This window comes from Geotrypetes seraphini, chromosome 4 (genome assembly GCF_902459505.1).
Source record: "Geotrypetes seraphini chromosome 4, aGeoSer1.1, whole genome shotgun sequence".
Taxonomy (NCBI): domain Eukaryota; kingdom Metazoa; phylum Chordata; class Amphibia; order Gymnophiona; family Dermophiidae; genus Geotrypetes; species Geotrypetes seraphini.
In genome coordinates, this window is record NC_047087.1 from 63,472,118 (window position 1) to 63,616,296 (window position 144,179).

Consider the following 144,179-nt stretch of genomic DNA (forward strand, 5'->3'; position numbering starts at 1 on the left):
GAACCAAAATTGTTCACAAAGGAAATACTTGATAGAAACAATCAAGTTACCTCAGGTGCAGGCAGCCGGGAGGACAAGGCAGCTCGGAGGACCATGCGGACTTAGGAGCACAGCGTCGCAAAGCATGGCGGCTGCGAGACTTGAGGCATGTGAATCAGCTGATGCAGCGGCAGTAGACAGCGTAGTCGTGGCGGCCGCGAGACTGGAGGCGCTTGTATCTGATAGTTTTTTTTAAAGTCTTCTGGCGGGCCAGCTTAATTGTAAATTGTTAATTATCTGGCGGGCCAAATTTTATAACACCGCAGGCCAGAGTTGGCCCGCAGGCCAGAGTTTGACATGTCTGCTTTAGAGGGAATGTTGAACCAACTCCCTGCCACATCACCCAAGATTTTGATAAATAAATGCAACAGCCTTGATCAGCCCAATTCCAGAATGATCCTGTAAAAATGCAAAACTGGCATCATATTTTCAATATGTGGTGTACTCATATTGAGGGCAATTGCCATAATATAAATAGACTATTTGAAAACTGTGCACCCTCCCTGCAGATGAAAGAATGTGTTGATGGTTCTTTGAGTTTGTGTGGTTGTCAGGGCCTATTGCTTTGTTTTGACTGCAGCTGTTGTTTGGCTTTGAGGATCACCCATGCGTGCAGAAGGAATAACTGAGGAGGGTGCTCCACTACAGAAGGGGAGGAGTTCTCAAGTTCTTAGAGGGATATCCTTCTGCACTGCAGTTCACAGGAAATGGGAATCAACAGCTCAAGTATGGGCTCTTGTGTATCCGCAAACTCGGAGATTATTAGGGAACTCTGATTGTATGATCAGGACTATGGATTAGTTTAATTGCTTTTATATTCTGACAGATTATAAAGCTGTTGTGTATTTTCCCTCGTCCTTTTGTAGCCTTGTGCTGAGCTGTAGGTGTTAAGATATTATGTGCATATAAAGAATTAATGCCCTATAGACATGGAAGATTATTTACAACCTGCAAGATCTGAGCTTTAATTGAAATGCAGAAAATCCACATTTTAAATCCCAAAGTACCAGTGCCACAATGTACCTCTTTAAAGTCTGACTATTCTGCTGAATATATTGTTATTTATTGGCTATTTGGAATTCTGGGCATGAATCTTGCTCCAAATTATATTTGTTTCAGCAGGTAAGCACATGTTCAGAATACTGTTTACCATATTTAATTTGTCATGTGTATTCATGGACTATGTTCCAAAGGGCTATTTAACTACAACAGTCTCCTGACATGAAACATGTTCAAACAGTAGTTTGCTATTCCGTTTGCTGCTTGTGTTAAATAATTCTGAGCAGGTAAGTTAGAAGTTGTGTATGAGCAAATTGTAATTGTTTTCATTGTGCTTCCTATAGCCCATAACAAAATAAAATGACCATCCACATGCAGACCACGGTTGACCTTCAGCATGTTTCGCTTCCATCGTGAAACTGCAGCCAGCTTCTCAGTGGGGGTGAATGTAGAGCCAGAAGTCCTACACAAAAAATTGTTTGATGTGACTGATGCTTTGAATATGGGAAAAGAGCAAACAGCAGGGAATCGGTGCATCAAGAGCAAAACAAAGGGTCCTGGTTGATAGAGAAGACAGAGCTCAAGGCCAGGCAAAAAAAAAACCCCCCAGGAGCAAAAACAGGTATTTCAAATGAAACATCTTTATTAGGTGATCTCCCAAAATAAGTAATTATGGTCCTTTAAAATCAAACAAAAATGAATGTGTTTGATCTACAAGATTTTTGAAAGATTATTACATTATATATATCATATTACATTAGTGCAAGGGTGTCCAACCTGTGGTCCGAGGGCCGCATGCGGCCCCGTGAAGTATTTTATGCGGCCCCGGTCGAGGGCGATGCAGTGTTTTCCTCTGCTGCCCCCGGGTGTTTACCATCTTGCCAGCTCCCTCCTGTGTCTTGCTGCAGCGTTTGAAAGTTTGTGCGGCCCCAGAAACATTTTTTTCGGCCAATGTGGCCCAGTGAAGCCAAAAGGTTGGACACCCCTGCATTAGTGGCTTCTATTCCGCCAATACCTTGCAGTTCTAGTTGGATTACAAAAGAGGAGAACTGGACATTTCAAGGAGAATTACAGGATAGGGTACTAATTACCCAATTGAGCCTTAGCTGGGAAATTTACAAGATTGGGAATAGTTAAGATGAGGTATTAGTTTGTCTTGATAAATTTTCTGAATAGCAAGGTTCTGAATATGTTATTGAACTATTTTCTTTTCCTACTAAATCTTGGTCATCAAGAGCCACTGATACACAACTGATTTATATATTTTCCTTCATTATCAGGTGTCCGTTCTAAAAAAATTCAGAATAGTTTGGTTTGTTATCAGGCTGTCTATGCATAGGGTTACCAAATGTGGTTTAATAAAAACGTTGCCCCGCCCCATTCCACCCCCCCCCCCCAGCTCCACCCCCACTCAAACCTTGTCTCCTCTCCTTCCCTGAGTTCATCCAGGTTTTGGAAGGCCCTGGTTCTGCCTGAGTTTGGGGCCACGTCTGAAGGGCCTCCAGTCATGCACAGATGCAACATGATGGCACATGCATGCATGCATGTGACATCATTGTGTCATATCAGCGCATGCTCAGAGGCCCTCCAGACGCAACCCCAAGCTCTGGCAGAACCAGGGCCTTCTAAAACCCGGATGAACTCCTAGGTTTTCAAAAGGAGAGTCCTTTAAAAAGAGGATATGCCCAGGTAAATCCAGACATATGGTAACCCTATGTATGCTTAGTGCTCTTTACCAAAGGAGCTAAGGAATTATCTATTCTTATTCTTCTTTCTATTTATTTTAGTAGTTATACCCCACTTATAGCCTAAGCAGTTTACATTCAGATAGTCAAGTATTTCTCCCTATCTGTCCCAGTGGGCTCACTATCTGACTAATGTGCCTCTATAAAGAGGACATGTCTGGGTTTTCCCAGATGTCTGGTAACCCTAAGTTTATGGGTAGAGCTGGAGAACAGCCAAGTGATTTGTGTGTAAAAGTGTTACTCGCCCTGGAGAAGGGCAGGAGATAAATAAACAAACATAAGGGAAACAGTCATTTCTGGATTTCTGCAATCCTATCCTGGTACATTATGGGACGTGAAGCGCTGATTTCAATTGGTGGTATCAGGTACTACAAATAGAACACTGAATTGGGATATAAGTTCAAAAACAGGACTATCAAAAAAGTCTCTCTCCTGGAGCTGGATAACTTGGCAGCTCTACAGAAGTGGGCTGAGAATCAGGGAAGCTGGTCAAAGTCATTTTCATTCTCCACTGCCTCTGGTACAAACTAGAGATTCCAAGGGTGGACTGCTCAAAAGAGTGAGACTTAAGGGCAATGTGTACATAATAAAAATTTACAACATTTTACAGGTAAAAAAATTCTTCACAAATGGAAAAAGCAAAATAAAATATTTAGTTGTTCTGGGGTTTGTTTTTTTAAATGCTTCTGAAAGGATATAGGCAGAGTGATGGCAGTATTAGAACAGTGTTCAAGGAATCTGCCCAAGTAATTTAATGGTTAACAGGGTACATTCCTTGGGCTGAAAACTTCCCTCAACTTAGTATGTGCATTGGTACCAATGAACTTCTCCATTCTGGCCCAAATTTTCAAAGGGAAGCTTTATTTATATGAATCTTTCCACTCCAGAGACACAGAAACATAAATAAGTGTATGTACTCACTAGATTTCTTTTCTAGTGCTGTCCTGTTGCTCATATGTTCCTTCAGGAAGTGCCCCCACTCCCCACCAGGACTGCTGACCATCATGTAAATTCTGGCATTTGCTGCCCGTTCTTTTTTTCTTAACTGACAGCAAACCCTTCACATCCCCCCCCCCTTTCAGTCCTGCTTACTTCCGCTGAATCTCGCCAAAGATCTGCTTCCCCCACAGCCCTTGCAGCTCAGCCCTTCCTTCCTGTGACTAGCACAATCTTCCCATTGGCGCCTACTACATGCCTCTGTAGTGGAAGGGGTAAGTATGGAAAGTTGTAGTACACTAAACTCTGAAAAATATCCACACACTAAGCCATCGTTCTGACTTTGAGACAGGTAATTTTCAATTTTTTAGAATTCTGAAAAGTTCTAGATAGTTGGCAATCCTAGCCTTGAATCCTGAGCACATCTGATAGTGTCCCCCACTAACCCTTTGGGCTGGTTTTAAGAAAGGTTTGGACAAATTCCTGGAGGAAAAGTTCATAGTCTGTTATTAAGACATGGGGGAAGCCTCTGCTTCCCCTGGATCGGTAACATGGAATGTTGCTACTCTTTGGGATTTGGCCAGGTGCTAGTGACCTGGATTGGCCACCATGAAAACGGGCAACTGGACTTGATGGACCATTGATCTGACCCAGTAAGGCTATTCTTATGTTCTTATGCCTAGTTTACTTATGTTTTGACCAAGAGATAGGAGAATGTGTCCGGTTGTGAAATGGCTAAAAGATAGAAAAGAGACAGTAGGGTTAAATGACCAGTTCTCTAAATGGAGGACTATCAGAGTGCTGCAATGATTTCAACATTTATAAATGATCTGGAAATGGAAACGATGAGTGAGGTGATCAAATTTGCAGATGAAACAAGACTATTCTAAGTAGCTAAATTGTGTGCAGATTGTGAAAAATTGCAGGAAGACCTTGGGAGGTTGGAAGACTGGATATCAAAATGGCAGATAAAATTTAATGTAAGCAAATGCATATTGGAAAGAATATCTCAATTTATACTGTAAGATATTCATTTTCAAAAAAGATAACCATTCAAAAGACAGCATACACTAGAACTTGGATGTCTTACTAGATAAAACATCCAAGTAAGCATTCTCAAAGATGACTTTCTGGCCATCTAGCAGGACTTCTCACCCACTGTGTATCCAGAGTAGAAATGGGTGTGTTGGGATTCGGGGAATGGGTGGGATTTGAGCGGGCTTAGACTTCAACATCCCGCAGCTATAATCAAACCTTTCCCTGGCTGTCTTGGATGGAACTTTAGACATTTTCACCTAGACTTATTTGAGAAGCGTCTAAGTGCCAAAAGGGTATCCAAACTGATCAGATGACCACTGGAGGGATTAAGTAATGACCCACACACACTCCCCCGGATATCTCAATCCGTCCTCCTTTTTCTGGAGTCATATGAAAACCCTATGTGTACCTACTAAAAACCTATTGCCCACCACTTATGAGGTATTCAGGAAACGCCTCAAAACTCACCTATTCCTGAAATACCTAGACAGCTGGCCCACTTCCCTCCTTCCCCTCTCTTGCCCTTTCTCCCCATTGTTCCCACATCCCTTAAGTTAACTCAACTTGTACGTCAACTCAACTTGTACTCCACTAATCTTCTGTAAACCGCATAGAAATTAACGGTATTGCGGTATATAAACTGTTATTATTATTATTATTATTATTATTTTCAAATAGGCTATCTAGTGATGCTAAGTAATGGATTAATACTACTGAAAATTCTCCTCCACAGTTCTTGCTTGGGTTTTAACTCATACCAAAAGGATGTATAAGGTAGAGGGTTTTTTTTAACAAGAAGTATATCTTGTTTTTGAACAGCTGATAAATGAACTTGATTAACAGGATTAAATGACATGCTAGAAATGGCAGCTGCTGCTGAAGAAATAATTGTTGTGTTTGGTTATAACAGCTGTAGACATCATGGGGCAATTAATGGTAATAACAGCAGCAAAACAATCAGCTTCAGATTTACACAGTACAAGGGGGTTTTCGCAGCTACAGGCCTTGATAAGGAGTAGATTTAATTATTTTGAAATAAAAAGTAAACGGCTCAGTGGGAAAAATAAAAGCCTGCAAAAGAAAAATAATTCTAACAGTGTTGACAACACTTCAGTGTGTAAAGCTTCAATGCTATCACAGTGGAAACTTTGAAAAAGCTATTGCCCATTTTAACAAAATAGCACAAAACAAACGTAACACAAAACAAGCCTGTTATTCTGGTTTACAGATTTTTCCACCCTGTAGTGCAAAGTAGGCTGTATATTAAAGAAACATCAGCATTGCTATTGGCACGCCAGGGTGAGTGGGTTGCCAGCCTGTGAATTTTGAAAATATAGGCCATGGGCAGCATACAGATTTTTCAGCCGTCATAGGTAGGGAACACTGGTAGAATGTTGGCAAACATGTCTTTACATGCCAGATCTCTTTATGAGATGTGATGGCTTTGTTTAAAGCCTATAAATGGTATGAGGCTGGTTTGGAAAGCTCTAGATGTGGAGCTGTTTACCCAATCAGGGATCTATGCGTGATCACTCACTTGTTGCTCCCAATACAGTCATAGGCAAAAAAAATCCCCTCATGAACTTTTTTTTCTTATTTGCTTAACTATCAATAACACACACACAGGGAAGGCTTCCGTGTCAGTCGCGAGCCACGTTCAGGAACCAGCAGCCGCGGCTTCACAAAGAGAAGTGCCACTGGGAGGAGAGAGCCTGCCAGAGGAGTTAAACACCCATGGGAGGCATGAAGGGCTACCGGGTCAGCTGTGAGCTGTGGCTTTGCAAAGGGAACTGTGATGGGAGAAAGGAGCCAGCCAGAAGTAAATACCCACGGGAGGCACAAATTTAGGACGCAGAATGGAAGGAAATATGATGAGGGGTGCATTGAGACATGGGAGAAGGGTTGCACAGGGAGAAGCAGGGTTGTGTTGGGACACAGAAGCCGCAGCTGCGGGTCCCGCCTTCCTGCCCGCCCCCTGTTCCTCCAGGGTATCCCTCCCTCCCTCCCTGTCCGTCCCCTAACCCTGAAGCCAACCCAATTCTTTTTCGAGCCACACTCACTCCTTCAGTCTTCAGTGGCACTCCTTCCAGGGATGGGGCAGGCGATTCACACGCTGCACTTGGCTGACTAATAAGCCTTCCCTCTGACATCAACTCTGGGCATCCCTCCTAGTGGGGGATGTATGGGGGGGTGGGGGTGGCAGCAGGAGGAATTCAGCACTCCTCCTGCCAGACATTCAAGGGTGGGGGCACTAAGGGGTTCCAGCAGGAGGGAGAGGGCATCCTTCCTGCCAGTTGACTTTGTGGGAGGAAAGAATGAGTTCCCTGCTGCAGCCGCTAAACTGATCGCGGCAGAGAGATTCCCTTGCTGCAATCAGCTCAGCAAGGTGATTCTCTATCTGGGGCCTATGTCATGGACGCCAGTTAGAGAATCGGGGTGATTAGGCATCTGACCATCAGGACAGATGCGATTCTATATAGGACACTCCTGTGCGATTCTCAAAAGCCGCTTAGGCAGCTGCTGAAACTTGGCATTCTATACAGAATCTGGCCCAGAATGTTAGACTCAACTGATTCTGGTCTGACTCGGCATGGCTCCTCTTCTGTCAGTTGAAATCCTCTATAAAAGAGAGGATAGTTGGAGTTGCTCCTTTATGGTACAGTCTTTCATTTTGAAATGGTTTGGGGTATTTTACCTTTCTCTAAACCTGGGTGTTGGTGCATGCATTCTTAGAGAAAACCAATCAGATTCTACAGATGCACTCTGGAGCTAGTGAATCAATTACGAAGCATGCCAATCATAGTGCATCGGCATGTCCTTTATGCTGCAGCTTGCAGATATGGGACTACACATGCTTCAGTAGGTTTTATATTTGCTATAACACTGTGAAGTTGCCCTTCCTGTTTCTCTCACAAGAACCTTTTAGATATCATTAGTGCTTGGGTGGATGCTAAGAAGAAAATTACCCATCACAAAAATAATCAGCCCACAATTCTTAAAGATCATTGAAAAGCCAAGCTTTTTTGACTCTTAGAAAAGTACCATACTGTAATTAAGCTCCATGAAGATGTGAATTGCAAAATACAAGTGGTGCTTATTTAAAGCTCTCATTCTAGAATAGATGATGAACGGCTAGATCTGGCTAGATCTCAATGTGTGTTTTTACCAAAAAGTCTAAAATAAAACAAAAGAATGATCTAACAAATCTACAGTGAAGAGTCAAAAACAAGGGAAAAACTGCAGATGCGATGTACAAGGTAATAAAATCTTTATTGGAGAAAATACAATGTAGCAATCCATATAATGGTTCTCATATATGAAGACACAGAACCCGACACAGTCCGTGTTTCGGAAAACACTCCTTCCTCAGGGGTCCTCACACTTTTCAAGTTTATTAAAAGTTTGTTGTACACGCAATATCAAATACTTCAATACGTATGCCAATTTAAAATTGGGAGACAAAATAAAACAATTTGTACAATTAAACATACTATGTATGCACACAAGTAATTAGCGATACAAAAGGGAAGAGGGGTGAACTACAATCTTTAAGGAAAGTAAAAATACATTTAAGGAAAAAACAGCATCAGGAGGTAATGAAGAATGTTTTAAAAATATGGCTAAGCCTAAAAAGAGGATAGGAGAGGTCGTGACCTATAAATAAGGTCTGGTTAAAATTAGATATTTAAGCCTGAGATTAATGATAGATGAATTATCCTATCTATGACTCAAATGTGTCTTTGTACAGGTAGCATTTTAATGTGCTTTTAAATTTTTCTAATGAGGTTTCTCCACATCAATAGATTGGTAAATTGTTCCAAAGCTGGGGTGCTATGACTGAAAGTTTCCCGTGGCATCCTTTCACTTTCGCTATCTGCAAGTCCACAGAGTTGCGGCAGGACAGGAGCACTACATTGTCTGTCGTTCAGATTACTCGTGTTATTTGTTTTTCAATAAGGCTCTCTACATCCTGGACCCCCGAGGAGTGTTTTCTGAAACACAGACCGTGTCGAGTCCTGTGTCTTCATATATGAGAACCATTATTTGGATTGCTATATTGTATTTTCTCCAATAACGATTTTGTACCTTGTTCATCGCATCTGTAGTTCTTTTTCCTTGTTTTCGTTGTGCCAAAAAGTCTGCCAGAGGCCTAAAGTCTCTTGGAATCTAAAAATACCAACACTATCAAGACCAGTATCCAGTGGAGTGCCCTTAACAAGTATTCCAGATATGCAGTGCGAAGAGGTAGAATCAACCACTTCAATACTTAAGATCTCAAAGATTGGATGTATCACTCTATATACTTTAACAACTCTAGTGCTACCTCAGGTATAAATGACAGAAGATTAAAATGTACTGTCTCAGTTACCTATAGTTCTTTCATTTGGGGGCCATTTCTCATATGCTAAGGTCATTTTTGCTATGGATGAATTTCTCATTTTTTAAAATTAATGGCCACACGCTAAATCTGCCATTAGCTCACGGCCATTAAAGAAGAAATTAGGTTACCTGCTAATTTTATGTTAGCCTGTACACTGGTATACAGTGCTCCCCAGCGAATTCACGGTCCGCAATTCGTGGGCCCAGCCATTCGCGGTATTTTCCGACCATGACCAGGCAGGAAAGGACAGCCGGAGCGCTGGCGAGTGAAGGAAATCACTTGCGATATGCTCCGACCATCTCTTCCTGTACTAAAGTCGAGCCTCACCAATCAGGAGCTGCTTTGACACGCAGCTCCCGATTGGTGAGGCCCGACTTTAGTACAGGAAGAAGCGATCGGAGCATACCGCGAGTGATTTCCTTCACTCTCCGGCGACCCTCTCCTTTCTCCCCTGCTAAAAACCATATTCATACTTTTTCAACATTCGTGGGGGTTCCTGGAACAGAACCCCTTTGAATATCGGGGGAGTATTGTAGTTCCTTTATGGATGGGTATTATACCTCACTGCTACCAGCAGGTGGCGACTGAGATCAAACTTGTATATCAGTATAGCTTCCCCTCTACTAATCCAGTCTGCCAAATAGCCAAGCAGAACCTAGGAAAATTTTTAACTGAAAACAGTGACACTCCAAACAGGAGTGTAAAAACAACAAACATCTTTAAACAACTGTTGGAACATGTGTAGAACTGTATCCTGGAAAATAAAACATCCCCACAGCCATCGCTGCTGTTCTTAATTCTCCCCGGCCCTAGAAAAATACTAGAACCCGCAAAAAAAGGCAAAATCTGCACGCGAGCAAAATACCGCAATCACCGCACAAAGATAGACAGGGTGATGAACTATACCGGTCTTCAGGCTAACAGAAAGAAAATTAGCAGGTAAGAACCTAATTTCTCTTTCAGTATCGCCTGGTAGACTGGTATAGTTCCTTTATGGATAGGACATACCAAAGCAGTACCCATCAAGCGTGGGACCCCCGAAGGGCCGACACCAGAACATGTTCACCAAATACCGCGTCCCGACATGCTTGAACATCCACACGGTAGTGTCTGACAAAGGAATGCAGAGAAGACCAAACTGCAGCCTTGCAAATATCCACTGGAGGCACTAGAGAAGACTCAGCCAAGAAGCTGCCTGACCCCTAGTGGAATGAGCCTTGAGAAATTCTGGAACAGGCTTCTTTTTCAGAAGATAAGCAGAAGCAATAGTCTCCTTGATCTAGCGTGCAAAAGTAGCCTTAGAAGCGCCAACCCCCTTACGAGGACCCACTAGAAGGATAAAGAGATTATCTAAGTTCCTGTTCTCCTGGGTCCTCTGCACATAAGAGCGAAGGACCTGACTGACATCCAACTTGCGCAGCTATCTTTGCTCAGAAGAGTCCTCCCAACTACCCAACACCGGGAGAACTACAAATTGATTGACATGAAAAGGAGAAACTACTTTTGGCAGAAAAGAAGGAACAGGCCTCAAGACAACCCACTCCCTAGAAAACTCCAAGAATGGAGCCCTACAAGAGAAAGCCTGCAGCTCAGAAACACGTCTAGCTGAAGTAATGGCCACCAAGAAGACCACTTTAAGAGTAAGGTCCTTCAAAGAGCAGTCACCCAACGGTTCAAAAGGAGGGCGCACTAGATTCAGATCCCAAGAAGGAACAGAGGGCCACACAGGAGGCCTGAGCAACTTGGCCGCCCGCAAGAAGTGAATCACATCAGGAATGGCCTATCACTAACCCCCCGAAAGGCTGACAAGGACGCAAGCTGAACCCAAAGAGAAGACCAAGCCAGGCCCCTATCCAGGCCATCTTGCAGGAACTCTAAGATGTTAGGCAGGGAAGAGCGAAAAAAGACCACTCCACATGCAAAACACCACTCCTCAAATAGATGCCAAACCCTCACATAAGCCCAAGGTGGAAAGCCTCTGGGACTCCAAGAGAGTTGAAATCATTATCTGAATACCCCTTCTTACCTAGGCGACCCCTTTCAAGAGCCAAGCCGTTAAGACAAAAGGGACCTTGATTGAATAGTAGAATGGGACCCCGAGTTAGAAGGTCATCCAAGAGAGGCAGAGGAAGAGGATGCGCCACCAGATGCCTCACCATATCCGCGTACCACGGTCGTCGAGGCCAATCCGGAGCCACCAGAACCATGAGGCCCAGATGGCGAATTATGTGGAGAACTCTGCCCACTAATGGCCACGGAGAGAACACATACAACAGCTATGGTTGAACCAGAGCATCCAGGCCCTCGGCCTGACAGTCTCTGCAACTGAAGAAGCGAGGTGTTTTGGCATTGACACTTGTGGCCATCAGGTCCATAAGGGGCTGACCCCAAGACTGCACTATCAACAGAAAGGCCACCTGTCTTAGACACCACTCTCCGGGATCTAGCACGTGACGACTTAGGAAGTCCGCTTGAACATTCTCAACTCTGGCTGTGGGATGCTGATATTTCTTGAAGGTGCAACTCTGCCCAGACCATGAGCAGAGTCACCTCCTGTGCTACCAAAGTGCTCCTGGTGCCCCCCTGATTATTGACATAGGCCACTGCCGTGGCATTGTCTGACAGAACCCTGACAGACTTGCCTATCAGAAAGGACTGGAAGGCTAGCAACGCCAGACAGATGGCTCTGGTCTCCAAGACATTGATCGACCAAGAAGCTTCCTCTGTGGACCAGGTGCCCTGATCCGAATGACCTAAACACTGAGCTCCCCAACCGAGAAGACTGGCATCCATGAGCTGCACCGTCCACTGCAGCTGGTCCAGACTCACCCTTTGTACAAGTTGGGGGGGTCTGGAGCCACCAACGAAGATTGCTCCGAGATAATCCCAGAAGCGGAACAGGGTGATCCAGACTGTGCCTCTGAGGCGACCACCTCCGAAGAAGAGCATACTGAAGAGGATGCATGTGGGCCCACGACCACCTCACTACATCGAGAGAGGCCGCCATCGATCCCAAGACTTGGAGGAAATCCTGTGCCTGAGGACACCGGGATGCCATAAGCAGGCAAATCTGAGATTGCAATTTGCTTACCCGGGCCTCTGGAAGGAAGATCTTTCCCAAGGAGGTGTTGAACTGGACCCCTAGATATTTCAGGTGCTGAGATGGGGACAACCGGCTCGTGGCAAGGTTGACTACCCAGCCCAGTGACTGCACAAACTCCACCACTCGAACCGTGACCCGAGTGCTTTCCTGGAACAACTTGGCGCGAATCAACCAGTCGCCCAGGTGGGGATGAACAAGAATACCCTTTTTCGCAACACTGCCGCGATAACAACCATCACCTTGGTGAACGTCCGTAGAGCCGTGGCTAGACCAAAGGGAAGTGCACAGAACTGATAATGTTGCCCCAAGATCACAAAAAGCAGGAAGCGATGATGGGAGGCCAAATAGGAATGTGCAAGTAGGCCTCAGTCAGATCTAGAGAGGTCAGAATCTCTCCCGGCTGAACCTGCCAGAATCACCGACTGCAGAGCTCCCATGCGGAAGGAAGGCCTGTTGACCCCCTTCAAATCCAGGATGGGTTGAAAGGTCCCTTCTTTGGCACCACAAAGTACATAGAGTACCAACCTGTGCCCCACTCCCACGGGGGGACCGGAACCACCGCGTGGAAATCTAACAATCTTTGAAGGGTCTGGTGAAAGGCCTGCTGCTTCCACGCCACCTTCGAGGGAGAAGCGAGAAAACGGTCTGGCAAGGACCGGGCAAACTCGAGCATAGACGTCCCGGATCACTTCCAGAACCCACTGATTGGACGTGATGTCTGCCCACTATGGATAAAATTCTCTCAGACGGGCACCCACCGGAACCAAGACAGGCGCCGGCAAGGAGTCATTGGGTAAGACGGGTGGTAGGGGACCAGGTTGGGGCACCACCTGCATCCCGACAGGCCCCACTAAAGGACTGCATGCGCTAGAAAAATCTGCCTCTAGAGACCCAGGAAGATGGAAAGGAGGCAGCCCCTCTACTATAGCAGAAACGGTGGAAATCACGCCCATAAGCAGCACCACCTCGAGCACACATCCCATGGTAAGCCTTTTTAATAATGTTCGGTATAAAGACCCCTTTGACACCTAACATAAAAGACCCTCTATCTAAAACAAGAGAGGCCATAGTCACAAATTGGGGATGAAGGATCAATTTGCAACATTTATTTTTCCATATTCAGCTCTTCTCACTAAGCCAATAGACCAGTATCTCACAAACTTTGTGAAGCTGTGGCACACTAAACATGGTGCCCATGGCTTGAAGCATCTAGAAGTGCACGGACGTCAATACAATGACGTCCGTGCATGCATGAAGACCCTCCAGATAGGGACATGAGTCACCAGTGGGGGGATGCTGAAAGGGAAGAGGCTTGGAGAGGTGCCGGCTGACTGACTACTGGATGTTCCTCTTGCTGCAAGAGGTACGTCCTGTAGGCAGTCAGCTGATGCTGGCACCTCTCCTCCCCTGGAATCTCAGGCGGCACACAGTTTAAGATACACTGCAACAACCCCAATGAAATTTCATTAAGACAGGCATTAAACATAATTGACAAGAATTAATTTGCTTGTTTAGGTAGAACCGGCTTTTCAGCCATCATGCTGTGGCTTTCTTCAGGTAGGCTGTGAGGTCTGCAGTTTGTCTTTATATAGTAGTCCTCAACCCCAATTCGTTGAGGCTCGAGGTAAATCAGGCAGGAAAGTCCATTGGTCACCAATCTGAATTTTGGTGGGAAAATCTTAAACACAAACATACAAAACAGAGATATACAAACGACAGGAACAAAATACAGACAAAACAAACACAAATTGTAAACTGCCTAGCAACACCTTGTGCACTAGATGATATGGCAAGAAACTGCAAAGAAAGCTCAGTTACTTACCGTAACAGGTGTTATCCAGGGACAGCAGGCAGATATTCTTGACTGATGGGTGATGGCACCGACGGAGCCCCGGTACGGACAATTTTAGAGTGATTGCACTCTAAGAACTTGGAAAGTTCTAGCAGGCCGCACCGCGCACGTGCGAGTGCCTTCCCGCCCGACAGAGGCGCGCGGTCCCCAGTTAGGATAAGCCAGCTAAGAAGCCAACCCGGGGAGGTGGGTGGGACGCAAGAATATCTGCCTGCTGTCCCTGGATAACACCTGTTACGGTAAGTAACTGTGCTTTATCCCAGGACAAGCAGGCAGCATATTCTTGACTGATGGGTGACCTCCAAGCTAACAAAAAGAGGGATGGAGGGAAGGTTGGCCATTAGGAAAACAAATTTTGCAAAACAGATTGGCCGAAGTGTCCATCCCGTCTGGAGAATGCATCCAGACAATAATGAGATGTAAAAGTATGAACTGAGGACCATGTAGCAGCCTTGCAGATTTCCTCAATAGGCGTGGAACGGAGGAAAGCCACAGATGCTGCTATAGCTCGAACTCTATGGGCCGTGACAGAACCTTCCAGTGTCAGTCCGGACTGAGCATAACAAAATGAAATGCACGCTGCAAGCCAATTTGACAACGTACGTTTAGTAACAGGACGTCCTAATTTATTCGGATCAAAGGACAGAAAGAGTTGGGGAGATGATCTGTGGGGCTTAGTACGCTCTAAATAATAAGCTAGAGCCCACTTACAGTCCAAAGTATGCAGAGCCTGTTCTCCAGAATGCGAGTGAGGTTTCAGAAAGAAGACAGGCAGAACAATAGATTGGTTGAGATGGAATTCAGAGACAACCTTAGGGAGAAACTTTGGATGTGTACGCAGAACCACCTTGTCACAATGGAAGACTGTAAAAGGTGGATCCGCAACTAGTGCATGTAGCTCACTGACCCTCCTGGCAGAGGTAAGAGCAATAAGGAAAAGTACCTTCCAAGTGAGAAATTTGAAAGAAGCGGTAGCCAAAGGTTCAAATGGAGGCTTCATTAAGGCGGAAAGAACTACATTGAGATCCCAGATAACAGGAGGGGCTTTAAGAGGTGGTTTCACATTGAAAAGACCCCGCATGAACCTGGACACCAAGGGATGGGCTGAGAGGAGTTTTCCATGGACTGGCTCATGAAAAGCAGCAATAGCACTGAGGTGGACTGATTGAAGTAGACTGGAGGCCAGAGTCAGACAAAGAAAGAAGATAATCCAACAAGGTCTCCACTGCAAGGAAAGTGGGATCATGATGATGAAGAAGACACCAGGAAGAAAACCGTGTCCACTTCTGATGGTAACATTGCAGAGTGGCCGGTTTCCTGGAGGCATCCAGAATGGCACGAACGGGCTGAGACAAAAGAGTATCATGAGAAGTCAGCCCGAGAGAAACCAAGCTGTCAGGTGCAGAGACTGAAGGTTGGGATGCAGAAGGGTCTCCTGATGTTGTGTAAGCAGCGAAGGAAACAGTGGAAGAAGAAAGGGTTCCCTGGAACTGAGTTGAAGTAGAAGGGAGAACCAATGTTGCCTGGGCCACCGTGGAGCAATCAGAATCATGGTGGCTCGTTCCCTCTTGAGCTTGAACAAGGTTCTTAACATGAGAGGTAGAGGAGGGAAAGCGTACAGGAATAGATTGGACCAATCGAGGAGAAATGCATCCGCTGCCAGACGGTGAGGAGAGTAGAGTCTGGAGCAGAATAGGGGCAGCTGGTGATTGTGAGGAGCTGCAAAGAGGTCTATCTGAGGAGTGCCCCACTGAGCGAAGATGGACTGCAGAGTGAAAGGAGCGAGTGTCCACTCATGAGGCTGGAGAATTCTGCTGAGCTTGTCCGCCAAGGAATTCTGTTCTCCCTGAATGTAGATAGCTTTCAGGAATAGATGGTGATCTGTGGCCCAAGCCCAAATCTTCTGGGCTTCTTGGCACAAGAGGCGAGAGCCTGTCCCACCCTGCTTGTTGATGTAAACACTCTTGGAGAGGAGGCAAGACTGAAGGGTAGTACCTTGTACTGGTAATGACAACGATTGATCATGAAGCGTAGGTACTGTCTGGAGGCCAGATTGATCGGTATGTGAGTGTATGCTTCTTTGAGATCAAGGGAACATAGCCAGTCGCCTTGATTGAGAAGAGGGTAAAGAGTGGCTAAAGAGAGCATTCTGAATTTCTCTTTGACCAAGCATTTGTTGAGATCGCGAAGATCTAGGATGGGTCTGAGATCTCCTGTTTTTTGGGGAACTAGGAAATAACGGGAGTAGAATCCCTGCCCCTTTTGATCTAGAGGAACTTCCTCTATGGCGTTCAGAAGGAGGAGGGATTGAACCTCCTGAAGAAGGAGGGAAGACTGAGGAGTGTGCAAAGCAGACTCTTTTGGTAGACCTTGGGCAGGGAGAGTCTGAAAGTTGAGAGAGTAGTCGTGGCGGATGATGTTGAGGACCCACTGATCCGAGGTGATGGTTTCCCAACGGCTTATGAAATGAGTAAGGCGTCCTCCTATAGGCAGCGGAAAATGGGCAGATGGAAGGATACTGGCAATGTCCTGGAGAAACAGGTCAAAAGGGTTGTGAAGATTTTTGTGGAGGAGGAGGCTTCACCTGTTGTTGCTGCTGTGCTGGTCTAGTGTTTTGCCTCTGTTGTTGCCTCTGACGCCTGGGTTGTTGAGGTGCCGGTGGCAAAGGACGAGCCACAAATCGACATTGGTAGGCCGATTGCTGACGAAAAGGCCTGGTAGGTGGGGTCTTCTTTTTTGTCTTGAGGAGAGTATCCCACCTCGTTTCATGAGCTGAGAGCTTTTGGGTAGTGGAGTCCATGGATTCTCCAAACAGCTCATCCCCCAGGCAAGGTGCATTAGCCAGTCGATCCTGGTGATTGACATCGAGTTCTGAAACTCTGAGCCATGCCAGTCGGCGCATGGCCACCGACATAGCTGTGGCCCGAGAGGTCAGCTCAAAGGTGTCATAGATCGACCTGACCATGAACTTACGAAGTTGTAAGAGCGATGAAGAAGTTTGGCGAAAGGCAGCTCTTTTACGGTCAGGGAGGTACTTCTCAAAAGCAGTCAGATTTTGTATGAGATGCTTGAGATAGAATGAGAAATGGAAAGCGTAATTCCCTGACCTGTTGGCCAACATTGCATTCTGGTACAACCTCTTGCCAAATTTGTCCATGGCTTTACCTTCTCTGCCAGGAGGGACTGAGGCGTACACACTAGCTCCCGTGGATTTCTTTAGAGTGGATTCTACTAATAGAGACTCATGTGGGAGCTGTGGTTTGTCAAACCCAGGAATCGGGATGACTTTATATAAAGAGTCTAACTTGCGGGGGGCTCCTGGGACAGTCAAAGGTGTCTCTAAATTCTTGTAAAAAGTCTCTCTCAAGATGTCATGGAGAGGCAATTTGAGATATTCCCTTGGAGGCTGGTCAAAATCCAGTGCATCAAGAAAAGCTTTGGATTTCTTTGACTCAGCCTCCAAGGGAATAGAGAGAGAGTCACACATCTCTTTCAAAAATGATGAGAAAGAGGTTACATCTGGTTTAGAGGATGGGTCTAAAGCAGAAGGATCCTCATCACCAGATGAACATTCCCCTTCAGAGAGAAGAGGGTCCTCCGAGTCACCCCACAGATCAGGATCCCTAACTTGAAAACTGCGGTCGGGATTTGCGTGCCGACTTACCTGACCTCATAGACACAGTACCAGGAGACGTTAAAGGCTGCATCGGTGCCGAAGTTTGAACAGCCTGGTGCTGAGCTCTCGGTTCCAGAGCAAGGTCTGGCATGGAGACCGAGGAAGCAGAATGTACCGGTACCGACAAAGTGGATGCCGATAAAAGGGGCTGCTCCACTGTCGGTACCGGTTGCTCAGACCGGACCGGGACCGGAAGGTTCGGTGTCAAAAGTGCAGGAAGGAGTTGTTGCAACTGCTCCTTAAGCTGCACCTGCAGGACAGCAGCAATTCGCTCGTCCAGCGAAGGCACCGGGACCGCCTTTTTCTTCTGCGGTACCTGCGGTGCCGCTCTACGCCCCGAGGATGAGGAACCCGAGGTCGAGGGGCTCACCTCTATTGGGGCGGAGCGCTTCCGAGGGCGCCTCGAGGTCGGCAGGACTGGGCTCGCTGCTACTGAGACCGGAGAACGCTCCAACAGGGAAGGCTTCTTAGCCGGCTTACCTGAGGGATGCGACGTCGACGCGGTATCGCGCAGTGTCGCCGAGGAGGGTGCCGACTGAGACGGGGCCGATGTCGGTGCCGCAGAATCAGACATCTCGGCACCAAATAATAATCTCTGTTGGATCTGCCGGTTTTTCAGAGTTCTATTTTCAAAGTCGCACAGCGGGTGCAGGTAGACGCTCGATGGTCAGGACCAAGACACTGTAGACACCAGTTGTGCGGGTCAGTGAGTGAAATTGGTCGTGCACACCGCTGGCACTTCTTAAACCCGGGTTGAGGGGGCATGAAGGTAAAAACGGCTTCTGCCAAATCGAAGGCCGAGGCCTCAATGGTGGCAACAGGCCCCGCAGGGGCGAAACTGAAGAATTGAAAAAAAAACAACAAAGTTTTTTTTTTTTTTTTTAAAGAAAAGAGAAGAAAATGAAGGAAACAATATTTCCTTAAGGGTTTACGCGAGCGGAAAGGAGATACCAAAAAAGTCTTTCAACAGCCGTTGAAAGAAACGCGTCTTCTTAGCTCCGCGGAAACTAAGAAACTGGGGACCGCGCACCTCTGTCGGGCGGGAAGGCACTCACGCGTGCGCGGTGCGGCCTGCTAGAACTTTCCAAGTTCTTAGAGTGCAATCACTCTAAAATTGTCCGTACCGGGGCTCCGTCGGTGCCGTCACCCATCAGTCAGTCAAGAATATGCTGCCTGCTTGTCCTGGGATATAAGTCTTTCAACAGCCGTTGAAAGAAACGCGTCTTCTTAGCTCCGCGGAAACTAAGAAACTGGGGACCGCGCGCCTCTGTCGGGCGGGAAGGCACTCGCGTGTGCGCGGTGCGGCCTGCTAGAACTTTCCAAGTTCTTAGAGTGCAATCACTCTAAAATTGTCCGTACCGGGGCTCCGTCGGTGCCGTCACCCATCACCAAGAATATGCTGCCTGCTTGTCCTGGGATAAAATAAATATACAAATGTGAACACAAACATACAAAACAGATATACACAGAAAGACTGAAAAGAATTTCTTGAGTCATGTTTTTTATGCCTTCCCTACTTGTTACTTTCTGTTGGCACTCGAAGAGCCAACGAAAGATATTTCCACTATATCTTAGTTCTTCTAATCTCTCAGAGGATCCCTGTTTTGGAATCGCCTTTTGAAAGCTGCAGCAACTTGTGAAACAGGGATTCTGTCAGGATATAGAAATGAAAATATCTTTCTGGCACATTAATGGTTGCTGGTAAAATCAACATTGAAAAGTAGCACTAGAATGTACTGTAGTTTTGAATGATGTTATGAACTGTTCTAAATGGAACTGTGAAAGATTTAAATCAATATTAGAAACATAGAAAGATGACGGCAGAAAAGGGCTATAGTCCATCAAGTCTGCCCACTCTACTGACCCACCCCATTAAGTCTGAGTACTAATGACCTAATAAAGGTAAAACATTTTTTTTTTTTTTAGAAAGTTAAAGTGGAGTTTTTGTTGTTGTTTTTAAACCAGTGACGGTGGTACTCTAGTTGAAGAGCTGGGAGTGAGATTACTAAGGTCTTTTCTCCACATTTTTCCTCTTTAATGTTCATATTCCCATATTTCTTCCTTATAGCATCAGTGAAGAAATGGAATGAAAATGGAACTAATTTGTAATATTTTACTATTTTAATAAAACAAGATAATCCCATTAAAGCAAAATCATTCCCATGTGTTTTGTTTCATAGGAATATTTCAAAACAAAACCAGAATATTAGTCATATTGCAAATTAAATTTGTATAAAATTATCTGTAAAAAAGGTAATTAAAGATAAACAAGGAAGGCTGCAGTTCCATTATTTATTTTACAGTTTAGAATCAGTTTTTGAGACAGGAGGCTTTATGGAAGTCTCCATCCCAGGAAGGCTTGTTCTCTTTCGAGCAGCAACCTCAATTTTCTGGACTAATTCAACATCCCACAAATGTGTTACAAAACTAATGACACTACAGTGTGCTTTGCTTCCCACTCGTCCAACTCGACCTGCACGATGGATATAGTCCTGTAAGGTTGGTGGGAAATCATAATTAACTACTACTTTGACTCTCCTACTGTCCAACCCCCTGGACGCTATATCAGTACAGACAAGTACATCTACTAAACCTTTCTGAAAAGTATTAAAAATGCCAGCTCTCACTGCAGCTGGCATTTGCCCCTGTAGTCTCAAATGTTTAATATTGTGGTCATCTAATATGTATCCAAGCCAGTTCACAGTGCTGGAACTATTGCAGAACACCAAAATTCCTGATGCTTGCTTTTCTGTGGCCTGTTCCTTTATTATCTGTAGTAATTCTGCCAACTTATTTGCACCCTTCACTTTCAAAAATTTCTGTTTAATGTGTGGCATAAGAAAGTGAAGTCTTTTACTCTTGACAGTGGTGATGCTACTGAGGTCAGTCACTTTGCTGAGAAGATCACCCACTCCTTTAGGAAAGGTGGCCCCAATGACAGCAAGCTGCGCTTGTATATCAAAGTCATTGTGGTCAGAAGAGCTGGAGGCTATTGTGGCTTCCAAGAGGATATCTTCAACAAGTTCAATAAAAGTTTCATCAAACAGTGTGTCTGCTTCATCTACAACAAAGTACCTTAAACTACCTAAATGAATCATGTTTCTTCTCAGGCCCTTCCAGAGAACACCTGGTGTTGCGACTAAAATATCACGGCACCCTTTGAAAACCTTTTCAGCTTTGTACATGCCTCTGCCCCCGCCAACTACTGTCGCAGACAAGCCCAAATGATGTCCTAAGCCTTCGGCAACGGTTTTCACTTGATCTGAGAGTTCTCTTGAGGGCACCAGCACCAAGCCGCGGGGACCCGTTCCCTCGTCTACCCTCTTCCTTTCTATCATGAGCCTCTGCAACAACGGCAGTAAGTAGCTCAGAGTCTTGCCGCTACCGGTCTCGGCAACCCCGAGCACGTTCTTGCCTCGCAGGAGATACGGGATGATTTGCTGCTGGACAGTGGTAGGGTGGGTGATGCCAGTTGTCTTCAGCGCTTCCACCAGCTCGGGGAGGAGTCCCAGCTCTTGGAAGGTGACACTTTCCTGTTGCCTCTCCTGGTCCGTGGTTTGTTCTTGGTCTGGGGCCTGCTCCGCAGGTTCGGGCAGGAAGGGCGCTCGCTCCCAGGTGTTGTTGATGAGGAAGTGGTCCCCGAAGGACTGCCTGTGTTTCCAGCCCTGGGACGCCAGCGCGGGCTGCTGGACCTTCGCCACTGTGTGCCGGCAATGCTGGTTGAACTCGGGCCGCTTGCAGACGATCAGAAGCTTCCCCGCCCGCGGCACGCTCACCCTCTCCAACTTCTTCCGGCCCCGGGCGCCGGCCTGCTCTGCCCGCAGCTGCAGCAGACGCGGGATCCGGATCACCGGGAGGGACTGGCTACGTCCGGCAGAGGAGCTACGCCACCGCAAGCCCGGAAGCTGTTTACTCACCGGAGTAAGGGCGCACCTCAGCAGCACTGCCCGGTCTCGGACCGCAGCACTAAAAGCCAACATCTCGCCACCCCGTTCGCACCCACAGCCAGGCGTCTCTCCTCGTGCCCGAAGCTCCACAATGACGTCAGGTCGCGAGGAGATGACGCTCTTCCGGTTCCTTCTCCTACCCCTCTAGTGTGTGCCCTGCCTGTCTTGCAACTTATGAATGCGGCGTGTCGCTTTAGCTTGGGTGCGTTTTTGTCGCATTTTGGGCGGCTCAGCAGGGTGTTTTGGCAACGCCAGGTAAGAATCCTAAACAGACGGCTTATATGTGCAGCGAGGACTTTAATAGTCCCTCAGCGAAGCATGCAGGGCTTGAATCAACACGTTTATGAGTGAAATAAGTTTCTTAGGAGAAAATAGTGAGTGCTCCATTTCTAGTTTGCTTCTAGTGCCTATGCGAAGCTTTTAGTAGGGAGCTCCCACCTGCGGTTCCATGTTTACGATATGGACAAAACCATAGCCTAGACCAGTGTTTTTACACCTATGGACCGGCATAAATAAAAGAATTATTCTGTGGACCGGCGGTTGAAGAACACTTGGCTAAGTCGTGGGCCAGACCTCGCCCATCTCTACCCAATCTTCACCCCAGACCCCCATCCCCATAATAGTACTAATTGCACCTTGCACGTCCCGTGCCTCATCTGGAAGCCTTCCCTCTGCGTTGCAACATCAGAGAGAAGGCTTCCAGTTCAGGCGCAGGATGCCCACAGGTGGCTTTGAGCACTGAATCAGTTAGGAAGAGGGAGCTGACTCAAAGATAACGCCCCATCGATCGCACCGTGGACCGACGGTTGAAGAACACTGTTTTGGGACTGATGCAGTGCTTGCCCTGTGGACCGGCAGGAAATTTCTGTGGACCGGCACTGGTCCATGGACTGGTGGTTGAAGAACACTGGCCTAGACCAGTCTCTTCACCTTGACCTGGCGAGGTGGCTACTCTACCTTTAGTACATAGTAACATACTAAATGCCGTCCAGTCTCTTTTTATGTGTCCAACTTAGTTGAAATCATATACTGTATAGGTAAAGTATTGAGCATAGTGATATACGGACTAGTACTTAGCCATAGAAGCTTTTTTTTTATACATTTAAACCAATGTGTCTTTATCTACAATAAAAACCCTTTGCAATGTGAAATGTAATTCGCTTTCTAATTCGTATGGAAATAATTTATGATCTTAGTACTATAAAGGTTCACTTCTTGCATGTACTTTTTTCAGATTACATAAAGAGGGAATGATTGAGACCATTGGAAAGCTCACTTACAGGAACAAGACTATCCTTGCCCCCATGGTCCAAGTTGGAACATTACCAATGCGCCTCCTAGCATTGGATTATGGTGCTGATATTGTGTACTGTGAGGTAGGAATAAATTTCTTATTGCTTCCCTTTATTGATTTATTTAAAAAATTTCTAACCTTCACTATTCTACCATTCTAGGCAGTTAACACAAAATAAAGCGAAGAATCTTTCCAAAACAAAAATCTGGTTGAGAGCTGTTAACTACAGTACTCAACTGCTCTTAATGTGGCAGGTATTTGGGAAGGGTATAGAATTTGATATATTGCTTTTTTGTGGTTACAATCAAAACAGTTTACATTGTTATTTACAGGTGCTTATTTTGTACCTGGAGTAATGGAGGATTAAGTGACTTGCCCAGAGTCAAAAGGAGCTGCATGGGGAACTGACCCCAGTTGTCCTGGTTCACGTCCCACTGTACTAATCATTAGGCTATTAATATCATTAGAGAGAGCGCCGCTTGGACCGTGACACCACCAGTGAAATCAGAATGGTGAAGCGTCAAGGGAAGCCGCACTCTTACCCAGCTGAGCCGGCTTCCTCCCCGGTGTTGATACAACGGACTCTGGAGGGTTTCCTCCTTCCTCAGGCAGAGAATGAGATAGTTCAGGAGCTTATTGTGGGGGACTTAACTCTAAGTGCATCGGACACCACGCTAAGCCCCGAATATCGTGAGACTCCCTCTCAGCCAGGATGTGGTTTGCAGCACCAGTCGGAGAGCGAGGTATTGGATACTGGAAGTATTACCTATCCTCACACTGGAGCTGGGATGCTGATTGCTGCATCACACGAGGAGATGGGAGGCCCAATGGAGGAGCAGTGTGTTGGAGCTGAAGGTGGAAGGACTGAGGGTCTGATAGACCCAGGAATCTCACCCGGGGGCTCCAAGGGCTCAGATGCTGAAGATAAGATTACTCCCAGGCTGAAGAAGAGACCAGAGAAAATTACATTGGAGGAGGTATGGGACGCTGTAAATGTGTTGGAGACTGAATTGACTACTCGCTTACATAATATGTTGCAAATTCCAGAACTGGTAAATTCTCATATAAATCAATGTGGGGATTTAGTTACTAAGTTAGAAATTCGAGTCCAGAATATGGAAGAAACTATTGAGAAAACGTAAGCTATCCAAATGATTTTGGTGAAAAGAAATTTGAACATACACCAGAAGCTAGAAATGTTGGAGAATAATGAACATAGATTGAATTTGAGGTTTTTAAATTTTCCTCAGTCTCCAATTTTGTCTTCTATAGAGATGCTTAAGAAATATCTAAAGGAAAACTTACAAATACCAGCTGAGACGATACCACCAATTACCAAAGCTTATTATGTTAAATCTGGAAGTCTAATAGTTCAGACAGCTAAAGAACAGAAAGAGGGAGCCAGTTTTGATCTTACTGGTTTCCTGGAAGACTCAGCTTCCGTAGTGACTAAAACAATTCTTCTTGCAACTTTTGCTTTGGAGTATAATAAAAATTGGATTCTCTGTCTGTATTTTCTATTTAAAGATGTTAATTCCTGAGCCATTTGGTTATGATTTTTTCTGACCTTTGTAGAGCCACACAATTGAGGAGAGGGGCTTTTTTTGTAGCTTTTAAATCCCAAGTGTTGGCTCTCAAAGGAACTTTTTCCTTCAATTCCCATGTAAATGTATTATTAAGATTTCAGAGAAAACATGTTTTTCTAGACCCCGAACATTTAAAGAATTTCCTGGAATCAAGGCAACCTCCAACTCCTATAGCTGTATCTACTCCCTAAGATATATAATTTGACGAGGATATAAAATGACTTTTCCGCCTTAGGCCAAGTAAGAATTTTCCTATATAATTTCTTACCCCCAAAAGAAAGATTACTTATAAGTTTTGTCTTTTCCACCCTAGATTATTTCTTTTTTACCTTGGGGTTGAAATAGAAACTTGCTGATTGTTTAGTTGATTATATATGTATTTGGGGGAGGGGGGGGGAGTTTCAATGTAAGAATCTATTTTCTTGAACAAGTGGTATGCTTGTAATTTGTGAAAAATGCATAAATAAAATTTTAAAAGCCCCAAGAGGTTAGGTCAGTTACTCAGAAAATTAATGGATATTTTGACACAGACATTCAACAGAATTGCTAGCATAAGTAGATCAGAATAGTTATTAATACAGTTAGGTCATAGTTACAAATTCAAGTAGGTCATTGTTGGCTTATCGTTATGTCACAGGAGTTGCATTAGACCAGCGTTTCTGAACACGCAGTACACGTACCCTTAGGGGTATGCAAGCTGCTTGTTGGGGGTACATGCCACCACAGGTATTGCCTCCAGGGATCTCCTTCCTGCCCGCCCCACCTCCATCAAAGCCACCTAACCCCAGTCTCCACTTTCAGCTGGAACTGACCTCTCCCCAGTTCTCGATTCCCCCACCTACCAACTCCTCGATGCTGTATTTTAAAAACTTTGGGCAGCCAATGCCACAACAAAACCAGCCTCTCTCCATCTGCCTGCCTGCCCCAGAAGTGTTCTTTCTGCAGCCTACACAGAACGTTGTAGAAAGAACACTTCCGGAGCAGTGGCAGACGATGGGAGGCAGGCTTCGGTCCCAATTCCCCCACCTACCAGCTCCCCGCCACTGTGTTTTAAAATCTTCGGGCAGCCAGAGGCACAATGAAGCCAGCCTCCTGCCATCTGCCTGTCCTGGAAGTGTTCTTTCTGCAGCATTCTGCCTATGCAAAAAGAATGATTCCGAGGTAGGTAAGCAGGCAGACGGCAGACGGCTGTCTTCGTTGCGCCTACGGCTGCCCAAAGATTTTAAAATACAATGGCAAGGAGTTGGTAGGTTGGGGAATCAAGAACTAGGGAGAGGTCGGATCCAGCTGAGAGGAGTGGGGGCTAGAGTTTGGAATAAGGGAGATAGATGCTGCATAGGGTTGGGGGTGGGAAAGATAGATGCTGCATGGGGGGTTAGGAAAGGAGGGAAAGAGATACTGCTGGTAGATGAGGGAACAAGAAAAGAGAATTGTTGGATATAGGTGTGGAGGGAGAGGAAAAGACATGGTGCACATGGGGAAAGGAAGAAAGAGGAAAATTGGGCATAGAGAAAGAGAGGAGAGAGGTAGAGATGCATGGGGAAGAGAAGGATGAAAAGGAGGTGGTGGAGAGGGAACAGAGGGACAGATTGAAGGAGATTGCAAGGGGGAAGAATGTTGGACATAGTGATGGAGGGATAGATGTGGCATTGTGCTGTAGAGGGGTGATAGGAGACATGGGCTAGTGGGCAGTGGTGAAAAATGCTGCACATGATCTGGAGGATGAGAGAGAGGGAGAAATGTTGGATGTGATAGTACAGAGGGTGGGAGAGATGCCTGGATCTCTCAAGACAGATGGACAGTGAGAGAGGGAGAGACATGTTGCCAATAGGGTAAGAGGAGAGACGAAGAAAAGTTGGAGTCATGGAGGGAGATGTTGATTGTGAAAGGGAATGAGTTGCGGAGGGGATGAAGCATTCAGGAGGCAGAAAAGAAAGAAAGAAACACTGAATGCACAGTCAGAAGGAGACTCATGAAATCACCAGACAACAAAGGTAGGAAAAATGATTTTATTTTCAATTTAGTGATTGAAATGTGTCAGTTTTGAGAATTTATATCTGCTGTCTATATTTTGTACTATATTTGTCTATTTTTCTATAATTGTTACGGAGGTGACATTACATATTTTAAAGTCATCTGCCTTGACTTCTTTGAAAAACCCCCAAATATAAATGATAATTAAGATTTTCTCTGTGTACTGTGTGCTTTATGTTTTTTAAATTTTGTGGTTACCATTATGTATTAATAAGATTATATTGTGTATATGAAAAATGGATGGAAGAAATTGCATTACAATTAGTATTATTATTATGGGGTGGGGTGTGGAGGGTACTCGGTTGATATTTGATAGACTTATGGGGTACTTGGCTTGAAGTTGAGAAACACTTCATTAGACAGTTTAGAAATAGGCTTTTACAATTACCATTTCAGTTACGTCAGGATTGGCTCCGTTTTGGTACAGAAATGCTTTTAAAAGTTTTCTGAACCTGAGATAGTGGTCACAAGATCATAGTGTAAGTGGTAGTTAGTTTATTTCATTTTCTATCCCGTCCTCCCCAGTTGGTTCCGGCATTCTGCTAATTGCTATTGGATGGATAAGGTAATTTGTCTGGTAGACTTAAATTGTATGCTGGGAATTTTAAGCGGAAAATATTTCTAGTGGAATATCTGTTGGAGGCACCCTGGTGTAGTACCTCTCCTGCAGGAACTTCTGGTGGACAAGGCCATCAGATTGCTTTCTGACAATTCCATGGTGGTGGCTTATGTCAGTCACCAAGAGAGAACACAAAGTCCTTTTTTGGAAGAGGATATGGCATGCCTCATGCTTTGGGCAGAACAGCATCTGTCAGATCAGTTGGCTGCTTATGTAGTAGGAAAACATAAAAGTAGCAAACTTTTTCAGTTGCCATGCATTGGAGCCAGGAAATGGTCCTATAGTCCCACTGCCTTTGACAGCATCTTTCACCAGTAGTAGTGGTGGTGATGGGATGCCAGTGATGGATCTCATAGCAATGGAGAATAAATAGAGTGGATACCGCAATCTTTAGCGAATAGAGTGGATACCGCAATGGAGAATAGAGTGGATACCGCAATCTTTAGAGACGGGAAAGGTTCCGTGAGACTGAAGAAGAGTGGATGTGGTCCCTCTGCTCAAAAGTGGTTGCAGAGATGAAGCGGGAAATTATAGGCCGGTAAGCCTCACTTCAGGTATTGGAAAAATAATGGAAACATTGAAGGAAAGGATAGTGAAATTCTTAGAATCTAATGGATTACATGATCTGAGGCAACATGGGTTTACTAAAGGTAAATCATGCCAAATGAATCTGATTGAATTCTTTGACTGGGTGACCAGTTAATTGGATCAAGGACATGTTCTACATGTAATTTACTTAGAGCTAGATTCACTAACGATAGCTACTCATTCGCTGTTGGCCGATTCTCTGGCCAATTTTCCAACAGCGATTGATTCACTATTAAGTGTGCATGCAAATGATTTGCACGCAAACCTACCGACTCAGTCGCTCAGTGAGCGATTGATATAATGCAGAGCCCTAACAGTAGTGACAGGTGAAGCAGCCTCCTGTCACTGCAGTCAGGGCTTCTGCTTTTTTTTTAATGGAACAGATGTTCTGTGCGCCTACTGTCCCATTAAAAATCCCCCCCCCCCAGTATGCGAGCACTTCCGAGCCACCGTCCTCTCCCCAGAACCCCAAAAAGATGTCAGGAGGGATGCCCACTCCTTCCTGCTCTGAAGGTGCCCGCCTGCTCTTTGAAAAAACGGCAGGAGGGATGCCCACTCCTTCCTGCCTGGAAAGACCTCCCCCTTGAAGAAAAAGGCAGGAGTGATACCCACTCCCTCCTGCCACTGGATGGCCCACTCCCCCCCAACCCCATGCCCCTTACCTTGACGTTGGGAGCAGGAGGTACTGAAAATACCTCCTGCTCCTCCGCAATGATGCTGGGTCTTAGGCAGCTCCTCGGTGCATCATGTGATGCTCGGGGAGGGGCCTAAGACCCTAATTGGGTCAGACGCCTCCGGCTCCTCCTGCCTTTCATCGATTGAGCCAGTCACGACAGCCAAAGTACAATTTGTATACCTTCTTCAGATCTATGGTAATTGGGCGATGTGCTTTTGTCGTGAATGAACCACAGACGTAACAGAAACTATTTGGATGATTAGTACAATGTCTTAGCATGACAAAGACTTTTATTAATCACCTTAAATAATGTCTGTAGCATAAAAAACAAAGACAATTGTTGTTAACCCTCTTTATACGTTTATCCTATAAATGCATGATATATCGCCCAATTAACGTTTATAATTATATATAATGAGCCTCATCACAAAAATGTGACGTGCTAATGGAAAAACTAAACACAGATTTTCTGCCTATTCTGTTTTTATGCTTCCTCTGATCCTGGTTGTATGTTCCTTTGCAATTGTTAATAAAGACAATTAAAAAAAAAAAAAAATACACAAAACCCACCCAACATTAACTCTGATGAAAATGATGTGTTGACCTTTGTTATACAAACCTTTTTAGAACCCTGCTAAGCTAAATACTTTCACCACATACTTCCCTCTGTTTTCTTGTTGGAGTAGGAACGCAGGCAGATATATATATGAAACTTTAATATATGCACATGGTTTACTTGCAGCACCATTTCCTTAGTATGTCTATCAACATCTGATAGGAAGAAATGGAAAAGGAATTGAGCAATCAGTGGTGAAGGGAGATAGCCATATGATCATTTAGGGCCAGATTCACAAAACTCCCCTACCGATCCGATCCGGGTCCGGGGGGCTGATTCACAATGCATCCTCATGCAAATGAGGACAATCGGAATCATGCCCCCTACTGACTGCACGGATCGCTGTCCAGCAATCCTGACGCATGCGCTGGCCCTCCGTGCCTAACAGAGCTCGAAAAACCTTTTTACTTTTTTTACTTTTATCTTTGCAAGCCTTTTTATTTATCTTCGCGAGCCCGTGGTTTTAACCTGCGGGTTAAAACCACGGGCTTGCACTGTGGGGAAGGGCAGGAGAGTCGGGGCAGAGAAGCAGGAGATCGGGGCAGAGAGCAGGATTTTTACACAAGCGACTGGTCCTCAGCAATCGCTTGTTTTTGGATTGGCCAGCCCAGTCGGTGTGCCTGCATTTGTTTAGTGAATTGCATCCTTCCTACTATGCATGCCGTTTCCCCTCATTTACATGCGCAGATCGGAGGATGATCGGCCACGAGGTTAGTGAATCGGGTCAGAGGAAAATCGGGACACAAAGTGGTTGGGACATGATCAGTGTCCTTAGTGAATCTAATCCTTACAGCCTTAAAACTCAATCCTATATAAGCCATTGTTCTATTGAACTGGAGAAATGTGGAGGTTTCTGTTAAAATAATTTCTCATCATCTTCAGTGTTATAAGCAATTTGCTTCTTTTCCTTGTGTTACATTGCTCAGCAGATAAGCAACACAGATGTTTGTGTGTTTTCAGGAGCTGATTGATATGTTGATGTTAAAATGCAAGAGAGTCATAAACAGTAAGTAGATATCAAATGCAATTTTGCAACTACGTTTTTTCATTTCCATCATTCACAGTAGTTGGCAGTTGAAAAAGACCAATTGGGACATTCTGTGCACCCAATTATCCTTGTCTACCTTAGAGATACATCCAGCTATAGAAGCTTAATCACTTTCATGATGACTTGCTTTGTAAGTCAAGTTTTGATAGCACTTTACCTGCACCCAACTCCCATTGTTTCATACAGTTTAAAATACAATCATCAATTTTCACCAAAAAGCAGAGTCCAGTCCAAGAGAAAGAGACAGGGACTCCTGTGAACACTATTTTGGGTGGACCCAAGAATCAGTGTTCCAAGTATGCTTAGTCTTCATCGTTCATATAATTTTATTTGGGGCCTCTCTGCCTGTTATTTGATGCATATATTCTCTATAATAAAACCCTAAGCGCGCATGCGCACTTAGGTTTTTGTGATCGCTGCATCATGCTGTGTCCCTCCATGCCGAATTCCATTTTGGAACACGGAGGCAGGGAACACGCCAGCGACTCCCTCCCCCCACCTCCCGCCCTCACTCACCAACCGCTGCCGCCGCTGCTGCTCCTCTTCAAAGCAGCCTGTTGAGGTTCGCCGGCCGGCTGTAACGAACCTCGCAGGCTGCTCTTCACCTCAGTAGCACGTTCCCTCTGACGCGATCGTTACCGAGGTGGAGAGTGGCCTGCGAGGTTCGCTACAGCTGGTTGACGAACCTCAGCAGGTTGCTTTGTTGAAGAGGGGCAGCAGCGGTTCGTGCAGGTAGGCCAGAAGACACCAGGAACCATGGATGGAGAGAGGGTAAGAACGGGAGGGGGGAACAGAAGGGGGCCATAGAGCAGGCAGGCATGGCACAACAGGAGGCCAGGGGGAGAGGGAAAGGGGGCTGCTTTGGGAAGAGGGGTGTTCTGGGGGTAGACAGCAATCATGGGGGGGTGGAACAGAAGGGGGCTACAGAGCAGGCAGGCATGGCATAACAGGGGGAGAGGGAAAGGGGGCTGCTTTGGGGGAGGGGTGTGCTGGGGGCAGACAGCAATCATGCTTTGCTTTGGGAGGAGGGTGAACAGAAGGGGGCCACGGAGCAGGCAGGCATGGCACAATAGGGGGGAGAGGGAAAGGGGGCTGCTTTGTGGGAAGGGGTGTGCTTAAGGCATTCAGCAATCATGCTTTGCTCTGGGGGGGGACAGAAAGGGGCCACAGAGCAGGCAGGCATGACACAACAGTGGGCAGGAGGAGAGGGAAAGGGGACTGCTTTGGGGGAAGGGGTGTGCTGGCAGGTAGACAGCAATTATGTGTTCCATGCTAGTAAGAAGTGGAGGGGGAGAGGGAAAGGGGGCTTCTTTGGGGGGAGGGGTGTGCTGGGGGGAAGACAGCAATCATGCTTTGCTCTGGGAAGGGGGAAACGGCAGGGGGCCAGGGAGAGACACAGACAGACAGAAAGAAAGACAGACAGACAGGGGACCAGGGAGAGACACAGATAGAAAAAAATGACAGACAGACAGCTAACATCCAAAGGAGAGAGAGAAAGAAAAAAAAAACCCCAGACAGACAGACATCTACTCTAGCACCTGTTAATGTAACGGGCTTAAACACTAGTTGTACCCATATTTGGATTTCCTCTCTTTAAGTTTTGTTGTATATACAACTTCTGGAGGTATATATTGTAATGATAAAGCTTAGCCAATCCCCTTTAAATGCTATGGTCCCGAGAGAGAATTTTTCAGTTAAACTCACAATATCTCTTTCCCCCCAAGTTTTAAGACACAATTTCCTGGCAGGTAAAACACTCAGAAGTGCACATTCCTTATGAGCAGTGGTGGTCCTGTCTTGGTGCTTTTTCAAGATAACTTTGGACTTTGTAAGTTCCTGTTTGGTCATTCATTTGAAAAGGGTTCTTTTGGTCAAAACAAAATTTTAGGGCTGTATGATGGAGATTTAACTTCATTTTTTTTTTTTTTAATCTGTTACTGTAATTGGATTTAAGAAGTTCTGTTCATTGCAGTTGAGCAATTTAAATGTTTGGTTTTGACTATCCTGTTTCCTTTTCCCCACACAGAGATTCTCGATACTGTGGATTATATAACTCCTGGTGAAAGAGTCATTTTCAGGACCTGTGACAGGGAGAAAGACCACGTTGTTTTTCAGATGGTAAGAGATAATTTGAGTTGGTACCACAGACTTTTTCAAAATTCAATGCTAGCCAGTAGAATATTGAGTTACAATTTCTATATGACTTTTTATATGAAGTCTCTGGTTCAGAAATTGTCTCATTATGATCAATATATTCCTGATAGCCATCTCCCTGATTTTCAACACATTCCTAATGACTCGTTGGAAACAAGAAAGTTTATGGCTAGATCTGTATTTGATGCCTTTGATGTTGCCTCGAGCATCATTGTTATCCATCACCATGAGGAGACGAACATGGTTAAGGGTTTCTGATTTGGATTCCAATGTCAAGGAGCACTTGGCTAACATTCCATGCTTGGGTTCTGAGCTTTTTGGGGATAAGATAGAGGAGGCCTTCTCTTCCACACTCCACCTCATCACAAGTTATTAACAACAGATGCTTCCATGTTTGCTTAGGGAACCCACCTCGATGGCCTCCACACTCAAGGCAGCTGGAATCTTCAAGAGCAATCTCTCCATATTAATCTCTTTGAATTGTGGGCAATCGTATTGCTCTCCAAGCTTTTCAAGATCACCTTCTCAATCAAGAAGTACTTATGCGAACAGACAACCAAGTAGCCATGTACTACATCAACAAGAAGGGACAGGATCTCGCTCCCTTTGTCAAGAAGCGATGCAAATCTAGTCCTGAGCAATTACCTGCAACATATTCCTTAGAGCCGTTTACTTAGCAGGAAAACAAAACACTCTAGCAGAGAAGCTGAGCAGATTCTCGGAATCTCACAAATGGTGTCTTAACTCAACTGTTTTGTGTCAGAAATTTTCCAATTGGGGAACTCCAGAGAGAGATCTATTTGCTTCTCTTTTGCTTCTCCTTACAATCACAAACTTTCAGTGTTCTATTCCAGAATATACACTCCTAACTGCCTGGAGTCAGATACCTTCCTTCTGGACTGGACCAACAAGTTTATGTATGCTTTCCCTCCAGTTCCATTAATAGGGAAAATCTTGTTCAAATTTTGCAGAGAACAAGCTACCATGATCCTCATAGCACCTTGGTGGTTGCGACAACCATGGTTTCCTCCTCTTCTTCAACTCGGTGTTCAGGAGCCTCTCCCACTTCAAATCTTTCTAACCTTAACACAGAACGAGGGGTCCCTTCTTTATCCCAATCTTTGTTCATTGACTCTCAGCATGGTTTCTCTCTCCCAGTGAGTAGATAACATTTATACTGTCTGCACCAGTATCGGCCATGCTTCTAGGAAACCTTCCACGTAATAGTGTTACTGCTTTAAATGGACTAGATTCACACTAGTGTAACTAACACTCAGTACATCCAGACACATGTCCTCTTCCATCAGTCATGGACTGTCTCCTACACCTCTACAACTCTGATCTTAAAACCACTTCAATCAGAGTTCACCTTAGTGCTATTAGTGCTTGTCATACATCTCTGGATAAAAAACTATCCATCCTTTGATCATCAGATTTATGAAGGGCCTTTTTTATACCAAACCGCCAATCAGACCTCTTCCAGTTTCTTGGAATCTTAATATTATGCTATCAGCCCTGATGAAGCCTCCCTTTGAGCCAATGCTGTCTTCATCTCTCAAACATCTCACATGGAAAGTAGTATTCTTAATCTGGATCACTTCAGGATGCTAAGTCTGTGAACTGCAAGCGCTTGTCTCAGATCAATCATATACAGCATTCTACCATGATAGAGGGTGGTTCTCTTCTCTGTACACATTGAAATTTCTCCTTAAGGTCATCTCAGATTTTTATTTGAATCAGCCTATAGTTCTTCTTGTCTTCTTTCCAAACATTGAACTATAAGCATGCTCTTGCTTACTTCTTGGATAGAACCAAACCTCACAGGACTTCTACTCAACTGTTTTTCTCATTTGATCAAAACATACTTGGACTCCCTGTCACCAAGAAAATTATCTCTACATGGCTTGCAGCCTGTATTACCTTTTGCTATACTTGGGCTGGGCTGACACTAGAAGGTCATGTCACAGCACATAAAGTTAGGGCTATGGTGAATTCAGTAGTTTGTTACACTCCCATTGAACTATTCCAGATGAGCTAGTTGATCGGGCTAAGCAGTTCTACAAAATTTATTCTCAACTTAAAAGCCAACTACCCTCCAACCTTTTGTTTCCAGTTAGGGAGTCCCACATATGAGAATATACTGCCTGCTTGTCCTAGGATAAAGCACAGTTATTTACCTGTGGACAGCAAGCGGGACAGCAAGCAGATATTCTCACAACCCTCCCACCTCCCCTAGTTGGCTTCTTAGCTTTTATACTGAACTGATGGCCAGAAGGCACCAGTGTGTGCATGGTATGGGCAGTCTCGAGACTTGCAAAAGTTTTAAAATGACAGTACTTTTGCACTTCCGTACCAGATTCTGTGGATGATGTCACCCACATGTGAGAATATCTTCCTGCTATCCTCGGATAACACCTGCTACAGGTAAGTATCTGCTCTTCATTTGTCGATTACATGGTATTGCGGTATATAAAAATAAAGTTATTATTATCATCATCATCATCATCTCTTAAATTAGACGAGATGAGAGATGATCTCAGCCTTTTTTTATACTGGCTGGTCTATAGTATATAGAGTACATATCTGTGTTTCTGTGATGTGAACTGCATATTATAATTATATTAATATATGCTTTTATTGTAGGGATCATCAGATGCAGACAGAGCCTTAGCTGTCGGCAAGCTTGTGTAAGTTCTTTCAAGCTATCATTTATTTAGTGCAGATTAGATCTAATATAGACACTATTAAGCTCACTTTGGGTTCAGTGTATTAAGCATGCATCCCAAAGACACTAAAGGGGGGATAGTTATCAAGCTATCTTATGGTGATAATGTACATTATTTGGCCATTAATATGAGTTAAATGGCTCTAATACAGCATTATTTATGTCACAGCAGAGTACATAAAAATGACATGTTACGTTAAGCTCTGGAACGCGTTGCCAGAGGATGTGGTAAGAGCGGATAGCGTAGCTGGTTTTAAGAAAGATTTGAACAAGTTCCTGGTGGAAAAGTCCATAATCTGTTATTAAGAAAGACATGGGGGAAGCCACTGCTTGCCCTGTATCGGTAGCATGGAATATTGCTACTCCTTGGGTTTTGACCAGGTACTAGTGACCTGGATTGGCCACCGTGAGAGCAGGCTACTGGGCTTGATGGGCCATTGGTCTGACCCAGTAAGGCTATTCTTATGTTCTTATGACATGCAAGCAGCTCATTAACGATGTAAATTCTGCATCAAGCTGCCAAATTGCTACTTGATGCTCCCAGGCTATATCTTAAATGGACTGGACCAAGTTACTGTAAGGTGTTAGTGGTCATGTTTGCATATAAGGACTTCTTTGCCCTTATATGAAAACAGAATCCCCTAGTGGTATGAAGCTGAGAAAAAATAGACTTCTGGGTAACTTCATCTTTAACAAGACATCTCTCAAACACTTTGAAATGAGAATGCTGCCTGTGTGTGCTATGGGAAAATTTCTTTTAGCTTGAACTGCTTATCAAGATAAACACATACCCTGCACGAAAGGAAGAATTTGCAATACTACCAGCTAAAGTACAGAGACCTGTGATGAGAGAGACCCATGATGTACAGATGTATGAGACCCTCAAGCCTGTGCGATTCCCATAACTGGCTCCCATAAACCCTGCTGTCTACAAGAACCCAGCATGGCAAAGCAATAGACTATAAACCAAGCATAAGGCCTATCCACAATATGGACATCTGTGAATCTGCTTCTGCAAAAATCCCCTGGCAAGCCTGTCTCACTGACAGCTGCCAACCACTGATGGGGTAATTTCAGCCTAAATTTGAGGACATTTCTGAAATATCTTTGCAAATCAGATGACCTTCATGCACAGCACACCAGAAATAGATGTTTATGCCCTGGTCAATGAAACATAGACAGCTTTGGACAGTAGACCCCTGCACGTATTCAAAACCAACCACAGCACTTGCTCTTCCAAAGAATGTAGAACCAAGACAGGGTGTGGGCCATTTTGGGAAAGGGCGTAGGTCATGCACAGATGACCTCTGGAAAGCCCCAAAAAGAAGGATGTGAGGCTTGGTTAATTTTGGTGGTTTTAGACCATCACCCAAGTTTGATAATAACATATGTAAATGCTAATTTGCTCTAATGATACAAGTCAATTCTAATTGTTTAGACATCAGCAAAGGACATGACCAGTTAGGAGAAGAAAAAGATATCTATGGCCAATTAGTTACAAATTGATTAATTATGCTAATGACTACTACCAATCAGAATATTTCTAGTAGATTACCGTATTTTCACGCATATAACGCGCACCCGTGTAAAACGCGCACACGGGTATAGCGCGCGGGGAACACAAATTTATGTTTAAAAAATTTAATATAGCGCGCACACGCGTATACCGCGCATGCTAAAACCTCCTCCCGCTTACTCCGAACCGGCATCCTCCCCCCCCCCCCCCCCCCGCTCGCTTACCCGCGTTTTACAACTTTTTTTCAATCCGATCCGGCATCCCCCCTGCGAACCGGCATCCTCCCCCCTCGCTCGCGTCACCCCCCCTCCCCCGCGATCCTACATCCCCCCAGCACCAAACATCTCTTACCCGATTGGGCACCGGCACCAGCACCAATGCACAGGACGTGCCAGTGCCCGAAGATCCTCCCTCGTTGGTTTGGGCTGGGCTGGGCTGGGCTGGGCGGTGCGATGCAGGAGAGATAATCCTTCTTCCTGCGGATCCTCCCTCGTTGGTTTGGGCTGGGCTGGGCGGTGCGATGCAGGAGAGATAATCCTTCTTCCTTCGCCGGGCTGGACTAGGCTTTGAGCATTTGCGCATGCTCAAAGCCTTCTGGTCTCGCTCTCTCCGAGATTCTCTTCTCAGAGAGAGCGAGACCAGAAGGCTTTGAGCATGCGCAAATGCTCAAAGCCTAGTCCAGCCCGGCGCAGGAAGAAGGATTATCTCTCCTGCATCGCACCGCCCAGCCCAGCCCAAACCAACGAGGGAGGATCCGCAGGAAGAAGGATTATCTCTCCTGCATCGCACCGCCCAGCCCAGCCCAGCCCAAACCAACGAGGGAGGATCTTCGGGCACTGGCACGTCCTGTGCATTGGTGCTGGTGCCGGTGCCCAATCGGGTAAGAGATGTTTGGTGCTGGGGGGATGTAGGATCGCGGGGGAGGGGGGTTGATGCGAGCGGGGGGGGGGAGGATGCCGGTTCGCAGGGGGGATGCCGATCGGATTGAAAAAAAAAAGTTGTAAAACACGCTCACGCGTATAACACGCAAGGTTATGCACGGTTTGTAAAATCGTGTATAACGCACGCGTTATATGCGTGAAAATACGGTATAATGCAAGGCTAAGAAATATATCAACACCTGTGAGATAAGGAAAGTAAGACAGGATATTTTCTGCATTCTGCAGGTGTAGATTTTACCTGCTCTGTTTGACACTGAATGCTATGCTGTTTCAGTTTATTTTTACTGCTCTTACTTGCATGCTACAATTTACTTTATAATAAATTTACATTTTCTAAGCAACAGCATTCCGTGTGAGGTCTGAGTCCTTTATGGTAAGGGTCCAGCAGCGCCCTTTTCCAGAACCGTATGTGCTAGGAGGTGAGAGGCTAATAAGCACAGATGGAGAGAGGGACCTTGGGGTGATTTTTGTCTGAGGATCTAAAGTTATCTAAACAGTGTGATAAGGCAGGGTGTGTAGCCAGAAGGATGCTAGGCTGTATAGAAAGAGGAGTAACCAGCAGAAGAAGGCAGGTTTTGTTGCCCCTGTATAGGTCATTGGTGAGGCCACACTTGGAGTATTGTGTTCAGTTTTGGAGGGCGTATCTGGTGAAGGATATAGGGCGTATCTGGTGAAGGATATAAAAAGAATTGAAGCGGTCCAGAGGAAGGCGACAAAAATGGGTAAGGGGTTTGAACAAAAATAAGTGTGAGAAGAGACTGGAAGACCCAAATATGTATACTCTGGATGAGAGGAGGGACATGGGAGGTATAATATAGACATTTAAATACTTGAAAGGCATTAATATAGAACCAAATCTTTTCCAGAGAAGAGAAAATGGTAAAACTAGAGGGCATAATTTGAGGTTACAGGGAGGAAGACTTAGGAGCAATCTTAGGAAATTCTTTTTCATGGAGAGAGTGTAGATGCCTGGAATGCCCTCCAGAGGGAAGAGGTAGAGAGGGACACGGTGATGGAATTCTAAAAAGCAGGGGATAAAAATAGAGGATCTTTAATTAGAAAACGAAGGATGTAAATTAAAGAACTAATGCCGGTATTGGACAGATCTGCATGGTGTAGGATGGGCTGAGGTGGGCATCAATGTGAACTCCATTAATATGTAAAATGAGTATGTTACTGGCCAGACTTTATGGTAGATATCCTGCAAACAATGGGATGGTTGGATAGGCTGGAGTGAGCTTGGATGGCAACTTCAGAATTTGGAACCTAGGACAATACTAGATTTTACAGTCTACAACCCAGAAATATCAAAGAAGAGACAAGTTAATCTAATCATTTATTTTTTAATAGGTGAACTTATGGGCGGACTGGATGGACCATTCAAGTCTTTATCTGCCATCATTTACTATGTTACTTTGTTACTTAGTGCATTGATCTACTGTATATTTCTGTCTTTTTAATGATAGACAGTTTTTATAGCTAATGAATTACTTGATTGAGTTATTAGGTTTTTTATATGCATTTTTAATGATTAACTGGGAGGGGGGCAATTTATTTTTTTTCTTGCAGAGAGAACGACGTGGCTGGCATTGATGTTAATATGGGATGTCCAAAGGAGTTTTCCACCAAGGTACAGTTAGATTTTGGTATTTGATCTTGAAACTGTGACTGATTTCATAATCATGGTATTACTTTTATCTTCTCTGTTTTTGTCTGAGTCAGCTTCATAAAAAGGTTTCTATAGTCCTTTGCCTTTAGCAAAACCCTTTTGGAAATGGGACTATGTAAGTTTACATCAGCAATGTAGTATTGATTTCTAATTTTTTTGACTTCTATAAACAAATGCTGCTAGAAACCTTTCTGTTAACAAGTTCTAATGTCAAGGAGTGCTGTGGTGGCAAACAGACCTCAGGTTGCTCCCTTTTGGCTGAAAGAAGACACTGATAGTTAACCATGAAGGACTATTTATTCATTGGTTTAAAAAATTCTGTCCTGAACCATCTATCATTATGGGCAGCTTACAATGATGTTGATGTCTCTGTTTTTTAGGATGTCTGCAGCAATAGTGCATATTTTGATGTTCTCAGAATTTGAGGTCGGAGAGTATTTTATCACATTTTAAGGGGCATTTTCAATATAGGGATAGGGATTGGGACTTGTATACCGCCTTTTTGTAGTTTTACAACCACACTCGGGGGTCCTTTTATCAAGCTGCGGTAGGGGGTTTAATGCGCGGAATACCACGTGTTAAACTGCCTGCCACGCTAGCCGCTAACACCTGCATTGAGCAGGCATTAGTTTTTTAGCTGGCCGCGGGAGTTAGCGCGTGATGAAATGTCTGACGCACTAACTCTGCTAGCACTGCTTGATAAAAGGAGCCCTCAATGCGGTTTACATACAGGTACTTCAAAGCTAAAAGGATCCTTTGCAAAGGTTAGGACTGTAAACTAGGCATGGATAGTATTTAAAAATACCATCGTGGAAGCCAAGACCAGATGTATTCCAAGTATCAGCAAAGAAGAGGAAACGAGAGCCAGTATGGCATTAAAAGATGAAGTGAAAGAGGCTATTAGAGCCAAAATCATCCTTTTAAATAATGGAAAAAAGGATCCGAATGAAGAAAATAAGAAGAAACACAAGCACTGGCAAGTTAGATGCAAAGCATTGATAAAGATAGCTAAGAAAGAATATGAAGAGAAACTTGCAAAAGAGGCAAAAACTCATAGCAATTTTTTTAGGTACATCAGAAGCAGAAAACCTGTGAGGGAATCTGTGGGACCGTTAGATGATTAAGGAGCAAAAGGGGTACTCAGGGAGGATAAGGCCATAGGGGAAAAACTGAATGAATTCTTTGCTTCGGTCTTCACGGAAGAAGATGTAAGAGATCTATCTGAACCGGAAATGGTTTTCAAGGGTGATGATGTGAAGGAACTGAAAAAAATCTCGGTGAATCTGGAAGATGTACTAAGCCAAATCAACAAGTTAAAAAGTGATAAATCGCCAGGACCGGATGGTATACATCCCAGGGTACTAAAAGAACTCAATCATGAAATTGCTGACCTGAAGATTGGAGGGTGGCCAATGTTACACTGATTTTTAAAAGGGGCTCCAGGGAATATCTGGGAAATTACAGACCAGTAAGCCTCAATTCAGTTCTGGGCAAAATGGTAGAAACGATTATAAAAAATAAAATTGTGGAACATGCCTCACCAATTTGCTTGACTTCTTGAACTTTTTTTCAGCAGCAGAATGTAGTTTAGGCTTACAAAATATTTTAGAAGACTCACATTCACTTTAACAATCTGAAATAGGCCAAGTAAGAAATGAAAGTTAGTGATCTAGTAAGTTTATTATGTTCTATTCTTAGGCTTATATATTGCCTTATTCCTCCACAAGAGGAACCAAAGCAGCTTATATCATATAAGATACAGTGGGGGTGGGGGGTAGCATGTTTACTAAAGCATAGTAAGTTTTGGCATTTATCATACTTTAAGTGCAAACCTTAAGGTACAGTAAATGCAGGAAGTGAGGGATGCTTAGCATCTGCCCTGCATTTAACACGCACGACAGACACCTAACACACAGTCTCGCATTCCATGTGTCAGCAGGTAGTTCTGCCCAAAGAAAAGGCAAAAGGAAAAAAAGTTGTGACAGCTTCCACCCTGGTCCGCTAGACTACTGGGAAAGCCCCTGGGTGAATCAGCTGATCACCTGGGGGGATGGGAGTCAAGGTCTTCAGGGTATGGCATTATGAGGAGGGGAATTTCAGTTAGGTGATGAGATGGGGGGGCCTTGTGATAGGAGGGGTCATAGGGGTAGAGATCCATGGGTTTTGACTGTGTGCTGCCATGCTATTGGTAATTGTGACAGCTATTTTGTGCTGCTGATCAGTGTGCTAGCTGTCAGTTTTGGCCATGTTGTGTCCACATCCTGCCCCTACCTGCGCTATTTAGCTAATGCAGAATTTTTACCATACTGGCTGATTGGTATGTAGTAGACATTAGCACAAGCCTGTGCTAATGGTTACTGCACATTACTGCCCTTTTAGCTGCTTAGAATGGTTTAGTAAACATGCCCCAATGTGTCAATATGGCATTGCAAATAGAAAAGTGAAAAGCAGAATTTGTTTACACAGTAGAGAGTTTGTCTACAGGTTTTACACAGTATATGGTAGCTGGCAATTCAGAATTTAAACAGAAGATGTGAGATGCTGTGCACCTTCATATGTACTGGAGACTGGAGCTAGAAAATTTAGTGCCAAGACAGAGAGCAAGCTGACTGAGTAAGGAATTAATTGCTTCTGCATTTAACTCATGAATCACTTGTGCATATGAATTAAGGATAGAGCACAGATAACTGAGAAAGGAATGTAGAATTTCCCCCTAAAAATGATAATGAATGTCTTTTTATTCCAACAATGAAAATATGAAAGGGTAATTCTCATGGGCATTTCCACATATCACATATGTATTTTTTTCAAAACCAATATGCAAAGATTTATATGGGAAAAATACCTATCCAAGTAGCGGGTGCAGGTTTATATGTGTACTTTTCCTGAGTCAATCTTCAAAGGCAGAAGTTTGCCCTTTGAAAATTGGTTTGAAGTCTGTTGCTCAGAAGTACGTTTTTTTTTAGCTTTGTATGTACACACAGGCCTAAAAATTGATTCCAGAAAAAATACACGATCTTATATAAGTGGGGGGAAAACATGCGGAACATGGCACAGGGAAGTGTTCTGGCACCTCTACATGTATATAATGTGTATCTGTGTTGTCTTTTTGTATGTGTCTGTCTGGGAAAGGAGGGCAGTTTGAATGGAGCTGCGTCCAAACATTTTAATGGTTTGGAAAAATAATGAAATGAAGTTTGATAAGGTGTATAATCATTAGATGTTAAGGTATGTATTTTATATTTTAACCATAGGGTCTCACTGTAGCAAAACCATGGTTATTGCTATGTTTCATCAAAAGTAGGAGGTAGCATATCCAAGTTTATTTAAGATTTGATGACTCGCTTAATCACACTTCAAAGCAATGTACATAACTAAAATTCATACAACTTTCGGGGGGACAAACATACCACATTTAGCTATAAACAAAACTTACACATAAGGAGGAAAGAGGGAAAGAAATACAATATTTTAAAGAAAATAAGACAAAAAGGGAATGGACAAAAGGGAGGGTATCAATAAATAAGTAAAATCGCATGGCAGACCTTAGAGAATGAATCAAGACAAGAGTACTATCAGTTGAAAGCATCTTTAAAAGTAAGCCTTTCAACTTACACTTGAATCGTTCTAGCATACGTTCTTCCCTTAGATGAATGGGAAGAGAGTTCCACAATTGAAGAGCTGCTACAGAGAAGATATATTGTCGACGTATATTGATGACCTTAAGAGAAGAGACTGAAAGTAGATGCTGATCAGTAGACCTAAGGATTCTTGTAGGGGCGTAAGGAATTAAGAGCCTATCGATAAAAGCTGGGGTTTTGTGAAGAAGGCATTTAAAGGTAGTAGATATATTTTATAGGATACTAGCTGATGCCCCGGCGTTGCACGGGTATTTAATTATAGCAATAACACTGTAAATGGATTTAAATAAAGATACTTTATAGTGGTGAATGAAATAATTTTGTTACAGCTTTATAAAAAGTAAAATATTCAAAGTATAATGTGAAATATTTGACAAAATGAATACAATTCAACTAACACAAAAATTGATTATAAACAACATTTTTAGTTTCACCTCCAGGAGCAAGAACATATACATTCTTGGGTGAACCCACCCTTCCCACGTGTGCAGGTGGGCCGCAAGACCCCCAGAACATATCACCCCAGGTAGTGAGGGATCTGCATACCAAGTTTCGTTCAAATCGGTCCCACAGCTTCTTACATTTTTTCCATTGACTTGAATGGGTGAAATCTGATTTTCTGTTTGTAGCTCCGCCCATGTGTGCAGGTGGGCCGCGAGACCCCCAGAACATATCACCCCAGGTAGTGAGGGATCTGCATACCAAGTTTCGTTCAAATCGGTCCCACAGCTTCTTACATTTTTTCCATTGACTTGAATGGGTGAAATCTGATTTTCTGTTTGTAGCTCCGCCCACGTGTGCAGGTGGGCCGCGAGACCCCCAGAACATATCACCCCAGGTAGTGAGGGATCTGCATACCAAATTTCGTTCAAATCGGTCCCACAGCTTCTTACATTTTTTCCATTGACTTGAATGGGTGAAATCTGATTTTCTGTTTGTAGCTCTGCCCACGTGTGCAGGTGGGTCGCGAGACCCCCAGAACATATCACTCCCGGTAGTGAGGGATCTGCATACCAATTTTCGTTCAAATCGGTCCCACAGCTTTTTACATTTTTTCCATTGACTTGAATGGGTGAAATCTGATTTTCTGTTTGTAACTCCGCCCATGTGTGCATGTGGGCGGCAAGACCCCCAGAACATATCACCCCCGGTAGTGAGGGATCTGCATACCAATTTTCGTTCAAATCGGTCCCACAGCGTTTTACATTTTTTCCATTGACATGAATGGGTGAAATCCGATTTTCTGTTTGTAGCTCCGCCCACGTGTGCAGGAGGGCCGCGAGACCCCCAGAACATATCACCCCAGGTAGTGAGGGATCTGCATACCAAGTTTCGTTCAAATTGGTCAAGACGTTTTTGAATTACTGTGAGAATGGCAGCTTTTTACATTTTTTCCATTGACATGAATGGGTGAAATGTGATTTTCTGTTTGTAGCTCCGCCCACGTGTGCAGGAGGGCCGTGATACCCCCAGAACATATCACCCCAGGTAGTGAGGGATCTGCATACCAAGTTTCGTCCAAATTGGTCACAGTGAGAATGGCAGCTTTTTACATTTTTTCCATTGACATGAATGGGTGAAATCTGATGTTCTGTTTGTAGCTCCGCCCACGTGTGCAGGTGGGCCGCGAGACCCCCAGAACATATCACCCCAGGTAGTTGGAATTACTGTGAGAATGGCAGTTTTTTACATTTTTTCCATTGACATGAATGGGTGAAATCTGATTTTCTGTTTGTAGCTCCGCCCATGTGTGCAGGTGGGCCGCGAGACCCCCAGAACATATCACCCCAGGTAGTGAGGGATCAGCATACCAAGTTTAGTTCAAATCGGTCCCACAGCTTTTTACATTTTTCCCATTGACTTGAATGGGTGAAATCTGAAGTTATGTTTGTAGCTCCGCCCACGTGTGCAGTTGGGCCGCGAGACCCCCAGAACATATCATCCCTGGTAGTGAGGGATCCGCATACCAAGTTTAGTTCAAATCGGGCAAGCCGTTTTTGCGTTGGCAGCTGTTTTACATTTTTTCCATTGACATGAATGGGTGAAATCTGATTTTATGTTTGTAGCTCCGCCCACATGTGCAGGTGGGCCGTGAGACCCCCAGAACATATCACCCCAGGTAGTGAGGGATCCGCATACCAAGTTTCGTTCAAATCGGGCAAGCCGGTTTTGCGGAGGCAGTTTTTACATTTTTTCCATAGACATGAATGGGTGAAATCTGATTTTCTGTTTGTAGCTCCGCCCAGGTGTGCAGGTTGGCCGCGATACCCCCAGAACATATCACCCCAGGTAGTGAGGGATCTGCATACCAAGTTTAGTTCAAATCGGGCAAGCCGTTTTTGCGTTGGCAGCTGTTTTACATTTTTTCCATTGACATGAATGGATGAAATCTGATTTTATGTTTGTAGCTCCGCCCACATGTGCAGGTGGGCCGTGAGACCCCCAGAACATATCACCCCAGGTAGTGAGGGATCCGCATACCAAGTTTCGTTCAAATCGGGCAAGCCGGTTTTGCGGAGGCAGTTTTTACATTTTTTCCATTGACATGAATGGGTGAAATCTGATTTTCTGTTTGTAGCTCCGCCCAGGTGTGCAGGTTGGCCGCGATACCCCCAGAACATATCACCCCAGGTAGTGAGGGATCTGCATACCAAGTTTCGTTCAAATCGGGCAAGCCGTTTTTGCGTTGGCAGCTGTTTTACATTTTTTCCATTGACATGAATGGGTGAAATCTGATTTTATGTTTGTAGCTCCGCCCACATGTGCAGGTGGGCCGTGAGACCCCCAGAACATATCACCCCAGGTAGTGAGGGATCGGCATACCAAGTTTCGTTCAAATCGGGCAAGCCGTTTTTGTGTTGGCAGCTGTTTACATTTTTTCCATTGACATGAATGGGTGAAATCTGATTATCTGTTTGTAGCTCCGCCCACGTGTGCAGGTGGGCCGCGAGACCCCCAGAACATATCATCCCGGGTAGTGAGGGATCTGCATACCAAGTTTCGTTCAAATCGGTCAAGCCGTTTTTGCGTGATCGCGGCACATACATACATACATCCGATTTTATATATATAGATTCTGTAAGTAACTGGAAGCCAATGTGCTTTTTTGAGAAGAGGCGAGACATGATCAAATTTTTTTTGTTTTCATGATAAGTTTTATTGAAACATTTTGAATAATTTGAAGCCATCATTTCTTTTTTGGCAATTCCCATGAAAAGGGCATTCTACTATTCTGTCACTAGCAGGAGTAATTTTATAAAGTGTTGTCTTCAAAGCATGTTTAAAATGTGAAAAAGACCAATAAGGACTTCCTTAGGGAGGAGTCTAAGGAAATCCCTGATTGGCTAAAACAATGGCCAATCAGGGACTTCTTAGACTACTCCCTAAGGAAGTCCATGATTGGCTGAGGTGCCCCAGGCCCCTCCAAAGGGAGGAGCCTGAGGCACCTCAGCCAATCAGGGCCTTAGGCCTCTCCCCATGCATCAGATTGTGTGCCGGGGCGGGGCCTAAGGCCACTATTGGGCAGCAGCAGAGAGCAAGAGAGTCCAGGAGCAGGCAAGAGAGATCTGGGCTGGGCTGAGCCCCGACAACAGTGACAGGAGGCTGCTTCTCCTGTCACTACTGTCAGGTGTGTGCATGAGCGGGGCTCACTCTGGTGTGGATAGGGGAGCATGTTAACGATCATCTCCATTTGTATGCAGGCCTTTACTGAATCAGTCGGCTGGCACGGAAACGGATTGTGCACGGTTTGGAGGTTTAGTGAATCCTGGCCTATTTGTAGTGTAGCCAATCTATATATGTAAAGGTTTCTAAAATGATCTCCTTTGTATGTTAAAATCAAATTAGCAGTTAATCTGTCAGATGGGCTGTAAATTCTAGAATTAACTAGAAGACCTAATGGAAACAAAGGCACTCACATAATCAGATTTTTTTTGGCAGACTATGCAGGGGACCTAGGAGACTAGATGTTGCTGGCTATTTAGATCAGGGGTTGATAAATCTCAGGTACCAGGTTGCTGTTATAACTAAAAAATTGGATCTGATGTCTAGAGCAGTGTTTCTCAACTGGGTCCTGGAGTACCCCCCTTGCCAGTCAGGTTTTCAGGATATCCACAATGAATATGCATGAAACAAATTTGCATATAATGGAAGCCATGTATGCAAATCAAGTCTAGGCATATTCACTGTGGATATCCTGAAAACCTGACTGGCAAGGGGGTACTCTAGGAATGAGTTGAGAAACACTGGTTTGGGCAGCACTGTAGCAACATGCAATGATGCGCATTATATTGGAAAGCAAGAGCAAAGCACATCAAAATTTCACTGCCAGCTGCTCTAAGCATCAACTCTGTTGTCCTGCCTTCCCAGCAACCAATAGCAGCTCAACCATTAGACAAGTCTAGACATCTGCCCAAAGATCAGCTGCATTCAAAGCAAAACAATAGGTCCTGACAGGCACATAACCTGCTTTATTATAAGATTTGTTTATATGATTTATCAAGATTGTAGATTATCTAAATCTATTTGGGGAGGGGGTTTAAAATTTAATGTGGGGTATAAGGATAAAGGTTTGCTTAGGGTATCTACTATCCTTATAATGATTCTGCCATCACCTCTAAATCCCCTGCAGAGCAGCAGAAGCTTGGTTTTGTATTTTCTTTTTTCTTTTTTGCTGCAGCCATTTTGTCAAGCCTCAGCCAACTCTGTCTGTGGCATTGTATAGGAGTAAAAAGCACAGGGCAAGTACTTCAAAACCTGTGTGCTAAATACTTATTTTATAATTATATAACTAAAAATACCTCAACAAAGGAAAACTCAATAGGAATAAAGTAAGACCAGAAAAGGACTGTACAGTACAGCTGTTCTATTTGTCAGATACCTAGTGCAGTGCATCTAGATAATAATAATAATAATAATGAAAAAGCATCTCCTTGAGAATGAATACTGTAGAGAGATTTTGAACTGCCTGCACAAAAAAAAATCATCAGTTATTTAGCAAAAAAAAATAAAATATTGGTCTTGAAAAAAGAGTTTTAGCTTCAAGAAGAGGCATCCTAGAAAACATAGTTAATGCATGTTTCTCAGCTAAATGCATGAAGGGGCCCTTTTACTAAAACTTAGTGCATGTTAAATGCTAAGAAGAACATACTAAGCGTTAGTAAAAGGTCCCCCAAGGTTTTTAGTCATGCCTGGTAGCCTTTAGACATTGTAAAGTCATTCAGATCTTTCTTTCAAAACGTTTACCTGTATTTACAGAGCCGTCATTCTGTTTTTTTCCTATATTATTTAAAATTATGGCTATGAAGACTTGGGGCCTCTTGGGCAGGGAGCCGTGCTGCTCCCGACGCATATAGAGTTCCTATGAGCGTCGGGAGCAGCGCGGGCCATTCAGCGTGGCTCTCTGTGCTAAAAACTGTTAGCGCAGTTTAATAGAAGAGGGGGTTGATGCTTCTCTTTGTTTTGGTTTGTTTCATCGATGTAGCACCTCCATCTTTCTCCAAGTTTTCCTTGGGATCATATATACTATGTTCATAGAGAATCATTAATGTAAATCCACACCTTTTTTCTCTGTAGCATATACCCATCCCAAAACATAAGCCTGGTATGTACATGATGTCCCTGAACTTTGCTTTCTCGATAAAGAAAAGACATCTGTACAGATCCTATTTTATTTGATTGTTATCTGTGTGCTTTTTCACAGTGGGGTAAGATCAAATGGCATGTTCTTCTGTGAGCTTTGTTGCCTGGCAGCAATGGTTTTAGTTAGAAAGTGCAAAGTCTGGGTTTATAAGTGGTCTGCATAACATATAAAAACAAAAAGAGAGAAATAAAATTAGTCTAGGCAATCTAGCATCATCATATTGCCCTGCGACTTTTTTTTTTAAATTATTTTGTGGCAAGCAGTTGCTGCACAGACTTTAAAAAACAAAATTTTATGGGGTTTTGTTTCTTTTGGACATTGGAAACAGGAGACAGTCATTTAAATTATTATTTTTTAATGTAATCCTAGCTGGTCTGGAGTGGTCCTTGTGGGGTTTTATACACTGCTTGACAGACTGGTAGCATGCCTTAAAGCGGTGGTTCCCAACCCTGTCCTGGAGGACTACCGTGCCAGTCGGGTTTTCAGGATAGCCCTAATGAATATGCATGGAGCAGATTTGCATGCCTGACACCTCCATTATATGCAGATCTCTCTCATGCATATTCATTAGGGCTATCCTGAAAACCCGACTGGCCTGGTGGTCCTTCAGGACAGGGTTGGGAACCACTGCCTTAAAGGCGGCAACCCTGTCCTGCTAACCAGACAAGCGCTAGTGAGAAGGGTATTCAGTGGCACTTACCTGAGAGTGCTGCTGAATATGTCTTCTAAGTACCACTGAATACCCTTCTCACTAGCGCTTGTCTGGTTAGCAGGACAGGGTTGCCTCCTTTTAAGGCATGCTACCAGTCTGTCAAGCAGTACACAAAAACCCACAAGGACCACTCCAGACCAGCTAAGATGACATTGGGAAAAGGAGAAATTCATTTTAATTTTTTTTATATCTAAAAGAAACAAAATCCCTCAAAATTTGATTTTTAAAGGCTACAGCAACTGCTTGCCACAAATGTCTTTTTATTAGCAATATATACTCTTATAATCACAGCTATAATTTAAATAGAATTATTATTCTTTTACTTTGATTTTTAAACTAAGGTTATTTTTATATAAATTATTTGTGAAGTGCTCAGACCAAGAAACCCATATAATAGTGATGTCACTACAATGAGGTTTTCAAGGGGACCATCATCGCCTTCACAGGTCCCCAGCCCTCCCTATCTTTAGGCCTATATATTGCCTATCTGATTGATGTATCCAACATATAGTGTTGTTCTATTTCGGGGAGCTATCAGCGATATTGCTTCTCATTGGTGACTTATTAACTTAACAACAAAATAAAAATAAAAGTGCTTATCTAAAATGTAGTGCTGCTCATTTTTTCATTGTCTGATTAGAATCCCGTCCCTCCGACCCGGATTTCGTTTCTTCGTCAGGGAGGAACACTGGTGAAGGCTCCCTTGTGGCATGAACAGTCTAAGCGGACGGGACGTCCCGTCCGCTTAGACTGTTCATGCCACAAGTGAGCCATCACCAGTGTTCCTCCCTGACGAAGAAACGAAATCCGGGTCGGAGGGACGGGATTCTAATCAGACAATGAAAAAATGAGCAGCACTACATTTTAGATAAGCACTTTTATTTTTATTTTGTTGTTAAGTTAATAAGTCACCAATGAGAAGCAATATCGCTGATAGCTCCCCGAAATAGAACAACACTATATGTTGGATACATCAATCAGATAGGCAATATATAGGCCTAAAGATAGGGAGGGCTGGGGACCTGTGAAGGCGATGATGGTCCCCCTTGAAAACCTCATTGTAGTGACATCACTATTATATGGGTTTCTTGGTCTGAGCACTTCACAAATAATTTATATAAAAATAACCTTAGTTTAAAAATCAAAGTAAAAGAATAATAATTCTATTTAAATTATAGCTGTGATTATAAGAGTATATAGTAATAAGTGTCACAGATTACGAAGTAAATTATCTCTCTAATTGGGGTTTTTTATTAGCAAAACATAATAATGAACATTCACAGGGCAATATGATGATGCTCATCACATTGCCTAGACTAATTTTATTTCTCTCTTTCTTTCTTTCTTTTTTTTTTTTTAATATGTTACGCAGACAACTTATAAACCCAGACTTTCTTTCCTGTAAGGGGATACATATTCAGGTGTTCCAAGTCTCTTATACGTTGCTTGGCACAATCCTGATATCATTTTCATCACCTTCCTCCAAACCACTTCAACTCTTCTTAAATCCTTAGCAAGATACAGACTCCAGATCTGAACACATTATTCTAAGTGATTTGTACAGGGGCATTAACATCTTTTTTTTCTACTGGTTATTCCTCAGTTTATGCAGCCTAGCATCTTTCTGGCTAAGGCCGCCGCCTTGTCACATTCCTTCGCAACCTTGAGATCTTGCACACTGTCTTTTCAAGGTCCCTTTCCCAATCTGTATATATCAGCTTCTCATCCTCTAGCATGTACAGATCCTTTGAAGATTGCAGCACTGGGCATGGTTCCACAGAATTTATTCTTCCATCATGGTGGCCAGTTTCATCCTAACCAATATACTGTTAATTTGTTTCATGATAGGCTCTAGAGCTGCAAGTGCACATATGGTTAAAGTTCAGAATAGTGAATGTCTCCGTTGTAAATCAGGTTGCATGTCTGTTAGGAGAACAATTTTAAAACATTGTATAAAACTATAGATTCAAATTTATCTGTGAAACATCATGTGCAGAAAGTGATTGGTCAAGTGTTCAGAAGATAAAAACTCTTTGAAGACTGAGAGTATTTGACTGAAGAAAATTTCAGAATGGTAATTCAGAGTTTGGTCAGTCCCTGTTTTGACTATAATAACATATTATTACTTGGTGTATCTAAAGGTTTGATCAGGGCCTTGCAAGTAGCTCAAAATGTGGTGGTGAGAGTTATCGCTGAAAGTATACATTATGATCATATGCCAATCTTGAAACATCTACACTGATTGCAAATTCAACAGAGGATAGAATTTAGAATTCTATTGCTTGTGTTTAAAGCACTGAGTAATACAGTTCCTGTTGTTATTGCTGCTGGATTGAGATTGTACCAACCAGCTAGAGCACTGAGATCAGCAAATATGGTCAAACTGGATAGTTCATTTTACCAAGTAATGCAGCTGGAACAATACCGATCAGACACTTCCTTTCTTGCTCGATCAAAACTTTGGAATCTGTTACCGCACCAACTAAGTATTCTGCAGTTTAAAAAATGTTGGTCTTTAAACAGGTGCTATGAAGTACAGGCAGTCCCCGGGTTAAGAACGAGTTATGTTTTTAAAGCTTTTCCAGTGAAATAGGTGAGACATTCTAGACAGCTGGGTTATATCCCCATACCCGCATGCTGTGGAAGGAATCCACTCCGGATTTTTCACTCCGCCTCTGGTGTACTTTACTGTATTAGTTTGTGGGGGTTTTTTCCCCTTATGCATGCATGACTGCAGTTGTGTGTGTTCTGATCTCCCCATTTTATTATTTTAAATTTGATGTAATTTTGTTCCCTTTCCAGGTAATTTTGAGATTAATGCAAATTTGAAGCTCTGCCTGCTTGAGAATTCACAGACTTCGGTCTGTAGCTGGCAGGTCAATCCCTTTTTGGGTACTTGTTGGCCAGCCTCATAGTTTTATCCAGAACTCAGGGCCGTCCCTGAAGTGGCTCACCTACTGTTAAGTGGGGGTCGAGCTTGGCGGTGTCTTGCAGGTTGCTGACTGTCCGTCCCGGTGCGCTTCCATTGGTCTGCAGGGGTGGAGGTATAGACAGAGGAGTCTAACTGGCAGCCCAAAGATCAGCTTGGAAGAAACCATTCCCAGCATTCATTGCTGCAGTGAATTTCTCATACAGCTACTGTGAGAGAGCTGAAAGCAGGTTTTCAGCATGAATCCTGTGGTCACAGTGAGTACAGGCTGACATCCTGTGAGAGACATCAGGGGAGGTTGGAAAAGTGGGGGAGTAGTTTCTGAGCTTCTTTGAAGTCTATGTTGGCGGTTAATGGTACTATTTAGTTAGTTTTGAGCAGAGCGATTTATTTAGCCTGTTGCTACAGGTGCCTCTACTTCACATACATTAGGTGCCCCTCGGTGCTTGGGTACTAACTGTAGAAGGCGCCAAGCTACACTGTGAAGTACACCAGAGACAGAGTGAAAAATCCGGAGTAGATTCCTTCTGCAGCATGTGGGTATGGGGGAATAACCCAGCTGTCTAGAATGTCTCACCTATCTACTGGAAAAGTGATAGGTGTAAGTACATAATCTCTTTTTCTTAAGTCGGATTTGTATGTAACTCAGAACTTGTAGATTTTAAGATTCTTACTGCTTACCTCTGCTCCCAGCTGGCAAAAGGGCCAACTGTCCCTACTAGTGTTCCCTCTAAGATACAGCATGTATAACCACACACTAGTCTTAATGTGAATCTTCTACAGGAGAAGTGTAGGAGTCTGTGCCACTGGCAGTACTGCTCAGTGAAATCAAATGAAGCTGTTTGTTTTTTCTCTGCAATCCATATAGGCGTAATCAGAATAAATATTTTTAAAATAAATACAGAAAACTTTTAACTAAGTCCATTAAATTAAAGAAGTTTAATCAGGTTGTTTAGACAGAATAAAACTGGCCGAAGTTTAAATAGTAATTTGTTGAAACTAAAGTGCTGTGGCAACATAATCTTTTTTTTTTTTTTTATTATTCTTTAAAGCTGGTTCTGAATTTCTTTGAACCTTGGCTACTCGTAGTTGTTGGCATATTGATAATGGCTCTTACTTAAAGGTGTATCCAGAGATTCAAAGGTTACCCCAGTTCTAACTCACTAGGAACAGCATGTTCTTGCCATGTACTTCTTCCATCCAGGGGTGGGGGGTGGATACTTAATACATTTTTTGCCTACAAGTGGGCAGCTAAAACCGAGTCAACATGGCTTCTGCAAGGGCAGGTCATGCCTCACCAACTTATTGTACTTCTTTGAGGGGGTGAACAACCAGGTGGATAAAGGGGAATCTATAGACATCATTTACCTTGACTTCCAAAAAGCCTTCGACAAGGTACCACACGAGAGACTGCTTAAGAAGATATGGAACCACGGGGTGCAAGGGGAGGTCCACCGATGGATCAGAAACTGGCTGGCAAACAGGAAGCAGAGGGTTGGAGTAAAGGGCCATTACTCAGGCTGGAAAGGGGTCACGAGCGGAGTTCCACAGGGGTCGGTGCTAGGACCGCTCCTGTTCAATATTTACATAAACGACCTAGAGGCGGGAACCAAGTGTGAGGTCATTAAATTTGCAGATGACACCAAACTATACAGCAGGGCTCAAACCAGGGAAGACTGCGAAGATCTCCAAAAGGATCTAACGCAGCTGGAAAAGTGGGCCGAAAAATGGCAAATGAGCTTCAACATAGGGAAATGCAAGGTCATGCACGTGGGGAAAAAGAACCCGATGTTCACATACAGAATGGGGGGAACACCGCTAGGGGTCAGTAACCTGGAGAGAGACCTGGGAGTGATGGTAGACACAACACTGAAGGCATCGGCGCAGTGCGCCACAGCCTCAAAGAAAGCAAACAGAATGTTGGGTATCATTAAGAAGGGTATTACGACCAGGACGAAGGAAGTCATCATGCCGCTGTATCGTGCAATGGTGCGGCCGCATCTGGAGTACTGTGTCCAGTACTGGTCGCCGTACCTCAAGAAGGACATGGCAGTACTTGAGGGAGTACAGAGAAGAGCAACTAAACTGATAAAGGGAATGGAAAATCTCCCATATACCGACAGATTGAAGCAGTTGGGACTTTTCTCACTAGAAAAGCGGAGACTTAGAGGAGACATGATAGAAACCTTCAAGATCCTGAAGGGCATAGAAAAAGTAGACAGGGACAGATTTTTCAAATTAAGGGGCACCACAAGTACAAGGGGGCACTCGGAGAAATTGAAAGGGGACAGGTTTAGAACAAACGCTAGGAAGTTCTTTTTCACTCAGAGGGTGGTGGATACATGGAACGCGCTTCCAGAGGCTGTTGTAGACAACAAAACATTAAATGGTTTCAAAGAAGGTTTAGATAGATTCCTAGAAGAAAAAGGGATTGAAGGGTATAGATAGGTATAGACTACTACTCAGGCGTTGGGCCTGATGGGCCGCCGCGGGAGCGGACCGCTGGGCAGGATGGACCTATGGTCTGACTCAGCGGAGGCAACTTCTTATGTTCTTAAGTGTATATTCCTTCCACCAGCCCAGAAACATTTTTTAGATCTCCTCCTTTACCTCACCTGGGTGCAGTCTCTGTCTTCTAATTCTCTTCCCCCACCCCATTGTCCACTCACTTTCCTTTTTACTCTCTTCCCCACTGTCTCCTGGGCTCCTGCTGGAGCTTGTAGTGAGGCTGCCTTGCCAAATGAGAAAAATCACTTGACCTAAACAAGTAGTTGAGTGGATTTTTAAACCCCTTGTGTGACAGCACATTTCTTTGATGTACTCCTTTTACAAAGGAGGCTAAATAAAAAGACACCGCTGGTGGCAAATATTGATTTATGTTGAAGTATCTTGGGATTTTATATATGTAGGTAGTTTGTGATCATTGTTTTATTAGTATAAAGGGCAGTGGGAAATTGACTTGCAGTAGTAACCCAGTTGCTTCTATACTTGGCAGCATGAACAGAATTGGAGGCAGGCAATATGCTGCATAAAAGTGTTTTCTTCACATTTTGCTAGAAAAGCTCAGTGGTGAGTCTGACCTGCTGAGTCCCATCTTTTCCATCTTACATGTCAAGCCAATCTGTATTCTGTTGCATAATCACATAATTGGGCCCCATTTTTATCCTTATATGAGTAAACAGAATACAGCAATCTGACAAGCATGATGAAGCTATTCATTAATAAAATGGCTGTCATTGAATACTTTTTCATTGAGTGAACAATGCCATGTCTAATTAAAATTGATATATCATGTTTTTAATGTGTGCTTGTGCTCAAATTAATCAGACTGTTCTTGAGGGGGTACTAGTTGACAGTTTCATTAGTTTTTTTCGAATTACCTATTCTGAAAGCATATGAAACATGTAAACAATTTCTAATTTACAATATGCAATTTATCAGGGTCCTTCTGAACTGATGAGTTAGATTCACTAACCTGCCTTTGGGAAATGCACATATATTATTCCAAACTTTGCCTAAATGCCATGTTATATAGGATAATATAGTACTGATTCTCCTCTTTTATTGGCATGTCTCAAATTAGTGTACATTGAGAATTAGGAAAATCCTACAAAAATTCTCTATTGAGAGCATTTACAATAGTGTTGAGTACAGTATTTAATGCATTACTGTTTTAAGAAGATTAAAATATTTAACATGATTAATGCACCTTCTAGTGCTGCTAAGGGTCTCTCAGAAATTATTAGAAAATGGCATGGGGACAAATTTGTCTCCGTCCCCGTGGGATCTATCTCCATCCCCGTCCCCGCAATTTCTGTCTCTGCCACAGCCCTGCAAGCTCTGTCCTCATCTGCACAAGCCTTGAGCACAGATAAGGGCAGAGCTTGCAGGGATGAGTCAGGGACAGAACTTGTGGGGACCAGACCAGGATGGAGATAGATCCTGGGGGGACAAATTTCTTCTGGTGTCATTCTCTAATTAGAAACACTGTTTCTACAGGGCTTCTACTGACACACAAGTAATGTCGTGCAGAAGCCTTTTAGGCCCCTAAACAACAGCACTTCCTCATGACTTTACTCATGAGGAAGAAACCCATAATAACCATTCCTGCAGTATTGTGAGAACCAAGAGGAAGAGGGTTCAGCAAATTCCAAAGGCAAGCCAACAGAGTTAAGTTTCTGTTCCACAGACCCAGTGTCAAATTCCCCATTCTTCTCATGCTAAGGTGCAGACAGCTATTGCTGCCTGTGTCTTAATCACTGATACATATTGTAAGTACCAGTCCAATTGTCCAGCACTGTCATCTTCCCTCAGAACCAGAGAGTGGGTCCTAGAACAGGCCAAGTTCCTTGAGAATGGCAATGGAGCAACAAGGAATGGAAGAAGAGAGACAAGGAAGGAGAAGAGCAAAAGTATCCTTTCATAGGTACATGTCAAAACAGGTGCGGTCAGAGGAAATAATAAAAAGAGGAAAGAAGTATTTCAACATAGGTGACAGTGTTAAAAATATCAATTCATGAAATTCTAAAACTAAGATTGGGGTTAGGAAGTTAACAGAGGAATCACAATTATCATAGGCAATACAAGAGTTTCTGAAGACCAAGGAAGAGGGGTCAGCAAAGGGCTATCACTATAAGGGGGATAGGGAAAACCATACAGATTGACATGCCAGAATCTTTATGGGAGTGCAGGAATTGGAGGTCACTGAAGAGGAGATACTTCAACCTGAGAGTCAGGTGAAAAGTACCTACAGTTACTTGTTGGATCAGAAGTGTGGTTGGGGGGGGTTGTTATAAAATATTTGTGCAAAATAGGTAGGCAGCATGAGCCAGATGTATACAGGAAAAAAAAGGAACAAACAGAATCCTAGAAAGGTAACAAGCAAATAGGGAAATGGGGGCTCTAAGAGAGCTAATCCACCAAAAGTCAACAGAGAGGTTAACGCCACCTTCTGCATAAATAGTTGCAGAAAGGGAGTGCAGTTGATGAATAACATAAGTCAGGTTACCAGAAGATATGTAAGTGCTGCAGGCTACAACTATGACAGCACAAAGACCACCTTGTAAAGCAAGGATATGAACAAGTCCATTCTGCTGAGTCATAAGAGTATTTACAGCAAGCTCAGAAAAGATATCATTAAAGCTATTAATTGTTAGAAGTTGCATTAATTCATAACAAATCTAATCTAATCTTCATTTTATATACCGAATCTACTCCCTAAGGAGCTGGACTCGGTTTACACTACAGTTTGTTAAAAAAATGAAACATAACAAGTAAAAACTGTGGGTCCATTTTGCATTGACAGAGGCCTGAGGTAAACAGTGAGGCAAAGGTAACCTCAGTAGAGGAAAATAGGCAAAACTCATAGGGGACATCAGTGCCAACAAAGTAGCTAGATTTTCATTAACACAGCATAGGGAGGGTGAGAAGGAGAATGAAGTGAGGAGAAAGGAAATGAGAAATTAGCTTAGGGAATAATAAAGACATGAGCATAGAGAGATACTAGGGAACAGCAACCAGACCAGTCTGCAGGAAATTCACAGTAAATAGAGGAATCACAGTGCCAAAAGACATCCATGAGATTATGTGTACCTCTACTAAAACTAGCAGCATAGATAGTGTTTTTACAGTTTGCATTGTGGTCTAGCCTTTGACCAGTTCTATTCATTCAGTAGCATAAAGACGGAGAGTGCAGAGAATGTGCATGAAATAAAGGTTTGACAAAAGGGGTGATATTTTGCCAAACTACAAAAGAGAAATGGGAAGGGGAACATGGAGCCACAAACCAGGGAGGACAGGAGGTTACACATGTAAGATCCCAAAATGGTAGAGTCTGTGTGAGGGTGTGGGAAACACCTGAAGCATAAGACAGAGGGGAAATAAGGCAGAGATAAGAGGAATTACAGGAAGAGAGGCCTGTTGGTCAGTCTGAACAGAATTAGCAAGGCACAGAAAGCCATCAGCAAGGAAATAAAGGTAAGGTAGGGTAGCGGGGATTTGACAAAAAGACCTTTTAACAGGATTTTAACAAACAGAACTGGTATTATATAAGATAAGTAACTGAGTTCGGTATATAGAAGACAGACATTCAAGCGCATGGACAAAGCAAGTAGCATTTAGAGGCCAAAAATAAAGCAAGGTTAATAACTCTTACATGTCACAAAATGTATAATGTAAAGAGTTATTGTCTTCATTTGAACAGACTAGAAATACATAAAACGTATCTTCATGTTTATAGACTCGTTTATTATAAGTCTGTTAGCAGCTGTGAGTAAAAAAAACACAGTTACATACCGTAACAGTTGTTATCCAGGGTCAGCAGACAGATATTCTCAACAGTGGGTGACGTCACCGACGGAGCCCTGCAGCGGACAGCCTCGAAAGCAGACTTGCTTGAAGATCTTTGTAAGAGCTTCCGAGTGCTGCACTGCGCATGCACGAGTGCCTTCCCACCCGAGTTAGGGCGCGCGTCTCCTGTGAGGTACCTCAGTTCAGATACCTAGCTAAGAAGCCAACCAGGGGAGGAGGGTGGGTTGTGAGAATATCTGCCTGCTGTCCCTGGATAACAACTGTTACGGTAAGTAACTGTGCTTTATCCCAGGACAAGCAGGCAGCATATTCTCAACAGTGGATGACCTCCAAGCTAAACATAATGGGATGGAGGGAGAGTTGGCAAGTTAAGAACATAAGAAATGGCTTCGCCGGATCAGACTCTAGGTCCATCCAGTCCGGTGACCCGCACCCGCGGAGGCCAAGCCAGGTGTTCCCTGCTAAGAAACCTTGTTTACTCGTATCCCCCAATGTGATTTGCAAGAAGGTGTGCATCCAACTTGCTCTTGAAACCCAGAATGCTGGTCTCCATCACGACCTCCTCAGGGAGAGCGTTCCAAGCGTCCACCACTCGTTGTGCGAAACAGAACTTCCTAATATTTGTCCTGGGCCTGGTGCCCCTCAGTTTCAGTCCATGACCTCTTGTCCGAGTCACATTTGACAATGTGAATAACGATGTTTCTTGCTCTATTTTGTCAAATCCTTTTATATTTTAAAAGTCTCTATCATGTCTCCTCGCAGTCTTCTCTTCTCGAGGGTGAACAATCCCAGTTTTCCGAGGCGTTCTTTGTAGCTCAAATTCTCGATACCTTTTACTAGCTTCGTAGCTCGCCTTTGCACCCTCTCCAGTAGGGTTATATCCTTCTTTAGGTAGGGAGACCAGTGTTGAACACAGTACTCCAAGTGTGGTCTGACCATTGCTCTGTCAAGCGGCATTATGATGTCCGCCGATCTACTTGTGATTCCCTTCTTTATCATGCCCAACATCCTATTTGCTTTCTTTGCTGCCGCTGCGCATTGAGCCAACGGCTTCAGGGTCCTGTCTATCAGTACCCCCAGGTCCCTTTCTTGTTCGGTCTTGCCCAGTGTCATACCTAGCATTTTATATTCATATTCCTTGTTTTTCTTACCCAAAAAGAGATTTTGCAAAACAGATTGGCCAAAATGGCCATCCCTTCTGGAGAAAGTATCCAGACAGTAATTAGAGGTGAATGTATGAACCGAGGACCAAGTGGCAGCCTTGCAGATTTCCTCAATAAGAGTTGATCTGAGGAAAGCTACAGATGCTGCCATTGCTCTAACTCTGTGGCCCGTGACTCGACCTTGCAGAGGGAGACCAGCCTGAGCATAGCAGAAAGAGATGCAGGCAGCCATCCAGTTGGAGATGGTTCGCTTCGAGACAGGATGCCCCAACTTATTTGGATCGAAGGAGATGAAAAGTTGTGGGGCTGTTCTGTGAGGTTGAGTGCGTTGCAAGTAGAAAGCCAAGGCACGCTTGCAGTGCAAAGTATGGAGAGCCACTTCTCCAGGGTGAGATTGATGATGGATGATGGATTGATGAGGCTTTGGAAAAAATACTGGAAGAACAATAGATTGATTGATGTGAAATTCTGAAATAACTTTAGGTAAGAATTTTGGATGAGTACGGAGGACCACTTTGTCATGGTGGAAAACTGTGAAAGGTGGATTCGCAACCAAAGCTTGTAACTCACTGACCCTTTGAGCAGACGTGAGGGCAATCAGGAAAACTACTTTCCAAGTAAGGTACTTGAGATGAGCCTTATCAATTGGTTCAAATGGAGGCTTCATCAATTGAGCCAAGATAACATTGAGATCCCAGACCACTGGGGGTGGTTTGAGTGGTGGATGAACATTAAAAAGTCCTTTCATAAAGCGGGAAAACACAGGATGTGCAGACAGAGGTTTCCCATCAAGAGGCTGATGAAAAGCAGCAATCGCACTGAGATGGACTCGGATAGATGTAGACTGAAGTCCAGATTGTGGTAAGTGAAGTAAAAAATCCAAAACAGAAGCCAAGGAGGTAGACATTGGCTCCATATGGCAAGTGGAACACCAAGCAGAAAATCTAGTCCATTTCTGGCTGTAACACTGCTGAGTGGACGGCTTTCTGGAAGCTACCAAAATATCTTGTACAGACTGAGAGAACTGTAGAGAGTCTGTTAGGTTGAAAGGTACCAAGCTGTTAAGTGTAGAGACTGCAGGTTGGGATGTAGCAAGGACCCTTGACTCTGAGTAAGCAGAGAGGGGAAAAAATGGTAGAAGCAGAGGCTCCTTGGTGCTGAGTTGAAGTAGAAGGGAGTACCACGGTTGTCTGGGCCACCAAGAAGCTATCAGAATCATGGTGGCATGTTCTGTCTTGAGTTTGACAAGAGTCTTGAGAATCAGAGGGAATGGAGGGAAGGCATAGAGAAACTGACTCGTCCAATCCAGGAGGAAAGCATCTGCCTCGAGACGCTGGGGAGAGTATATTCAAGAACAGAGCTGAGGCAGCTTGTTGTTGAGGGAAGATGCAAAGAGGTCTATCTGAGGGGTCCCCCATTGAGCAAACACCTGACGTAGAGGCGAGGAATTGAGTGTCCATTCGTGAGGTTCCTGAAGACGACTCAATTTGTACGCCAGACAGTTGTGCTGACCTTGAATATATACAGCTCTGAGAAAGATGTTCTGATGGATTGCCCAATCCCACAGCTTCAGAGCTTCTTGACAAAGGGAGTGAAATCCCGTACCTCCCTGTTTGTTGACATAGTACATGGTGACTTGGTTGTCTGCTTGGACAAAGACTACGTTGTCGTGAAGGTGGTGTTGAAAAGCTTTGAGAGCATTGAAAATCGCTCTGAGTTCCAACAGATTGATGTGACAAAGACGGTCCGCAGGAGACCAATGACCTTGGGTACGGAGACCGTAGCGATGGGCTCCCCATGCGTAGGTTGACGAGTCTGTTGTGAGAACCTTCTGATGAGGGAGATTGTGGAACAGCAAACCTCTGGAAAGATTGGAAGAGAGCATCCACCAGTGGAGAGGCTGCTTCAACAAAGGAGTTACTGTAATTTGTTGAGAAAGCGGGTCAGTAGCTTGTTGCCACTGAGATGCCAGGGTCCACTGAGGTATGCAACGGTGAAGTCTGGCAAAAGGTGTCACGTGAACTGTAGAAGCCATGTGACCGAGCAGAACTATCATTTGTCTTGCTGAAAAAAATGTGAGATGAGACACTTGATGGCAAAGGCAAATGAGGGTATCCCGACGTGGTGGAGGTAGAAACGCTCTGAACTGGACAGTGTCTAGAGTGGCCTCAATGAATTGGAGAGACTGAGATGGGGTCAGCTGGGATTTATGAAAGTTGACTTCGAACCCCAGACTTTGGAGGAACTTAAGTCTGTTGGGTCGCTGCAATAACCCCATGTTGAGAGGGGGCTTTGATTAACCAGTCGTCCAGGTACGGAAAAACTTGAAGACCTTGGGTACGGAGGGCTGCAGCCACCACCACCAGACACTTCGTGAAGACTCTGGGGGATGAGGCGAGTCTGAAAGGAAGAACTCTGTATTATAGATGAAGATTCCCCACCCAAAATCTTAAATACTTGTGAGAAGCTGGATGAATCGGGATATGAGTGTAAGCCTCTTTGAGATCCAGAGAGCATAGCCAATCTCCCTGATTCATCAGGGAATACAGAGTTGGTAAAGAGAGCATCCAAAACTTCTCTTTGACTAGAAATTTGTTAAGGGCTCTGAGGTCCAGAATGGGTCACAAATCCCCCGTGGAACTAGAAAATAACGGGAATAAAATCCCATATCCCGTTGGTTCAGAGGAACGTCCTCGACAGCTCGAAGGCGAAGAAGAGCCTGAGCTTCCTGAAGAAGAAGGGTAAGTTGTGATGAATTGGAAGGACATTCTTTTGGAGGGCAATCTGGAGGCACCTGAAGAAAGTGTAGTGAGTATCCCTCCCGAAGGATGGTGAGAACCCAGAGATCTGAGGTGATCATCTCCCACTGGTGGTAAAATTGGTGAAGACGACACCCTATGGGTAGAAGAAAATTCTGATGCAGGGAGGTTGGCATGCTCAGACTGGGAATGTCAAAAAGACGGAGCAGGTTTAGTCGCAGCAGGAGTTTGAGCCTTCTGCTGTCGTTGTTGCTGTGGAGGTCTTCTAGGCGGAGGCCTGGAAAAAGCTGGTGTCGTTTTTTGAGGATAACAACGTGGTGGTTGCTTGTATGGCCTAGCAGGAGGAGTCTTGGGCTTCAGCCGAATCAAGGAAGCAAAAGAGCGCTCATGTTTAGAGAGGCGTTTTATAGCAGCTTCAATAGAATCATCAAAGAGCTCATTCCCCTGGCAGGGCAAATTTGCTAAACGGTCCTGCAAATTGGGATCCATATCAACAATGCGGAGCCAGGCGAGACGGCACATGGCTACTGCAAAGGCAGAAACTCTAGAAAAGAGCTCAAAAGCACCATATGTGGCTTGCAGCATGAAGAGTCAAAGTTGAGACAGAGTTTTGATGATCTGTTTGAATTCAGGAAGACTTTGTTCCTCAAGAGCCGGATAGAATTTAGGCATCAATTTGAGGAAATGATTAAAATAAGCCGTGAAAATGTAGTTATAATTGAGAATTCTGTTAGCCATCATGGAATTCTGGTATAATCTGCGGCTAAACTTGTCCATGGTACGGCCCTCCCTGCCTGGAGAGACTGCAGCGTAAAGCTTAGATGGATGAGCTTTCTTTAAAGAAGATTCCACAACCAAAGACTGGTGGGACAATTGAGATTTCTCGAAGCCTTTGCAAGGTACTGTGCGATACCTGGATTCCAGCTTGGATGGAATGGCTGTAATGGAATAAGGAGTTTCCATATTCCGTAAGAAAGTTTGCTTCAGTACTGGAGTCATAGGAAGTCTCAATGTCTCCTTGGGTGGATGAGGCAACTCCATGTCGGCCAAGTATTCAGGGGTATACTTGGAATCAGAGTGGAGATCCCGTTGAAGAGCTTTTCCCATGTCGAAGACAAACCTAACAAAAGAGGCAGACTTTGAGGCCGAGGCACCTTCAGGAGAAGGAGTGCGAGACTGAGGAACTACTGAATAGGAAGGAGAAGCCTCTCTGGAATACTGAGAAGGAGGCTCAGAGTCCAGGCGCACAGTGATTGAGGAAGCTGCACTACCTGCTTGCTGAGGAGTTAGTGAGTTGTTTGCACTTCAAAAACCTTGATGGTGAAGTCCCCGGGGTTCGAGGGACAGAGTGGGTCGAGGCAGGAGGAGAAGACTCCCTCGGAGGCGGTCTCAATGGAGGAGTTTATGACCTCGATGGAGTGCGAGGAGAAGCAGCTGGTGTAAGAGCCTTGCGAGACTTATGTTTTAGATTTGGAAGAAGTCTCAGTAGCCTTGGATAAACGAGGCATAGAAGACTCAGTATCCTGAGGAGGAGAGGGTTTCTGCTGTAGAAAAGTCTCCTGAGGAAGCTTGGAAGCAAAGTGCCTCGAGCGATGCTTCGGTTGAGGTGGAGAAGACTGTGTCTGAGGAGTAGGTGAAGAGTCACTGGATGAGAACCGGCGAGACTTCTGAGGCTTGCCTCGAGGTGCTGCTACAGGAGTCTCAGACCGCTGCTCAGGCTGGCTCATAGGAAGCAGAGTCGAGGACGGGAGAAGTTGAGCCATTACCGAGGAAATCTGAGTGATCAGAATGGCTTTTAACATGTCCTCGAACATAGGCACCGAGACAAAGGGATCAGGTTTCGCAGGTGCAGCAGTGCGCTCCAAGGAGGGCGACCTCAAGGATGAGTATTCCCGATGCTTGGAGGCACGCTTAGCTGGAGGTTGAGAAGAGGTTGGCAGGACCGTAGATACGGCCTGCGATGCCTGGGACTCTGGAGGCTTCTTAGGAGTAGTACCTGAAGGAGAGACAGGAGACTTACCCATGGAGGAAGACTTCAGAGGAACTGCCGTCGAGGCTTTCGAGACCGAAGATGGCGAGGTCGAGGCCTTGGTGGAGGCAGAAGCTGGCGTCGAGGTCGAGGACTTAGATGTCGAGGCCGTCCCCGAAGCCAAGGTCGAGACCTTCTTAGGCGGTTGGTCCATAGTGGCAAAAAGTTGGTGAAGCTTGACACGGCGTCGACGAAGGGTTCGAGGTTGAAGGGTAGCACAGCGCGAACAAGCGTCGGGGCAATGTTGAGGACCCAAACAAGCAATACATCGACCATGAGGATCAGTGATTGAAATGGTCTTGTTGCACTGGCTACACTTTTTGAACCCGGTAAGAGGCCGGGACACAGAAAAAACAAAGTCCGACGTACAAAAGGCCGCTGGCTGGAAGAAAAACAAAAAATAGAATAAAAGTTTAAATTTTTTTTTTTTAATTCGTATGGAAACGCGAACACAGCGACTTAATAAAAATAAAAAACCATGGTGAGAGAAGGCAACGAAGGCTGCAGAGCTGAAGAGAAGAGGACTTCTCGGCTCCGCGGAAAACTTTGAACTGAGGTACCTCACAGGAGACGTGCGCATGTGCAGGAAGGCACTTGCGCATGTGCAGTGCAGCACTCGGAAGCTCTTACAAACATCTTCAAGCAAGTCTGCTTTCGAGGCTGTCCGCTGCGGGGCTTCGTCGGTGACGTCACCCACTGTTGAGAATATGCTGCCTGCTTGTCCTGGGATAACAAATGTGCTGTATTTGGAAATAAACAAAATGCTGGGTTAACTTAATCTAAAGTGAAACGGTGTGTACTATATACATATGTGATGCTGACGTCTGACTTCCATGATGTGTGTGGACTTGTAATTTGCTTTAGAATGTATGTTCATTCTTTGAAATTGTAAGAAATAAAAATAATTATTAGTCTAAATAACATCATTTAAATATAGTCTGGACGATATGTCAAATATCTGTGAAATCTGATGTTAACCTTATAAGTTAAACAGGAGTAAAAATGAAAGAAACCATCAATCAAACAAAATGTGCAGGCCAAAAATGAAGCAAGGTTAATAAAACTCTTACATGTCAAACATAATGTATAATGTAAAGAGTTATTGTCTTAATTCAAACAGACTAGAAGTACATAAAATATATTCATGTTTATAGACTCATTTATTATGTCTATTAGCAGCTGTGAGTAAAAAAACAAATGTGTACTGTATTTGGAAGTTAAAAAAACATACAAAATGGTGGGTTAACTTAATCTAAAATGAAACTGTGTATTCATATGTGATTGACGTCTGACTTGATGAATTCCCGGAAAAAAAATTTTGAATTTAGGAATGAGAAAATTCTGAAAAAAACATTATAAATCTATCTCTAATCTCATTACGGAAACTCGGATGCACTGCTAATCAATGTGTTAAAACTGGCGATATGTCAAAACTGGGAACTAGACAAGCAAGCAGAAGAACACCTCGCCTTCGAGTAAAGTCAGTCAAACAGAAGAGGCAAGGGAGTTTTTATTAAATAAGTTTTTATTAAACAAGTAATGGTCCCAACCAAAATCGGGAACTAAACATTCCGACAGATCCTAGCAAAAATTCCAAACATACTAATTACTTAATGCTCAGTTTAAAGGGATAAGTAAGTGCTCAAAAAATGTGAGTGATAAAAATGTGTATATCAGGGTTACTTTATAATGATAGAGATGCATGCATAATATCTGCCTACAGGAGGAAAGATGTCCTCCTTATAGAGAGACTCATTTGTATTGTATATAAGGGACAGTGATTAAGTAAAAGGACAAACATACCTAACAAAACAGCGTTTGTACTCCAAAAGATGTGGTGTGTTTGAGGCATCGAGAGTATCATATCTTGACATTCGCTCAAAACGATTTATAAGTGATAGTCTCATTTATATGATGTCTTATTTTTATATATGATTTTTTATATTAGACAATTTTTTTTCATCAGATGGTACCATGAATTAGTACTAGGGCCTTAAGTGACAATGTTAAAGGGAGTGATGCACATTGGGAAGAATAATCCAAATCGTAGTTAATCGGATGCTAGGAACCACCTTGGAGTCAGTGCTCAAGAAAAGAATCTGGGCATCATCGTAGACAATACGCTGAAGCCTTCCGCCCAATGTGTGGCGGCGGCGGCCAAGAAGGCAAATAGGATGCTAAGAATTATTAGAAAAGGGATGGTTAAGAAGACTAAGATTATTATAATGCCTCTATCACTCAATGGTACGACCTCACCTTGAGTATTGAATTCAGTTCTGGTCTTATCTCAAAAAAGATATAGCGGCACCAAAAAAGGTTCAAAGAAGAGCAACCAAGATGATAAAGGGGATGGAACTCCTCTCGTATGAGAAAAGACTAAAGTGGTTAGAGACGGCTGAGGGGAGATATGATTGAAGTCTACAAAATCTTGAGTGGTGTAGAATGGGTACAAGTGGATCGATTTTTTTACTGCATCAAAATTTACAAAGACTAGGGGACACTCGAAGTTGCAGAGTACCGTATTTTCACGTAGATAACGCGCACCCGTGTAAAACGCGCTCACAGGTATAGCGCGCGGGAAACCGAAATATATGTAAAAAAATTTTGTATACCGTGCACACCCGTATACGGCGCATGCTGCCCGACTCTCCCATCGCCGCCCGGCTCTCCTTTCGCCCGCCCCGACTCTCCCCTAGCCACCCCGACTCTCCTTTCGCCCGCCCCGATTCTCCTCTCCCCCTTGAAGTCCTGTCCCCACCCTGAAAGCCTGATGCCCCCCCGACGTCCGATTCACCCCCCCCTGCATGACCGCTCGCACCCCCACCCCAAAGGACCGCTCGCACGCACCCGCACCCCCACAGCCTCCCAACCTCCCCATCATGTAGAAGCTCCTACTGGTGTCCTGCTGCTTCCTCTTGGCGGTCCCAGCCAGGGGGGTCGCGGGTCGGCTGGGGGGCGGTCGGAGGTTCTTGGGTGGGGGCGGTCGTTGGGGGGAGGGGGGTTTGCATCGAGGGCAGGAGGGCCTGGGATCCCTCCTGCCCGTAATGTAGTGCGGGGTGGGGGTAGGGGGTCGCCGTGGCCAGAAGGGTTTGGGCTCCCTCCTGGCCCGAACAACTAGCGGGGGGGGGGGGGGTCACCAGGGCCAGGAGGACTTGGGCTCCCTCCTGGCCCGAACAATTAGCGGGGGAGGGGGGGTCGCCAGAGCCAGGAAGGCTTGGGCTCCCTCCTGGCCCGATATTGTCGGGGAGTTGGAGAGTTGGGGGGGGCAAGAGGGCTTGAGCTCCCTCTTGCCCCGATCGTGTCGGGGTGCCGCGGTTGGCTGGGGCAAGAGGGCTTGAGCTCCCTCTTGCCCCGATCGTGTTGGGGGTGCCGCGGTTGGCTGGGGCAAGAGGACTTGACGTCAGAGAAAGGGTGGGACCGCCGGAAGAGGAAGCAGCGCAGGGCTCACAGAAGGGCCGGGACCGCCAAGAGGAAGCAGCAGGACACCGGTAGGAGCTTCTACATGATGGGGGGGGGGTCGGGAGGCTGTGGGGGTGCGAGCGGTCCTTCAAGGTGGGGGTGTGGGTGGGAGTGCGTGCGAGCGGTCCTTCGGGGTACGGGTGCGTGCGAGCGGTCCTTCGGGGTGGGGGTGCGAGCGGTCCTGCGGGGGGGGGGGGTGAATCGGACATCAGGGGGGAACTATGTAAAAAAAAATTTGTACAATGCGCTCACGCATATAACGTGCAAGGTTATGCACGATTTGTAAAAATCGTGTATAACGCACGCGTTATATGCGTGAAAATACGGTAATACCTTTAAAACCAATAGGAGGAAATATTTTTTCACTCTGAGAATAGTTAAGCTCTAGAACACATTGCCAGAGGATGTGGTAAGAGCAGTTAATGTAGCTGGTTTTAAAAAAGGTTTGGACAGGTTCCTGGAGGTAAAGTCCATAGTCGAGTGTTGAGACAGACATGGGACAGTAGCATGGAATGCTGCTGCTGTTTGGGTTTTTGCCAAGTACTTGTGACTTGGATTAGCCTCCACGAAGATCGGATACAGGGCTAGAAGGACCATTGGTCTGACCCAGTAAGGCTATTCTTATTTTTTGAGGAACCCCATTATCTACCCTTCTCCATTGAGAATACTGATCATTTAACCCTACTTTCTGTTTTCTATCTTTTAACCAGTTCTTGATGCACAATAGGACATCGACCCCCAAATTTAGGTATAGCAGCTGTCTGTTTTGCCAGAATTTGGGAAGCATCACAGAATTGTACACTGTCCAAAAATTAATGTGAGGCTGTGAGCTGACGCATGTGCTCATAGCCCCTGTGTAAGCCCTGCCCCTTACATGGGTTTCCCTGCCAACAGCCTTTGTAGGGAACATGGCTGCTATAGGACCTATGAGTGAGTATACTAACTTACAGGTCTTCTGCTGATTGTTCATATTCTTATGGCACTGTGTTAAAGAAGGCAAGGCGTATATGATCACCAGAAGTGACAAAAGACCCCCAAGGCCAAGGAGAAAGGGGATAATCTAGGCAGGCGCTCCTCTGCATCTTCTGATGATTTCTAGTGGTCTTATTTCACCCCTCACCCATATCAAGCGATTAGGGAAAGGGGCTCCTACCTTTTCAAGTGCTTATAGATGTCTAAATGTTGAATCAGGCCCCAAATATTATCTAAAATCCATCTCTCTACTCGCTGGCTTCACATATGCTCTTTGAGCATTTTATTAGGAAGTACAACAGATATATAGACACAGTGCTTTGTAGGTTATTTTCAGCCCCTAATTTTCCACCACATGTCCCATCTCTGCCTTGTATTTCTTCATATTAAATTACCTTTGATGTAGATGATTTTATAAGTGACTTCAGCTAGTAAAACAGCATTTTAAATGCTCAAGTTGGTGTTTAGAAAATTGTTCCAGCATATACATGTACAAAGATAATCATTCAGAAAGCATAGAACCTGAAAATACAGGTAGGCATTCACAGGGCATGTATGTTATTGTGTGTCTATTTTTATTGGGATGTGCACACCAAAGGTACTTCTGCCTCAAGAGCAAGTGTAATTTTCTGTGTCAGTTTTTATAAAGGAAATTTCAGTTGCCAATTTGAACCCAGAGCCAGCATGAGCAACATTGACGGATATCACTACTGCTCACCCTATCCTAAACCACCAATATATATTCTTCATGTAGGCCCAGAAAGGGAAGAGGATACTTTTTGGAGAAAAGGGTTTTAAAATACACTCAAGAGCAGTCTCCACAGTTTTTGTTATAGCAGCACATTAGAGATTGCACTGACATTAGTGTCCATCACAGACTGGAGTGCTTTCTGAAGACAAATAACAATAAGATTATCTTCACTGTTGTCATAGCAACCCATACTTCAATGCAATCAGATATGAGTGAAAGTCCAGCAGTGGAAAAAATATGCCAGATAGTTTTAGAGGTGAGTGTAGACCAGTGGTCTCAAACTCAAACCCTTTGCAGGGCCACATTTTGGATTTGTCGGTACTTGGAGGGCCTCAGAAAAAAAATAGTTAATGTCTTATTAAAGAAATGACAATTTTGCATGAGATAAAACTCTTTATAGGTTATAAATCTTTCCTTTTGGCTAAGTCTTAATAATAATATTGTCATTTATAGCTAAAAAGACACATGATGTTTTATTTTACTTTTCTGATTATAATAAACATACCAAGGGCCTCAAAATAGTACCTGGCGGGCTGCATGTGGCCCCCGGGCCTCATGTTTGAGACCACTGGTTTAGACTGTGAAGCATATGCTTGAAGTCTGAAATGATCTTTAGATTTTCAGAAGATGTTTTTTAGTCCAATTATAAAATGTCCTGGATATTAAAAACAGTCCAAATGTACATTAATGTTCTTGTAATACATAGTTTAAGGTTACTTAAAATACATCATAGAGCAACATAGGTAAAATATATTCCATGCTAGTGTACTTTTTTTTTTTTTAAGTTTATTCATTTGTTACAAATTATAACAATTTCATGAAAACATTAATCAAGGAAAATACGTCAAAGTAAAAACAATATCTTATCAAGTCCACATTATATGAGGACTGCTTATTCTGTTGGAATCACCAAATAGTAAAGAAATTAACAAGAAATCAATTATTCAACAAACTTCAAATCAGGCAGAGAGAGAAAAACTTATATTTTCACTCAACCTCAACCTCTGTATTAGTTACAGGCAAAATGTCTACTTTAATTTTATCTTGAAGAAAATTTTCTAAATGAGCTGGATCAACAAAAACATATCTAACATTTTGATATGTCACCAAACATTTGCATGGGAATTTAAGGAAAAAAGATGCCCCCACACCCAAGATTCGAGTTGTAGGACTTGTTTCCTCCTGTGTTGTGTTTGCTTAGAGGCATCTGGAAAGATGTTTATCTGTTGACCACAAAACAGGGCATTCTTATTTATAAAATATAATTTAAGGATGTCTTGTTTTTCTATATCAGTTTTAAAGGTGACCAATAATGTTGTTCTTTTGGCTATAAAATCTTTCAATGATTCCAGGAATTGAGAGATATTTAAACTATCAGGAGACACTAACTGATCCTTTCCCCCTCTTCTGCAACCACTTTTAATCCACTGGGTATGTAATAAAGATTATCTGGAAAAAAGGATTCTATCTTAGAATAAGAAAGTATATCCTTCAAATATATTTTTAATAACTCCAGAGGAGAAAGATAATGAGATATAGGAAAGTTCAAAAATCTGAGGTTCCTGGATCTCAGCGTTTTCCATTTTTTCTATCTGTAAATGTAATAAAGTATTATCCTTCACATTAGATACTACACAAGATTGCATTACAGAGACAGATGCTTCCACTTTTTCTACTTTCTTTTTCAATTAAAGCCAATTGAGTATCATGCTCAGACACTTTACTTGTTATTTCAGAGGAAAATTGACATAATTTTACTACTGTGCTTTGTAATGAGTTCTCAATTTTATTCACAACTGTTCAGACGTCCTGAAGAGTAACCACTTTATCACCCAACTCGGGCCTAATAACAGGTCCAATTGGCATAGAAACAGGAGATACAGATAACGATTGTTTCCCCCTTTAAAGTACTTTTTGGATCCAGTTCAAATAAGTGTAGAGGAGATGAATCCGAACCTAATATAGAAACAGAATCATCTTTCTCTGGAGAAAATTGAACAGGTTGAGGTGGAGGTGTGAGTTCCCCAGATGAGAGAGAGACAGATTGGATTTGTAAATCAGCCTTACCTTCCAACAGTGTTCCAGGAATAGAGCATAGGTCCTGAATTAACCGTAGGAATAATCTTTGCCTTTCGTTTGCCCATAACTTCTCCAATCTGCTCCCTGCTCCTCCTGGCTCCGAAGGGGCTCAAAAGGGGTGAGTCCTGCCCCTTTGGCCATGCCCCTTCAGACACGTGGCCTTGGGCACGCGTCCGCAGGCCGCGTTCCTCTGCACACAGATGATTAAATCCTGCATGGAACAGTCTCCCAGTAGAGATAGAGACTGTGTCTGAATTCAAAAGGGCCTGGGATAGGCACGCGGGGTCTCTCAGAGAAAGAAAGAGACGATGGTTACTGCGGATGGGCCAACTAGATGGACCATTTGGCTTTTATCTGCCATCATGTTTTTATGAAGCTGAGTTTACCATCCAGTCACTGTACAGCAAGAACACTGCTTTCTGGTCCTGCTCTTCCTCATCACTTTGAGCTCAGCTTTTTCTGCTGAGTGGCAGGGTGTTTCTGTGACTTAGCACTTTCCTGCCCAGACCTAGATACAAGTGGTAAAGGAAAATGCTTTACTGATCCTGCACCATCTTACTTCAAAGTGACTGGTATACTAAGTAGCAGTATCTTTGTTCAAGAAGCAAAAGTCCTGGTATTTCTTAGGGCTTGTGACCGCCATGCCCCAAACAGTCTGCAGCAGTCCTTCTTGATATGGGTAAGACGTGCTGCACTCAGCCAGACCTCAGAATGAGACTCATAGGTAGCTCAGCAAAGGAAAAGGTTGGTTTACCTCAGCCAAGAAGAGTGTCTTAAAGTTTGAAGTCAAGGTGCATACAGGAATCAGCTTTTCCTTCTTCCTTGGGTCTCCCTAATCTAGTTCTGGTCCTGTCTCTTATACTTCCTGGTAGCTGCTTTCCTGACTCCTCCTTCCCGTGTCACTTCCCCCTAAGAAGGAGCTACCTATGTTGAGGTAGCTCCAGCATTGTCAGGGAGTATCCAGCAAGGGGAGTGGTAGCATCTTATAGACCCCCTGTTTGAGATGCCAGGCTTCTGAAGCGAGTTTGGGACATATGTTTTGGACTTGCCCTGCTATTCAAGTTTTTTGGAATGCTGTTTTTGTCTTTGTGGAGCGCATTTGGAAAATATCTATTCGTCGCTCTCCTTTGTTATTATTTGGGACTGTTCCTCATTTTTTTCCTAGACTGAGGGGTGCTTCTGCTTTTCTGAAATGGACTGTTGTGGTGGCTCTAAAATGTATTTTGATTCATTGGCTTGAAGATACAGCTCCTGATTATTCTTTTTGGAGATGTCGTATGATTACCCTTTTGATGTGGGAAAGGAGAGATGTGTTGGATTTTTCTACTCTCTCAGGCCGCATTTTTCAACGGACTTGGGAATCCTTCTGGAAAACAATGACTCCGCTGGCCCAAAGCCGCTTGTTAAACTGTTGAATTTCTTTATTTTGTTTTCTTTTATTTTATGTTACCTGGTTAAATTTTTCTGGGTTGAAATGTACATGGAAGGAGGACCTTGGGAGGGAGGGGGGATTATTTACTTTGGGGAGTGGGTTGTGTTGGGTTATTTATAGGTATAGATTTTATTATTTATATTTGAATATAAAATACTGAGCTTGTTTGTTTTGCTTGTTACTTACTATTGTTGTGCTCAATAAATATATTTGAATATATAGACCCCCCTCACAAAAGGGTCATGTCTTATTGCCTCTAGTAGTCATCTGGTCAGTTTGAGCACCTTTTTGGCACTTATTGAAACAGGTCTAGCCTCAAATGTCCCAGTTTTGCCTTGAACGCTTTCTACAATATTCTATTATTGCAGAAAAACATCCAAATCATAAGTCTATCTTAATCCCACCCAAAACATGCTCCCAGCATGCCCCCTTGAAATTTACCTACACTACTCCAAGGGAAACTGCCAAAGGAACTTATCAAAAGATACCTGCAACAAGGCAGCACAAGTCACAAGGTTCCGAGAGTGGTAACACAACAGCGAAAAACACTGAGAATAAGAACACAGCTTGAAAAGTCTTCTAATAATAATAATTTAATGTGATAGGGTGCCCTCAGTGTGTAGGATCAACGATGGGAGAAATTCTCCAGCGCTTACTCCACAAAGTAGAGGTAACCATACCCCCACCTGCACACCATCATTGGGCACCGCTAGTGTGCCTTAAATTAAATTAAAAGGTGAATCAAAAACAGTGAATACCTAAATAGACACCAATGTAATCGCTGTTGGAAACCACTCTGGGAACCCCCCCCCAGCCAACTCCCCAAATAATAATAGTAGACTTAGCTTTAAATTGTCTTCATAAGTCAAACAGCAAGGATGGGAGGACGATGGAAATTGTCCCCCGGATACCAGGAGCAATACCAGGTTCAACCAAGCCCGGTTTCGGGAGCACAGAGTCCCTTCTTCAGGAACCCGCAGATGAAAAAATCAATTTAGACACAATGCAGACAAACAACATAGAAAACCATCTATTAAATGCATTTTGAAAATTACAGTTTGGACATTTTAGTAAACAAAATGTCCAAATGCCACTTTATACCATTTTCTGGATTTTTTTTTTCTCTTTTGAAAATGAGCCCTTAGCCCTTATGTCAAATTACAACTGTTAGCATGTACTGATTCCCACATTAACCTCTTAATGTACTTTATATATATATAAAAAGACCTAAATGCTCTATTAGCAGCAAACACAAGATGTTAAATTGTCCTCCTTGTCTCTGGACATCTGCCCAAGACATAATTCATCAGTGCACGCTGCACTGTGCAGTTAAACCTATTAAAGCTGTATTTGGGAAGAAATTTCAAGGGCTTGGTAATATAAATTGTTACCATATATAATGGACAATATGGTGAAGTCCTGAATAGAATGATAGGAATTATTCAGTAAGGAAGAGAGAACAAATAGATATTCTAATGATCTTTATCAGTTTGTGCCTGGAGTATTGTATGCACTTCTCAGAAAAAGATGTAGCAAAGTTAAAACAGATAAGGAGAAGGGTGGTAAAAATAATTATGGGAATGGACTATCTCCACAGGATAGGACTCGTTACCTCAGCATAGATGGCTGAAAGGAATCATGAGTGAGGTACACAATGGAATAAGGTGCTAGGGAACAGTTGTTCACTCCTCTCAACAGTACTAAAACTCTATGAACCTAACTAGTAGCAGATTTAAAGCAAATTCTATTAAGAAAATGTTCATTTAGTGCATTATTAAATTATGGAATTGTTTCTCAAAGCATGTTAGCAACTCTATGTTTTGAGTTCTAGAGGGCAGGTTCATCACTGTTCAGCTGGATAGCTGTAGTAGAGGACAATTCTATAACAGTACAGATGTTTCTATGTTACACAGTATATACTGTGTGTGTATATATATATATATATATATATATATATAATATTAGTGTCTTTAATAAAATAGGTGTCTTATGTTCCTTTATAGAATACTAGCATTACTGGGTTTATACGTGCATATGCAATTAGACGTGAGCAGTCAAAGTGCTGGTGTAAGTGCTCATGCTAAGAGGCAAAAATATGCATGTAACTTATAGTAGTCTATAAGTTACTCGTGTACCTATAAGCTCTATCCAGTCTCCACCCATATGTATGCCTACCTGTAAAATATTTGCTAAGTAAGTTATGTGTTTGTTTACAAAATAGTTCATAATCAGCCCGTTTGTGTTCAGTGTAGAGAATTACCCCTCCCCCACCTCAATGTGTCCACCTGTATCTGGGATAGAACAGGCTTCCTTGTTTATGATCTAACAGGTACTCCTGCTGACTTGGGATGGGCACTTCTTAGGGACAATATGCTGAGGTTAGACCACTGGTATGACCCAGCACAGCACTTGGTTTCATGTTTTTCAGTTCATTGATGTAATATCACTATTACCGCATTGTTGAGCAGACACAGGAGAGGCAGCTCCAATTTCCAGCTCAGAACAACTGTGTTAATAAACTGCTGGTTTTGCATTTCATGGGTCTGACGATTGTGTTTTTACAGGGTGGCATGGGAGCAGCATTGCTGTCTCAACCTGAAAAAATCGAACTGGTAAGTAATCCAGAATACCTCACTGATTTATGCAATCCCACAAAAATTAATAATCCAAGCATTGCCATATGGAGAATCTAACTTCGGATCCTGTCTCATGTATTTTGCTTCTCAAGCCCACCAGGTTGGAGATGTTACAGAAGCAAAAATCATAGCTACTGGGGAGAGGGAGTAGTGGTCCTCGTGCAGTTAATAGCTTTATAAAGGTTTACAGACTTAGAGAATGACATGGGGACAGAATTTGCCCTTGTCCCTTCAGATAACTGAGGGAAACCATCCTGTGTCATTCTTTTGTGTCTATTTCAACCTTGGTCTTTCTACACCAGCATTTTTCAATGCAAGGGTTGAGGGTCAGTGGCTATGCCCATTCATTCTCTTGATTCTTCCCTCTCTCCTTAAAGAATGACACGGGGTTGGTTTCCCTTGGTTAACGATGGGAACAGGGACAAATTCTGTCCCCCGTGTCATTCTCTTAATACAACATATGTGCTTATGTGCCTTGATAGTGTAAACACCATGTTAAAAAAATGATCATCCATCTGAACATTGCTTTTTTTAGGGGGTAATTTTCAAAAGTTACGTGTTCATGTAAAACCTCTTTTGCATAGAAAAGAACTTTTATAAAATTGACTGCATATACCATACTACTGTGTTTCCCCGAAAATAAGCCCAAGCATGATTTTCGGGGTAGGTCTTAATATAAGCCCTACCCCAAAAATAAGCCCTAGTTGAAGCGCTTATTTTTTGGGTAGGGGAAAGCAAAATAAAAGTACACTGCTGGTACCGAGATCTTCCTAAATGCCACAGCAGACCCTTCCATCTCTCCCCACCCTTCCATCTCTCCCTCCCCACGCCGACTTCGAGACTGACATATCTTTACCTACTTCCAAAAGGTAGCATCGCGGCAGCAATCTAAATGGGCTGCTTCGGGCCTTCTCACGTCGGGATGTTCCACTGCCGCGTTACTGATGACATTATCAGTGATGCGGCAGAGGAACGCCCCGACGTGAGAAGGCCCAAAGCAGCCTGTTTAGATTGCTGCCGCAACCTGCCTTTTGGAAGTAGGTAATGATATGTCAGTCTCGCGGTCGGCGTGGGGAGGGAGAGATGGAAGGGTCAGTGGGGGTTCGGCTTCGTGGCAGGGGGATAGAAAGGTGCTGTGAGTTTGTGATTGGGCAGTTTCCCCAAAAATAAGACCTAATGCATTTATGGGGCCCAAAAATAATATAAGACAGTGTCTTATTTTCAAGGAAACACGGTATACATTTTTCTTCTATACCGCAAATTTCAGCTAGGATTTAATGCGGTTTATCTCAAGATTAAGAACTGAGGACATGAACATTGAATGAAGACTAGGAGGTAAGCTCCTGAGATTTTGTTATAGGTCCAAGGAGAAAAAGTGGGTCTTCCTTTCTGAAGATGTAATACTGGCATGGTTGTTGTAGGTGGATAGGGAGACCGTTCCATATCGTGGGTCCAAGGTACACAAATATTGATTCATGCAGCTTCTTCTTGAAAAGTACACACACAAAAATATGTTCCTAGTTTTACTCTTATCTGTGCGTAGATGTTAAGGGAGTAATATGTGTGGATCAGACAGGTTGTGATGTTTCTGCATTTTAGAAAAGATACATGTACATATGTAAAGTGCATATATGCATTTTTATACCTTTTTGGAGCAGGTGGTAAATATGTGCAATGGCATTTCTGCACTATTTGGGCTGGATCTGGGAGCTCATTTTATATAGGTGCTTAAGTATCTATGTTGCTTTCACAAAGGTATGTTCCTTTAGGGACTTCTGTTATAAAATCAAGATGTAATTATGTTTTAAGTTTTATATAAAACGGAAAAACCAACAGAAACTGCAGGCAATGTACAAGATGCAGGCAGGATTTATTGTACCAAATTAAAATGCAGTAATATAAAAACCTTTTTACCAACCAAGGGACCCGATACGGTCCGTGTTTCGGACAGTACACCTTCGTCAGGGGTCCATGGTAAATAAGATATAAGATATACTGCAAAGAATAAAGGTAACAACAAATGCCTGTGTGTTCAATTTGCTAAGGGTCACTGCCAGAAGTGAAGCGCCTCAAAAAATGACGAACTTGCTATCTGCTGGCTGCGTTATCCATAGAGAAGCTAAGTACTTCCAGTTGGCTTTTGCATAGTTGGATTTGGACGTTTGAACTTTTGTTTGGCCCCCTGGATATGGGGTGGAGACAATCTCATCTTTTATTTGTTGAGTGTGTTTTTGATTGATTTTTGCACTTTCAACACTATTTGTGTGTAGATTTATCACAAAAATTCTCACTGAGAGAGCCCGGGGGTGTTTCACAGTTAGCACCCTTTCTGGGTGTAAGCCAGTGACAGCCAATACTGCTGGGGTTTCCCCGGAGGGAGGCTGTGTGACTGAGGGCTCCCTCAACCTCTCTAAATTCCTTTATTAAGCTGCCTGAGTGATAGTAGTGCACATAGTTTTGGGTTGTCTCTCCTCCTTATCTAGTTCCATTTCTTGGGGTTTTGGGAGATTCGTTCTTGCTCATTGTATATTCTTCTCCCATTTTTTTCGGGTTCTATCATTATTCATTCAGGGGTCACAGCAGAGGTTCAGTGTGGGCAGGAGACAGCAAGCCTCTGGTTCTTGCCCCTCTCCAGCCTCCATGAAAGCACAGTGACACCAGGACTGGGGCCAACCCCCTCTCCACCTCCCCAACAGAAGGGTAGGCTATCGGCCCATTGGTTGGTCTGGGCTCAGATTGGCACAAACCATTAGGTCCTAGAAGTTGTTCAGGAAGGTTACAAAATTGAGTCCTGTGCCTCTGTTCTGGAACTTTTTGTAGATTCTCCAGGCAACGGTGCAAAGACTATTGGATCTTTGTGTATAGAGCTAGTCATGAATGAAAAATTGGGCTTAAGCAGATACTCCATATACTTCATCATGCTAAAGAAAGGCTCAGAGGACTAGAGGCCAATCCTGGACCTCAAGTGGATCAGTACTGCACCGAAAGTGCCGACTTCCACATGGAGATCGTTCAGTCAGTCATAGCAGCAGTGGCTCTGGGGGAATTTCTTGCCTCCCTTGATTTGGCAGAAGTCTATCTCCACATTCCCATTTTTCTGGCCCACTGGAGGAACTTGTGGTTTCTTTTGCTGGAGCAGCATTTCCAGTTCTCTGCACTCTTCTTCGGCCTAGTAAAAGCACCTTGCACCTTTACCAGTGTCATGATGGTGATAGCAACACCCCTCCGCAATGCAGGAATTCAAGTGCACCCATATTTGGACAGTTGACTAATCGGAGCCCTGTCCAGGGAGGAAGGAGAACCGGCAGTTTCAAGAGTAGTCCAACTCCTCCAGGACCTGGGATGGATAATAAATTTTAAAAGAGTCAGCTAGAGCCGAGTCAACGCCTGAAGTACCTGGGAATTTTGTTTGACACATCCTTGAGCCAGGTTTTTCTTCCAAAGCCATGCAGACTGAAGCTCCAGAAGTAGATTTTGGACCTGCTACAGAGTCTGACTCCCATGGCAGCAGCCATATACCAGGACATGCGAGTAGCTACGAGCTCTATATACAGTAATATTAGTGTTGCACATAGTTTTGGTATCTGTTTTGATCAGTTACTTGAATGTTATAATGTTAATTGATATGTTTGTTACAGCGCAGAACAGAATTGTAATGTTGGAGATTTTTTTTCCTCGTTTTCGTTCTTCCAGTTTTGTATGTAATTACAGTGTTGCTTGATTGCTTTTGTACAAACTGAGGGGGCAGGAACAGCTTCCTGGGAAGGAGGCAGAGTTCAAAGATGATTGACAGCTTTCTGCAAGCAACTTGCGGGTTCAGATGCATAGCCCCTAGCATTCATGACTACTAGACACATCTACAGTACAAGAAAAAAGATTATCGAGGTAAGAACCTAATTGTTCTTTTTAAATTTTTGTGTTTTTAGATTTTGAGCACACTTGTTAAAGGACTTTCTAAACCAGTAACTTGCAAAATCCGCATCCTACCTTCAGTAAGAACACATTTTATTATATTTTAAATTCAAATAATTTTGTATTATGTATTTCCTGCTAGATGTGTGTTTTCTTAATAAAAGAGTATTGTATTTTCATAAAAATCAGAGAAGCTAATGCAGGTTAAATTTAGTGCTTTAGTCTGCAGTATTAAATTAATTTTTCAGGAGGTGGTATTTGCATATTTTATTGCTATCCTTTGTTAGAAAGATAATTTCTGTATATAATTGGGCATTACCATAGAACTCTATAAAGAGGGCATGTTTTATTGTAATGCAGATATTGTTGGGACAATTTTGAATATCTTGTATCATTTCCAACTTATTCAGGCACTTTGGGCCAGATTCTGCAAATGGCACCCTAATTGGCGGTGGTGTACAATACATAATAATGCAATTTAAGGGGTAAGGGTAATGCATTTGATCTACTTCCTTTCTGTGGTACAACCGTTTACATATTACCATGTATTCAGGTACTTTTTCTGTCCTTAGTGGGCTCACAATCTCAGTTTTGTAGCTGGGGCAATGGAGGGTTAAATGACTTGCCCAGAGTCAAAGTAAAAATCCCCAGGTTCTCTACCCACTTTCAGGTTTTATTAAAATTGTCTAACATACTTTCAGATCAAACTTGGGAACAAAAGGATATTAAAAGATTTACCACTTCAGATTTTGCTTATTTGCTTTGATATCACTGGCAAGTGGCTTAGCTCATGGTGAATTCGCTTGTTTGTTCTCTCACCAACTCAAGATTTCTTAAGGAATCTGATCTAAAGAAAGCTTCTTTTCTAGCTTTTCATTTTGACATTTGAAAAGTGCTACAATGGGCATTAACTATGCTCTCAGTAATTAAGTTGTTGTTTTTTTAATGTTCTGCAGCAAACTGTCCCCAGCCTACTGTCAAAAATCAAAGTCTGCCTGCAGGAATCCACCCTTTACCTCCAATCTGTCCAAAAAGGGTTACCACATCCTTTCTCCTTTTCAGACATGATAAGATTGTCCTTTTTTGGACAGAAGGAGGGAAAGAGATATACCCAGTCCAATATGCCTTTTTGGGGCTGCTATGAAGGACAAAGGAAATTCCTATGAGTTTAAGAGAGATGGGAGGGGAAAATGTGCCAGAGAGTATCCTTTTTTAACTTTCAGGAGGCTGCCATGTAGAAATTATTTTATTTAAAGCAGGGCTTTTCAACCTGTGGTGTATGTACCTTTTGCTGACAATGAAAGAAGGAGTAACCCAAAAGCTATAGGAAGGAGATAACTCTCTGGCATTTCCGCAGCCCCCCTGTCTTTCTGTAAGCTTTAGTGAGTAACCAATCCAAGGCAGGAGGCATATGAAAGAGCTGAAGCATGCCTGGAGCCTCTGTGCCAGAATGGAAGATAAACTACAGCCAGGAGACATCTGGAGCATGATATGCAGGGGAACAGAAGATTGTTGAAATACCGATGGCTGAAGGACAGAGCAGAATGGTGATAAGGGGAAAGAAAGGGATAATGCTGCTTGAAACTGTGTGCAGTGTGAAAGAAAGGATTGGGATGGAGAGCAAAACAGAAGGGTGATATTTCTGTGGAATGCAGATGTTATGGGGGCCCTTCCTTTTTTTGGCCTTTCTTCTCATCTCTTTACTGGGGTATCCCTTCCTGTTTTAGTTCTGTAATAAAACATTTGTCACCATACCTTGCAGAGATGCAAAGGGTGGCTCATCTGAAAGCTGGAGATTTATCACTGCTAGGCTAGAGATTGAAGGCCAGTGACAGAGATTTTTTTCCTCACAGGGCCCCAACTATTTCTAAAAGCAGCTCTGTCAGATGTACTTTCCAAAAACTTACATTTTCTAATCAATCAATAGAAAATAAAATTTGGTTTTCTATCTTTGTCGTCTGATCATTTAATTATTGTTGGTCCTAATCTCTGATTTCTGTTTTCCTTTATCTCCTTTTAACTGTCTTGTCAGGGTCTCTTTGGTATTTGTTCTCTCTCTGTCTACCATCCATCTTCCCTCTATGTCAATATCACCCTATCTTGTATTTCCCCTGTGTCTTTGCTCCTATCCTCCCAGCTTGTTGTATCCCTCTTCTCTGTGTCAGTTTTCTTGCCCTACCCAGTATCATCCTTCTGTGTCCCCATCCCCTCCTCACGTGTCTGTCATCATTCCCTTCTGTCTCTATCTCCCCACCTCCTTACCTGTCTGACATCGTCCTTCTGTGTCGCTATCCCTCTCGATGTCCAGCTTGTCTCCCTGTCTCTCCCCTTCCTCATGCCTTCCCTCTGCTAGACCTGCCTTCTCTGATTCTACTTCTGCTTCCAGAGGAGGTGAGACAAGAAGAGGGAAGGCTCCTATAGACCATCCACAAGTAGCCTTTCAGCACTGTGGCTGCCAGTGCAGGCCAGGATGGAAAGCAAGCTTAAAGGACCACGAGGTGGGGGAAAGAGCGAGCGAGTGACATATGCTGAGCCAGGAGGGAACTGGGAGAGAAATGCTGAGTTTGGTGGGGAGAAGGGAGATGAGCCAATGCTGTAGAAAAGATGCTTTAGTGTGTGAGCTAGAGAAGAGGGGCAAGTGTGTGTGTCACACACTGAATGCAACCCCTGCTTGGGATATATATGAAGATTTTTGAGGTTTAGAGGCATGTGTTGCTTAAAACATAGAAGCATGATGGCAGATAAATGCCGAATGGCCCATCCAATCTGCCCATCCACAGTAACCATTATCTCTTCCTCTCTAGGAGATCCCACGTGCCTATCCCACGCTTTCTTTAATTCAGACAAAGCTCCACACATCTACCACCCTTTTTGTAAAAAAGTATTTCTTTAAATTACTCCTAAGCCTACCACCTCTTAACTTTATTCTATGCCCTCTCATCCAGAGTTTCCTTTCAAATGAAAGAGACTTGACTCATGCATTTACACTATTTAGATATTGCTATCATATCTCCCCTCTCCCGCCTTTCCTCCAAAGTATACATATTGAGATACTTTAAGTCTGTCCCCATATGCTTTATGACGAAGACCACGCACCATTTCAGTAGCCTTCCTCTGGACCAACTCCATCCTTTTTATATCTTTTTGAAGGTGCAGCCTCCAGAATTGTACACAATATTCTAAATGAGATCTCGCCAGAGTCTTATACAGAGGCATCAATACCTCCTTTTTCTTACTGGCCATACCTCTATTCTTCTAGCTTTCATCATCGCCTTTTCAACCTGTTTGGCCATCTTAAGATCATCACATACTATCTCACCCAAGTTCTGCTCCTCTTTCGTGCACAAAATGTTCTTCACCCCCTAAACTGTACTGTTCACTCAGGGTTTTTCAGCCCAAATGCATGACATTGCAGTTCTTAGTATTAAATCTTAACTTCCAAATTTCAGACCATTCTTCAAGCTTCGCTAGGTCTTTCCTCATGTTATTCACACCATCTGGGGTGTCTACTCTGTTGCAGATTTTGGTATCAACCGAAGAGAGGCAAATCTTACTCAACAGCCCTTCAGCAATATCGTTTATAAAAATGTTAAAAAGAACAGGCCCAAGAACAGAACCTTGATGCACACCACTGGTAACATCCCTATCCTCAGAGCTATTTCCATTGGCCACTACCCTCTGTCGCCTTCCACTCAACCCGTTCCTGACTCAGCATGTCACTTTGGGGCCATCCCAAGGGCACTCAGTTTATTTATTAGACATCTGTGTGGACCACCATCAAAGGCTTTGCTAAAATTTAAATACACCATATGTAGGGCACTCCCTCTATCCAGTTCTTTGGTCACCCATTGAATTTATATGCCCACTCCATTATTTTGGTGTTTGTCTTTTGATGAAAATCGAGTGAAGTTTGTCTGTTTTCACTAAATAGAATGATACATGTTTTAATTGCTTACTTGATCACTGAGCATTATAGGTCATTTGTTCAGTTTTAATATCTGGCACTGAGACAGAAGACTCTCTCATTCTTTGTTTTCAAGGCAGAATTAATAAATGAAAATAATCCATATACAACACTGATTCTTCAAATAAGTATTTGTAAGAGCAAATTTAGACTGACTTCTTACCAACTGTGTTGCTAAATATTGAAAACTCATATCTACCAGGCAGCTGATGAACAGTGTTAGCCGAGAAATGAAACTTTCAGTTTTTACCATTTAACCCTTTGCAACCTAGCTAGTGAACCTAGCTCATTTCGAATCATCTTTATTTGTTTGAAACTTAAAATGTTGCCTGTAAAATTATTCTTTTCCAGCTGGAAGAAACAGTAAACCTTGTGAAAAGGATAGAAAGGACTGGAGTAGCTGCCATTGCAGTCCATGGAAGGTAGGTGCGTCCAGTACCAGGAGGCCCATGTCACCACACTACCTTGGATCCAAGTTAGTTTCCTTGAGTTTTTTTTTGAAAATTACCCACCACCTCCACTGTTACAAGGTGCATATGTACCTTCATATCACAGATATTCCTGGAGAAAGGGTTGCGGCAGAGAGTACATATTCTGTATATAGAGATTCTGTATAGGACGCCGATATTAGCGGATGCCTAAGAGGCAACCACCGATCTCAGGTTAATCATGCATCGGCATCCTAAAATGAATCGCGTCTACATCAGTGAACAGATGCCTTAAATGTAAGCCAGCATTTTGCAGGCCTATATTTAAGGCATCTGTCTCATGCCTGTGGAGATGCATAAGGACATTTAAGCACACCCAAGGCCACATCTGGGCGAAACCACTTGGGTATGCTTAAGAATCCATACACGTCTCTGTAGACACACTACAGACGCCTACAATCTAGGCGTCCTTCATTGCAAAATTTTTTTTTTTTTTTTTTTTTTTAAACATTTGTCCTGAATGGCTGTTAGACGGCGATAGGATGTCTACCACCGCCTTCAATCAGAATGCGCATTTGAGAAGCAAGTCCTGGGTGCCTACTTTTTCTGATACCTCCTAAAATTGATGCAAAGCTTACAAGTAAAATCCACCCACAGATTTTATGCTTACGGAATTTTTTTTAAGTTGCTTCATCTTTGGTTCCTCAGGCACCAGTACATTTTGTTTTCAAGATGCTTATCCTCCCAAATCTTATTTCCAATTCAAGCTACTACAAACATCAAATTCACTGTACCTGTTTTCTACATTCTTCTTATTAGGCATTCAGGAGTAAAACTTCAAAATGTTAAGAACATAAGAATTGCCATTCTGGGACAGACCGAAGGTCCATCAAGCCCAATATCCTGTTTCCAGCAGTGGCCAATCCAGGTCCCAAGTACCTAAACTAAACTAAACCTTAAGTTTGTATAGCGCATCTTCTCCACAGAAGTAGAGCTCGACACGGTTTACAGTAATTGGTATAGAAAGAAACTACAATGAAAAGTAGAAGGGCTTAGAAAGAGGGGCTTAGAGGGTATTAGTAAATCGATGAGGGAGAGGTCATTGCATTTTGGAGAAGAGCCAAGTTTTCAAATGTTTTCAGAAGAGTTGGAGGGAAGACAGGCACCGAAGCGGGGTGGTAAAACTGTTCCAGAGTTCGGTGATCCTGAAGGAGAGGGAAGTCCCTAGTTTTACCTGCATGGGATATGCCTTTTAAAGAGGGGAAGGATAGTTTGAATTTTTGAGTGGATCTGGTGGTGTTGGGGTTAGAAGAGTTCCAAGATAGTGGAAAAAGGGGAGGCAGGATACCGTGCAGAGACTTGCAGGTTAGGCAGGCGCATTTGTAGTGAACCCTGAGGATTACTGGGAGCCAGTGAAGCTTAGACAGAAGCGGGGAGACGTGGTCAAATTTGCTTTTTGCGAAGATTATTTTAGCCGCAGTGTTCTGGATCCTGCCTGCCTGCCTGCCTGATCCCTACCTAGCTAGATCCCAAGTAATAAAACAGATTGTATGCTGCTTATCCTAGGAATAAGCAGTGGATTTCCCCAAGCCATCTCAATAATGACATATGGACTTCTAGGAAATTACCCAAACCCTTTTTAAACCCCATTAAGCTAACTGATTTCACCACATTCTCCAGCAACGAATTCCAGAGTTTAATTACATGTTGTGTGAAGAAATATTTTCTCCGATTTGTTTTAAATCTACTACTTAGTAGCTTCATCACATGTACCCTAGTCCTAGTATTTTTGAAAAGAGTGAATAAGTGGTTCACATCTACCCTTTCACTGCATCATTATTTTATAGGCCTCTATCATATCACCCTTGAGCCGTCTCTTCTTCAAACCAAAGAGCCCTAGCTGCTTTTGCCTTTCCTTATAGGGAAGTCGTCCCATCCCTTTTATCATCTTTGCTGCCCTTCTCTGTACCTTTTCTAATTCCGCTATATCAAGTTTCAAGTTTCAAGTTTAATATGTTTTTGATGAATCGCTTCTTCTAAATTCGAAGCGATGTACAATATAATAAAATTACAATATAAAAAACAAAATCATAAAAGATACTACTAACAAGGTTAAAAAACAAATTTGACAAAACTGGAGACAAAAGGAAATTAAGGGGATGAAGTTACATTTTAAATACAGTAGAATGTACATAAAGGGAAGGCACATAAGGGAGGGATAATGATAATAATTTTAAAAAGATAAAATTCGATAAAAGAGTAAAAATCGGAAATGAGACTCGAAAGATTAAATTTATGAGATTCTCATAATTATTAAAGAGACACTTAGGAGCTAGTTAGTTTATGAATGCGTCACTGAACAGGAATGTTTTTAGTTTACATTTAAATTTTTCTAAATTAGTTTCTTCCCTTAGAAAGATCGGTAAAGAATTCCAAGTCTGGGGTGCAGTGACTGAAAAAATAAACTGACGACGTGTATTAATTATTTTTAGCGATGGAATCGTTAGAAGATGTTGTTCGGCAGATCTTAAAGTTCTATTAGCTGTATAAGGGATTAGCAGTTTGTGAATGAAAGCTGGTGTTTTGTAAAGAAGTGATTTAAAGGTGATCAAACTGAGTTTATATATTATTCGATGACCCACCGGAAGCCAATGGGCTTCCTTAAGGAGCGGCGTTACGTGATCAAATTTTTTTGCTTTAAAGATAAGTTTAATGGATGTATTTTGTATTATCTGTAAGCGTTTTATTTCCTTTTGTGCTATACCTTTGAACAGGGCATTACAGTAATCTATCTTTGAAATGACAAGTGAATGAGTGAGGATGTTTAGAGAATTGGCATTAAGGAACTGAGATACAGAGCGGATTTGTCGAAGCCGGAAGAATGAAGACTTTATAACATTACTAATATGGTCGTGGAAGGAAAGAGAGTGATCGAAAATAACTCCAAGTATTTTAATATTGTTGACCTCTAGTAAAGGATGACCCTTAATAGAAATTGGGAGGCTTAGTTTGGGGTTGTCCTTCCAGGGAAAAAGTAGTACATTGGATTTCGTGATATTCAATGCAAGTTTATTATTGTTTAACCAGTTATGTATTTGATCTAATTTTGTGTTGATTACTGATATGTCAGAAGGATTATTGGTATCGATGGGGTGCAGAAGTTGGATATCGTCGGCATAAGCGAAAACATTAAAGCCGATAGATTGACATAAAGTCAACAGAGGTGCAAGAAATATATTGAATAGCAGTGGAGAAAGTATAGAACCTTGAGGGACACCATTTGTAGAGGGGAAAGTTTTGGAAGTTGAATTATTGAAAAAAACAGATGAAGAACGATCAGAAAAATAAGAGTGAAACCAAGATAGAACTTGGTCAGTGATACCGATTGACTGGAGCCTAGTTAGTAATAGCTCATGATCAATTGTATCGAAAGCCGACGAAAGATCCAAAGAGACTAAGAGAACTGATTGATGATGATCTAGAAAGTAGTGAATAATGGTAGTCATGCCTATTAGTGAATGTTCTGTAGAATGATGTTGCCTAAAGCCAGTCTGATTGGGGTGAAGAATATTAGTTTTTTCGATGAAATCTGAAATCTGGTTAAACACCACCTTCTCAGTTAGTTTAGATAAAAATGGAATATTGGCTATAGGTCTGTAGTTCGACATATCTTCAGGACTAATTTTATGGTTTTTAATGATTGGATGAATGATTGAGTGTTTCCAAACCGTAGGAATGATACCTTTTTTTAGACTGTCACTAACCAGGGTAAGAATTGCTGGTCCGAAAATCTTAAAGAATCGCTTAAGGAGGAAAGGAGGAATAGAGTCAGTTTGGGAACCTTTTAAATTAATAGTTTTTAAAGTAGCTTCAATCTCTGCTAAAGTAGGAATATTAAACAAAGAACATTTTGAAGAAAATGAGCTAAGCTCAATTTGTACTTGATCAGATTTGGCTTTTTTGAAATATGGTAACCAGAAATGCACATATTTGTGATGTGGCTTTACCATAGAGCGATATAAGGGCATTATAAAATTTTCATCTTTGTTTTCCATTCCTTTCCTAATAATTCCTAACATTCTATTTGCTTCCTTAGCCGTCGCCGCACATTGAGCTGGGGGGGGGGGGGGGGTTCAACGTATCCTCAACAATGACACCTAGATCCTTTTCTTGGGAAGTGACTCCTAACACAGAACCCAACATCACATAACAATAGTTCGGGTTCCTCTCCCACATGCATCACTTTGCACTTGCTCACATTAAACATCTTCTGTCATTTTGACACCCAGTCTTCCAGTCTCACAAGGTCTTCTTACAATTTTTTCATAAACCTCTTGCAATTTAACAACTTGACCAACTTTGTGTCATCAGCAAATTTAATTATCTCACTAGTTATTCCCATCTCTAGATCATTGATAAATATGTTAAAATGCAGCAGTCCCAGCACAGACCCCTGAATAAGCAGGAATAAAAGAGAAATAATTATAATCTCCAAAAATACCTCTCTTTTTGATAACTAAAGTCCATAAACAAGCCTTGAAATGAAAAGATCACTTCAAATCACTGTTATTTGTTTCAAAGCTTTTGTAATCTCTTATACAGGAGGAAAAACTTCAGATCCCCGTATGCTACAGGTTTAAAACTGAAAAAGAGTACTAGAAAGGGAAGCAGCCTCATAGGTTCAAAAAACCTCCTATTTGAGCAGGAAATAAGAGGGATTTTTTTTTTCATCCAAGCATGGGAGATAGATATGCCCTTAGACACACCATTCGTGATATTTATAATAGTATGCCCTTGTCCTAAAATTTACAAAGGGCAAACCTCTAAATCTTTTAGAGTCCGAATGGGTGAACACAGGAGTAGTCTGTCATGCAATAGAATGGAGGAACAGTTGGTACAACATTATAATCATGTTTCCAACATTTAATCATGTTTCCAAAGAGTTTCAGTGTTTTGTTATCGATTATGTGCCACCATCGATGAGAGGGGGGCGATAGAAAGCTTGCTCTGATGCGGAAAGAACAAGAATGGATTTTCTGCTTGAACTCAGAGGAGCCTAATGGTCTAAACTTAAAGATCGAGAGGCACTTGTTTTTTTTTTTAGCTTTCATGGAATTATGGAACAGTGACATGAGATTTTTTGCAGGAGCACAACCTTTAGAAGATAATAATAAACTTTATGTAGATTTTGAGCATCTGTTCAAGAAGTATCCCAGCTATATTATTCAAAAATCAGGCTTCTTTCAGCTGTACATTTAATGCTTTACATAGAGCAGGGAACGTAGGGTAGCATTATTATAGCAACATGACTGCAATTCTTTATAAATTATACATAATGGACACTGATATTCCTCTAAGACATGGCAGAACTAGGTATCCTGATGTTTAAGAAATACTATTTCTTTTCTTTCTGGGCTTTATAGTAAATGCCTTTAGAAACTATGAATCAGTTTAGTAAAAAAAAAAAAAAAAATACAGTAGGTAACCAGTCAGCATTTTTTTTAAACACTGGCTAGTGCTGGCTGAATTGAGCCTGATATTTAGTACCGGAACCTATCTAGATACCAGCACTTAATGTCAGTTGGCATCCTGCCGAGAGTTACCTAGGTACCAGCAGTATTCAATAGTGGTAACTGGATAGCAGCCTGGTTAATTTAGGTCAGTGGGCACCCACTTTTGTACATAGAACATTCAGCATAAGGGGATTCTTCATATGCTCGTCTTCTAATGTGGTATATATCATTGAATGCAAAAAGTGTGAAGAAGGATGCTATATTGGAGAAACAAGCCAGATGCTAAAGACTAGGATCAATTTACACAGATATCCTGGTTGGCAATATTTAATATATCACCTCTGAGGGACAACACTTCAATAAAACAAACCTCATCAATGATTTTATGGTGAGAATACTAAAAGGAAATTTTAGGACAATCCAAGAATATAAGAAATCAAAATGATAAAATATTTTGACATCCACCAAACAGGACTTAACAAAAATCTTGATTTTCTGTTGCATTACAAACCATAAAATTATATTTGTTTGTCACCTTCTTATCACCCATCCATGTCTTTCTGTCTCTCACCCTCCCGGCCCTCCTTGTTTCTCACCTTACCTATCCCCTCCCTCTTCCTATGAGACTGTTATTGGAATGGTTATGTTTCACTTATATATATACTGATGTTTGTCAACATTTGCTTATTTCTGATCTCAAGAAGGGTCGCATTTGAAAGCTAATCAAGAAATGCATTCAGTTGGTCCAATAGAAAAGGTATCACCTTATTTCCTTTATTTTGTTTTATTTCTCTATACTGTATTACTTTTAAAAGTGAACTAACACGACTACCACACCATTTTGTGCATATAATATAAGCACAAATGGAAGAAAACATGCTTTTTGCTGTCCTGAGTTAACCATAGTTATCCAGGTACCACCACTGAATATCAGCAGTGCCCAGGTAACTCTCGACTTTACCCTGAATCCATCCACAGACCATGCTAGCACTAACCGGATAGTAGAAAGCAGAACTCCAGATTTTCAGGCAGGCAGGTGGGTATAGTAGGGTTTGGGGGAGTTTTGGAGGGCTCACCATAAATTATAAGGAGGTTATGGTGAGATGTACATCTATCGCCCTTTATGACAAGTTCACAGCAATGCCCTCTAAGGTGCCCCACTGTTCTGTTGTCATGTCTGTGTGGCCAGTCCATTACAACATTGGCCCCTTCCACGTCTAAATGGTCTGGGTTAGGACGTTTTTAACTTGGACATGTTTATGGTCAAAAATAACGAATAAAGTTGGACATTCTGGCAACCAAAATATCTAAGTTGCATAGCACTGAAAATCTGGGTATGCAAGTAGGATAATTAACTAGGAGCCTCTCCTACCCAGTTATCTCCTGCTGAATATTGGCCCCATAGGTTTTAAAGTGTATCTGGAGAAATTGGATGCAAAATACTTAAGTGATGATATAGATGTCATAGAATAGATTTAAGCCTTTACCAATAAGCTGGTTCACTTGGTGCAAAGGGTCCTTTTTTATACTTGGTGATCTTATTTTTTGTTGTTGTTGTTAACCTGTATTTTGTGCATTCAAGTGGACTAATTTAATAACTGTTCTACTTTGTGTGAAATGTATTGATACAAGATTATTTCTTAGATCCACAGACTGACATGTTTGTCTGCCATTCAGAATCACTTCTATACTGTTAGGGTTCCAGCTGGAAATAGTTTTAACTAAGACGTAGTTGAATCATTTTTTTTCATTCTCATGAGCTGTATTTGTAATATTGCTGATCAGTGGATTACATCTCGTTTTCCATTCCTAAATTTTAGTTCAGAAAATATGAAATAGCTACAGTATATGATAAATAAATTATCTGGACATAGCTCAAGTGCAGAAACTGCTTGAAATGCATAGAATTATTTTCTAACATTTTATTGCTGTTGATGTTCTGGACTGGGTTTAACCAGTGTAACCTTTTTATGATTTTCAGCTACCTCTGGCCTACCCATATGCCATATCATAATGAATAATTTCAATAAAGCTTAAAATAATAATTTTGGAATTTTTGTTTTGTCCCTACCATTATATAAAAAGAACAAAAGAGGAGCGGCCTCAGCATCCCGTTCATTGTGATATCATCAGAGCCATCTCTGAAGCCGTCTCTATTCCAATAATAGCCAGGTAAGTTTACTATAGGAAGACTTATCACTTTCTTAGGTACCTTAAGCAAGTGTCTTCATAAAGACTGTTGACAAATCTTAATAAAAAGTAGGAAAGCATGAACTGGATAAGGCAGTGGCTCAGGGCATTGTAGTTCAAAAGTGCCAAAAGGCTGCCTTATCAGTTCACTCTTCATATGGTCAAGAGCATATTTTGCTGTCATTGCTTTGCTCTCTTCTCTGCAATGCCACTGGCACTTCTGCACGTTTAAATGGAAGAATAGGTGCCAGCAGTTAAAGACGGAAGAGCGCACTGTGGAGAAAGCAAAGTTACATGTTTTCTTCATTGTAAAAGAACAGAAAGAACCGATATTGGCGGAGGGCAGAGTTGAGAGAAGGCCAGTGCAGATGGGGGAAGGATGATGAGGCACTGATGCGGGGAGGGGGGGTGATTCTACTGCCTATGCAAAAGTTGGCTCAGGATTAACAAGCCTGTCAAAATATTCCAGGTGAGCTGACCATGTTTCGCATGCTGCACTCCTATACACGGCTTTGCAGGGGAGCTTATGAATCCACCATTAGATATGATTATGCCTGGGCACACAGCTCGAGAGAGTTTTTGGCCAAGGCAAGCTGGCCAGGCAACCAGAACACTGTGAGATGAGTCGAACTGTCAACATTCCTGTGTGAGGAAGGGAGTGGCCTAGTGGTTAGTGCACCCTTCAGTTGTGAGTTCGATCCCAGCCTGCTTCTTGTGACCCCGGGCAAGTCACTTAAACTTCCATTGCCCCAGGTACCACAGTTAGATTGTGAGCCTGCCCAGAAAGATGGGAAAAATACTTTAAAGTACCCAGTTACTGCTTCCAAAGTCACTAGCAGCAGAGGCTATGGCCCAATGCAGCATCAGCAACTTGAGAGCTTAGGGGCAGGGGTCAAAGATTGATTTGTTTGCCTCTTCCACACCTAGGTGTTCTGCTGCCCCTGACTATTGTTGAGTGTAAAATGTATTTTTTCATTAGATGTAGCGTTTGTAGAATGCTCTTTTCCAAGGAATCAGTGGGCGTATTGAATCCAGAATTGACCAGTAAACAATAATAATACATGTCTCCCCTTTGTGTCCTTGTCTTTGTGTTCCCCTTCATGCCTATCATATCCCCTCTGTTTTGCATACCTTCCTGTGTGCACCTTATCTCTTCCTCCCCTACACCAATGTGTCTCTTCATTTCTTTTTCCTCCCTCCACTATGTGTACATTATTTCACTTCCTCTTCCTTAATCCCCTTGATTCAGCATTTCTCTTTCTCTTCCCTTCTCTTTCCTCCTTCCCTGCAGGTCAGCACCTCTCTCTCTCTTCCCTCCAGTGCATCTCCCCAAGGGTCTAGCACTTTTCTCCCTTTCCTTCCCTCCCCTGCACCAGCCTCCCATGGGTTCACCTTTCTACATTCTTTTCAGACCTCCCCCTGCGGTACAGCTCCAGCCACAAACTCAGTGTCTCTCTCAATTCCCTCCAGCACCCCCATGGGGTCCAGTGCTTCTCTCCCTTCCCACCATCTCCAGCTGGCCACCCCCAGCTGCAGTTCTAGTTTATCTCCCTTCCTCTACAGCCCCAGGGTCTCTCTCCCTTCACTCCAGCCCACCCACCCCCCCCAAAAAAAAAAAATGCTGCTAACTCTAATGATAGGTTCCCAGTTATTTCGTGTCTTTGCTGCAAAGTGTTCCTTCTCTATTCCTTTGTAATTTGGTAAGGTCAGTATATTTAAGTGAGGTTCATACATTTGACTGCAGTACAATGCCATAAGGAAGCTGTTTATTTTCAGTGGAGGATCTTATAACTACATCAAAGAGCATTCTGGCATTGAAACCTTCCGACAGACGACATCCGCTTCATCTGTCATGGTGGCCCGTGCTGCGATGTGGAACCCATCCATTTTCAGCAAAGATGGCACTGTGTCCTTGGAGAAAGTTATGCAAGAATATATTAAATACGTATGTCTTTGTAGTTTTTTTAAATGTATAATATTGATGAATTTATGCATTATACATATCATACTGATCACTATGAAACAGTGATTATTTTAAAAAGACACATTCATTGTCATGTGTGTTGCAGACTAATAGGGCATTTTCAGAACAAAAACGTCCAAAAAAACCAACATAAATCAGCACTTGGACTTTTTTCTTTCCAAAATATCCAAGTGCTAATTTTTGAAACTAGGTTTCTAGAGCAATAGGTGTGTCATTCCAGACGATAGGGTACTCTCCCTATGCTCATGAGCTGTGCAGAAGGAATCCACACCAGGTCTTCAATTCCTCCTCGTTCACCAGAGGGCTTTACTCCTCCCTTTAGTTTTTTCTGAATGCAAGAGCAAGCCCTCCCTGCTTGGAGAAATTTGGTCACATATAGGAGCGAGTATGCAGAGGGATGATCCCAGGGTTCCCCAGCTGTTCAAGTCCTCAGTTCTTGTGGAGCACAAGCAGCCATAAGGGCTATTGGGGTGGTAGAAAGGTGGGTATAGTAGGGTTTGGGGGAGTTTTGGAGGGCTCACCATAAATTATAAGGAGGTTATGGAGAGATGTACATCTAGTACCCTTTATGTGAAGTTTACAGCAATGCCTCTAAGGTGCCCCACTGTTCTTTTGTCATGTCTGTGTGGCCAGTCCATTACAATATTGGCTCCTTCCATGTCTAAATGGTCTGGATTAGGATGTTTTTAACTTGAATATGTTTGTGGTCAAAAATGATGAATAAAGTTGGACATTCTGGCAACCAAAACATCTAAGTAGGCGATTTTCAGGAAATAAAAAATTTGGTATCCCTTGCCAGTGTGACTGTTTGGAAGAACAAAAACCAGAGATGTTATTAATGGGGCAACCTCCCCTAATCCCTGCAGTGGAGTGCTACAAATCAGAGCATTTTGCCAAACCTAAACGTGCATGGTAGCAGGTATAAGTCCTGACATCGACATTTATTCCCCTGAAATTGGGAATAAATGTGTATCTTCTAGGCACTCCTTAGTCCCATTCCAAACATGTCCAGACCACATCCCCTTGCCATTTACAAGCACTTGGATTTTTGACATGCTCATCTCAGCTTTGTAAAATGGGAAATTAGATGTTTATGCAAGTCAAACATTTTAAGTACCAGTTTATGCACTTCTGAATTGTGAATAGCCTTTTTAAGAGACTGTCTACTCTATATGCATTAATGATCAAGAAATTAATGTTAAAAGTCAAAATTTAAAAAATATTGACTATGGGGCTCATTTTCAAAGCACTTAGCTTACTGTGGAACTTTGTGCTTTGAAAATACACCTCCAAGTTGTGTAGATCAGTAAATAAATGCCTACTTTAATGCTTTGTGAATGGTATTTTTAGACAACAGGATGTGAAAAATCTACAAAGAGTGCAAAATCTCTTGGAAGACATTGAACCAGGAAAAGGATAATTACACTGACTAAGTTCAGGTTTTCTGACTAATCTTCATAGACAGCCAACTTGTTGAGCCATACAAGATTTTAATTCAGGCCCTAGATGTTTCTTTTTTCCATTATATGTCTCTTGTGTATGTAGCCAATAATTATTTCTTCTGCTATTAGATAAAATTTGTAAAAACAAAACAGATAATGGAACTTTTCAGAATTGCCTTCTTTGATTCCATGCTTGGTATTTTGTCATAATAGAAAAATACATGTGGGATAGCTACTTTATTTGCTCTTTGTCTCTGGTTCTTGTAGGCAGTTAAATTTGACAATCACTATGCAAGCACAAAATACACTCTGTGTATGATGTTAAGAGGACAAGTGGAAACACCACGGGGAAAGAAGCTGTGTGCTGCTCTATCAAATTTAGAAATCTGGTAAGCCTTGTATGCATCAGAGCAGGCATTTTATTATGATATTGGTTCTTTTTGCTGTTCAGTATGTTGTTTTTTCTAGTAGCTCAGAGCAGCAATGTCAGCAAGATCTCCTCATTGTAGGAAAGAAGGGACTTGCTGACATCATGGACTGCTCTGCAGCAGCAGCTCAAAATGATGTTTCCAGTCTCAATAGAGAGGTATCTTCAATTCCCAAGCTTTTTGAATATAAAACTCAATGTCCTGCAAAGAGAGCACTCTTAACACCTCCTTGTGAGTATCCCTTGTGGATCTCTTTGCTAGACCTTTCAAGTACCCTAGAAATACCCACACTATGTTGCATTTGATCCAAATCTTAAGATACCCCATATTGATAATTTTGTTTGGAAACTTTAAATTCTCCCTCAAAATGCCAGAATAAATCCTTTGGAGTAGAACTTCTGTTGGAGGGATATTCAGCAGTCTCAAATTGCCTCATATTTTCAAAGATTGCAAGTTCCCTATGAACCAGCATTTTATCTTGAATCATAAAGGTCTGAATGACTTAACTTTCCCCCATTCAGATTCCAAAGCATGCATGCAGTAGCTTGTATTTGTGTAATCAACAAAATCTCAGTGCTGTACTTTAACCACATTTTGAGACAATGTTATGCTTCTTTTGTTATAGCACTGGTTCAGGGATGCCAGTAAGTTCCATGATATAAGTAAATGTCCCAGTCAATCCTAAAACATTGACCAATCCTTATTAGAAATAATCTCCTGGGTCAATGCTACAAATTATTTATGTATACCTTTTGGGGCTTCAGACATGCCAGTTGGTCTCCCATTTATTTGGTGACACAAGTATCTTAATGGCTATGGCTTCTTCATTTGCTCCCTCTATGTGTTTTAATTTTTTTTTTTTTTTTTTTAATCTTTATTTTCATTTTATAGTATTGACATAATATTAGTCAAAACAAGAAAATAATACAAGTCAGTTCAAAGATTAAAATGAGACAATAGGTAATAATGAACATTTACAACTGAAATAGAGGAATCAAGGCAAAATTTTTTCCTTTCTCATACGGCATAACATTAAACACAAAATAAATTTTTACTGGTTTGTATCGTTAGACCTCAATCCATGGGGGAGAAAGCTTTAAAATTGCTGAAATCTTAATCAAATAGTACAAAGAAAAATGAAAATGGTAGTGGGAGAGAACATAACCAAAAACCTTATACTTGAGCAGGTTGAGACTGAACTTCTCTCAAGAATTTAAGTTTGCTCTTTAGCAGAAATAAATTTTGTAAGCTGCTGAGGTTCAAAGAAAATAAATCTGTTCCCTTGATAGGTCATTACACATTTATAGGGGAATCTGAGTACAAACGTCGCACCTAGCTGCAGAACCCTTAGTCTCAAAATAAGAAATTGTTTTCTTCTCTTTTGGGTCATTCGTGACACGTCTGGATACATTCTCACTATTTTAGTCATAAATGGAACATCTTTAAACTTGAAAAACAATTTAAGCATCCATTCCCTGTCAGCATCTATAGCAAATTGTACAAGTAGCTTAGCAGTTGCCGGTATCTCTTCACCTGACCTCTCCAGGAAATTTGTCAAATCCAAACTATCAGCAGACAAATTCTGCTGGTTTGGTTTTTGAACAGATGCTCTGGTTGGTAAATAATAAATTTTAGTGAGAGGCGGATAGGAGGTTTCGGAAACTTTCAAAACTTCTTTCAAATATTTTTTAAATGTATCCTGCGCTGAAATAAGTGGTAATTTTGGGAAGTTAATAATCCGAAGATTACTTCTTCTAGTCATATTTTCCAACATTTCCACCTTAAAGTTAAGGTTTCCACTGTCTTTTACCCAGACCGAAGCCTGGGACTCCACTGTTTTTAATCTAGTTTCATGTCCATCCACTTTATTTTCAACGCTGGATATCCTATTTTTCATTTCCAAATTTTCAGACACAACAGAGGTATAACGTGTAGTAAGTTGCTGCATTTGAGTTCCCAAAGAGATTTGCAAACTAGATATTGCTTCCCAAATTGTCTCCATATTGAAAACCTTGGGCCTCTACATTGGTGTCAGTTCAGCACCCAGAACCTCTGGTGAAAAAGTACCTGGAACTTCAGCAGGTGATGAAGTTAATGTCAGGAAATCCTGAGGAAGTTTCTGTCCCAGCTCCTCCGAATGCACAGATAATAGTGGCTTCACTCCTCCTCCTACTGAGCCGACTTCCGAGCTCAGCATGTCTGGAGAGCAAACACCCTGGTGCATTTCCTCCACAGTCGACTGGCCAAACGCCCCCGAGCAACTTGGAGGACTTTGATCTTCAGTCGATCGGACAAACGCCCCCGGGCGACTCGGAGGACTCCGCTCTTCCGGGGTCAGAGATGTTGCCTCGAGGGAGAGCTGCGACGCTTCAGCCAGCGTGTCTCTCCCAGCCGAGAAAGCCTCTGGCTGTGTTGGCGTCATTCGCTGAAGGAAGGCGTCCTTCGGGCCCGTTGCTGCTGGTAGGGATTCGTCGGGAAAAATCCGAAGCTTGGATTTTCGTTTCACCATTTCTCCACTTTAGAAAAAAACAGCAGTCAGGGAACATCCGTGGCGTCTAACTCCAGACTCCCGCAGCCATCTTCCTTAGGCCACTCCCCTCACGTAGCCATAATTGGCTTGTTCCCCTCTATATGTTTTTAATGTCTTTAGCTTTCTTCTTTTTCTTATTCTTATAATATTGTTTATTAGTAAACTGTAGTAAAGTGCATAATGCTTTCAAAAATAAATATAATTTAATGAACTTATCTTAAAAGTTGTTCTTTCATTCGATCAAATCGGGTAATGGACCTGTCATATCGACATGTTTCGCCGTGAGGCTGTTTCAAGAATGAGTCCCCTTACAATTAAGAAAAGACAAAGTTACTCTTATCCCCATATTTCTTCGACATTTCTTAAAGGAAACCATACAATAAACATAAATATCATATGCTTACCCTTTCTCCATTTAAACCAACCATCCCGATCTATGTATTTTAGTTCAGATAAGATGGCCACAGCGTCTTTTTTACTCATATAAGTACCTCCCCTGCTAGGTGACGTCACCCAATTGCCTAGCGAATCAGAATCACAACTTATAACAGCGTACCCCATTCAGCTTCTTGGTTTAGACCACCCGGTTCCACTGTATCCAACTTATAAATCCATTTTTGTTCCAACCAATTAAATTTTTGTTTATAATCGCCACCCCCCCCCCACACCCTTCTTTTATATGTGCTATAATGCGCCACCTTAGATCTGCAATCTCATGGCCATAACTTTCCCAATGCTGGGCTAAAGGGGCCTCCATTACTTTATTCACTATTCTAGATTTGTGTTCGTTAAGTCTGATGTTCATTTGACGGCTTGTTCTGCCCACATATATTAAATCACACGGGCACAAAATGACATACACTACATTACATGTCTTGCAAGTAGTAGCTGTTCTAGCTATTATATTCATTTCTCTATTTGGAGGTTGCCACTCAGTTCCTTCTATTGTACTACTGCACCATTGGCACTTTTGGCATCTCTGATGGCCCACAGTATCTTGTACTTCACTCAACCCAATATCATAGCGATAGCGTGCAAGGCATTCTCCTTTATTATTGCCTCGATGATATGTTATTATAGGGAAATCTTCAAAGATGTTCGGGACCGTTTGCAAGACATGCCAATATTTCCGTATACTATTGATAACATAATTCAATCCCGTGTGAAAGGGCAGCACACAAACCATTCTAGAATTCTTCTCATCTGGATCTTTTTCTTCTACTGCTCGAGTTGTAGATGAAGAGTTTAACAGCAGGTCTAAACCAAGAAGTTGAATGGGGGGTCTAAACCAAGAACCGGGGGGTCTAAACCAAGAAGTTGAATGGGGTACGTTGTTATAAGTTGTGATTCTGATTAGCTAGGCAATTGGGTGACGTCACCTAGCAGGGGAGGTACTTATATGAGTAAAAAAGACGCCGCGGCCATCTTATCTGAACTAAAATACATAGATCGGGATGGTTGGTTTAAATGGAGAAAGGGTAAGCATATGATATTTATGTTTATTGTATGGTTCCCTTTAAGAAATGTCGAAGAAATATGGGGATAAGAGTAACTTTGTCTTTTCTTAATTGTATAGGGGACTCATTCTTGAAACAGCTTCACGGCGAAACATGTCGATATGACAGGTCCCTTACCCGATTTGATCGAATGAAAGAACAACTTTTAAGATAAGTTCATTAAATTATATTTATTTTTGAAAGCACTATGCACTTTACTACAGTTTACTAATAAACAATATTATAAGAATAGGAAAAAGAAGAAAGCTAAAGACGTTAAAAACATATAGAGGGGGCAAATGAAGAAGCCATAGCCATTAAGATACTTGTGTCACCGAATAAATGGGAGACCAACTGGCATGTCTGAAGCCCCAAAAGGTATACATAAATAATTTGTAGCATTGACCCAGGAGATTATTTCTAGTAAGTTCCATGAGCCATTGAGGTGCCAGCATCTGTGACTCAGGGACACTACTGCTGCCTGCCAAGCTTGGCAAAAGGGACCCCCGGCCAACTGCAAAGGAAGTCCTCAGCTGACAGCTTGGGGGTTCTCATCAGCTGAGTATTTATATTTTATATTTACATTAGAGGCTCTGGTAGAAATTCGTTTACAAAGTATGTATTCTTCCCAATTAATATTTCCAAATTAATAAAGTGTCTTTGCTTAATTTTAAATGGGTCTCTACCAGAGCCTTTAATTCAGTAGCATAATTAAATAAAATAACTATTTCTGAAGTTTCTAGGGACGGATGGGGACAGAGAGTATTTCTCGCAGAGACGGGTGGGGACGGAGGGATTCCTCGCGGGGATGAGTGGGATTTCTGTCCCCGTGCAACTCTCTAGATAGGACCTGATGGGCTCAGTGAAATAGTGCTTGAGCCAGATCCGAGTCCCCGATCCAGTATCACAGAGACTAACCTGTGCACATAAGCATCCAACATCACCTGATACCACAACAAAGGGTTCTCCACCTTGGGGATAGGAAATACCTTCAGCCAACCCTTCCATTTAAGCGTTTAGAGAATAACTTTCAAAGTAAGAAAGATACACAGCTTCAAATTGCTGCAGTTATACAGGCACCAGAGGTAAAAATGAAACAAACATTTACTCTGGTTTATCTTCATTTTAATGCATTATTTCCAGTTGCCATTTGTTGCTATTGTTTTTATTTTAACTTGAGTTTAGTGCAAATGCGTTTAATACCTGGTCTTATCTCTCACTAATTGCAAATATGCTACAAAGCCCCTTAACATGACTCACCAATAGCTTAGGCCCTCTTTTACTAAGCCGCGGTAGAAGTTTCTACCACGGCTTGGGGCAATAAATGATGAGATGCTGCTTCAACGCTCAAAGAATTCATATGAGCATTGGAGCATTTAGCACTCCGAACCATGGTAAAAACTTCTACTGTGGCTTAGTAAAAGGGGGTGGGATGGGATGGGGTTTAGTAAGGTGTAGTAAAAGGGTCCCTGTGTCATGGTCATGAAGTAAAGATGGGTTTAAACTTTTTATCATCTCTCAAGCAAGTTCATAGAATTATTTTCTTAGATACAAATCTCTGAGCTCAGTAGCTAATGTTTTCTAGAATCTACTTGTCCATTTGTAGCATCAAAGATTCTTCTGTAGCATGATTCAAGTGAGTTAAATTGCCAGATCTTAATATGGTGGAGTTCTGCTTCCTAGTGGCTTTTCTGATCAACTGCAGGCATTCAGGAGATCTGTGATTAGACCAGGAGAAAAACTGTCTCAACAATAAGCAAGAACATGGGTATGAACTGGTAAGAGAAAGGGTCCTAAAAAAAGCTTCATTCAGTATCCTGCTGTTGAGAAACCACTGTTGGAAAATATGGAAAACATCAAAGCATTAAATTATGCCTATAGGCCTCTAACCTGCAAAATGATGAACTGAATAAATGGCCAAATACCGGAGATATTTGTCCTGTGGCATTTTTCTCTTGTGCTGCATAAGAAAAATAATCAAGAGGACTCGAGAGAGGAAATAATCAACTCTGTCTTAGAGTGATTTACTTCTGTACATAATTTTATCTTTACACGGGTCTGCATTTTTACATAGCAGAGAACAATTCTTGCCACATATTGTCTTAACATTTCAGACTTCATAGGGCAAGTAATAACACCTTTCCTGTATCATTTAATATTATTATATTTAATTGATTTGAAATTCCTTTGCATTTCCCTCCATTTCCTAGGAGCTAACATGTTTACAGCAGTGTCAGTCATCTTGCATAGAATGGTTTCTGATCTCTGTTGCTATCTGTAAGGCTCCAGAAGTAATTTTAGAAGCATTTAAATGTCTACATAGACTACGCATGTAAATGGGATTTTAGGAAGCCGCTATCTAGGTGTTGGGATGCAGACAGGTCAATACTCATCGGTATTGGTGAGCATTTTTTTAAACACTTAGGGTGGTATTTATCAAAGGGTGCTACAACATTTGCACATGCTAATTGCATTAGCGTATTCTAACGATTAGTGCATGCTAAAGATGCCCACAGGAATATAATGGCTAATCGTTAACTTGCATTAATTCAGTAGTACCTTTGATTAATTCCTCCCTTATTGTTACAGCTAACTGAGATTTGGATATTCAGTGCCGGGCCATGTGTGGCTACTGGCATTGAATATCCGGAGCTGATCAGAGAGGAGGCAGTACCTAAGAGGGTCCTATCCAATATTAAGCTAGGTTACTGCAGCAAGGTAAGATGAACCATAAAATCTGCAAAAACCTCACTTCCCCAAAACTACGCTCTTGGGAATACCTACATAGACATGAATGACCTAATCACATAAACATAGAGTCTGCATAAATGTCCAAGTTATGTGATCCACGATTTACCATATATACTCGAATATAAGCTGAGATTTTTAGGTCAAAAGTGGCCCCAAATGAGAGTCTCAGATTATATTCAAGTTCCCGCCTAAAGTCCCATGCCTATCTCCATCCCTCCCATTAGTGTTCCTTCTCCACTGCCGCTGCCATCAGTGGCTGAAAGTCTTGGCAGCCATTTTCATCGCTGAAAGAGCACAGGCAGAAGGAAATGGGAATCACTCCTGCCCCAAAGTGCCGCTAGATTACCAAGGAAACAGATAAGCCTGGGGTCCTTCCTCTGGGTCTGGTAGGGGGGTTGGTGATATCTGTTCAGGGAGTTAGAGAGAATGCTGCCTTTTCTTGTTAGGGGTCATGCTGATGGCAAGGGAAGTTTCCTGGTTTGGGAGCACTGACAGTGGTAAAGGTCTTCCAGTTCGGAGGGCTCTGCCAGTGGGAGAACTCATCCAGTGGGGGTGGGAGGGCGGCTGGCTAATGGCGGAGGTAGAGGAGTGACACTACCAGGATGGAGAGAGGGATGGTGGTAGGAATGCCTGACTGTACAGGGGATGGAAGAGGAGGAATGGTGGACTATAAACCCTCAGTGTATATTCGAGGTACCATTTTTCCCTAAAAGGTGGGGCAAAAAATGCTAACTCGGTTTCATAAGAACATAAGACCAGAGGTCCATCTCGCCCAGCGGTCCGCTCCCGCGGCGGCCCATCAGGCCCATTGCCTGAACAGTGGTCTCTGACTAATTTTATAATTTACCTCTAATCCTGTCCCTATAACCTTACCTCTACTCCTATCTGTACCCCTCAATCCCTTTGTCCTCCAGGTACCTGTCTAGACCCTCTTTGAAGCCCTGTAGCGTGCTCCTGTTTATAACATCCTCCGGTAGCGCGTTCCATGTATCCACCACCCTCTGGGTGAAAAAGAACTTCCTGGCGTTTGTTCTAAACCTTTCCCCTTTCAATTTCTCTGAGTGCCCCCTTGTACTTGTGGTTCAGATCAGTTTATATTCAAGTATATATGGTATTAAAAAAAGCCTTTTCCATTGTAAAACTGGATTTGCATATGGAAAATCCTTTATAAAATAGCCTCCAACAAGGCCAGTTTCCAAGACTAGTTTATCCTAGTTAATGGGCTGTTTGAATATTGCCTACCCACCAAGCAGGTGAAAGGATATGCTGATGGTTCTTTTGAGTTTGTATGGCTTTCAGCACCTCTTGTTTCGTTTTAACTGCAACTGCTATGTGCTGTCCCCACCCCCACATCACACACACATCTCCTGAGACTGCCATCCCAAGTGACTTTCTAGGTGTCAGGTCAAAAGTGCGCCGGGACAAAGGCGCGAGCAGACAACTGAGCGCAGCGCGGAGGCGCACGCTGAAGAAAAAGACTGTTTTTAGGGGCTACGACCAGGGGGTGTGGGGGGGAACCCCCCCCCCCACTTAATACAGATCGCGCCGCGTTGTGGGGGGTTTGGGGGGTTGTAACCCCCCACACACATTTTACTGAAAACTTAACTTTTTCCCTGTTTTTAGGGGAAAAGTTACGTTTTCACTAAAATGTGGGGGGTTACAACCCCCCAAACCCCCCACAACGCCATCGCGATATGTATTAAGTAAAGTGGGGTGGGCTCCCCAACAAAACCCCCGTCGCAGCCCCTAAAAAAGTCTATTTCTTCGGCGCACGCCTCCATCTTGCGCTCAGTTGTCGGCGCGCGCCTTTGTCTTCCGCGTTACTGTCTATGAACCGACTTTCTATCTACTGGCTCTGCACACTATTCTGCAAGCTTGTTAAGCTACATAGGCTTGTAGCATAACTGCTCAGAGCAGCAGCAACAGAAGAGGCCTGAAGAGTCAGACCATCTCATAGTCAAGAAAAGATCCATACCATAAAGCAAGAAATGTCCAGTGTGTGAAAAGCAACTAAGAGGAATATGTGGGTGGAGAAGACGGGGGGAGAGAATATATCAGAATGCTTCTGTCAGTCCAGTTTAGTTCAGAGCAATAAAAATATGTCTAGGACATAATGATCTGATAAGAATGTTTATGTTATGCTTTGCAAGCTTAATGAGTGTGTTCAGTTTATGGCAGAAACTAATTTAGCTTATGCTTTCTGAATCATAGTCACATCTTAAGATTGCTTTATTTCTTACCCCCCCCCCACTCCCCACCCCCTCAGACACACACACATACACACAAGTGTGGTCTATTAAGCTTGAGGCATCCTGAATAACCAGATTCTGTTATATAATGAGAGCCTATAGAGGTCACCATCCACTCCATAGTAGAAAGTCAATACAATTGTAGGTATTTAGGATTACTATTTGGATTGAGATGGGTGAGGCCAATAAAAGTTATTAGAATGTACAGAAGTTTTAGGTGGCACCTCCCTGACTTTACCTTTGATCTTTTTATTTTTTTCCCCTTTTGTGGCATGTTGATTCAAAACCTTTCTACCAAGGATGCATTTAAGCGTACTTGATCAAATGTACAGAAAGTTCATGATGGCTACTTCCATCTAGTAACAAACTAGTATAATACACAATTTGTCTGCCTGGAAAATGCAGTGGCTGTAAAATGTTATAAAATCATGAGAGCATGCAACATACCAGCGCCATAATGTATCGGTATCATCTTCATTTCTAGGCATGTTTTACAAAATAGTAAGAGTACCTGTCATGGAGGCTTTGGCCTCATGTCCTATTTATCCTTCCATCTGTACACATTTGTTTTGTACACATGTGGCCATGAGAGTATATGACCCCTTCTGCTGAAGAAAATGGCCTGACTCATGGTGGTACAAGAATGTGAAATGTCAGTGTAATCAGTGTGTCAGTTATGGTGATATGGATAGAGGATGGATAGAGGAACTATGGGTTTAATGGGGTGTTTGTGAGGACATGAGAAGATGTAAGTGTGTGTCTTTATATGTGTTCAGGTGGTAGGGGTAAGTGGTATGTCAAGAGGTATGTGGGGTTTCTGGTAGGAAAGAAGTGTGAGATATGTTTGGAGTACTAGATAGTGTATGAGGGGGCTATTTCTGTGAGGGATTTTTATTTTGAAGGGATGTGGACTGTTCAGAAGAAATTATGTAAGAGAATATACCTATTGGAAAGGAATGAGGGCAGTTGAGGGGGTTGATACACCAGCTGCCTGCTATTTGTTCTCAATATGTACTTTTTCATTTCTGTGTGGTACAGAAACATAAGTGCATAACTTTTCTTACTCTTATAATTTCCACAATCGGAAAAAATTACACAGATGATCATATTTTCAGGTGCATAACACATTCTAATAATAGTTTACAGTAAAGCATTTCTAATAACTAAAAATCTTTTGTTTAAAATAAGATATACTATTGTGATAAAAATACCATGTTGACCATAAATGATCGTATAAACAACTCAAGGAGTATCACCCAAAGTGGCTCAAGAAATAGTCTACCTAATATATATAATAATACCACTTTTAAAGAAGGGTGCATCCAAAAAGACTTTTGTTCATAGTATCTTCTAGAAAATTCACTCAGGAAAAGGCCTCAGAATAGGAGCCTATGCACAGTCCTATCACAGACTGAACCATCAGCGTAGTTTTATTTGCTCCTGGCAGGCAGTGGCAGTAGTCTGGCAGCAGATAATGAAGCATACAACAGCACACGAAATAATGCTGAGATAAGTGCTTAGTTGCCAGCTTTTTCAAACTAAGGAAGAGATGCATCCATTGTCAATAGATTTAGTTATTTAAAGCATTTAAAACTATTTATAAAAAAAATTATTTAAAATATTTATTATAAAAATTATTTGAAGTATTAAAATTTACTCTCAGGTTTTTCTGGCCAATGACTGGAGCTAAGGAGCAAATAAAACTACGCTGATGGTTCAGTCTGTGATAGGACTGTGCGTAGGCTCCAATTCTGAGGCCTTTTCCTGAGTGAATTTTCTAGAAGATACTATGAACAAAAGTCTTTTTAGATGCACCCTTCTTTAAAAGTGGTATTATTATATATATTAGGTAGACCATAAATGATCTGCAGGTTATTGCTATATTTCTAGAAAGTGTTATGTAATTTTCTTTTTTTATTAAGAATTTAATAATTATCTTTTATCGTTAATGGATTTTTGTTGCTTGGAGCAGTGAAGCTTTTGAAATGAAAAGCTTCTATGAAGAAATAGCAACATTGCTGGAAACCAAGAAGGCATCATTAGGAGTCACAGAGAAGGAACTAGACGATCATGTAGAGGATCCAGATGTAATACAAAGCGCTGTTAGATTTATCAGGTAAACAAGAGAAACTAGTTATTTCCTATTCTTGGCATGTTGTTTATATCGCCACCATTTTCAGAAGTTGGAATTGTACTAATGAATATTCATTCCCTTGAACAAAACTTTGAAATATCTGTCATTTGCTATTCACTATCCTGGAAACAGTACTAGATACTGTCTGATGTGTCTGTTTTTTTGGACATACATTTGTACTGTGCTACTAGTATACATATTATAAGGGTGTGCGTTTGTGAGCTTGCATTTGATTCATTTGGGCACCTAAAAATTTAGAGTACATGCAGATCACTTGTATGCGTATATGCCTACAAATACATATACAATTGATTTGCATGCTTAAAAGGAATGATTAAGAAGGGGATCACAAACAGATCAGAGGAGGTTATCATGCTGCTGTACTGGGCCATGGTATGCACCCACCTGAATACTGCGTCCAGCATTGGTCGCCGTACATGAAGAAGGACATTGTACTACTCGAAAGGGTCCAGAGAAGAGCAACTAAAATGGTTAAAGGGCTGGAGGAGTTGCCGTACAGTGAGAGATTAGAGAAACTGGGCCTATTCTTCCTTGAAAAGAGAGGACATGATGAAAACATTCAAGATAATGAAGGGAATAGACTTAGTAGATAAAGACAGGTTGTTCACCCTCTCCAAGGTAGAGAGAACGAGAGGGCACTCTCTAAAGTTAAAAGGGGATAGATTCCGTACAAACGTAAGGAAGTTCTTCTTCACCCAGAGAGTGGTAAAAATCTGGAATGCTCTTCCAGAGCCTGTTATAGGGGAAAGCACCCTCCAGGGATTCAAGACAAGGTTAGACAAGTTCCTGCTGAACCGGAACGTACGCAGGTAAGGCTAGACTTAATCAGGGCACTGGTCTTTGACCTAAGGGCCACCACGTGAGCGGACTGCTGGGCACGATGGACCACTGGTCTGACCCAGCAGCGGCTATTCTTATGTTCTTAAATAGGTGAAATAAATATGTGACCTCACCTGCAGTATTGCTTATTGATTTGATTTAATTTATCACTTCTGGTATTAGTAATATTATTAGGGTAATTCACTGTATGAGCATATAAATAGGGGCACCCAATGATGGTGTGCGGCTAAAAACGTTAAGTTTCTGGCCTATGGCTTGTTTAAGCAATTGAGTGGGTCTTTGTACCCTGTCTTCTGAGCTTATCACCTCACACTGAGGACCCCTATGTTCAGTATTAATATTTTTAATATCATTTTTCAAAAGTATTGTGGCAAGTGCTTGCAAGTGCAGAAAGTTTTTGCCCCAGTCCTGTCCTTTTTCTAATTAGCATTATTTTGATTTCTTTGAAGTACCATTGTGCTTGTGTTGAAGGGTTTTTCTGTGATTGATTTTAAAAAAGCAAATAGAATGTTAGGTACTATCCGAAAAGAAATGGAGAATAAAACTGAGAATATCATTGTGTTTCTGCAAAAGTCACTGGTGTGATTGTACCTTGGAGTGCTGTGTACAGGTTTGGTAGCCCCATTTCAAAAAGAACACAGAAACTAGAAAAGGTTAAAAAAATGATAAAGGGGATAGAACATTTCCCATAGGAATTAAAATTAGGGCAACTGAGTGGGGATGTGACAGACGTTTATAAAATCACGAGTGGGGTAGAATGGCTAAATAGGAAATGGTTGTTTAACCTTTGTGACAAACGAACGTCTTTCCCAAGGTTTACCCCCAGGGCAGGCTACCTCTTTTTTTTTTTTTTTTTTTTTTTACCTGCTTCGCATACCACTACCCAAATAAACAGCCACCGGCTTCACAGGAGTCTCCTAATTCCTGAGCTAGCATAGAATTTGAGTGCTGTCCAAACATGAATTTTTTTGGGGAGGGCCAGGGTTAGTAGAGACCAGTCATAGCACAAAGATGTAGAATAAAGTCAGAGGTTATTCTGTTTCATAGCTTTCAGGCTCTTCTGCACATCTGAAGATAATTAATTTTGGCTGTCATTGTATCCACAGAAGGGAATATCAAGCAAACATCACACCAAAATCATGCCTGCACGAATGGTGCATTAAAAACCATCTACAGCCAACATATGAAACTGTAAGTTTTTCCCTTTCTCCTTTTCTATGAGCCAGATTGATCATGGTATATGTATTAGATACATGGGTGTTGGAAATGGAAAATTGATGCTGTAATTTGAAATGCAAATTATAATTTCCAAGTTATTGGATAAAATCAAATGGTTGCCAAAACTCATCAGGAACAAAGACCATAAATTGATCTGCCATCTTATGAATGAAAATAAGGTTTGGAGCAGTTCATAGCAGACCAGTAGAATATTATAAAACCAACAAAGGAAGTGGACAAAAAAATCTGGATGTTCAGCAGCAGTACCTTGATAATTGCTGTACCTATATTTCCAGATACTGCTACAAGTGCCTGGCTTTATCTTAGTAAAAGCATTATTCAACCACTATCTAGATACATTTTGGATTGCTTTTTTACTATCCTTATATTATTTGCTTATTTTTTAAATTCTCTAGCCCAGGGGTAGGGAACTCCGGTCCTCAAGAGCCATATTCCAGTCAGGTTTTCAGGATTTCCCCAATGAAAATGCATGAGATCTATGTGCATGCATTGCTTTCAATGCATATTCATTGGGGGAATCCTGAAACCCCGACTGGAATACGGCTCTCGAGGACCGGAGTTCCCTACCCCTGCTCTAGCCCATCCTCCCAGAAAAGCCCAGAATGGGTTACGAGTTTACATAGATAATAACAGTGAGTAGAAATTCAGGGAGTGATTACTAGTAGTGTTCGTGAAAGAAAGTTAGCGTAGAGACATCTAATAGTGACAGTAGAGTGAGAATAGAATTCTTGTAGTAGCAGGACAGTTTCCATACACAGAAGGACAGATCTGCATAGGTGTTTAAATTATTTACAGTAGTATGACATCTTTAACAATTACTTGCAAAACTAACATAGGTATTGGGATTAATTACAGGACAGTTTTGGCAATGTCTCATAATCCATAGGAAATGGTTCACGAGTTTGGATGTATAGAGAATCTGGATAAGCATTGGTTTAAGGATAGGAGTAGTCTTTTTGGACAGTTCTAGATAAAAAGATGGGTTTTTACCGCCTTCATGAAGTTACGTATTCCTACTGGTAGTAGGTGGGATTTCATTCCATAGTCTGGGCAAGAAGGGAGAGTAAACGCACTTGTGGGCATTTTCTAGTTGGAGGGTTTGTGCTGGCAGAGTAGAAAGTCTTCTTTTGGCTTGTGATCTCAGAGGCTGGTTAGGGGTATATGTTGATAGTTTTCTGCTTTGTTAGTAGCACTGAAAATTGCCATTATCCAGTTAACTTTGGTCTCACCCCCTGGACTCCAAATAATGAGGCTATCTATAAACGTATCCAGCAGTGCTCTCTGGATAGTGCTGCTGAGTATCTTTCTCAGTGATTTTTATCTGGATAACAAGCACTGCTACCCAGATAAATGCTATTTCCTGTTTTCCATTCCTATCAGATTTTGCAATTTATATATCATAATGTACTCTTAGGCTTCTGTGCGGATGTATGTCTTTCTCCTCCCTTTTTCTCCTTCCATCTTCAACCTTGTTCCTACTCCTCACTCCTCACAGACAGAAAGTGTGTCTGGGTCACTGTTGGAAATCCACCAAGGGAAGAAGCAATTTTCAACTGGCAAATATTGCTTACTATTTTATTAGGTAAATTCATTTGAAAACATCTATTCTATAGCATCATGTGAGCCAATGTTGCTAAGGTGGTATCTTACTCTTCAGGTAGTGGTGATGTAGCATTCTGATTCTGAAAGGCATTTCCCCTGCTTCACAAGACAAAACCAGAAGGAACCCATTTTAAAAGAGAAATGTTAGGAATATGGTGGACTTGCTTTAAATGTAGTGTGATGTTTTTGTTGCTGTGATAACACTGGTGAAATACAAACACCAAGAAAAAGAATAGTGACAATTACTGACTTTATTTCTGAATTGTGCATTTTTGTTATTGTTCTACAGATGTTTTTATGAATAATTGAAAATTACAGATGATTTTGATTTTCATTTTTGTTATATGACTGAAGTAATATATATATTGCTGTTTTGAATATTTTACAGTATTTGATTTATATTGCAGTAAAAATAAGTTTGAACTGATTTGTGCTCATCTCTTACTAAATGTTTCTCATTAGAACTCCAAAGAAAGAACCAGAAATGTAAAAAAAGTGTTCTTTTAGGCGCAGTCTTTCCCAAATAACTCTGTACTGAAGGGGGTTAAAACTCATCACCGGGGTCCAGTTGTTCTCCTTCTTTCCTCAGCATGCAAAAGTCCTGGGTTTCAGGCTTTCTTCTACCTAGTTAAAAAGCAAGGAGGAAGAATCATCCAAAAAAGGAGGAATGAGCTTGCTCAATGTTGAGTAATGTTCATACTCTGTTTGGAGATCTGGTGGACATAGTGTATCAATGGCATACAGTTTGAGAGCATGCACATTAATTATATGTTGTAGTCGATATATTTTAGTGTAAGCGGATCTTTTAGCAAGTTAAAATGATCTTAAAGAGCTCCTTTTACGAAGCCACTTTAGCAGCTTTAGCACGCGCAACTTTTAATCACGCGCTAACCCCTGCGCTAGCCGAAAAACTACCGCCTGCTCAAGAGGAGGTGGTAGCGGCTAGCACGTCCAGCAGTTTAGCGCGTGCTATTATGTGCGTTAAACCGCTAACGCGGCTTCGTAAAAGGAGCCCAAAGTTTTATCAAGTGCATGCTAAAAAAAAAAATCACAATTAGTAGCACCTATGACTCTGAATCTGCAGAACCCCCTGCTCTCTGACATTTTTAATTTTACTAAACAAAATCATTATTCCCTCCAGTTCATAACCTTAATTTTCTTTATACCTCAGGTTCACAGGCCACGAGATAGATTATTCTGTTCCACAGTAACAGTAGCTAATCAAAAATACAGATCAAGTATATGGTAGGTACAATTTAGGGATAATGATATGTAGACAATGGGCAAAAAGGGGTGAAGTTTGGATTTTTGTTTTTGCTTGTAAGTTGCTTCAGGTTGGTTCAAGAGACGTATAAATACAATCTTATATTGTAATTGTGCTTATGAATTACTTTTGTTTGCATAATTTAAAACAAATTGGCCAACAGTAGGAAGTATTTTGTTTATCTTGGAATGAAAATATATATATATATATATATTTTTTTTTTCCAATTCTTTATTCATTTTTACATCTTACATCAAGTGTTCAATATTACATCAATTAAATCATACACATCACTTGAAATTCTTTTCTATTATCATCTTAAATACATAAATTAAGCCCCTCCCTCACCCTCCCTTTCCACAAATATTGTAAATCAAGCATATCATACATGTATTATATTCAAAATATTGATTAAACCAATAATATAACCATATATCCCCCCTTTCCCATTATTATAATTATACTTTTGGTGTAAAAAGGTGTCTAATCATTACAATATGTTATCAATGGCCCCCAAATCTTTTTAAAATTATTATAATTCCCTTTTGTATGGCAATTGTTCTTTCCATTTTGTATATATGGCACAATGAATTCCACCAGAAGGTGTAATTAAGTCTGGTGTAATTTTTCCAATTTCTGGTGATATGTTGAATGGCAACTCCTGACTTTTTATTCTCTTAGACGTCCCAAATAGAATTGTATCATATGATAGAGCTACATGGTTTTTCTAATAAACAATTCATTTGAGATCAAATTGATTTCCAAAAGGCCATGATACAGGGACAAAAATATATTAAATGATCTAGAGTCCCTGCTTCCAGATTACAGTGCCAGCATCTATTAGACTTAGAGTTATCCAACTTTTGTAATCTAACTGGGGTCCAAAATGCTCTATGTAACAGAAAGAACCAAGTTTATCTCATAGATGCAGACACTGTACATCTCATTCTCCAAGACCAAATTCATGGCCATTGAGATGCAGAAATTTGATGCTTAATCTCAATGCTCCAAATGTCTCTAAGACCAGTCTTTGGTTTTTTATTCATAAATCCAGATATCAATTTATACCACTGTGTGGCCTGGTGTCCCAAGAAATCCGCCTGAAAGCATAAGAATTCCAGACTACGCTGATTGCTAAGATAGGAATGAAAATATATTTTTATTATTAAATCTGTGTGAAAAGTACCTGCTTTCTGTCTCTCTGAGAAAAGGCAGTAATGCTTGATTATGGTCATTCAAAACATCCAAACTGTTAGCATGATTTGATATTTTACTTCCAAGAGAAGCTGTTTAACAAGTGGTTCACAATCACATTCATAGTGCTGTAATGAAAAGAATTATGGCCTGCAGAAAGCAGAAGTCTGTATTAAATCTGGGTGGAGGAGGGTCAGGCTGCGAACCAGGGAAGCCCAGCTCAAATCCCACTGCCACCCCTTTGTGGTCTTGGGTAAGTCATTTGACCCTCCATTGCCTCAGGTACAAACTTAGATCATATACCTTCTAGGGAAAGGTAAATACCTAGTGTTACTCAATGTGAGCTATAATTTGAAAAAGGTGTGAGCTAAATTCAAACCTACTGGTTTGTATTATGCTCCCTTACAGCATTGTATTCATAATTCCCACAATGTCAACTTTCTACTACAAAATATTATGGAATCTGTTTACTGTTTTGCAATGGAAATAGATACCTGTCTCTGAAAATTTCCATGTCTATGTTTACGTTTGCCCCTGTGCACGCACAAAAACATAGTAACATAGTAGATGACGGCAGATAAAGACCCAAATGGTCCTTCCCGCTTCGTTGGAGACATAAAGAAGCCCCTACGTTTGGTGAATCCCCCTGCTTTTGGGAATCCGTTCAGCATCCCACTCTTTTCCTATGCATCAGGATATTTGGGATATTGTGCTTGCGCAATGGAAGGTGCCGGAAATGTCTTTGTTTTGCGCGGTCCATAGCTTGCCTGTATCCTGTTTTGAATGTGGTGTTCTCAGCCATTGCGCTGCGGCATATGGTGCCTGTTAAGAGCAGCTCAACTTTGCAGGACTCTGAGGATAGGCAGATAGAGTCTGTTCTTAAGCAGAGTTTCAATGTAGCTGCCTTGGTGGTCCAGGCGGCAGTGTGTGGCGGGCTGGTGGCTCGAGCTTGTTTTAGGTGGTCTGAGTGTGCTCTGTACCAGGAGTCTGATGACTAGTCCTTGGTGGATCAAAAGCTAGCTAAGAATGAGATGGGGGTTTCTTACCTCTCGGATGCCATGTATGATCTCCTGCGAGCTTCTGCCAAGTCCATGGCTCTTGGGGTGGCCACTTGCCGTATCCTGTGGCTTCGGGGTTGGTCAGCGGATGCGGCATCAAAGGCTAAGCGTACTAAATTTCCCTTTCGCGGTCTTTCTTATTTGGCAAGGATCTGGATAGGTTGGTTCAGACCTTTGCTGACTCTAAGGTGCCCTGTCTTCCTGAGGATCGAGCTTGCCGTCCTTTGCAGGGGGGCTGTTGCTCGGGGGCGTTTGTGTGATTTTCGACGTTACCGCCCTGGTCAGGGGGGATGCCTCTTTTCCTTCTGCTAGGCCTTCCAGGAACTGTTTCTTTCAGCGCATGCAGTCCTTTCGTGGGGCCCATCATAGGGGGGGGGAGCGTGATTCCTCCAGCGGCTTCCCCCTCCCCCACTCATCCAGCCCATTGACTCCTTGTGGGCTCTTTCCCTGATGCCAGTGGGCCCTCAGGTGCAGGAGTTTTACCAGGGGTGGGTCCAAATTAGTGGGTCCTGTAGATGATTTGGGACAGCTATGCTGTGGAGTTCTCGCCCTTTGCCAGATTGTTTCCTCACTTCCCTTGTCAGGCTGCTTGGAAGAAGCAGGCTTTTCATCAGACCCTACAGCAGTTGCTCAACCTCAAGGCGATAGTTCCAGTGCCTCCCCAGGAGTGTTGCACTGGCAGGTATTCCATTTACTTTGTGGTGCCCAAGAAAGAGGGGTCTTTTCAGCCCATTTTAGATCTGAAGGGAGTCAACAGGGCACTCCGGGTCCCGTCTTTTTGTATGGAGACTCTGAGGTCAGTCATTCTGGTCATTCAGCCGGGAGAATTTCTGACATCTCTCGATCTGACAGAGGCCTATCTTCATGTTCCAATTCAGGCCTCTCATCAGCGGTTCCTTTGCTTTGCAATCTTGGGACAACATTATCAGTTTTGTGCACTTCCTTATGGTCTGGCCACAGCTCCACAGACGTTCACTAAGATTATGATGGTTGTGGCGGCGGCTTTGCGCAAGGAGGGCATTTTGGTTCGTCCCTATCTGGATGACTGACTGATCTGATCAAAGTCTTTTTTAGGAGACCTCCCATGTTACGGCTCGGGTTGTGGAGTTTCTGCAGTTGCTGGGATGGGTGGTCAACCTGTCCAAAAGCCGGTTGACTCCGTCTCAACACCTGGAATTCCTCGGGGTTCTCTTCGACACTAGATTGGGGAAGGCGTTCCTCCCAGAGGCCCAAGTGGAGACCTGTTTCTCAAAGTTAGGCATTAATAAACCTTTGAAAATTAGTGTCCACTCTGACTCTTCTCTTCAGTGCCAGTATTCTATAAATGACATTGGATATGCTAATTCACTTAGCTAAATGTCATGTAGGCCTATATTCTTTCTGATTATGTATTTAAAACTGGTCTTAGGATATATTTTAAGATAGTTGAAAACTGGTTTGAAACTGGATTCTAAACTCAGGGGTCCTTTTACTAAGGCGCACTAGTGTGTCTTAGTGCGTGCTAAATGCTAACGCGTGCTAACGTGTCCATTATATCCTATGGACGCGTTGCCATGTGTTAGCATTTAGCGCGCGCTAAGATGCACTAGCACACCTTAGTAAAAGGACCCCTCAGTGTGTAAGAAAGTTAAAAAGGGAACTATACCTTAATGTAATAATGAAGTATTAGACAACTGAACACTGCCTCTTTAGCCTGTCTGAATAAAAACAGTTTTTTTTCTGTTTGAAGAAAGATTTGTAATATTTAAAATATTACAGGGAAAGAAAGAGAACCCAGTTAAGAAAATCATTCCTTTTTATTTATTTATTTTATTTATTTAAAATATTTATATCCCGCAAATCCAACAATGCTAAGCGGTAAGATGATATTTATTGAGTATGTTGCTGTTTTAAGAGATATTATTTTTTCTTCAACAATGTAATTAGATTTTCATGAATTTATCCTTTCTTATTCGTAAACTAAATCTTTTTTCTTCAGGGACAAATCAAAGAAGTTGGCGGAACAGGCTGCGGCCATCGTCTGCCTGAGAGCCCTGGATATTCCAGAGGGCAAGTTGAGCGAGGAAGGAAATACTCTAGTGCACAAACGCAAACGGGAGGATAAGGAGATCTTGAACAATACAGAAAATGGCGATTGCCTGCCTGCAGAGGCTTCTCACAAAAAACTTCATTTTAGCCAAGATGTTTCAGACACCGACGCTTTCCTGGCATCTTGATATTGAATATTAAAATCAAGGATTTCTGTGGTAAATACAGCAGCATCTCTTTTCTGAACCTAGTGGGGAAATCCAGCTTGCCTCTGCTGGAGGCATTAAGGGGGAAATTCTATAAGAGGCACCTAACTTAGCTAGTAAATTAGCTTCAATTATGAGCGTTAAGCTCATAAATGAAAAAATAAAAATTAATTGAGTTATAGGTGCCTATCTGAAGGACTTAATGCCACCAGGTGTGATTCTCTAAAGGACTTGGGCACCTATAATATAGGCCTTTAAAACCCTGGCATACATTACAAGTTTTAAGGTGCCTATTACAGAAGCGCAACTAAGTGTGATTGACAAGAGAGAGGCACCTAGATTACAGTCGCCTATCTTTTTAGGCACCATTTACAGAATTTCCCCCTAAAAGCTCCATTACATATGAGCATACCTGAGAAAAGGCCAGCCTCATTTGTTACCTGCACAGGTGCTTCAGTCGACAGCAGCAGGAGACCATGTACCTGATATGCCTAAAGCAACTGTTAGGACAGATTCTGTAGAGTCCTGTGAATGTTTTATTTTTATTCCTAGATTATTTTACTATATTCTTTGTTTGCATGCATGTCATACTGAATTTTCCCAGCCAGCTGGTAGCAAGGGTTTTGTACACATGAACTTTTTTTCTCTTCTACAGCTTCAGAGTATCAGAATACATACTTAGTTAAAGTCAAGCAAGGTCTTGCCTGACCCATTACACCAGAAAGTGGCTTCAGTTTCTGCTTGTGTTTTCCAATACAGCAGTAATGCCACCTGCTTGCATCAATATTGAATTCTGCTGTGTGTGAGAGGACTAATCTTACTTCAGTCAGGCAGAAGAAACGCTGAGACAGTGTTTTGCTAAAATTAGGCTGCTAAAAAAAGAAGTACATGGGAAAAATAATTTAACTTGGGACTAAGAAAAAGACTTTTCTCAAGCCCTTCATTTTTTCAGCTGCTGTTCAGGTGCATCCAAAGAAGCCTTTAGCTGTTGGTCAAGGGTAATTCAGGTTTCCCTGTGGTTTATATTGGGTTATTTTTGTTCTGTTTTAAAGGGATCATCATAGAAAATGGCCCGGCCAGTTCTCCTAATTTGCATGAATTTTTTTCTGTAAAGGAAAGAATTTATTGTAACCACAGAATTGGTAGTAACTTGTTATTCTTTTCTTTAAATAAATGCCTGCTTTTAAATGTAAACAGTTCTAGCACAGGAGTTTATCATTGCAGGGATCAGAGATTTTCTTTATGTATCATTCAGGTTTAACACAGTTCTTGCCTACTTTATAACTGCAGCCCCTCTTTGTGTTGTTTTCTGAATATTTGAAAAAATCTGAAAATGTCATCCTCTGTTTTGGATTTTTTTTTTTTTTTTTTTTAAATGACGTGACCTTATCTGATAGCTCCAATTCACTGCAAAGAAAGTGCTTTACTCTTAGAATATTATCTATTGTGCTTAAATATTCTTAAACTGAATCTTTTGGATCAACTGAAGGAAGCAAAGACACTGATGATCTCAAGAGGACAAAGCCAGTGAGATTGAAATCCAGGCAGCTTTTGTAGAAAAAGAAAATAACTCTGAGACAATTGAGTCAGCCCATATTCCCAACCACAGAGTAAGACTTTCAGTGTAGTAGAGTGCTAAAAGGGTCAGTTTAGAGCCAGCTTCATAAGTTGATTTAGCTGGTATTCATGTAACTAGCAAGTTTTGAAAAGGAAAGCATGCGTATACTTTCTCCTCTAAAATTGCCACTTACACATGTATCCAGTCTGCCTGCACAAGTATATTTTTATGCCTCTTTCTACTGAGATTTACGCATATATTTTGCATCTTGCAAACTGTGGAGGTGTCTGGAAAATGACAGCTGAAACACTGGTAATATTTTGGTGGTCACTGATCATTTTATCCGGTATGCCGAAGCCCACCCTACTAAATCAACGCCTGAACATCAATTTAGTAAAGTTTGTATTGCCATTTTCAAAGTAATATCCTAAAGCACACCAACCAGTTTCTATTTCAGACCTTTTCTTATGTTTATTTTATTTTCAAACCCCTGCCACTCTGCCACCGCAACCCATGAGTGCAGCAAAATATACCAAAATTAAGGTAAGCTCTTTGGGATAGATCCCTGTAGTTCAGGAGCCTTCTGTAGTACACTGTGGCTGGTTATATGCACCTGAGGCAGGTCAGAAGGACACTATCAAATGAAAGGAGAGTAAATAGGACATATAGAAATTCACTAGTATATTCAGGGTTCTGGGACACTGATCCCCTAAGCTAAATGCATGGAGGTAGCCTGCTGCTTAGAGAAATTCTTTGCCAGCTCCCAAAAAACTATTAACCAGAGAAAGACAAATTGTTTCTCCCTACTCCCTTCCCCTTCTGACTCCAATTGCCTTCTGTGCTCTCTCTGTACTCTGTTTATCAAGCTAAAAAAAAAAACCAAACCTCTGACTCTTTCAAAAGAACCAGTAGTATCTCTCTGCCCCTGGCAGTGGGAAGAGTCCACACAGTGTGCATGATAGCTTCACTGTGGCCATGACAGAGGCCTGCCTACTGAATCTACACTTAGATTAAGAGAACACAGAGACATATTTAGGAAACACAGGAATTCCCCTCTTTGAAAGATACAGTGAACATGGGGATCCCCCCTCCTCACAGAGGTAATGTCAAGAACATATGCAAACATCCTCTTATAAAATGCCAACTACTATAAAGGTATACTTTCACTGTGTGTGTGTGTGCACATGAGCAGAATTTTGGAAGAAGTATAGGTGATGTGAGCAATACCCATGTCCAATTGATATCTAGTTGGTAGTGGTCAGCATTTGTTTTTTTTAATCCTGACCATTACCAACTAGGTTAGCCCCTGATATTTGGTGCCAGACCATATGTGGACCCCAGTACTGAATATCTGGGGCTAAATATTCCATTATCAGCCTTATGAGTCTCCTCGGATCCCCCTCCATCCTTCCAGACCTGCGAACATAAGTACCTCTTCTCCCTGCTTCCCTTTCCTCGTTTCAAACCCTAATAGGTCTAATAGAGGTGTTGGGGGCAAGAGCAAACCCCTTCACTTCTGCCCCTAACAGAAGCATTTGGAAAATGTAATCTTCTTAGTAAGTGGTGGTAGTTAGTCTATGGGTCATCTGTCCATCACTTGCATATAGACCATTTGATGGCATAGAGACATTGCCAACACATCTCACTGTTTTACCATGCATTCTGGTCAGTTCATCCTTCCAAGATCTGCCTCCTGTTGACATTTAACTCTCTGTGATAGAAGGCCCCCCTATTAAATTGCTTGGCCAGCCTTTCTCTGGCCATGCCCATCCAAAGAAGAGCTTAGACTGGATGAGGGTGTCAGCAACTCTGAAATTATGTTTTCTCTCTATGGCGGTCATTTTAGGAGTGTCAGTGCACATGACTCATTCAGCTACACAGAGATGTGCATAAATATCTGCATGCTCTACCACAGGCGGGCACGTCTTTTGCCCCCATCCACATACCTATTCTATAGGTAGGTATAGTCATGTGAAAAAATTAGGACACCCCATGAAATATTCAGTTCTTTCTTAAGAAATGTTCACATATCGATGTCAAATCTTTTTTTTTTTTTATTTATCTCTGGAAAAGAAAGTGATGTAATTGCAGGTAAACTACAAAACTTTTCCTTGATTTACTCATGAAGCAAAAGAACCACAAAAATGTGTATTCTAACTGAGGAATAAATTAGGACACCCTAATAGCTAGTGCTAAACCCTTTTGGCTGAAATAGCTGCAGTGAGACGTTTCTTGTAGCCATCTACCAGTCTCTGACATCTGTCTGAGGAATATTTGGCCCACTTCTCAATGCAGAATTCTTTCAGCTGCAAGATGTTTGAGGGGTTTCTTGCATGTACAGCCCATTTCAAATCGCCCCACAGCATATCAATGGGATTAAGATCAGGGCTTTAACTCAGCCACTCCAGGACTCTCCATTTGTTAGTTTTCAGCCAGTCCTTAGTAGATTTACTGGGATGTTGTGGGTCATTGTTGTGTTGCAGGGTCCAGTTCCGCTTCAGCTTTAATTTTCTTACAGATGGTCTCACATGTTCCTCAAGCATCCTCTGATACACAGTAGAATTCATGGTGGATTCTGGCTAGGTCCTGCTGCAGCAAAGTATCCCCAAACCATGACAGTTCCACATCCATGCTTCACAGTTGGTATGAGGTTCTTTTCCAAGAATGCTATATTTGGTATACACCAAACATGTCTTCTTTTCTGGTGTCCGAATAAATCAATTTTAGACTCATCTGTCCATAGAACACTATTCCAGAAGTCCAGGTGTTTGTCTACGTTCTCTCTGGCAAACTTCAGTCTGGCCTTGATGTTTCTCTTAGAGAGCAAAGGTTTCCTCCTTGCACACCCTCCCATGCAAGTTAAATTTGTGCAGTCTCTTTCTGATTGTAGAGGCATGCACTTTCACATCAACAGTAGCAAGAGCCTGCTATAGGTCCCATGATGACATTTTAGGGTTTTTGGAGACTTCTTATAGCATCTTGCAGTCTGCTCTGGGTGTCAACTTGCTTGGATGGCTAGACCTGCGTATGTTGGCAGTTGTTTGGAAAGTCCTCCACTTGTACACTATTTTCCAGACCATGGAATGGCTAATGTCAAATTCTTTTGAAATCTTTTTAAATCCCTTACCAGATTTATAAGCTGCTACAATCTTCTTTCTGAAGGCCTCAGACAGCTCTTTTGATCCCACCATGGTGTTCACTCTCACCGCAACAGTCATGAACACACCAAACTAAATGTCTGAGGTTTAAGTAGGGCAAACCTCCTTCAAAATGCTGAGTAAAAATGTTCTAATCATGTGCACCTGATGTGATACACCTGTGTGATTTGAGCCACTTTATGTGGGAGTGTCCTAATTTATTCCTCAGTTAGAATACACATATTTGTGGATATCTTTTGTTTAATGAGTAAATCAAGGAAAATATTTGTTGTTTACCTGCAATTACATCACTTTCTTTTCCAGAAATAAATAAAAAAAAGATTTGACATCGATATGTGAACATTTCTTAAGAAAGAACTGAATATTTCATAGGGTGTCCTAATTTTTTCACATGACTTTACATCCACCAATGTACACTTTATAAAATGCAGGCATATATTTAGGCAAGGGCAATTTTGAGCACACCCAAATATCTAGGTGTTGTTTATATTACTGCCCTCTCAGTGTGTAAAGCCTATACTCTACCCCAGTGGTTCCCAACCCTGTCCTGGAGGAACACCAGGCCAATTGGGTTTTCAGGCTAGCCCTAATGAATATGCATGAAGCAAATTTGCATGCCTATCACTTACATCATATGCAAATCTCTCTCATGCATATTCATTAGGGCTAGCCTGAAAACCCGATTGGCCTGGTGTTCCTCCAGGACAGGGTTGGGAATCACTGCTCTACCCAACTCTACCCCCAGGACTGCCCACCTTAAAAATATGTGGAAGTATATATAGGATTGCTGCTAACACATACTTCTATATGTGAGTCAAGTACAGGCTTTAGAAATAGCTCTTTCTAAAATTAAAAGTATGGTTTTACATGTGAAAAGCCTTTCTAAAATTGTCTCCTGTATCTCTGATCAGAAACAGTTGGCCTAAAACACTTCTAGGCCTAATCAGTTTTTCTGCAGCCTCTGGCAATTGGGTCCCGAGACTATGTCCAGTGATACTCCCAAGGCCGGATTGACACTATTAGGGCTTAGGCAAATATGCATTTATGGACCCTCATTCACTTTTTATGACTACTTATCCCCCAGTTTCTGTTCCTCCTTTCATAGTCTCTTCCTCCTCTGTACACAGACTGCCTTCCCCTTCTGAGATTTTTTTATTTTATTTACAGTACTTACTATATTGCAAGTCCTACGGCCAAAGTAGTTTACAATCTAAAAACAAACAAGTAGAAAATAACTCCATAAAATTAAAAAACTATCATATAGAATCTAGAAGATTGTGCTATATAACCTCTGTAGGGCTCCGCTGGGACATCTCAATCATGCCATATTAAAGATTGTTCAAATAAATAGGTCTTTAATGCTTTTTTGAAAGCCAAGAAAACTGATGCTCCTAACATGTGGAGGGAGATCATTCCATAACTTAGGGGCAATAAAGAAGAAGGCAGAACATCTAGTAAGCCTCATAATGAGCTTTTGCAGGTGCACAAGAACTAAATGGTTAGTATCTAAAGAAAGCAGTGATCTTGATGGCAAGTATGATGCCCTGTTGTAATGAGCCATTAATAAGATAATGGAAGTCTCTTTAGTAAGGGATTGCTGGGTATGGTTGCAGCAGCAGGTTGAATGCAAGAATAGGGACCGAGTAAGCCTATGCTGATGAGAGTACACAGAGGCTGAAGTGGCCATGATATGATCTAAGAGTATACCTTGATTTACTTCCAGCACTCACTCATACCTAAAAAAGCAATAATAGCCAGACTGGATCAGACCATCTAGCCCAATATCCTGTTTCCACCTGCTGGCATGTTCAAACCTGCCCCTCAGCTTCGCTGGGCTGATTTGGAGATATGTCTGAGGCGATAATAGAGACTGATCAGAATGGAAGGAAGGAGGAGTAGATGAAGAAAGGCAGTGAAGGAAGTTAAGGGTCATGAAACCTAAGAACAGATTGGCGCCACATAGAGAAGAAGAGTGGAATAGCAAATTTCTGCTGCTAGGAATTCAAATCAGTGGTAGCTTATTGCTTGTTTAAAGATTCTGACAGCCACTGGTCTCCATTCATTGAAACTAATGCTTGACAACCCTACCTTGACCCTAAGTTTCCCATACCTAAAATGTTTTATCATTCTCATATGGGAAACTTAGCAAGTCTGCAGGCTTCTTTTGACCCTAAGCATGTGCCTAGTTTGCCTGTGTAAGAATCGGGCCATGGACACTCCCAGGATGTTAAAAATATTCATGGTTTTATTTTTCTATTCATACAGGGTCTAAAATCTATTTATAGCTGTAACAGGTGTTGAAGAGCTGTATGAATCATCAAATGTTTTTTCTTATTAATGTCTTTGATTGAAAGTTTGTGTTGTCTATGATAATGAATGCTACATTGTTACTTGCTTAGGAGGGTGATGATAGGTGAATTAGTTTTTGGGATATCATCCGTTAACTAGGGTTGAATTAAGGCACAGAAACTAGGCAGGAACCTCTTGCATGTGCTGTGGACTCAGCTAGGGTTGACAACTGTCTGTCTTTTGTCACAACTGGTCAGAGGTTTTGCATTAACGTCCAGAAGAATGCGTAAAATGTAGACATTTTTCAGAGTTTAGATCTCTTTCTGCAACTTCCTAATCTGCACCCCCCCCTCCCTTTGCTCTGCCTGCTTCCAGTATCACTAGCAGCAGATGGTGGCTAAGATCCAGCCAATGTAAAGACACTAGGGGTGGGAGCACTGGAAGGCAGCTCTAATCTCAGTGATGGATGAGTTAAGCCAGGAGAACGTTGCTGTGCTATGCCATTGAAGCTTCTGCATGAGGTTGGGGAGGGAGGCTGATGAAGTGAGCCAGTTAGAGAATGACATTAGGACACAGTTTGTCCCCACCCCATCCTTGCAGGCTCTGACCCATCCCCCCTGTCCCTGTCCTCACCCCATCCCTGCGAACTCTGTCTTTATTTGCAAAAGTCTTGAACACTTATGATTTTATATTTAGATAGATAGATTGTGAGCCCACCAGGACAGATAGGGAAATGCTTGAGTACCTGATTGTAAATTGCTTAGATAACCTTGATAGGCAATATGTAAATACCTAATAAAATAAAATCACAAATAGAACCTTCCATTTTGATCTGTTTTTGGTACAACCTTCCCAAAGATTCAGTTGCCTACAGTATGCTTTTACATCATCTGGGAAGATAATTGAATTGTCTTTCAGACATGGGTGTAGAAGAGAACCGAAATTGTAGTGGATGAACAGGGAAATAAGTATCTTAAATGGTGAAAATGTTCCTTGATGCCAGCAACGATGGAGTAATAGTAATAGATGTTGCAGTAATATTAATAGATGTTGCAGTAATAGTAAGATGCTTGAGCAGCTGGGCACATGATGGAAGGACTTTGCAAATGGTAGGAGTCTGATCAGCAGATAAGACTCTTGTTGCCACATCAAAGGCAGGCAAGACACAAATGATGTCATTTAACAGTAAAACCAAAAACAGCTTCTGCAGTTTTTTTAAATCACTGAATTCAGTTGCCAGTTGTTTAAGATGTGTTAAGTTTTTACATATTGATACTAGTCTCAAGTTTTTAGACAATAACACCCGCTAACCTGCAGGCTTTGCCCCTGCATCCCCATGCCATTCTCTAGATGAAGGGTGTCAAACTCAATCACATAAGGGGCAGAAATCTAAAATATAGGTAAAGTTGCAAGCCAAATTTTTTATTAAGATACTTAGGGGTCCTTTTATTAAGGTACACTAACCGATTTATCATGCACTAAATATGCACCTTAGTAGAAGTATAGGTTTACAACTTCTCCCATCCCCCACCGGCTCTGTGATGTAAACAAAATAATAAAAAAGACTTTCCCTCTCTCTTTTAGATCCTAGTTCACGCTTGCTGTGTAACACCAGCTCTGGCAGGATACACATTTCAAATCTGACATATTGTATTATCAAAACAGAAAATAAAATTATTTTTTCTACCTTTTGTTATCTGGTCATTATTCAAATAATATTGGTCCCAGGCTCTGGTTGTCTTCTGATAACTCGCTTTCCAGGGTCTCCTTCTTTCTTCATGCTAACCATCTATCTTCCATCTCTGACCTCCCCTTCCATTTCCCTTCCCTCCCCCGGAGGTCTGGCATCTTTACTTTTTTTGTCTCCATCCCCGCAGCTGCAGCGATGGACCCCACCATCTCCAGATCCATCATCTCTCCTTTTCTCAACTACCCTTTCATCCAGCATCTCTCCCTCCTTCCCCACCACCCTAGGGTCTACAAGTTCTCTTCCCAACTACCCTCCTATCCAGTATATCTGTTCCCCCTCCACACTATCCCTTGTGTCCAACTTCTCTCCCTTTCTGTTCCTTCCATCCCATTATCCACCATTTCTCTCCCTCTCTGTTTTTAGACCCATTATTTCTTCCCCTCCCCCCACCCTCAGTCCAATATATGCATGTCTTTTTGGACCTCTCCTTCTTCCGTGTAGTTCTACACCTTCAAAGCAGCATGAAGTGGATCGCTGGTGCTGTAGCGAACCTAGCAGGCTGCCGTTGGCTTCTGAAACACATTCCCTCTGCTGCTGTCTTGCCCCCTTCTCTGATGTATGGGACAGCGCTGCGGAGGTCAACGGCGGCCTGCTAGGTTCGCTACAGCTGACCGGCCATCCTCTGCAGGCTGCTTTGAAGGTGAGACTGGGATGGAGGGAGGGAAGGAACAGAGGGCCAAATTGAATTACCCTGCAGGCCAAATTTGGCCTGCAGGCCTGAGTTTGACAGCCCTGCTCTAGATCCAGTGATTTAACTGTCCTGGTGTAGGTAGGTGAAAAGGGATAGAATGGAGAAAAATTGAGGTGGTTGCTGCAGGCTGAGAAAATGCAAGAACTTAAACTTGCTGCAGGCCGAGTAAATGCAAGAACTTAAACTTGCTGAGACAGTCATCCACTCATCAAATGAGCACATGGAGCAGCACATGTGACTGAAAAGAGAGAGAGTGTATGTGTTTCTCTGGGTGGGGACAGTGCCATATAAATACTTTTCCATCTTAAAATTCAAGCTGGAGTGGAGATGTACCCTTGGGCATACTAAGCAGGAAAGTTTTCAGCCTGGGGAATTAATCCAGATAATTATTTACAAGGGCACATTCTTATGAAAACTCTCCCAAATCTTTCCACCCGATACTCAGCACTATTTAACCAGCCAGGAACAGCTCATGGCTGATTAAATAGCACTTTACTGGCTAAGCGCTAATAGCACAAGATGGCTGCTCAATATTAGTGCTTTTCCTTCAACTCTTTCTCTCAAACACCTACCCAACATGACCAACCAGCCTAGTACAATGAGTAATTTCAATCTCCCAAGGAAGAACGCTCAATACATGGATTACGCATGACCACCTCCCCAGTGGATCCTATCCCATGTTCTTTTCTTAAAAGATTTCTTTCATCTCTACTCCCATTTATTTATTCCATGATCACATGCGGTCTTTCGACGGGCAATTTCCCAGACCTGCCTTCCTTCAACCTAAATTAAAAAGTATCAATTTAGACATTTCCATCCCTGATCCCTTGTAATTGTCATCCAATAGCAAATCTACCATACCTATCTAAAATCGTAGAAGCAATAGTATGTAAGCAACTGCAAGACTTTGTTGATAAGACAAACACACTACATCCACATCAGACCGCGTTTTGTTATCATCACACCAAAACTGCTTTAACTGGTATTACGTCCTATATTTATAGAGCATTTGATTCTTTAAAAAATCTTATTGATTTCATTTGATTTGTCCTCTGTGTTTGACACTATTGATCATAGCCTTTTACTGTCCAGATTACAAGAAATTGGTTTGATATTCGTATTTGGAGAATCGTTCATACAGTTATTTTTCATGATATAGTTTCAGATCCTTTTTATACAGGGTTAAGTGTCCCTCAAGGGTCTATGCTATCTCCTCTTTTATTTAATCTTTTCCCCTCATTGTTCTTAACTCTAACACAGTCTTTAGGATTTACAATATTTGTTTATGAAGATATTGCTCAAATTCTCTACACAATTCATGTTTCGTTACTGAAATGCTTATTAATGACAATCTCACACATATTGCAAATTGGTTAACTGCACAAAAACTCAAGCTAAACCCAGATAAATCTACATCGATAATCTTTATATCTTATGAACAAGTCACTTTGACTTTTCCTATTCGGCTTCAAAATACAACATTAACTCAGGTCTCTTCAACAAAGATCCTTTGTGTTGTCCTTGACAACAAACTGTCTTATCGATCCCAAGTGTTGTCACATTTCAAACATTCATTTTTTTAAACTACGCCTAATCAAATCTGTTTACCCACTTCTCTTTCCCCAAGCTTTAAATATCCTAGTACAAGTAATTCAAAACACTGCTATATGATTGATGAACAATGTGCAAGAATTTGATCACATTACTCCCTTGTTGAAGAAAGCTCACTGGCTGCTTGTGAACCACCACATAACGTGTAAAATACTTCTGCTAGCTTTCAAAACGTTACAATCTAGTGAACCCCCTTATCTTATGCGCCTTCTTACTCCTTAAGCTCCTTCAAGGCCATTAAGATCTGTAAACCAGCATCTGCTTAGAATTCCACTTTTTCTGTGATTGGACCCCAACATTTGGAATGCCTTTCCAATCTCTTTGCATTATCAGACTTCAGTTGATAAATTTAAAACAGACTTTAAAACATTCCTATTTCAAAATGCATGTAATCATTAATATCTGTGTATGTTTCTTAATTTTTTCCTGTGGAGTTCTGCTATAGAAATGCAAAGTACAGTATTCTTTATGTGTTGCCTCTCCCCCAACCTCCTGTCCTTTCTAATACTTGTAGTTCCCCCTATCCTCCATGTCGTCATTTGAAATATTTTAATGTTAATTTTTACACTTCCCCTACTGTGCTTTTAGATTGCAAGCCTCCCAGAAGGTTATTCCATTGGTGCGGGATAGTAAATTTGAATAAAACTTGGAAATTTAGTGGCTAGTCCAGTCACACACAGGATATGGGCTAGATTCACTAAGCAAACCGATCGTGTACCGATCGGTTTGCGACCCCTTTACAACCTGATTTTATTCCGGCCCAATTCACATACCTCTCTGCTGATCCGATTCCGATCCGTGCATGCAAATGAGGGGAACATCATGCAAAGCAGGCAGGGACACGATTCACTAAACAAATTTTATGAACCGACTGGGCTGGCCGATCAACCCAAGAAGCGACTGCTAGGGACCAGTCGCAAACTGCTGGGGACCAGTCCTTTCTGACTCTCCCGCTCCATTGCTGCCCTGCTCTCTGCTGCCCTGACAATATTTATCTCTCTGCCCCGAATCTCTCCTGCCTGCCACCCCTAATTGCCACCCTGCTCTGCCCTGAATCTCTCCTGCCTGCTGCCCTGAATCGCTGCCCTAAATCTCTCCTGCCTGCTGCCCCTAATCTCTCCTGCCCTTTCCCGCACTGCGAGCCCGTGGTTTTAACCCACGGGTTTAAAGCGGGTTAAAACCACGGGCTCGCTGGGCTAGTAAAGTAAAAAGTAGAAAAAAAAAGTTACAGCTCAAACAGGTCTTTGATGCATGCGCAGACCATCTACAGATGGTCTGTGCATGCGTTGGGATCGCACACTAGCGAGGGGGTCGTTCCTTCGATCGCCTTCATTTAAAATTTTTGTTTTAGGAATTCATCAGGCCTGCACGGATCGGGCACGCAATTGAGGTTAGTGAATCTAGCCCTATGTTCACTTGACAGTGCCAGTTAGCGCCAATATTCATTGGATGACCAGCTAAGTTGAGCAGCCAGATATATCCTATAAATAGCAAGTATATCTTTGGCTACTATAACTTAGCTGGCCAGCTGATAAATATCAGCTAAACTGGCTGTGTTAAAAGCTGCTAAAAATAGACCATAAATTCAATGCTAGTCACTGGGTATAGCCTGGGCTTGAATTTCCGGGTGTGCTGCCAACTGCAGGAGTCAGCCTGACTAAATCCCACAGTCTGAATAATGGCCTCTTTGTCTTTATCCTTTCAAAGACACCAAAGAAAGTGAAATATGATTTTATGTTGCTTCCTCTGTTGTGAAGCATTTTTGACACTTAAAATTTTGTAGATTTATACCCGACACGTCTTTAAATCACATCTTTGCAGCAGTTCATCCTGGGAATCTCCTTTGCGTACCAGAGATCATTAAGGATAAAAATGACTGTTTAACTTTCCTAATTCTGAATCCACTATTAACAGCAATCGGTCCACTGGAAGCATGTGCTGGCACATTGTATATGTTCATTCACAATTTACCACATGTTGCAACAGCCAGAATTAGGCCCTGCAGTTTTCCTCACACTGCTTCTGGAAATGTGAAGTGTGGTAGCCAGAGATGAAAGACAAGAATGAAGATCCTGGTGGGAGAGAGAGAGAACCATTCTTGCAAGGCCTACAAAGAGGCATGCCAGCAAAGGGGCATGGTAAAGGAGCACTACCTATCCACTTGCAAAAACCTTCATGACAGTAGTATGAGGGGGTGCTGAAATGTTCTCAGTCCAAACAAGAAGGCAATGATATGGAGTCATGAAACTTACAAGTTATTCCACATATTCACCCCTAAGTTCAACACACTTGGCACATCGTGTCTGAAGCTTCTGTAACCCTTCCAAAAAATACTATAATGTCTGGTTATTGAAATACTGCTACATTGCTGCAATCGTCTCTGAATCACTCAAAGATTGCTGTCCTTTCAAACTTTTTTTAAGGTTTAGAAACAGAAAATAGATGGAGCAAGATCTGATGAGTAGGGTAGATGGTCTATGCACTTAAACCCCCATTGTGTCAAAGCATCCATTATTTTGCCAGCCTTGTGAGCAGGTGCATTGTCTTCCAAAAATAACTTCTTTCCGCAGCTTTGCTCTTCTTTTTTCTTTCAATGCCTCCTTTAATCGGCACAGCAAGATACAATAGTATTTTGCATGAACTGTTTGACCCTTGGAAGAAAGTCAGTCATTATAACACCTTCCTGATCCCAGAGCACTGTGGCCATTACCTTTCCTGCTGACTTTTGGGTCTTGAATTTCCATTGGCCTTGGAGAACCCGAGTGCCGCCATTGCATAGACTGTTGTTTTGTCTCAGGATCATAATGTTGTAACCATGTTTCATCAACAGTAACTAGTCGTTCCAAAAAGTTGGCACCAGCTCACTGAAAATGCTGCAAAATCAACTTGGAAGTCTTCACTTGACATTCTATCTCATCAGCATTCAAACATTTGGGCACCCACTTGGCTGACAACTTCTGCTCATAGATTATACATTCAACATGTTCCCTGGATATCTGTAGTGTCTCAGTAATTGTTTTAGCCGATATTCACCGATCTGCTAAAATCAGATCATGGGCATGGTCAACAATTTCAGGAGTTGATACCGTTTGAGGCCTCACAGACCTTGCTGCATCTTTGGACTCAAAATCTCCATGCTGAAAGTTTGCACATTATTTCTTCACTGTGGAATATTATGAGCATTTGTCACTCAATGTTTGCATCATACATTCATGGATTTCCTTTGGAGTTTTCTTTTGCAGGAATAGGAACTTCATGACAGCTCAGAGTTTCGCACTTGAAAATTTCACACTTTTTGTTGACATGGTTCAAGCAATGATTTGAAACAATGTCAAAACACATTATGATTTTGCAAATTGATGCTTTGCAAAATAAAATAACATTTTTCAGCTACAGTGGCAAAATAACACTCAGAATTTATTTATTGACTGGTTTTGTTTTATATCCTGTTCTCCACAAAGAGCTCAGAACGGGTTACAGGTTAACATACATAATATACAGTTAACAGGTTACAATTTGGCATAATTTAGGAAGTTGGTTAGGCTGAGAACTTTTCAGCACCCCCTCATACTTAGTTGTTTTTTTTTAATATTGTTTCTGTTTGAATTAGGTAGGTGGGGAACTTTTTAATAATTCCCAAACTACTTCCTGTCCTTGTTAATATTCACAGAAGACCAAGTTCTCGTTCGGTGTCTATATATAATCCTCAGTTGTTTTTTGTTTTGAAAGAAATGTGACACTGTGGTGAGGAGACTGAAAAGTAAATGAGAGTCTATGGTTGGGGTCAAAATTTTCGCAGAACGCCTGAGCTTGTCCTGCAGTAAGGCATTCTAACCTGTGATAAGCATGCATTACCGCAGCTTAGTAAAAGGGTGAAAGTAGAGAGCTGCAGCACACAACCCAGCAATACGGGAGCTGCTTCTGTACTTTGACCACTCTAATCTGAGGATTAGAAGCAGCTACATGGATTCTGGCCTACAGCAGGCACCTTTCCCAGGAAGCTATTCAACTTGTGGCTTTGTACACTTGACGAGCAGCAGGGTAAGGGAGAGGCTTGGGATTCATAGCTGAGCAGCTGGGAATTAAATGGATACATTTATGAGTGGGTAATATCAGTTATATCACCTGAAGGTGGCAGCATCTGCTCATGGGCTTCCCAGCCTAATGGTGCATATGGTCTCAAGATTGAGAGCCTCAGTGACTGTCAGCTTGCAATGGTGGCCAGGCAAGTCTGTGTTCATTTGCAAGAGATTAGCCGACTTGCTGGACATGCAGGCTCACTTAGGATCATCTGATGCAATCATATGCTACCCTATCTGTGCTGGTATTAAGGGGAGGGCAACTAAGGAAATTGCGCTGCTCACCTTCCCCCCTCCCCCCACCACCTATCCACTTCATGTTATGGGTAACGTGACCATTTTTTTTTTTCATCAAAACGGTACATCTATTAATATTCAGTCCCACCCCAATCCTGCCCTAGCCCCACCCCAATCCCGCCCTAGTCCCGCCCCCAGTTTCTTCCATTCATTTTTCATGTACACACAATATCTTATTATTTCATAATGGTAACCATAAAATTTAAAAAGACACAAAGCACCCTATACGCAGAGAAAATGTTAATTATCATTTATATTTGGGGGGTTTTCAACGATGTCACCTCAGTAACTATAGAAAAATAGACAAATATAGTGCAAAATATAGACAGCAGATATAAATTCTCAAAACTGACATTTTTATCATTAAATTGAAAATAAAATCATTTTTCCTACCTTTACTGTCTGGTGATTTCATGAGTCTCTGGTTGCATTTCCTTCTGACTGTGCATCCTATCTTTCATTTCTTTCTGCACTCAGGCCCAACAATTGTCCCTTTCTATTCCCTCCCTCCTTCCTTCCTATGTCCTTAGTGCCCCAGTGCCTTCCTATGTCCTTAGTGTCCCCAGCGCCTCCTTACTATGTCCTTAGTGCCCCCAGTGCCTCCTTCCTATGTCCTTAGTGCCCCCAGATCCAGTGTCAATTCTCCTTTGTACCTTTGTTCCAGGTCTCCCTCTCTCCCTCCTCTGTTATGATCTTGCCTCTCTCTGCTCTTCCTCAGGGGCTCTCCTCCTCTGTCTACACCTCCCAAAGTTTGTTAGATGGCTCAAATGCAATCAAACCCATCAGTATTTTCTTTTTCGGAAGAAAAAAGAACTGAACTATTGAATAGGCCTATTCTGATTGAGGGAGGAATTTCAACCACGAGTTCATCATCATGGCTAAAATTAGAGATTCAGCAGAAGAAACTGGTGAGAGCAGAGCTTCATGCTAACACTTTGGCACAATATGTGTCAAATTCGATGATACCAAGAGAGTTAAGAATACAAAAAAAACCCACCTTGTTTGCTAATGAAATTCAGTTCCAAGAAAAATGGTGTGCCATTCTCAATAAATGTAGTTTTGACCTGATGTTATTAATTATTGAGCAAATCACTCTGTTGGAAACGGAATTGAAGAAAACAATCGAGGAATCTAAAGCATTAATCCCCCAGTCATGCGCTAATGAATCTGAGTTTACTACTTTGGAGAGTGATCATAATGCTAAAATTGATAATTATAGAGAGTCAATTAAGCAATCAAAAATTAAAAAATACAGGAGAAACGAGAGAGATTATACCACCAACCAAGTTTATTTATGGCTATTTAAGGGGAACGTCATTCAGAAGCAACCTTTTGAAGAGGACCAGCTGTCCACAGATTCCAGCTCCTCTAGCAGTCAAGGTGGAGGTCCCTCTGTGGTGAGGGGGCAACGCGGCCAAGGGGGTTTTCAACAACGAGGCCCCCGGGGAAGGCAAAAAGGTCGCGGATCGAGAAGAGTGAGATTTCAGGGTCAGCAAGGGTATGCCCAAGGTCCCCAGACGAGGTCCCAATATCGGACCAATCAGCCGTAGTTAATCTCTCTACGACGGAACTTAGTCCGATACAGGAGCAAGTTCTAAATTTGGGATTGGGCTTTGTTCCTACAGCCAAACATGAAGCCTTTAATACTCGACTATCTGTATTTAGTCTTCTACGTAAATTGCATCTGAAGATGTTTTTCCAAGATCATCAAACTATCAACGATGGAACATTGATATCAAATAAATCTAGTTGGTGTCCTGCATCTCCACTTCACCCTAATTTGATTACTTTTCGAGACTTAGTGTTGACTGAGGTTGAGCGAGTGGAAAAACATATGGCTCACACTCAACCTCAGTTCAATATGTCATATAATGAATGGTGTTTTTTTACAGGAACTGTGAAATGATATGACCGTTATGATTTCCCGTGCCGATAAGGGAGGAGCCATTGTTGTGTGGTCTAAAGAACAGTACCTAAGAGAAGCTCATCGGCAGCTGGACGATTTGACTTTTTATCAACTTTTGCCTGAAGATCCTGCTATTGAACTAAAGCGCACCATTTCTGCTCTGATCTCGAAAGCATATAAACAGAAAATGATTACCTCCAGAGAAGCCGCCTTCCTCAATCCTAGTTACCATGTGACGCCTATCATATATTTTCTTCCGAAAATACATAAAAATCTGTCTAACCCCCCTGGGCGCCCTATTGTGTCCATGCGGAACTCTCTCCTTGACCCCTTGTCAAAATTTTTGGATATTTTCTTGAAGCAGAAGGTCTCTTCTATCAGATCTTATATTAAAGATACCACCCACATGCTTAGAATTATTGCCGACATGGAAGTTTGTGAACCCCACTGGATACTAGTCACACTGGATGTGACTGCACTTTACACCATGATACCTGTGGACAGTGCTTTAATTTTGATAGAACGTATTTGTAAGGAACAAACTATAAGACCTCATTTATCTTTGGAGATTCTCATGGAAATGGCTACTTTAGTCTTAACCCAAAGTTATTTTTGGTTCCACAATAAATTCTATTTGCAGAAACACGGAATAGCTATGGGGGCTTCTCTGGCTCCCTCCTTAGCTGCCTTATATATGGCAGATTTGGAGGAGGGCAGATTTATCACCTTCCCGGCTACAAAAATGTGAAAATCTGGAGGAGATTTCTTGATGATATTTTTTGCATCTGGACTTCTACTGAAAAAGATCTGATTCAGTTCATTGAAGCATTGAATGCTTTGGATAATAACATCAAATTTACAGCGACCATTAAATATCATGAGATTCCGTTTCTGGACATTCTAGTGAAGAAGATAGGAGGTACTCACCTTCATACCTCTCTGTATAGAAAAGATACAGACCGTAACAGCCTCCTACGCTTTCATAGTTTTCACCCTGAGAATCTAAAGAAAAGCTTGCCTTTCAGCCAGTTTTTGAGGCTGAGAAGAATTTGTTATTCCACAGATGATTTTCGGGTGCAAGCTAGAATAATGAAAGCGAGATTTTACCAACGTGGATATCCCTATGCCATAGTTCAAAGTGCTTATAAAAGAGCTAAGCATGTGCATAGAGAGTGGTTGTTACATCAGACAAGCAGGGATGAAGATTCTCTGGACACGGTGGCCTTCGTCCAGGAGTTCTCCACCCTTGCCCATCAGATTTCACAGATCGTGAAAAAATACTGGTATATCCCTAGGTTGGCGATTCCCACCTTGGATGATCACCCAATTTGCTCATATAGGAGAAGAAGAAATCTGGGTGAATTTGTAAAAACCATAATAAATTTCAGGAGAGAAGTTTTTTCCAAGGTGGGAGTCACCTTCCGTGTGGCCAATGCCAATGGTGTAGTTTCACCATATCTGGGGAAAATTGGACCCATCCTAGTACGGGGGAGATATTTAAAATCAAACATAATACCACCTGTAACTCTGATAATGTTATATATGTAATTCAGTGCCCCTGCCCCAAGCTATACGTAGGCAGAACGACCCGTCCTATACGGGTTCGTCTTACAGAGCACAAATCCAGAGTTTATACTCGTAATGAATCCTCCCCGCTTGTCCGTCACTGGATAAGTTGTGGCCACACGTTAAAGGACTTGAAGTGGCGTGTTCTAGATCGTATTATTGTAGGGTGGGAGGGTGGGAACACTGCCCGGAGGTTAAATCGATGTGAACTCCGGTGGATGTTCACTTTAGACACTATGTCCCCCAAGGGGCTTAATGAGTCTTCCGATTGGCTAGCTCAATCGGACCTTTAACTTCGTGCTGTCTCTTTAAATGCAGGCTAATCAGTTTTTAGTATGATCTGATGAGTTCCTCCCGGATATGTCGTCATTCAGGCGGGGGTTTTTAAGTCCAGAGTTTGGACGCCGCGGCTTATCTTTTGATAAGCTTAGCGGCGGTATGCAGAGTATGTTCACCTTAGTAGGTAAGCTAAGATATTGAAGCAATAGGAGAGTTATGATTTTAGTAGTAAAAAATTCTTTAGTGGAATGCTAATTATGATGTTTTTCTGGGTTTCAGCTTTCCCCATGTCGCCTTGACAAAGAACACGAAACGCGTTGGCGTTCAGGGGAATGACATCAAGGCTGAAAGCTAAGTATTTATAATATAGCTCCAACAGTAATAATGTCAAATAAGTAACAAAGTAACAAAGAAAAAGATAATAAGATAAAATTAAATAAAACAGAAAAAGAATTAACACGGAGGAGGAGGTACCGTGGGGTATATGAAGAGTGTATCTCCTTCAAACTTCATTGGTTTGCAGGGCTGTCTGATACATCTTTCGGACCTCTTAATATACTCATTTTTTGGGTTTATTAGTCTGTGGACTCTGTGACTCTTTGGTTTTAAGATCCCCCAAAGTCAGCCAGTCTGCCTGCCTACATCCCTCAGAGCCTGCCTGCCTGCCTCTCCCAAAGCCAGCCTGCCTGTCTCCCCCAAAGTCAGCCAATCTGCCTGTCTACCTCCCCCCCCAGAGCCTGCCTGCCTGCCTCCCCCAAAGCCAGCCTGCCTGTCTCCCCCAAAGTCAGCCAGTCTGCCTGCCTACCGCCCCCAGAGCCAGCCAGCCTGCCTGCCTACATCCCTCAGAGCCTGCATGCCTTCCTCCCCCAAAACCAGCCTGCCTGTCTCCCTCAAAGTCAGCCAGTCTGCCTGCCTACCTCCCCCAGAACCAGCCAACCAGCCTTCCTACCTCCCCCAGAGCCTGCCTGCCTGCCTTCCCCCAAAGCCAGCCTGCCTGTCTTCCCCAAAGTCAGCCAGTCTGCCTGCCTACCTCCCCCTGAGCCAGCCTGCCTGCCTGCCTATCTCCCCCAGAGCCTGCCTGCCTGTCTCCCCCAAAGTCAGCCAGTCTGCCTGCCTACCTCCCCCAGAACCAGCCAGCCTGCCTGCCTACCTCCCCCAGAGCCTGCCTGCCTGCCTTCCCCAAAGCCAGCCTGCCTGTCTCCACCAAAGTCAGCCAGTCTGCCTGCCTACCTCCCCCAGAGCCAGCCAGCCTGCCTCCCCCAAAACCAGCCTGCCTGTCTCCCCCAAGTCAGCCAGTCTGCCTGCCTGCCTCCCCCAGAACCAGCCTGCCTGCCTACCTCCCCCAGAGCCTGCCTGCCTGCCTCCCCCAAAGCCAGCCTGCCTGTCTCCCACAAAGTAAGCCAGTCTGCCTGCCTACCTCCTCCAGAGCCTGCCTGCCTGTCTCCCCCAAAGTCAGCCATTCTGCCTGCCTACCTCCCCCAGAGCCAGACAGCCTGCCTGCCTGCCTACCTCCCCCAGAGCCTGCCTGCCTGCCTGCCTCCCCAAAATCCTGCCTACCTACCTTCCCCAGAGCCAGCCAGCCAGCCTGCCTGCCTGCCTACCTCTTCCCCCCCCTGGAAAACAAAAGCCTCCCTCCAGGCCGATTTAACTTCCTCCCCGGTCCACCGCCGCTGCTCATTTGTGCCACTACTCGCACCCGGAAGCCTTCTTCCCGACGTAAATTCTGACATCGGAGCGGACATTCTGGGCCAGCCAGGCAGCGATTGGCTGGCCCGGAACATCCTCTCCGACGTCAGAATTGACGTCAGGAAGAAGGCTTCCGGGTGCGAGTAGTGGCAACAGAGGAGCAGCGGCGGTGGACCAGGGGAGAAGTTTAAATCGGGCTTTGAGGGAGGCTTTTTTTTTTGGTGCGGCAGGGGAGGGACAGGAAGCGATCGCCTGTCCCTTTGTCCCCGCGTACAGCTTCGGGACTCTGCCCCTGAAAACGGGACATTTTAGCATCCTGAAGCTGTGTGTGGGGACAACGGGACAGGGGATCTGAAAACGGGACTGTCCCGTTCAAAATGAGACGTATGGTCACCTTAGTTATGGGGGCCCTAAACTACCTTTAGCTGCATTAGGGAGATCTTGCAACAGAGATCAAGTTCTCCTCCCCTCCCCCAAAGCATGGGTGGGAACGTCTGGAAGGAGTGTAAATGCAGTGGGCAAAACTGAAAGGAGCGATTGTAAAGGCGACAAACCTTTTTGTGAGGCAAGTAAGTAAAAGTAAGAGGAAAAGAAGGCCACTTTGGTTCTCATAAGTAGTAGGTAAGAAGGTAAGAAATAAGCGGTTAGCTTTTATAAACTACATAAGATCGCAGAAAGAGGAAGACAGGCAAAAATATCTGGAAAAGTTAAGAGAGGCTGGTCTTGTAGTCAGGAAAGCAAAGATAATCCTGTGGATTGCAGGACCAGAGGCATCATGGATTCACTAACGGTATGTCTTGTCAGACAAATCTGATCAATTTCTTTGACTGGGAGACCAGAGAATTGGATAGAGGATGTGCGCTACTTGGCGGGCAGGTGAGCAGGGAGGAGAGGGAAGGAGTAGATGCCGGCAGGGACGCATTACAGAGTGCCAACCAGCAGGCATGTTGGCCAATAGCTTGGTGTAGAAGGGAGGAACCTATGGGACTGGGGGAAGGGAGAGACATGGACAGAGGAAGTAAGAGGGAGAAATGGACATGAGGGAAGGCAGAGGGGGGAAGGGGAGATATTAATGTGGAGGGGGCAAGATGGAGAGAGGGAGAGAGATTTGAGGAGGGAGAGATATGGACAGAGGAAGTAAGAGAGGGAGAGATGGACAAGAGGGAAGGAAGAAGGGAGGAAAGGGAGAAATGGATGTGGATCGGGCAAGATGGGGAGAGGGAGAGAGATTCAGGGAGGGACATAAGGGGGAGGGAGAGATGGCCAACTCGGGGAAAGCAAAGAAGGAAGAAAAGACATGGCAAGGAAAAGGCAGAGGCAATATGGACTGGTGACTTTGAGACATGAGAGATGTCATACTTGGGAGCACACCAGGACCTCTGGTCATACTCTGCTGCCTGTGACTTTATAAAAAAAGAAGTGCAGCTGGAAAGAATGAGGAGGAGACCTACTTGGATGTTTTAGAGCCAGCCAGAATACAGGTACACACTCTTGGGAGGGGTCATGAACTTGGGACATAGAAGGGAAGGAGGAAGAAAGGCGCATTGGGTCACAGGAGGGAGGGAGAGAGAGAGGCATGTTGGGAAACAGGAGGGAGGGGCACATTGAGACAAGGAAGAAAGGGAGCATGAACTTGGGACAAATGAGGGAGAGGGTATGAATTTGGGACACAGAATGGAGAGAGAGGACATGTTAGGACACAAGCAAGAGAGGGGGTATAAACTTGGGACAGGTTGGAAAGGAGGGAGAGAGCACTTACTTGGGACACAGAAGGGAGGGAGGGGCATGAATTTGGGACATGAGATGGAAGGATGGGGAAAAGAGATGCTGAGGTGGGGGAGGGAATAGAAAGGGAGAATTATTAAGCATGGGTGTGAGTGAGAGGGAAAGAGATAGTGTACATGGGAAAAGGAAGAAAGAGAAGAATTATTGGACATGGTGATGGGAGAGGAGTGAGGTAGAGAGAGATAAGAGGGAGAAATGTTAGATGTGGTGGTGGAGAGGAAACAGTGGAACAGATGGAAATGGATGCTAGAGGGAGGTATGTTGGACATGGTGGCGGAGGGAATGGAGGAAGAGATGTGGCATGGAGCTGGAGAGGGGTGATAGAAACAGAAATGTTGGACATGGGCTGGTGGGCAGGGGCGAAAGATGCTGCACACAGCCAAGGGGATAAGAGAGGGAGAAATATTGGATATGGCAGTAGTGGGGGTGGGAGAGAGGCACCCTTTGCAGGAAGGGAGGGAATGAGAGAGAGAGAGAGGAAGACGTTGCACATGGGGTGGAGGAGAGAGGAAGAAATGCTGTGCAGTGGTGGGGAGGGGAAAAAGAGTGCACTTTATGTAGATTAATTTTGTGATTACAATTGCATATTATAAAAAAGATTATATTGTGTGTATATGAAAAATGAATGGAAGAAATGGTGTTCACAATTAGTACTATTATTATGGGGGTGAGGTCTGGGGAGGAGCCTGGGCAGGTCTGGGGCGGGGTCTAGGGTGGAGCTTTTGGGCTTCCCCAAACAAAAAAGCGTTCTGCTGCCTATGCATATAATATATGAGTCATTCTTTTATTGAATGTTATTCATTGTAGAATATTTGTGACTTCATATACTATACTATTATAATTACTTAATTTTTTTCAGTCAATTGACCTAATTTAAATTAATTTGTTCATCATGAGCCCCAAGCCAGATGACTATAAGATAATTTTAAAGGAGATATATTCAAGAGTCTCCCTGGAGGAGAGGAGTTAACCATCTTTTGCAAGAATATCAGCTCTCGGACAACATTTATAGAAGCTGATAAGTTAGATGTTTATCTACCTTCTTGAGAAATAGCACTGAAGTTCAGCCAGTAGTGGGTGGAAAACAGATGGAAGAAAAAAGGTATAGTAGACATTTATTTCCCAATCACACCCCCTTTTTTTTTTTTTTTTTTTTGCTAAAGCAATGGAAAATAATTTGACTGCAACAGCAGGAATTATTTTATGGATACTCAATATTCCTATTATAAAAATCATTCTGTATTTTCTGTGTGTTATTTGTCTAAACATAGTTTAGATAAAGATAGCTTCAAAGCAGGAAATGGAGTGTGGATATTTTATTGATTCTTACCTACCTAATGCATGTCAATTGAATCTAGGCCAGTGAGTCCCAACCCTGTCCTGGAGGCATAACTAACTAGTTTGTTTTTCAGACTATAAATATATATGAGATAAATTTGCAGTAACTATACATATGTATTTATTGTGGCTATCCAGTAAATCAGACTGTTTGAAAAACACTGAATGACACTTTATACAAATGACATTTTCAAATGAGAGTAAGAACACCTACTATATGTCAAAGTTGAAAAAAGACACTTATTTTAAGCCTATTTAATAAATATAAAATAGGCATCTTTATAAAATCTGCACCCAAAAGCTGCCCTAGGTGTCCACAAATGCTCCGAAGAAGTAAATTTGTGCATGTATTCTTTTCATAGATGTGAATAATTTATTATACATACTCGTACATCACAATTCAGCTCCAGATCTGCCCAAACTATGCCAAAATGAAGTCCCATAAAAATAGATACTGCCTTTCAAGATGTCTACATTTTGATGGTTTAGATTAGAAGCTCTATTCTTGTTTAGGGCCTCTGAAAACTGGCATTAAATGTTCCTATTACAAGGACATCTAAATCCCAATTTTACAAAGGGAGGATATAGACATATAACATTGAAGCATGTTCATAAGGTAAGGGGGCATGGCCTGGGTATGTTTTGGGTGGGACTAGGGTGAGCCCAAAATAGGGAAGGAGCAAGGGGCTGGAGAAGAGGGCAAAGATGGGATTTTCAAATTTAGACCAGGTACTTGTCATGTCCATTGTCCAAGTTACAGAAAGATACTCTGAATGAGCAGCTGTGCACTGGAGGTATTAAGACACAACACCTCCATAATCTCCCTGTGGTTGCTGTCCCCACCCTTCTCCTCTAAATGTGAAACCAGTAAGGGATGCCAAACAATTACTGAGTCAATGATTCTCCACTTTATGTCCGACCATTGGTGACCCATCAGCTGACAATGCTTTACTATCAGTGCAGTGTCCCGCTCAATCCGAACTCGAGATTTGTGTTCATTGAGACGGACCTTAATTGATCACATTGAGTGCCCTATATAGATTTTATTGCAAGGGCATTGGATTAGATAAATCACATAGGTGGAATCACAATTGGTGGACTCATGAGTGTAGTATTTGATCTGGGTAACCGGGTGTGTCCAGTATTCTCCAGTCATGGAGAGATCGCACCACTGACATCTCCCAAATGTGGTGTGTATCTCTACATTATGTCCACCATCAGATTGGTTTTTATTTTTCACCAATTCACCAATATTCCTAGTGCGTTTATAAGAAAATATCGTTTTTTCTGGAAATTCGGACAAAGCTAATTTTGCCACATGTTTGAGAACCAATTTATTAATCTTGGCTGAGAGGGGTGTATATTTTTGGACAAAAATCAGTCCCATATTATTTTCCTCCTCGTGGAAATTCAAAAGTAAATCTCATTGAGCATATTTGGCCCGAGTATATGCCTGTTAGATGACTTTCTCCAGGTATCCCCGCTGATAAAATCTCTCCTTCAAAGAAGAGCGACAAAGATGATAAAGGGAATGGAACTCCTCTCGTATGAGGAAAGACTAAAAAGGTTACAGCTCTTCAGCTTGAAAAAGAAACAGCTGAGGGGAGATATGATTGAAGTCTACAAAATCCTAAGTAGAGTAGAATGGGTAGAAGTGGATCAATTTTTCACTCTGTCAAAATTTACAAAGACTAAGGGACACTTGATGAAGTTACAGGGAAATACTTTTAAAACCAATAGGAGGAAATATGTTTTCACTCAGGGAATAGTTAAGCTCTGGAATGCATTGCCAGAAGTTGTGGTAAGAGCAGATAGTGTGGCTGGTTTTAAGAAAAGTTTGGACAATTTCCTGGAGGAACGGTCCATAGTCTGTTATTGAGAAAGACATGGGAGAAGCCATTGCTTGCCCTGGATCAGTAGTATGGAATGTTGCTACTCCTTGAGTTTTGGCCAGGTACTAGGGACCTGGATTGGCCACCATGAGAATGAGCTACTGAACTTGACGGACCATTGGTCTGACCCAGTAAGGCTATTTTTATGATTTCATGTTCTTATGTTAATGTGGAAAAAGTTTTCAATAGAGGGAGCTGGAATTGTTTGTTTAGAAACACCATCTCCCAACGTCTATAAAAAGCATTAAAAAGTGCATGCACATATTTAAGTATGTGCCCAATTTATGAACATAATTTAATTGAATAATGAGCCAATTAGCACTAATTGGGATCTTATCCCCTCCCCCCCCTTTTACAAAGCTGCACTAGTGGCTACAGCTGCGTTAACTGCCTTGATGCCCATAGAAATTTAAAGGGCTTCGGGGCTTTTGCCGCACAGCAGCCGCTAATGCAGCTGGAGGACTAATGAGCTATTGGTGCTAAATTAGTTTTAATTAAGTTATGTACATAAATTGAGACACTGGATCTGCACCTAAATTTTAGGGGCCAGTCAAAATGGGGGTACGGAAATGGAAGGGCTATGGATGGATCAGAGGTGTTCCTTCAATTTACATGCATAATTAGAGAAAAAAAAATAGGGTGATCTAGGTTTAATTTAGAAACAAAATTTTGCACCACATTTCCATTTCAGTTGGTACAAATGGATATGTCTAAAGTTAGGCATGGTACACAGGCATAAGTGCTATTCTGTACACCATGTCTAAGTTTAAGCACCCTTTATAGATAGCATGAGTTTCCACTAAGTCCTGAATCCTTTAAGAATCAATGGCATAGTAAGGGGGGTGAGAGTGGACCGCCCTGGGCACCATCTTGGGCACCTCTCTGCCCCCCTGCCTTCATTTCTTCCCCACCATACCTCCAGTTCTTCACCGGTGCAAGCAACAGCTCCAACCTGCTGCTTGTGCTGGCCTCGGCGCTCCCCACTGACTTTACTTCTGGGTCCCGCAACTAGGAAGTGACATCATAGGGAGACCTGACACTGGTGCGGGCAGCATGTTGGAGATGTTGCCTGGGCCGAGAAAGCTAAACGGACGTGGAAGGGAAGGGGTGTGCATGGCAGGAGGGTGGGGAAGGAGCAGGGGCGGCGAAGAGGGCAAAGGGGGGGGGATGCCACTGCACCGGGCACCTCCAACCCTTGCTACGCCTGTGGTAAGACTGCTGTCTTTGTGAATGATACATTTGTGAATGTGGTAGAGCTGGAAATCTCATTTCCAAGGTGATCGAGGTTATAAGTTTGGATCCTTCACAGGTTTAAAACAAAACCTGGGGTTGAGATATAAGATGGTACTGAGGAAATAGGATGCTTCTTGCGGAGCTCCCATGCTGATGACCTTTTTCTTAAGAAACGATCAAAAGGAAGGACCTCAAAAGAACTTTCTCTACTCAGGCCCCAGTTTCACAGTTGTGGGATGTTCAGCTGGGCCTTTCAATCCTAAAGCTGACCTTCAGTGCTGCTATCATGGAGGAAGCTGGGGAGCAACTGGAGAACAAGGTTTCCCACAGCACCTAGTGCCAGCTTCCTCTTTGGAAGCCGGGACCTCCTACAGAGAGATTTGAAAACAAATTGTAGAAAGGGTTTCTTTTTGGTTTGATTGGGCGCTTTTTTTGTTTTGTTTATGTAGCACATAATTAAGCTATAGAATCTGTTGCCAAAGGATATAATCAAGGCAACCAACAAAGCAGGATTAAAAAAGAGGACTGGATAAGTTCCCGGAGGAAATGTCCATAAAAATATTAGCTTGGCAGACTTGGGAAAGTCATTGTTAGTCCCCAAAAATTAAGTATAGGAAATAGATCTACTTATAGGGAACTGCTGGGTGCTTGCTACTCAGACTGGCCCTTGTCAGAGATGGGATGCTGGGTTTGATGAACATTGGTCTGATTCAGCAGGGCTGATTAAACAACAAGCAGTGAGCACTCCAGAAGTTATGTCTGGAACATTAGCGGGAAAGTTGTTGCAGCTAGCAAATATACTGGAACCATCATCTCTGAACATACTGAGCCACTCACTTGTAATATCAAAAATTGACTATTGCAACCCCTTATACAAAGGAATACCACAGAAAG

General features: G+C 42.6%; 2 protein-coding genes across 5 annotated transcripts; one reads left to right on the forward strand and one right to left on the reverse strand.

Annotated features, from left to right (window-relative positions):
* Positions 1 to 19,868: 19,868 nt before the first annotated feature.
* DDX28 (DEAD-box helicase 28) lies at positions 19,869 to 21,879 on the reverse strand. The gene has a single exon (XM_033941421.1). It carries the CDS (start codon positions 21,747 to 21,749, stop codon positions 20,067 to 20,069), a length of 1,683 nt encoding a protein of 560 aa, XP_033797312.1. The 5' UTR covers positions 21,750 to 21,879; the 3' UTR covers positions 19,869 to 20,066.
* On the forward strand, positions 21,706 to 118,627 carry DUS2 (dihydrouridine synthase 2). Of its 4 annotated transcripts, none has more exons than XM_033941422.1 (16): positions 21,706 to 21,971; positions 22,951 to 23,092; positions 30,090 to 30,135; positions 32,204 to 32,295; positions 34,975 to 35,018; positions 39,083 to 39,143; positions 75,623 to 75,670; positions 79,621 to 79,686; positions 83,922 to 83,992; positions 91,597 to 91,683; positions 93,478 to 93,646; positions 95,395 to 95,516; positions 106,551 to 106,697; positions 108,683 to 108,767; positions 111,589 to 111,662; positions 115,912 to 118,627. In XM_033941422.1, exons 1-16 carry the CDS (start codon positions 21,895 to 21,897, stop codon positions 116,147 to 116,149), a joined length of 1,569 nt encoding a protein of 522 aa, XP_033797313.1. In that variant the 5' UTR covers positions 21,706 to 21,894; the 3' UTR covers positions 116,150 to 118,627. The 4 variants fall into 4 exon arrangements, with proteins under 4 accessions (XP_033797313.1, XP_033797314.1, XP_033797316.1 ...); XM_033941423.1 differs by having other exon boundaries at positions 106,554 to 106,697; XM_033941424.1 differs by lacking the exon at positions 21,706 to 21,971 and adding an exon at positions 22,571 to 22,660.
* The last annotated feature ends 25,552 nt before the right edge of the window (positions 118,628 to 144,179 follow it).

What these genes read in the sequence shown, in the direction of transcription:
- DDX28 (XM_033941421.1), bottom strand. Translation starts at nt 21,749, where the DNA reads ATGTTGGCTTTTAGTGCTGCGGTCCGAGACCGGGCAGTGCTGCTGAGG.
- DUS2 (XM_033941422.1), top strand. Translation starts at nt 21,895, where the DNA reads ATGCGGCGTGTCGCTTTAGCTTGGGTGCGTTTTTGTCGCATTTTGGGC. An exon ending in GGGTGTTTTGGCAACGCCAG is followed by an intron (nt 21,972 to 22,950) that starts GTAAGAATCCTA and finishes TACTTTTTTCAG; the next exon opens with ATTACATAAAGAGGGAATGA. An exon ending in TGCAAGAATATATTAAATAC is followed by an intron (nt 93,647 to 95,394) that starts GTATGTCTTTGT and finishes TGGTTCTTGTAG; the next exon opens with GCAGTTAAATTTGACAATCA.